The 136348-nt window shown below is 41.4% G+C and overlaps 4 protein-coding genes across 6 annotated transcripts; 3 read left to right on the forward strand and 1 right to left on the reverse strand.

Moving 5' to 3' along the window:
• Positions 1-978: 978 nt before the first annotated feature.
• On the forward strand, positions 979-3105 carry LOC145417566 (uncharacterized). Its single transcript, XM_080286273.1, has 4 exons — positions 979-1546; positions 1580-2151; positions 2659-2721; positions 2920-3105. Exons 1-4 carry the CDS (start codon positions 979-981, stop codon positions 3103-3105), a joined length of 1389 nt encoding a protein of 462 aa, XP_080142399.1.
• Positions 3106-10272: 7167 nt separating this feature from the next.
• LOC145417567 (sodium- and chloride-dependent neutral and basic amino acid transporter B(0+)-like) lies at positions 10273-26155 on the forward strand. The gene is made up of 15 exons (XM_080286274.1): positions 10273-10393; positions 11249-11424; positions 11902-12112; positions 12314-12445; positions 12796-12979; positions 13435-13552; positions 13932-14099; positions 15470-15541; positions 17034-17133; positions 18092-18342; positions 18885-19082; positions 20213-20386; positions 21413-21532; positions 21995-22146; positions 26044-26155. The coding sequence occupies exons 1-15, from the start codon at positions 10273-10275 to the stop codon at positions 26153-26155; spliced, it is 2289 nt and encodes a 762-aa protein (XP_080142400.1).
• Positions 26156-34773: 8618 nt separating this feature from the next.
• LOC145417322 (uncharacterized) lies at positions 34774-48523 on the forward strand. The gene is made up of 4 exons (XM_080286001.1): positions 34774-35765; positions 40545-40680; positions 45189-45395; positions 47859-48523. The coding sequence occupies exons 1-4, from the start codon at positions 34778-34780 to the stop codon at positions 48229-48231; spliced, it is 1704 nt and encodes a 567-aa protein (XP_080142127.1). The 5' UTR covers positions 34774-34777; the 3' UTR covers positions 48232-48523.
• A 3381-nt stretch (positions 48524-51904) lies between these two features.
• LOC145417384 (fatty-acid amide hydrolase 2-A-like) lies at positions 51905-103607 on the reverse strand. 3 transcript variants are annotated; one of them, XM_080286062.1, is made up of 15 exons: positions 103496-103607; positions 93371-93433; positions 88885-88936; positions 88312-88440; positions 80257-80438; positions 79361-79491; positions 72391-72479; positions 71343-71560; positions 69490-69601; positions 68701-68855; positions 67179-67322; positions 60070-60171; positions 57797-57967; positions 56526-56708; positions 51905-53677 (listed from the first exon to the last, which is right to left on the reverse strand). In XM_080286062.1, exons 4-15 carry the CDS (start codon positions 88412-88414, stop codon positions 53579-53581), a joined length of 1689 nt encoding a protein of 562 aa, XP_080142188.1. In that variant the 5' UTR covers positions 88415-88440; positions 88885-88936; positions 93371-93433; positions 103496-103607; the 3' UTR covers positions 51905-53578. The 3 variants fall into 3 exon arrangements, with proteins under 3 accessions (XP_080142188.1, XP_080142191.1, XP_080142189.1); XM_080286065.1 differs by lacking the exon at positions 57797-57967; XM_080286063.1 differs by lacking the exon at positions 88312-88440 and having other exon boundaries at positions 103496-103601.
• Positions 103608-136348: the final 32741 nt, after the last annotated feature.

Raw genomic sequence — 136348 nt, forward strand, 5'->3', positions numbered from 1 at the left:
ATCCCGAGCATTGAAAGGAACAACAGTGAGTGATGGTATGAGTGAAAGAACAGGTGACGGCAGCAGCAATAGCAGCAGAAGCAGCAGATGACACTCATTGTTGAATCTGGCGCCACTGAACTATTGCAGCACGAATGAACCCCCGTGATAATTGCCGCAGCTTTCTTCAACCTTCACCGTGACTGTTTTAGAAAGTGAGGTGTACGGCAGCGGTTGGGTGGAGAGAGTAAGTGTATTCTGGGATGAGGCTGCTTCACTAGGTGCGGCTGCGTTTTACGTATTAAAAAGAAAAGAAAGTGGTGATTTTGTGTTTAATCTCTCTCTCTCTCTTTCTCAACACAAGAACTAACTTGCCTTCTAGGCTACATTTTTTTCATTACGGTATCTGTGATCGTCTCTTTACTACGGAGGGGAAATGTATCCTTTATCAACTTAATATGTGTCTGGAAACAGTTCACCGGTAATGGAAATTTCTCATATACTGTATTCATTGTGTCCTTGAATCTTTATTTTTCTAGTGATTCTTTTTCTAAGGAGGCAGATTAGGTCACACGTCTGTAACCCTTAAATGTCTTGCTCTCAAGCTTAAGATCTGAAACAAATAAACTTATGGTATGCCCAAAATCTGCATCATGACCTCCAGACTAAAAGAAATGTGTTTCTTATAAATTAAAACTGCCAGCCTATGGCAAAATTTTGACTTCGACCTACTTCTTTCACAACCCTATGACTGGCCTGACCTTATGCGAATCTGATCAGGTCCCGAATGCATAAACAAACTTATCGTCACTTGTATAACCAAGAGATGTTTTTGTGGAAGAATAAGACACATGGGAAGTTTCTGCGGACTTGTTCTTGTAGGAAGAAAAGGATATCTGAAGTCTCTGTATACTCATTTTCTTATCTTCCCTTAAAAAAAAGAAGTCTGGCGACAGGGACTTAAGCACAAGTTCCACTGTAAATCTAGGTTCTGCCTTGATGTGGTCCCCACAGGTAGTGTTGGTGGTGACGGTTGCGGTGGCGGTGTCAGGTCAACCCCAGCGGCAGCGACAGTCACCCCTCTCCATGGGCCTCAAGATGCTGGGTGACCTGCGAGACAACATGACCAAGAGATTGCAGGGTCTCTTCGGAGGTGGCGCGCAGTCCAACAAGCCGGCACAGCGCCCTCCAGTCCAGTCACTCCAGCATAACATTCCACCTCCACCCCGGCCTCCACCAATCCCCCAGCAGCCGGCCATCCCACCTCCGTCTTTCCACCAACCACAACCTGAGAGCGTCCATCAGGGTGGTGTGCTGCCCTCTGTGGTTCAGTCGCATGGAGGTCCGTCAAGTTCATCAGGTTCGTCAGGCCCACAGTCCTCATTCTTCGCAGTAGTGCATGAACCCTCAGCCCCTGCCCCCGCCCCAACCGGCCATGCCTTTAGAGCACCCCCGCCATTCCAAGGAACAATCGATGAAGACCACCTGCCTCGCCCTCCGACCTCTCAGGGCCGCCCGCTGCCACTCGAGGACAACCACCTACCACCTGACACCTTCCCCCCTCATGGTCCCTCCACCTCCTCCTCCTCCTCCTCTGCAGGTCCCTCAAGCACGGCTTTCACTTCCTTTGGCAGTCGAGGTCCTCCTGAACAAAGTGACTCTGCCGGTATACCTTTTGGCAACACCGCCACTTTTACTCTTGGTGCCTTCAGGCCCGAGCCCGCCCCTCACTCCATCCTGCAGCCCGACGAAGCCCTAGAGCTCAGGGAGACCCACCAACATTTCCGACCAGACCAATCAACCCCACAGCGCTTCCGATCAGACCACTCAGCACCACAGCCCTTCCGATCAGACTACTCAACACCACAGCACTTCCGATCAGACCACTCAGCACTCCTGCAGCTTGAATCACCAACCCAACAGCCCTCACTGACCCTCCTTCAGTCACCCACGGAATCCGACGCTCACCCTCAAATCACCCTATTGTCCAACTCGCCTTCCCCTACCCATACGCCCTTCACAGCACAGCGCAAATCCTCGGAGGGCCCCGAGGAGTCGAAGACCGAGGTGCAGTCAAGGAAGGACGGCAAGACAGAAGCTAGAAAGGGAGGAGTGGTTAACACGGGAATCAAGATGAAGGTCACGTCAACTCACAACGAGGACGGTACCAGGGTAGGTAAGAGATTCAGTGTTATGGAAGCACTTTATGTGGACAAAGTTTACTTAGTGTTGCTGCAGCATTTCAATCTACCTAACGTTATCAGGTACTTGATAAAATTCGGTAGAGAGAAACGTACAATTCCAATGAAGACCTGTCCTAATGTGGTGTTTTCCATAGCAATATTATTGTCGGCAGTTCTACCTAGTCAACACGGGATCCATTCATTTAGAGAGTTCTTCCGGTTTGTGTTTTCTGGCTCTTTCCTTGTTCTTAAAAAGTTAAATCACCCGATCCTTAGGCGTGAAAAATGATCAGGATGATGATAGTGATGACATCGTAAAATATCAAAGACTTGAACGATGAATGAACGGATGAATGGCCCATTTTACTAACCACTCTGATTATTGTTGTACTACTTTGTGCTCTCCTTTTCGTATTTCTCGATTTGAATATATATGGAGGGACTTTTGAATGCAAGTGTACATTTTAACAATATATCTCTGCTTTTTTTATTCCAGGCTTCGGAAGTGAGCGAGTATGAGTTTGGGTATGGCGTGCTTGACAAACCCTCCGGCAACCAGGTACTGTACCCAGAAGTTTCTTTTGCTTAACCTGTGGAGAATATTGCTTGGTTAATACTTTTATCCTTATTCATGGTGTAGAGAAGGGCGCCCTCATGTGTTGACACCGATATAACCAGGTGGATCATCTCCTTGGTTTTCTCTTCAGTTACTCCTTGCCCTTATTATTTTCTTTTTTTTTTTTTTTCCTCCACGCAGTTCTTCCACGCCGAGAAGAAGGAGGAGGGTCAGACTAAGGGCTCGTACAAGATCCAGCTGCCTGATGGTCGCGTACAGACGGTCACCTACGTGGCCAACAACCAAGGCTTCCATCCCAAGATCACCTACGACGGAGAGGCGCACTATCCCATCTCATCTACTACATCGACTACCAAATCACCGTAGATAATATCAATTTTATTGTCTCCCTAGCGCCCCCCTCGTTCGTGTTTATCCCTTCCTCCCTCCGTTGTCAAAATCCCTCTCTCCGTCCCTCCTTCCCATATCACAGTCCCTCCCTCCCTCCCACATCACAGTCCCTCCCTCCTTCCCTCCCACATCACACTCCCTCCCTCTTTCCCTCCTCCCACATTACATTCCCCCCCCTCCCACCAGATCAGTTCCTCCCTCCCATATCACAATCCCTCTCTCCCATAACACAGTCCCTCTCTCCCATTTAACAATCCCTCCCTCCCATATCACTGTCCCTCCCTCCCATATTACTGTCCCTCCCTCCCATATCATAGGCCTTCCCTCCCATATCACAGTCCCTCCCTCCCATATTACAGTCCCTCTCGCCCATATTACAGTCCCTCTTTCCCGTATCACAGTTCCTCTCTCCCGTATTACAGTCCCTCTCTCCCGTATCACAGTTCCTTCCTCCCATATCACAGTCCCTACCTCCCTTTGATATCACAGTCCCTCCCTCCCACATCACAGACCCTCCCTCCCATATCAAAGACCCTCCCTCCTATATCACAGTCCCTCCCTCACTCCCATATCAAAGTCCCTCCCTCCTATATCACAGTCCCTCCCTCACTCCCATATCAAAGTCCCTCCCTCCTATATCACAGTCCCTCCCTCACTCCCATATCAAAGTCCCTCCCTCCTATATCACAGTCCCTCCCTCACTCCCATATCAAAGACCCTCCCTCCTATATCACAGTCCCTCCCTCACTCCCATATCAAAGTCCCTCCCTCCTATATCACAGTCCCTCCCTCCCTTTCATATCAGTCCCTCTCTCCCATACCACAGTCCCTCCCTTCCTCCCTCCCATAATACAGTCCCTCCCTCCCATATCACAGTCTCTCCCTCCCATATCACAGTCTCTCCCTCCCATATTACAGTCTCTCCCTTCCTCCCTCCCATATCATAGTTCCTCTCTCCCATATCACCGTCTCCCTCCGTCCATATCATAGTTCCTCTCTCTTATCAAAGTCCCTCCCTCGCATATCACAGTCTCTCCCACCCTCCCTCCCTCCCTCCCTCGCCTATCACAGTCCCTCCCACACTCCCGCCCTCTCTCCAATATCAAAGTCACTTCCTCCCTCCCTCCCATATGAAAGTCCCTCCTACCCTCCCTCCCTCCCATATCAAACTCCTACCCACCCTCACTCCCTCCCATATCAAAGTCTCTCCCACAGTCCCTCCCTCGCATATCACAGTCCCTCCCACCCTCTCTCCCTCCCTCCCATATCAAAGTTTCACCCTCCCTCCCTCCCTCCCATATCACGGTCTTTCTCCCTCACCTCCTCCCTCCCTCCCATATCACGGTCTTTCTCCCTACCCTCCCTCCCTCCCTCCCATATCACAGTCTTTCCTCCTCCATCCCTACCATATCTCAGTCTTTCTCCCTCCCCTTCTCCCTCCCTCTCTCCCATATCACAGTCTTTCTTCCTCCCTCCCTCCCATATCACAGTCCTTCTCCCTCCCCCCCTCCCTGCCTCACCTCGATCTCAATTACATTTAACTATTTCCTTCCACATTCCCATCACACCCTCCCCATCGCCCCATGAGAGTGTAGCTAAGTCTCTAGCCTGGTTATGATGAAGCCAGTACAATATAAGAATTACAGGAAGGCACAGGACCACGGATGATTACAGTAGACAGGAACCTAGTATCGTATTCTCAGTCTGGGAAGTTTTTTACCGACTCTGCCTAACCAGTTTGTTTTGTGTATGAGGCTCGTTAATATTCTTTCGTGTCATTTACGCGGTCCTTGTCGATATCAGAGACAAACAGATAGCAAACAAGAGAAGAAAATGTGTAAAATGGAAAATAACTGACCAAGGAGGAAGTGCTGGAAAGCCGCCTAAACCCACGAGAAGAGCCCACTGTTGTCCCCGGGTGCGTTGTTGTGTTTACCTGTCAGCCACGCGCACTGAAGCTCACTGATCAGTAGCTCTGTGCAGGTTGTGTTTATTTTATTTTTTTTATGTATATAATGTTTTGTATCACGTTGTGTCCTCTCGCTGGCGATTGGACATGTGTTTGTAATAAACAATATAGTTCAAACTGATCTTTCACTCATATTAGTTAGCAACACCTGACAGGCCATTGGACACACAGGATGATATTCTGACATCAGTCGGACGATTTATTCTGCAAATTAATGTCCCACACATTTAACGGCGTAATGAACGTTCTCATATACAGGAAATATGTGACTCTCGATCCTTGAGAGTGTTGGGGAAGTGGGAGGTACGGTGGGTCACTGACCTTCTTCTCTTCCCTTTCCCTATCTTTCTCCACACGCCTCGCAGTTCCTTGTCATTACACTGGTGAGTGTCCGCATACACATGTATCACGTATTGCAACAGCCACCTCTGACACAAGTACCGTAATGCATTCAACTGTACACCAGCCTCTCAAGAAATGATTGAGTAACGTTTGGGCTTCTCCAAAAGTGTGTCTTTCTTATCATGTCATATTGAGAGCGGGTGAGCGTAGCCATCAGCACCTGTGTTATCAGAGCCACGGGGGACCACCAGACAACTCAAGAACCTGATAACTCTGTTGGGAGGAATCGGGAAGACAGGTTGATGAAGAAGCACGCCAGTAAAGCGACACACTCATCCCCATAACTTCACATCCCACTCCTTGCTAAAAAGTGTTCTCTGATTACTCGCTCACTGTACATTTTTCACATCTAATCTATGTTCGTTGAGTCACAGTTCCGGCGACCCACTTCGTGACAGTGAGAGGTTTATATTTCTATGTTCCTAAGTACTTATGTTCTGTTTATGTTATTCTATTCCCGGCATGCGAAAGAAGACACACCACAGCTACCGTCATTACGAAGCAGAAGGAGTGACAGTGAATGGTTAAAGGAAGGATTTATTCTTCAAATTCCCCTGCCAAACAGCGAGGTGTGATCGATGACAGACAGGGAAGGAAGCTGCGTATATATCATTGGTGTTTTGGCGATCACGTCTCATCCTCACTTTTCTTACATTTTTTTCCGAATCTGCATCCTTGATAAAGGACATTGGCATTTATGTAAGGGACAAAACTGTGCGTATATTGCCTAGAAAATAATCTTAACTATATATAAAAGTTGCAAAAATATAAGGACCATTACTAAGTTCATAAGCCTGGTGAATTATAATAATGGGAGCTGTGACAATATAAAGACTGATAAAGTGTATAATGCCACCTTCACACAGAGGAGAAACCAAAAACAACACTTGAACCGCATCAAAGAAAACCAAACTCCTCTGACACATCAGCGACATGGCAGAGAGAAATAACTGATAAGACCAGATGCACACAGGGTTTCTGCTCTTGCTGTGTAAAATTTCTCTAACTTACACAGACTCTGCCAGGTAGAACTCTTTAATGGACCTATACACCAACCGGGTCGAGTGGTAAACAAATCCAGGTAAGGTTGGTTGGCTGGTTGCAGGATATTTGAGTGTCGACTATAGTTCTTTCACCTTAACTTGGCCCAGATTTCTTTTTCCTTTTGTTGTTTCACGAAGCTAAGTGGTAGAGAGAGACAGAGATTCCATAGCACTTGTTCCTGACTAGCATCATAATTTAGTGCTAATTTACTGGCTGAGTATTTAAGATGGAGAAAAGGCAGTTCTAGGGCAAGTTAGATTAAGAAGGGCAGAGTAGTATTCGCCCTTTCACCACAGTAGTTTTTTTTTTTTTTTTTAACTATTGGCAGGCGATTACGTTCAAACTGAGAAGGAGCCTGACAATGAAGGGTTTAGAACCCATTAATATCACTTCAATGACAGTTCTCTCCCCAATTCTTAACCCAGAGAGAGAGGTTTACCGAGCTCAAGGATCATCGGTCTGATGAAATTAAGCCAAAAATTCGTATCTTTCTAAGTAACATGTGAGTAAGATTATCCTTCCGTGACAGCGCTTACATAGACAAGGATTATTTTCTTATACGATAGCCTTCATATCTACTGTATATAAAGCAGTATTTGGCCAGTAACACTTGTTGCATTATTTATCAACGAATTTGGCTAAGCATGATGATGAGGTGGAGGAATGAAATGCAGGGGTGTATGAGGGAGGGCGGCTTGAGTAAAGGAAGGGGTGGTGAAGAGCTGTGAGGTTAGTGCATGAGAATGGGAAAACAAAAGACGTGATGGGAAAGACAAAATAAAAGGATAAAATATATGGAAGGAAGTTGTTGAGAGAAGGAGGAGAGGACCGAGAAAGAGGTGGCAACGTAGAATAAAGTGAAAGGCTAAAAATAAGCAGAACGTGTACAGTATGTAAATCGACCATACCACCTTCCATACGCTCTGTCTCTCCAAACTACTCAGTACATCACTATTCGCTTTCAATCAGCATCTGTTCAATATTTGTCCTTTGGAATGATAAAAAAAGGAGAAAAATTACGTGCATATGCATTACCGAATAAAGAACTAGCGACTGGATTTTTAACTATAAAATGCACGAAAAATATAAATTTATCAGACTCAGAGTAATAATCATGCACAATACTGTGCTCTCTCTCTCTCTCTCTCTCTCCCTCTCTCTCTCTCTGATAAAGCACTAGGGCACGTGAGCACCCCCCCTAGGAGAGGAAGATGGCGCCACTATCAAGTTCAGATGAGCACAGGGTTATCACATTCTTGACCCCGATAAGCGAGGAATTCTCCCGAGTCTCTGCTATATCTGTTTCGGAATTGTTAACAATTCTCGGTACTTTAACACTTTCCCATTTTATTCTTGCTGTTACCACCTTTACTTATGCAAAGCATGTCGATATAAAAAATATATGAGTAACACCTGGAGTATGGAAGGAGATGAACATGACAAAGGCAGCATCTCAATTTTAACTTGCAGTCAGCATAATGCCTCCGTTCCACAGGATATATGACGGAGACTTAGGTGATGCAAGGAGGTTTGATTGGCCTTGCTAAGGTGGAGACGGGAATTTCGAAGACTTAAATGATTGATAAGAAATGGGAATATAGCTCATTTTTCGCATGGCATCCTAAAAATAGTTCTCTCTCTCTCTCTCTCTCTCTCTCTCTCTCTCTCTCTCTCTCAGTTTGCTTACATTACTGTACGAGTATCCATCCACTCTCAAATAAGAGTGAAATAATGATAATGATAGTATCAAATTACACATATTAACCTATTTATCTTCACAACTCAGTCAGTCTGTCATTAAACCCTTTGTGTCTGATTTAATCCAAAGTGGCCCCTACAAATATATATATATATATATATATATATATATATATATATATATATATATATATATATATATATATATATATATATATATATATATATCCCTCCCACCACTCCAAGCCGTCCTTCCTCATGTACAGTATACATCCACAGGGTTACATTAATTACTTGCCTTCATACTAGCAGACTTTTAGCTTTTTAAATTTCTCCATTTAAAACATCAGAAGAGTGTCATTCCCCCTTGCACAATGTAAGGTTTATTTTATGTTCAGGATGGTCCATTTATAACGTCCCTTTTCCACTCCAATAGGCGAGTCTAGTGTATTGCAGAGACGATTCAGTTAGCATTATTAGTGTTTATCCGGCATCATTTATTTATTCCTTACTTCCACTGTCACACCCACGCCCACGCCGGCATACCAGGCCGTCCCCGCAACACATTAGAGACGATCTGTTGGAGCGCTATTAATGGACCACCCTGTATATTCGCAACGCAAGATGACTTCCATAATGGTACTTAATTTCAAACTTTATCATCTCGAAATGCAGCTTGTTTTTAGGGGTGGAATGGACTATTAATGTTCCGGAAATAGTAGAGTGGAATTACAAATAGCTGAGTGAAGTTATGCAGGCCCTACAGGCTTGGCAAATTAACCACAGCACTTGCATTTTCTCATCAAATTAAAGAATGAAATCAAATAACAGCTTGGATCATGGCCTACAGCAAATCGAATCAAAAATATTGCTTGGATCTTCCGTCAAGATACTCAGGGAGAAAAAAAAAAAAGCGGCAAGATTACACATGCTCTTCGTGTTATCTGACAAGCGTATCTGGGGTATTTTTTCTTTGGTGCTTACACAACTATGGGATTTAAGTGAGCAATAATTCTGTACTTCTCATTTTGCAGTATTACTACGGTATCTCCTGCGAAGAATCAATGTAGTATTTTGAGTGCAGTGAGTTTGTCCCCTTAATCTATGCATGTTAAAACTTCATGTCTGAATGGTGGTACTGTTTACTAATACACAAGTCTTAACTGCTTTATAGTATGAGTTTCGGCTCGAGTATTTTGGCTATCCAGCTATTAAAGTATTATACGTAAGCACACACCAATGACACAGAAAAATAAAACTCCTGCGACAAATCAACTAACCGTTGTAGGTAATCATTTGCACTAGAATCCGCGTTCCACATTCGTACTCAGCAAGCCCTGACAACCTGTGGTGCAAACCTACTCATGTCATCAGGAGCGGATAAACCAATTGAAGAAGGGGAGAAACTAGCCGTGAGGCCACGACCCTGTGATATCTCTTAAGGCATGAATCAGAGATGGAAATTTCGGCCGCCTTCACTCTTTCTGAACATCCTTACAACAGTACACGGTGATGAGAGAGCAGGGCGAGGTGGGGTGGTATCCAGTCCCGTGTTCCCGTTGTTATTTGCAAAACGAATATAATTTTGGGATTGACTTTGTTCACTTCACTTCAACTAGGTGTAAAATAATTGTAATCTACGCGGCTTCAGCTTTGAATTGTAACAGGAGATCAACATTTGCATAAGATGCTAGAAGTGCCATGGAAATGATGTACAGCCACAGTATTGTTTTGTCTCTCACACAGCTACGTGTAATAAACAGCAAAAAGACATATCTCCTCCTGCTTAAACTGAATGAACTGTTGTAAGGATAGGAGAGAAACTTCCTTTAACGTAACTCTAGCTATTCATAATTTACATAAGGAAATCTGCTTCTGACTGAATGGGATTTAACTTCCAAACCATTTTCAGATCGATTGAAGTTAACCTGACCTTTCTTCATATTTATTTTCAGTATAATCTGGCTAACTTGAACAAATCGTTTTCAGTTGGAATTATCTAAGCTGATGTCCTGTACTGCAAGGGTGAGATGAGCGCGAATGATGGGTCAACGAGTAGTGCGGAGAGGGAGAGCCAGGCCACCATCAGGGCGAGGCTGTCAAGGGCGTCGTCCACACTCACAACAAGGACCAGAAAGGGATCCAGGGTCGGTAAGTAAGTTGGGGGGGCGGGGGGGGACTGAGTGAAAGGTGAGTGGGAGTAGGCGGAATAGTCGAGGTGAGTGGGAGGGAGGGATGAAGTGGTGAATGGGATAGCAGGAGTAAGTGGGATTGTTAAGACGAGTGGGAAGAAGCGATGAGGTGGTGAGCAAGTCTGTTTGCATTGGCAGAGATAAGCGTTACACCTTTGTATGGGCAAATGATCACTTGCATAATTTATTGTGGTTAACGTCAGACGATTTTTTTCATCTGAGAGATTACCCTGCCAAACAAAGGCATGGCAAGAGTGTGTAAGGATTGTGAGTTGAAAAGTGTGATGGGGTTGGTGAGTACCGGGGAGCGGACGAATGAAGGCCATGAGAAGAGATGAGTAGGAGGGAATGGTGAGCTAGTGTGTGTGTGTGTGTGTGTGTGTGTGTGTGCGTGTGTGTTGCTGTTCAATCCCTTTCTTTTACTTCTGTGAACTGTGCAGGGTAAGGACAGGGCAGCTATAAGACGCTTAGCCACTGTACTTATCTCCGTAACTCTGGTCTCCGGGTCTGTGGCGGGTTACTCATCCGTCACCCTAGAATACAACACGCTTCATCATGCAGGTTACCACAGTTACCTTCCCTTAGTGTTGCCCTGGGAATTCATTTTTCGGATGAACACCTGAATCGAGTAGTGCCTTCTGCCTGCACCATGATTCAAACCCTGACATTAACGGACCAGCAACACTCGGCTACGCGGAGGTAAGGCTAACTGATAATACTCGTTTGCAAAATGATAGGTCTCGCTGGGACTGTAATGTCTTTGTGGCCTATGTATCTGTGTAACTCCATTAATTCCCTCTCTCCCCTAAAACAGAGATGGTACATATGCCCGGAGGATCGCTGCTGATAGAGGTGGATGAGGGTGAGGGCGACGGTGAAGGGAGGGCGGTGGTGGGTAGGAGGGACAGTCTGGAGGGGGCCAGGACAGTGGGGGGCGTGGCTCCCTCACCAGACACCACACACGTCGACATGAAGATCAAACAGGAGATGGTGAGTGGGGGAGGAGGGGGAGGAATTTTTACCATCATTTAGTCCCTACAATTGGAGTACTAATGACGCTGAGATTATTTAGGGAATGATATTATTTCCCTATCCCCTACGATAATGATACCTTAACCCCGGGACGTGCAGTGAGCCAAGAGCATCTCTTTAACACACAAAATAGGACTCACAAGACAGCATTAGTTTACAGTCCTCTTGTCCCACAGATGTTTCACGATGGACTACCTAACGGCTCATGTGTTTCAGTTATATATGAAATTTTCACTTATAGTAAGGATGATCTTAACTCTATGGCGCATTATTTATACAGCACAATATATACATAGAAAATAGCAAAATTATAAAAAATAAAAACTTCACTGTATTGGAGGGATTAATAACGGCATGGCAGTCTACAGATAACCACTTACTCTAATCGCTTCACGTAACAGTGCTGACACGGACTGTACCTATACACTCTTACAGGCCCATCACAGTCCCGACGTGGGCGGGAGTGGGGGAAATAAGGGGCAGGATGACGGCGTGGGGGGCGGCAGGGGGTCAGGGGAAGCAGAAGAGGAGCCGCTGCTGACCTACGGTCCGACTAACCTCCTCCAGCACCTCCACCTGGCACTGGCATCACCGGCAATGTTCAGGATACCGGCACTGGCATACAAGTGGAGCTCTGCAAACGGATGTAAAGATATACTTGTGTGCCTTTCTATTCCTACTTGTACATTGAACTTACCCCATTTATTACTGGGAAACAGGGCTTTGATGATGATAATGATAATGATGATTACTTTTGCAAGATCTCGTTATGTTTGGACACAATTTGGAGACACTGTAAATAAAGTCCTAACTGCAAGTGTACATTACTTCTGGTTGTACTTCACAGCTGGGTTCCTGTTGGCGTACCTGATAGTGTTGGTGGTGGGGGCCCTCCCGTTGTCCGTGCTGGAGCAGATCATGGCGCAGTTCTCATCCTTAGGGCCCACTACGGTTTTTCGGTGTCTACCAGTACTTACAGGTGGGGCACGGCACGCTTCTTTCATCTAGCTCACTTGTGAAAAAGGAAACGCAATACTTAAAAAAGGAAATAATCGTACACACACAATACTCCTAATGAAATACAGTATACACATACTTAAAATGGTTGGAGTGGTAGCTTACAGCTGCAACACACACACATAATGCAACTGATAATATCTGCACTACACACATGGTGTGTGTGTGTGTGTGTGTGTGTGTGTGTGTGTGTGTGTGTGTGTGTGTGTGTGTGTGTGTGTGTGTGTGTGTGTGTGTGTACTAAGTTGGCTATGTATTACAGGTATGGGTGTGGTACTGCATATGTTAACCAAAAGCACATACATACTGCAGGTGTTGGTGTGGGCATGCTGTTCGTGTGCATGGTTCTGGGTGTGTACTCTTGCATGGTACTGGCATGGTCACTGCGCTATTTCGTGGACAGCCTACAGACGGACCTGCCCTGGGCCTCCTGTCCCCACAACAACTCAGGCTGTGGCGTGCCTGATATGTACACCCCAGCACAGTTCTACTTCCTGTACGTTGAGGCTTAATGTACAATTGAGAACAACAGTTTCATTACATAACCAATCCTAACGTTAATGTGGCTGGGCAGGAATGAAAAATATGAAAGGAAAGTATAAAAGTATGACTGTAAATAGAGTCAGTTTTTAATAACCATGGTCCATTCCAAATTATAATTACTCTGCCATGACACATCATTCAACCTCTACCCATACTCCCTCATTCTAATTCCATCACCTGTATAATTCTAAACTGATATAGACTTTTATTACAGGAGATGACAGCAGAGTGAGGTAGTAAGGGCAGGTGTGGAAGGGTGTGAGTCTTTTACTTTTAATTTGTAATGGACAATAATGAAATAATAAGGGAGTCAAGGCTAAGCTGTTACTGTTACCGTCTTACCTAACTCAACGACCCTGACAACCCACTAACTACCCACTTAACCACTAAATAATTATGTCCATGCAGGAACAGCGTGGTTGGTGCAGTGGGTGAGGAGGATGGCGTGATACTATACTTGATTCTTACCCTCATCTTTTTGTGGACGCTCTTGGCTCTTGTGTCTTTTCGTGACAGGCCATGGCAGGTGAGAGTATTTTTTTTTTTTTTTTTACGGCCGCCATTTCGGAGTCTGGACGAATCTCGATATAGTTTACTTAATTAAATTTGGCAGGTTTTTATTATTTTGCAGCTTATTTCCCATATCACAATGGTAAAAATAAGATAATACTACGGCCCTATATTCTTTCCATTACACTGTTTCCTGTTTGCACCATATTCTAGTATGAATCTACCGCTTCAGCTCAGCATTCAAGATGGAGTGATGACAATTTTTACTCCAACATACGTGAATAGGTTAAAAACTTAACGATAACTACGATGACGATGATGATGATGAACACGACAACGATGATGATAACGATGCTGCTGATGTTGATTTTTTTTTTCCTCTTAACGTTCCTCAGATTGGCACAATAAGTCATGTGTGGTCGCTGGTCACCGTGTCCATGCTGGTGGCGCTGGTGGTGTGTGGTCTACAGCAGAGTGAGAGCGGCTCCCGGTTGGGTCACATATTCATCCTGTACTCAGCTGACCTCGCCCATCCCGATATCTGGCTGGACGCTTTTGGACAGGTGGGTATTTTATTTTTCACCTGACGGAACTGGACTATTATAACTTCATTCCTAAGTCACGATCGCATAAAGTTTGATTAGCCTTAGTTATGTGATCGGAATGAGTTTCCTTGGTCACTAGACAAACAGCCCCTCTAATATGATTCCACTTAACCATCAACGGAGCTGAAACGGATCCTCGTCAGGCTAGAACAAATGCGTTATTCCTGACTGGGCGTCTCTTTTAAACTGGAGTTATTTCAGAGGCTAGTAGGCAACACGGTGGGCTCCTCAGTAAATTAACTACTTCATAATCACACTAGAAAGCACTCAGAGAGCGCATATCTCCGCCAATGCCGGATCCTGATCCGCAAACAAATTTAACCAATTTTTTCTTGGTCCATGGCCTACCCAGCCACAAAATTTAATTGAAATTCATTTTATACTGTGCGGGATACACACGATCAGGATCCGCCCCCAAATTTAATCAGTTCTTTCTTGGCCCATGACTCACCCTTCCACAAAATTTCATTGAAATTCGTTGAGAACTTTCGGAGATACCGTCTGGAACAGACAAACAGGTGAACACATACGGTAATCCTCTCGAACTTCATTGGCGAAGGTAAAAATCAAGTTCAATTCCCGGTGTTCAACAGGTAATATTATTAGAGGTGTCTGGAGGTTTTGATCATGTAATGCTATCAAATGTGTAGTGTGGTATTCTTCCTGTAAGTCCTGAGAACTAGTCTTGCCTCTGCTAACTACGCCTCGATGGGGTCATATGGGATTGGTCGTTGCCCCATATAAGACGACTTGGTTGTTACTCCCATACAAGATAACCTGGTTGTTACCCCCATACAGGATGACTTGGTTGTTACCCCCATACAAGTTGACACACATATAGGCACATGGGAGGGCTGTTTAGATCAACCCAGTCTTCGTGATTGCGATAAATGGATGAAAAATAGCTATACAGAGAGTTGGCTGAATGGGTAGATAAAAAGTGTTGCTGTAGTAGTAGTAGTAGTAGTAGTAGTAGTTGTTGTTGTTGTTGTTGTTGTTGTTGGTGGTGGTGGTGGTGGTGGTGGTGTTACTGTTGTTGCTGTGGCCTCAGGCTCACCTGAAAATGAGTCCGGTGAATGCAGACTCAAGCTTCCCTTTTCATGGAGTCCACCATCCTCCTTTCAGGGGCAGGAGAAAACCGAGGTCTGTTTACTTAACCAGGCAGCAAAGTCACCCGGTTATTTCGATGCCATCACGGGAAGGCGTCCTCTCCAGCATCAGACAGAAAGTTAGACAGGTTTGACAGACATGTAGGGCGATAGGCAGGGCTATATAAATAGATATGCAAAAACGTATTATCAGTAAATTTTCCCTTGGTTCCTTTGCAGGCGGTGTGGACGATTGGACCAACCCTGGGCCTTCTCATCAACAGGACCAGCTATAAACACTTCAGGGAAAGGGTGAGGATAATTGAACTGATAATAAACTGATAAACTATACGTAAACTATAACTGAACTATAATGCAGTGATGTTATAGCTACCACTACTACCACACAAAGATTATATTGCAATGATAATAAACTGATAAACTCTAAATTCGCTATAAATAAACTATACATCAGTATCAAAATACTAACTGACTACACATAATCAATTCCGTGGCGATAACAAAGCATAAATAAATAATAATAAGGCTACACTGGAAAACTTACAGACTGATAAACTGCTGTGCTATTGCCATTAAAGTCATAAGAATATACGAGTGTATATATATCTCGATATATGATGTGATTAGTGTTTAGATTAGGGGAAATGACGAAATTAATGCAACCACACACACACACACACACACACACACACACACACACACACACACACACACACACACACACACACACACACACACACACACACACACACACACACACACACACACACACACACACACACACAAAGACACACACACACACACACACACACACACACACACACACACACACACACACACACACACAGAAATACAGTTACTGCTCACACGTAAAGAATGTAACCACAAGGAATGCAGCCTCGAACATAGTCTTCACACACACACACACACACACACACACTTGTCGAGTACCCTGGTGTTACTGACATTCATGAATCGAAATCTGCTTTATACAGTTGTCACTATACAATTATTATTATTATTATTATTATTATTATTATACAATTATCCACACATCCTACATCGAGTACTAAATTATTATTTTTATATAGCCACGGCCCTACTTAAATGGACAGAAAAATAAAGGAAAAAGAAGTTAAGTATATTAGGAAAATATGTGAAGAATTTATGTGCTGTTGTTATGCTGATGTTAGTTATTATTCTCTGTCCACTTTAACTAGGCGTAAAATAGTCATCTCTCCATCCCGAAAGCGGATATATAGCAAGATGTTAACACTAGAATATGGAGCTAGTCACGCAGAACAGCTGTGGAAAGGATGTAGAGTCACTGTTTTATTCTGACTCTGTGTTAAGGGATATAAGCTGCCAAAGAACGAAAACCTTCATCTAGTTCATGAGTATCGTTATCCTGTCAACAAAACACTGGATATGCTATACGAAATGAGAAGACTGAGGGCCCCTGCTATACAGGAACAACTGACTACAACTATACTGGTGACACGATTTTGAGAATGTATTGACTCCAGAAAGTAACCGGGCACTTAATACTTATTGCTATCTCCTGACGCTTTAACTCAGTTTAGAAGAGATTTTTCGAAATGACTAGATACAGCCTTTATAAACTTCCATCTCTATACTAGGGAGCCCTCCTAAGCTGAATGAAACAACGCGCAGGTAACAAGAATGAAACAGATGCGTAATGGGAGTGATGGAGCTGGCTATGATGGATAAAATGTATGTTACGGGATTTTAAAATGCTGGTTACATATTGTGTCTGTTTCAGCTGCGCCTGGACGCATATACAGCCGTGGCCACCAACATGTTGGTGGCGTTGCTGCTGTGTCTCGCCACCTTCCCATTCCTCACACAGCACCTTGACGACAGTAAGTCAGCACAACAAAACCTCACCGGACTCAAAAAGTTGAGGAGCCCTTGTGTGTGTGTGTGTGTGTGTGTGTGTGTGTGTGTAATTCACCGGGTCGGTCAGGATCACTTGATGGTCGTGATCGTCAGCATTTTACCCTCCCGGAAGGGAGCTGAGAGCTCATATAGTCCGATCTAAGGGCAAGGCTGTGACCTTCACACACGCACACACCCGTCCCCTTGCTCAAGGGGGACAGTAACCACCCACTTCGTCAGTGAAACTTTTCGCAACCTGAGCGAGGCGCGAACTCCCGTCCACCGGTTGGCAAGCGAGAACGTTACCACTGTGTGTGTGTGTGTGTGTGTGTGTGTGTGTGTGTGTGTGTGTGTGTGTGTGTGTGTGTGTGTGTGTGTGTGTGTGTGTGTGTGTGTGTGTGTCCTGCTCTGGGCATTGGCTGAACAACACGTTCTGTAAGGCTCTGCAGTCCAGTCCGTGCAACACATCTTCGCATGTCACTACTTCGGCACTATAAACCCACTGTCCGTACTGAATCCACGTTAGGGCTGTCTCATGCATAACTGGTGCACTGATATCAGCGGGAGTGCATTTATGAAATGCCGGTGGGTTTTATAGATGACTAGTGAAGTCTGCTGTAATAAAATTAATTCTATAGTCTGTTCTCTGCCTCAGTCTGTGTTCAAACTCTCATTATTTCAGGCGGCAGATGACTCACTAACCAGTAGGCCACCACCTCCACTTGTTCACCTTTCTCCCTGTTTGTCTAACCTATCCTCAGTGCCTCTCCCCCTCCCTAGCTGTTACCTCTGCTCCCCCACCCTCTTGCTGCCTATCTACTTAACTTGCTCCAACATGCTCCACCCTCCTACTCTCCTATTACTGCCTGCCTGCCTGCCTACAGTCCTCTCACCTGCCTTCCTCTTAGCTACCTACCTAACCCTTCCCTCCTCCCCCACCAGCCCCTGGGTTCTTCTTCGAGGCCAGCTCCTTCGCCGTGACGCGCCTGGGTGTGCCTCAGCTGGGCGCGGCGGTGCTCTACCTGTCGCTCAGCAAGGCCCTCTTCAATCACGTCCACCAGCTGGCCTCCACCGTGGGCATAGGCGTGGCGGACCTGCTGCCTGGCCGGTGGCGTAGTGGTGCGCGGCTCTTCCTCTGTCACGCCGCCACATCATGCATCGCCTTCGTCGCCACCTTGCCTTTTATCACCACGGTAAAGCTTGAATACCCAACAAGTGGCTGGAAGTCTCGATTTTGTAATGCAACCAGGCGCTTAAGCTCGTCACCTACCCTTTACCTTCATCACAACGGGAAGGAGGACGGTCGAGATTGGTTAAATTAGTTGGGGAATGTTCAGGATACGTTACTTCAGGTAATAGGTTAGCCTGGGCAATGGTCAGGTTTGAATCTCCCCCGTCGTGTCATTAAGTCTTGGATCCCCTCTAGTATCTCCCTCCCCTCCATCACTACGGTAAAATCTGAGTTCCCAAGAGGCCACTGAGGATGTTTTTAGATCAATAATATCATAAGGGACGTAAATCAGTTACCTGCCTGCCTTGCTGATCCAAAAGCAGTTGACGGCCATATATCTAGTACTCCTTGTTATCCCGCACGTCGTATTTACCAAGGACTATCCTTGGTATTGACGGCCTTCTTCTTCTTCTCCTCCTCCTCCTCCTCCAACAGCAACATGTGGGTGGGTTGGTCTCGCGCAATCAAAAGGCATAAATAACCCTTCTCCTTCTTCACCTCCAGCACGGCATATATCTGGTCCGTGCAGCTGACGCGTACGTGCCGTGGGTGGGCGGGCTGGTGCTGGGCGGGGTGGAGGTGGGTGGCCTGGTCTACGTGTACGGTGTGTCCAACATTCGTCAACACTTCAAAGCCATGGTCAGGAGGGATACACAAATATTCTTCATCACGTGGAAGTTCGTCCTGTTTCCGATGTTCCTGGTGGGTGAGAAAGAGAATCTGCTCATTAAAGACAAATAAAACAACCCTCTCTCTCTCTCTCTCTCTCTCTCTCTCTCTCTCTCTCTCTCTCTCTCTCTCTCTCTCTCTCTCTCAAACACACACACACACACACACATTACTCATCGCGGTATTTCTGGTGGGTTGGCAGCTACATCGGAAGGGGAGGGGGAGACTACTAGGCTCCCCAGAACACTTTCCTTATCGTTATTAATTCACAGGGTACCTTAACCCCTTCACTCCCAGTCTTTCATTTATGCAACAGGTCAACTCTGGAACTGTCTCCCTCTGTCTGTATTTCCTGTTGCCTATGATCTCCAGTCTTTCAAACGCAGTGTGTCCAGGCATCTCAAAATGATCGGATCTTGAATTTGGCTCTCTATTGTATTTTGTTTTTCTCTTGGAGGGAACTGTTACTGCGGGCTCATGGCCTTTGGTTCCTTCTTCCTCGCATAAAAAAAAAAATTGATTACACGTTTTATTATATTTTACTTTATTTTATTGTCAGACAATTCAGTAGCCTCGGATTGTCCTTAAGAAGTGAAAAGGCATACATTCTCATCTATAACGTATGCAAGCTGTCAAAACTAAGAACATATAAATAAAAAAATCACAATGTGTAAGCCTACTATGCAGAATGTATGCCAGAGGAAGAGTTACCCTACATAGCTAGGGATCCAAGAGAATGCACAACCCTCAATCCACTGTGAACGATGATATTATTTAATATATCTACCCCTTGACAGTCTTATTCAACGTCAGATATCTTTTCTGGAGAAGAATTTAGAACTAGCTCCATTAATCTCCTTCACAAGCATCAAGTACTTTTTTTTTTTTTAATTAACTCTGGACAGTTTTATTCAGCAATGGTTAAGCATTGTTTGGTGAACGCCTTATATAATAATAATAATAATAATAATAATAATAATAATAATAATGACACTGATGACGAAAGAGTAGGGAATGAGTATATTCCCGATTCTGTTCTATATGTGAGTGTAGGCGTGACATATCATCACAGGCATCTCTGTTAGGATTTAGCCGTAGCATATTATCTAACGGCGGTCTGTCAGCGAGTGGGCATGACAAATTATCCTGGGGCGCTGTTTCAGGGTGTGGGCGTCTGGGCGTGCGTGGTGGGCGTGGCGGGACCTGTGACGTGGAATGAAGTGCACCTGACGCCAGAACAGGAGGAGGCCTACAGGGTGGCGGCGGTGGTATTGGCGCTCATCCCAGGGGCATTATTACTTGTTACCACCGCCATCTTGATTATCAGAAATCTTAAAGTGCGCTTTTTATCTCTTTTATTTATCTACTAACTACCACCGCCATCTTGCTTATTCGAATTTTTAAGGTGGTAAGGTGGTAGTTATCTCCAATTCATTTCGTTTTTCCTTTTTACTACTAACCACTACCATCTTCCTTATTAAAAAAAAACTTAGGGTGAGTTATATCAATTTCATTTTGGTTAATCTTCTCTAGTTTTTATCTACTCGTAATAACCACTACTGCCATCTCGCTTATTCGAAACCTTTTGAATTTTATCTATTTAATTTTACTTAATCTTGCCTATATTTTTTTTTTATCTACAAGGTGTCACTACCATCACCTAATCAAAATTTGAAGGTGATAATTTTCTTTACTTTTTTTCTTTAATTTTTTTTTTTTTTTATTAACTCACCTTTCACTGCCATCTTTCTATTATGGTATTTCGAGGAGACAATCTGTACTGTTTTATCTAGCTTAATTTTGACCTTATGGTCATCATCATCATCATTATTTTAGAGTGAAGCTTTATAGTTTCATCTTACCTAACTCTCACCTGTTTTCTCGCCAACTCTCTTCCCTTTCCCTCAACTCGTCTCAAAGCTTACTCTCTCTCACTCTGACCTACTGACTTCCCTCTCTCCCATCCCTTGTCTATCTGTACACCTATCCTACCCATTCCCTCAGTCCACCTGTAATTCTACCCATTCCCTCAACCCACCTACAATTCTACTCATCCCCTCAATCTGCCTATAATTCTACTCATTCCCTCAACCCACCTTTAATTCTACTCATTCCCCCAGTTCGCCTTCAATCTATTCCCTCAACCTGCTTTTATTTCAACCCATTCCCTCAGTTCGCCTATATTTCTACTCATTCCCTAAGCCCATCTATAATTCTAACCATTTCCTCAGTCCACCTTACATCATTCCTACCCATTCTCACGTAACCCTACTGACTTTCCTCTTATCTTTCTCTCAGTCCATCTTTAATTCTACCCAACCCTTCACCCCACCCATCTACCCTCTCCTCCCCTTCTCCTGTAGGACCTGAAAAGCCTAATAGTGCCCAGACCAACGTGGGGTCCTGCTCTGGTCCACCACAGGGCCCTCTACACCTCGGGGGTCCTTAAGGCAAAGGTCAACGTACCTTACCTCATTGTACAGGTGAGGCTACAACGTCTTTAACACCTTCACTACGACGCGGTCTTCAAGATAACATAACTCACTAACAATTATTCCATTTACAGTTACTTCACTTGTAACTTTTTTACATCATTTCGTATGGTAAATACTCGTAAGTGTGTGACATTTGACAACTATCTATGAATCTGTACTTTTTTTTTTTCCCTGTTACTGCTGAAACAAAGATAGGGGAAGATGGAAATGGGACTTCCTTTACTTTTGATCCATATCTCGAAGGGGATCAAAGAATAATGCTCTGTGATGATGATAATCATGATGATGGTTATTTTTAAAAAATTAAGAATTAATTTTGTCTGGATTAGAGTTGCATCCGAAAATATCGAGCTCTATGAACAGTACTTTCAGTCTTCTCACGTTTTAAGCCGCGTATTAAAGTTTTGTTTGTATTTATTTACCTGTGCATAGCTGTGTGTCTGCATACAGGTGGAGGGTGACGGTGTGGGAGTATGTGATGAAGGAGGGAAGGGTCCGTGGCTGCCGTACGGGTTCTTCTGGTTCCCCTCCAAGGCCGCCTCTGTCTTTCTTGCCTCCAACCCCAATCCCACAACCACCATCACAAGGGCGCAGGTGGCCAGGTATCTGCAGGTATTTATGGGAAAAATTATTAATCTACTTTCTAATCTGTCTGTTCAGTACCTGACGTCGTGTTCTATTCCATTCATTCTTTTTAGTGTATTGGAGTTGGGTTCATTTATCCTAACACTGTAAAACATTCGAACTGTCAACATTTCCCGCATCACAACCACAGATGCAGTTCGGTTCGGCTCGGGTGGAGGGTTGGATGACTGACGAATTTCTCCCAACGACAACAGTGGAGGGAGAGGGTGAGGGTAGGGAGAGGAGGAGAGGGAGGGTGACACGAGGCACTGTGTCATCGCTCCCTAACTCCACTTACCACCGTTCCCCTTCCACAACCGTCTCCTCCGGGCTAATTCTTCAACCTCATCTCCTACCCACCGCCGAGGCCGAAGTCATCTCACCCCCACCTGCTGTCTACGACAACCAAAATCTTATAATTTAGCAAATCACCTCTCAATTTGTAGGTAAACATTTGCATCACAGTTACAGAGCTTTGGTGTAAAGGTACTGACATTAATATTATTCACACAGGACTTGTTAAGAGGTCTGTATGTCGTGAGTTTGTAAATAAACGTGTATTTATTTATATATGCTTATTAATCCTTCGTTCTGTCCTATCAAGATTCAGACAAGAGGTTTTCGTGAAAGAATTTTTTTATTACCTGCTGCTGCTGCATCTTGCGAGGGTTCTAGTTGCTAAATCAAGTGGCTAGAATGTCGAAAGTTGCAAAGAACTCATCAAATCACTATGAATGATACTCAGATCTCTAGAATATTGCTAAAATATGTCCAAATCCACAGTGATAAAAAATCTTGCTTTAGAGATACCGTACGTAAATACATGCAGATCCAAAGAAAAAAAGGGCTAAAATGGCATTTTGGTCCATAAACGGACCCCAGTATTTTTATCTCGACTCTGTGACAATCCTTCCTCCCATGATGCTGTACTTTCCCTCCTATAGGCCAACGGCTCCATTTTGTCCCTCCATCTTTTCTCTTGGTGAATTTATCTTTCTTCTGTCCCACTACATTCTCAAGGTCTCTCACAGTTGAAATCTCCACCTTCAGCCTGGACAAACCCCTTCCCATACACCCTTCTCTTGTCATACTCTCTTCCCCCATTCCCTTATGCGTATCAGAAGTTTGTTTTTGGACTGTATGGCAGGAAAATAGTTTAGCACAGCCTGTTTGTCTTCATCTGAGGTAACTAGGCCAGTCGTATATTGGTTGCGTAAAATTCACTGAGCTTTAGTTGAGTAGGAATGAGACTCTTTAGTTACCGGTACTAGGAGTCAAATTCGTCTTCCAATTTGACAACACATAACAGTCACCTAAGCTGCAAAGGGGTTTGGGATCTGTCAGGTAAAAATAAACCGACTGCAGTGTACGAGCAGAGCATTGGAGACCAATGCAAACAGTGTGAATCCTTTTCTCCATACTAGAATTACTTACTGCGTACGGACAAAAATTGCAGCTAAAAGGAGGGGGGGGGGAAGGGTTAACTCTAGTTTGGAAAATATTTTGGTACATTACTTGTCCTGCTGTTGATTAAAATGGTCCAAGAATGTGTTCACACTGACGGCAAGCAAACAAGTGGAGATCAGGGATGGCCCGACCGGGGGTGGGTCACCCCCTCAATATTTGTTTCTGATATGGTCAAAAAATTACTGGTCAAAAATGGAGAGCAGTGACTTTTTTTTTTTTAACACAAAAGGAGAGGTCTCCGAGAGGACAAAATATTTTTTTTACACAAGTTTTACGTTTTCTATATCTATATCTATATCTATCTATCTATCTATCTACATCTATATCTATATATCTATCTATCTATCTATCTATCTATATATATATATATATATCTATATCTATATATCTATCTATCTATCTATCTATCTATCTATATATATATATATTTAGAGGACAAAATAAAAAATACCCTAGCATCCCTCCTGTCAGGAGAATAGTCTAAGCCAAAATCAAGTACATGTATGTACCATAAAAATCAAGGTGCCTTGACCTGGACCCCCTTAACCCATGGAACGGTGGTAAGGGGCAGGGAGTGGGGGGTCGGGGCAAATTTGTATGCACTCCTGCTACTGGTCTGGTCATAAATAACTCCAAATGTCATGACTGGGTGAATTAGTTCACTACTAAATAATTTATATGGTGTCTATTTTCTGGTCAACAATATTTCAGGCTCCAAGTATACAGGTGGCTTTAAGTAGAGTAAAAGTACAATCAGAGATGGCCCGACCGGAGGGGAGGGGAGTCACCCCCACTACTTGGCTCAGAATTGGTCAAAAATTCACACAGTTGATCAAAGAGAGAGAGAGAGAGAGAGAGAGAGAGAGAGAGAGAGAGAGAGAGAGAGGCTGCTTTCCAACAAATGGAGTAGGGTATATTGTGAAGTGCATGAATATTCACAGTAAAATCATCAGGGTGCATTTATAGTGCGTGTGTGTGTGTGTGTGTGTGTGTGTGTGTATATATATATATATATATATATATATATATATATATATATATATATATATATATATATATATATATATATATATATATATATTGTTACATAGCCTATGATTTTATCATCCTTTGTGTAATTCTAACGTACAGTATGCTGCATGTTTGATCACGAGCGTGTTCTACCTCACTCCCCCCCTCCTCCCTTATAGTAGAGTAAGTCGTTCTTTCTGTTGTACAGAGCAGGATTGTCAACTCTTTGTCCCCATGGCTTCATTTGCGCGTCCTTCTTACAAGTTGTATCAAGCTCTGCCGGCCCCTATACAATGAGCTCAGTCTCTGCACTGATTGCCACTTAGATCTACTCCTCATTTTGTTCACATCTCTGTCCTCCCCTGTACAGTTGTTATTATTGTGAGTGCTCAGGAAGTCTCCAACCGTCTAGCAACTGTGTAATTTGAGTATAAGTGTTATTGCATTTTTTCCTTGTACTGTGTAGCGTAAGGTGTTAATTCTTAGGCCTAGTGGGGTTTTTGTGTTTGATGTAGGGTTTTATGTCAGCCAATTGTTAATAATAGTTTGTATCTGTAATAATTTATCTTGCATTCACTGAGTATTATCTGGTATTTTCATTTTATCAGGGCTAACTTAGATAAATTTACTCTTGCTAATTTCGTGTTAATAGAGGCTATTGCAGTTAACCATTTATTTAACCTGTTTTTGCCATTACATTATCCTTATGAGTCCTGAATGTTTTGTTGTTAGTTTGAGCATTAAACTTTAACTTGTAGGTATTTTTTTTGTTCTTAAAATAGTAGAAGTGTTACGCCTAATTTCTTGGTCAAGTATGTTCGAGTTGGTCAAATAAGGGGAGAGTTGATCATTATGCGGCGAGTTGGTCACAACTAAGGTTAACCCCCCCCCAAAAAAAAATCACAAACTCCTCGGGTCATCCCTGGTGGAGATTGAGTTTTTAACGATGTTTATGCGGTTGTTATCCATACCTGTTCCATTACAACACGCTTTTTTTTTTTTTATGCCGTTTAATGAGTAGAGCCCAACCATTCACTCGATGTATTGCTTAAAGTGACTACGTCGAGTGACAAACTAAATGGTTTCCTGTATTCCAAGAAACCATTTCATGCCCTGGAGGTTAACCATGAATCCAACAAATGAACGCCCGGTGATCTAGTGAGTTAAGCCTTAAGGCACTTGAAATACGAGCGTGGCAGGGTGAACCCGACACCACCATCCCAGGAGGAGAGTACAAGGGAATGACATCCACCCCACGAGATGACGGAGAGGTTGTTTTCCCCGAGGCGCTGTCCAGGCAGGAACGAGATACATCTCCCCCGTGATCTGACGTCCCTCTTCCCCGCAGCCAGACCATCCGGCAATGTACAGTACAGTAAAAGTGCACTACATTTCAGCGGAGGGAACACTCGCCAGAATCGGGGTGGGCCCACTTGCAGTGGCAAGTTCCCAAGCAAACCCTTGGACGCCGAGTCCACCGGATGGGCCTCCACCAAGAAAAAGGACTAAGGAGGAGCCTCGAGGTTTGTTACACCCCAAGGGAGCAGCGGCACAGTAGAACCCATCAGGTATACCGTGGGTGGAGTGACCACCGGTTCTCCACCCTCTGCCAACCACCTTCCGAAGCCGGCACGTCGGCACGTCTACCAGACGACCTTTGCCGGTACTCCCCAGGAGGGAGGCGGGCCCCGGGGTAGACGCCACCTGAGATATCACTTGGGACTGACCACCAGTCGTCCCCCAAGGCTGCCCCAACCTCGACGGACGGAGGACAGACTTCACTGGACCTGCGGCTTAGGCCAGGAATGCCCACCGGGCCTCCCCTTCCCGACGTCCCCGGGACAAGTGTCCCAGTCCCTACGGTGGAAGAGCAGACTCCATTAGAGCTGTGGTTGTTGCCGTGAGTGCACACCGGGAGCCTTCTTCCCATCGCCAGGGTCTGTGGCCCCTGGAGAAGTCCCCTCAGACTCCCCCTCCACCCCTGTCCCCAGTAGGAGTAGTGCCCAACGGGGCTGCCTGGCAGAGGGAGTGTCCCCCGGACCTCCCATGCACACTCTGGACCGGAGTTTCGGCAGGGCTTGTCAGGCCCGCCAAGTAGGAGAGTAGGCCCTTGGCTACTCTCCCTCTGTGAGTCCCAGAGCTCCTACAAAGGGCAGTGCCTCTTGCTCCACCCACCCCTCCTGTGGCAGAGTGAGGCGCCCCTCTCCCCACCTCTCTCCCCGAGAGGGTGGGATCTGCTCCCCTACAGGTGCCCCGCCAGAGACCAGAATGGGCGAGACGTCCCCAAGGCCAGGTGTCCTGTCCCTGCAGCCCCGTCCTCCTCAGGCGCTGTCAGACTTCGCCGGAGCGAGAGGCCGCAGTCCATCCCTGATGGCCTCCTCCTGCAGACGAGGCCGCAGCCCCCGGAGTCAGCGAGCCACCCCCGACGCCTGCTGTAGCCGCCAAGTCTCCCCCGGCGCAGGCGGCCGCAGTTCTCCCCTGGCGGCCGCTCCTGCCAGACGAGACTGTGGCCCAGCCAGGGCACTGCCCTCGCCACAGCCGACCCTCGGCCCGGGCCTCCCCAGATCTGTCCCCAGGACCCTGACAACGACTAAGGGCCAGCGCCGTGCAGCGCGCCTCCTGGCCCTCTTCGGCCCTAGCTCAGAGAACCCCGCATCACCCAGGGCCTCTACAGAAAGGGGGCCACCCACCAACTCCTGCGGAACTCGTGGCGACCCCACAGGTGATCCACCCCTGAACTACACTCTGGAGGGCCCACCCCCAACGCCCGGCAGCCACCTGCGGTTCCCGGCGTAGGGCCTCCTGCCGCCCGTGACCCGAGCCCTCCTCCTCGCCAGTGCCGTGAGTAAGAAACTCTGAAGTTGTTTTTCCTTAGTGTCCGTGAGCCCCTACCCCAGTGAACTAACCCCTTCCCCCCCCCTCGCCCTCAGTGCACCCTCTTCCTGTGCTCCCCCAGTGATACCTCCCCGTGTGGAACTGTGAACTCCCCTGCCAATAACCTTGCGTGTGGAGTGCGTGGCGCCAGGCCATGGGTTGCCCCCATGTGTGACTACTTCCCCCCCACCGTTACATACGGACAGACAGCATCAGTGTCGCCCCCCTCCCCCCCTTGTGTTGTCCTTGCTGAAGCGATCAGAAGTGATATACCCCCAGTTACCTGTCTCGTAAGAAACTCTATCACTGCCCCCCTCCCCCCTTCAGCCCCTCAAGCGCGGATAGATCGTAAGTGCTATTCTCTCCTCCTCGGTAACGCGCATGTAGCTTAAGGATAGCTAGGATATCGTCTGTGTCAAGCGGGTGCATAGAACTAGCATAGGAGGCCGTTTATGTTAAGCGAATGTATATATAAGGACTTGAGTATACACTGCCGTCTATGTCGCGCGACTGGGTACGGTATATTGAGATATACTTGACTGCCTTTGTCATATGACATACATATGACACTGTGTGGGAATTATTCTATGTAAAGAAAGGTAGAATACTGTATAAAGGTCAAACTCGCTGAACTAGGTGGAAATATTTATTGTAAGAGCTAGCCTTCAGAGATTATCTGGTTGTTGTATGTCCCATAGTTTTAATCACAGATTGTGTGTGTAATTCTCTGTTGTTAATATATAAGTGCGCCTTTTGACCAGTTGTGGTTGGACTTTCCTTCCTCGCCTGTGACTGACCCGGTCGAGAACAAAGAACCCAAGGTTGCACCCGAGAAGTCGGGACTCAGAATACGCTGCATAACAGCACTAAGCCAGACGTGGGCAAATCCGAAGGCACCCTGGCGCTTATTCATGCACAGTGTCACTCAGGGACATTGTACCAAGTGGTCACTCGCCTCCAGTGTCTGCTCGTGGACTGAGTAACCTACCGTTCGTTCGTTTAATGACTTCCTGCACCTATAGTGCAGGCCGGGCCATACATTAGCTCGGTCAGTAGGGTGTGAGCTGACTTAAGAAACTGCATTAGTGGCGAAATTTACATAAAAATGGGAGAATGTGCACCGAACACAAAAGACCCCAAAGCTGTCTTAATCATTCGATTTATTAATATGTTGAGAAGCGTAGCGAAACGGTAGGTTATTCACACACACACACACACACACACACACACCACAAAGCCAGCCAGGAGACAGGGCGTGTATGCTGGGCAATCCCCAGGCCGTCCTCCCACTTACTGTTTTTTCAAGCTGATTCCAAATTTGAACTTATTTTTGGGAAGAAATGATGTTTTAAAAAGTTTGGTCAGGTAAATTATAATAATAATTGTTAGATAATAACAATAACAAAAAATATTTAAGTAGAACATTCATTTCCTTGCTCCACGCGCAGGCTACATAAATACAGCTATTGTGGACCTTGTGGTGAATGAAGGAAGCGTCTATCTATCTATCTATTGCCAGACTCCATAATCCCGTATGGGGTGGCCATTTATTTGTTTTACGGGAAGGGGCACTACCCACTTGCTGTAACGTAGGGAGCACGTATGGTTTGGTTACATGGTTACCACCCAGCGCTGTAAATGGTTTCTTGGCTTACAGGAAATCAGTTACTTGTCACTCAATGTAAAGCCACCTGTAAAGGAAAGAAAAACAATAAGAAGCGACAGAAAAGATGGGAGAAACAGGAAGAGAGGAGGGAAGGCACAGAAAAAGAATGATAAAAGCTAAGGAAGAAGTAGGCAGCACATCAAGTGCGTGGATGATGGTCGCCACCACGTGCCTCCCTCAAACCACGTTCCTGACAGGAATCCACTCGTTACAGCCGCGCTTAGAGCAACGCCACCGAGCAGATTCACCACGAATGCTTACGTTCATCGAATGCTTACGCGACTTTGGATCTTTTGTGCTTATACTTAAATATTATTTGTTATTATTAGCTAACGAAATTTACATAAAAATGGGAGGACGTGAACCAAATACAAAAGATCCCAGCATTGGTTATGTTCAAGCTTTAAGTTAAAGTACTCTGTATATCTTTTACAACAATATATATTTCATTTCATTTCAATGATTTGTAAGCACTGGAGTTAGGACCCCCCCCCTTCCCGTCAAACTTTTTCCCCCGTGGAGGTGGGATGCAGGTATGATCCACCCCTACCCCTTTCTATTTTCAGCTGTGTGCCAACTTACCGTTATTTATCAACTTTCACCGTGTTGTCCCAGTGTAAGTGCAAAAGACTTCAGTGTCATAGTTCAAGTAAATATTAAGTTATTTAACTTATTTAAAACACACTTAAGAAACGAGGTCTATTTTTTTAAAATTCCATGGCCACGTATCAGCTGACAAGTGGTAATTCCTCAGCTGGATGATTGGTTAGCAGTAGTACTTCGTCACTATCTTTCATAACAGCTTTTTTGCGGAACCTATCTCAATAAAGCCTTAATCATCGTTCCATCGTTTGTTGTACCGTGACTTAACTCAGTTAAATTTACGTATTTATTTGGAGACACTATTTTAAGGATAAGTGGCGACACCTTTCAGTGGCCGAATCTTCGTGTCGTACATGCCAACGCCTGAGCCAGTCACTTGAGGTAACTGGAGATTTTTATGTAATTAGCCACTGGAAATAGCGACAGCTTACCAGGGTGAGGCAGTGTAGCCACATAACCAGCCAAGTCAGGGGTAAGTCGCGAGGAACAGGCAGTTTGACGGTTTGGGTCAGGTTATTTCCTAACGAGGTAACTTGTTGCTCGGCGGTTTGGCAGTTTGTGTGGTTGTTTAGTCGGGATGCTGGCCTATTACAGCCTATTGCCTTTTTTATTTTTTTTTATAGGAGTACCATTAGAATACAGTTATTTGTGGTATGACAGACCATACATATTCATTGCCCTTGAAGTAAGTTTCACATCACTGGGTAGGTTTGTCATGAAACTTAACAGGGATGTGCCTTGGTTGATTTTAAACATACATGATGAAGTGTGTGCAGTGTTTTCAGGTTACAATATATACCACATTTGAAGAATTGATACAGTTGAATATGCTGGGATTTAATTATTTTGTCAGTAATGGCTAACAGTATGTCAGTATAATTTTGTTTCAAACTGATTGTTAGGAACTTGCTCTGTTAAATAATGTGGCAATAGGCCTTGGCATAGTAATTACGTGTGACTTCTGGTATAATGGGTAATAGAGAATTATCAGGAACTGTGTTGTGAGGATTTTTCACATAATAAACATACTGAGGATGTTTGAAATATTAGGTTATTTGGTAAAAGTGAATTATGGGCAGGAATGGAAACAACATGAAAGCTGATTTTGTTTTGTTTTGTTTCAGTCTGTAATCGGGTCGGCTATTTTACAGGTGTTCAGCAGTTTGATCTCACCTGTGCAAACACCTTTTCTTCAATTACTCGTCCATCGAAAATCAGTACGGTAGTAACGGAGATAAAACATTATTTATTCTAGCCATTTGGTGGCCAGAATGTCATGTCACATACTTTAGCCAGTCACCAGCCAAGTTGCTGCATGGCAACTCAATTTTGCCATGACCTCTGTGAAAGTAAGAGGCACTTTCTTCATTCCTGGTCTTGTGTTTTTTCAGGAATGTGAGGTGGATAACTAAGGTAATTTTAGGATTTGTTTTGGTTAGAACTGAAAATATCTCGGGTTCCAGGAGAGGTTAATGGATGCCAGGGTAGGTAAATGCTTAAAATGGCTTGTAATACCCTTATTCCTGGGGAGGAGGCCATATCTCAGAAACTGGTCGTTTCCAACAGAAATAAAGGTAAAAACTGAACTAATTACATTAATAAACAAAAGGAAAAACCATAGATTCATCACCAAGTGGAGCAGTTATGGGCTGGAACAAGATTAGGCTACAAAGTTTCTCTCCATGTCTGTACTGAGTCCCCTTAATAATTTTCCCTTACTGTTTTCATGTCTTGTGGTCATGTGCTGTGGATTTGTTCAAGTATGTACAGCAGTGTAGAATTGAAAAATACCATAATGGATTTTAATTGTTCAGAGACCTTCACCTGTAGCAGTAGTGATGTGTGATGCATCATTTCTGTTTTTCTGGATGATATTCATATTGTAACTTCTGATTTGCAGTGTAGGTAGTGCTTTTATACATGTTTTGTGCTTATTTTTATATTTGTCATCAGGATTTTTTTTTTTTTTTTTTTTTTTTTTTTTTTTTTTGACAAAGTACTAGATTCTATCTATCTATCTATAGCCCGACGCCCTAATCCCGCAAAGGGTGGCTGCAGACAAAAACGCCTCCAAGTCGCTCTGTCACCCACCATTTGACTACCCTCCCCCCAACTCACCCCCCCCCTCCCTCATAACCTCTCAACTCCATCCCTCAACCTCATCCTCGGTCTACCTCTCCCTCTCCCTCCCTCCACCTCACCTACATACACCCTCTTAGTCAGTCTTTCATTCTCCATTCAAGGATGAGATTTTCAGACATGTTAAGTGTCCTGCATTGAGAGGGAGGCTCCCGCAATTAGCATCTGCCTCCCACTCTCCCGCCAAGAGAAATCAAACTCCTGCTTTTTGGCATATGTGAGTGCTGGTTCTAATTAGCTGTTCTCTATGTCTGTGGTGCATGGAATTCCTCTGCCAAACTAACCACCAGGCTAATTATCTGTGGGCAAGCAGTATAAAAACAGATAAATCTCTTATTTTTAAACATGTGCACACCATTGAAAATGGAAAGATCAGAGAAAAGATTGTAGTATCAGAGTGCACTATGATGCAAATGAAATAATATTTCATCCGTTCTCGTTAGCACATTTTCAGTACAGTAATATGAAGATGACATTTATACAGAGTTACAGATTATGTCAAACTGGGTTTGCATTTTTGGAGATGACATTAACATGGTCCTCTGTAAATATAAAGTATGTTTCCGACACACAATGACTTTTGGTGATGCCTGTTACTGACGGCACGAGACTGCGATACTACAGGGACCCTTTGCTGTATATATATCCATGTGTAGACTTCAGGATTGTAAACAGATGCCATATTGCTACAATCATTTCACACAGCAAAACATCTTGTGATCCCATGAGGCCCACTACCAGTACAGCACCTTAACCCATAGTACATGCATGATGCTGTGTTTCTGTGAAGATCCAGGGCTGACTGATACAGACTTGAACAGCACCACGTGGAGTGCTACAGATAGACAGGCAGCTTTACAGACATGCCAAGTCTCCTGCTGCGGGCCACACTAGTAAACAAGAATCTCCCTCTTTGAGCTCCCTCTGACTTGGTATGTCTGGATTATAAGTAGGCTATGTTAATTAGGTTAGGTTATATCAAGTTTAGTTGGGAGGTAAGATGTTAATTTTTTTCTTTCAATAATTTATTTTTTTACATATGGTAAAATGAAAAACCAAAAGCTGAGCCAGTATTATTAGTTGAAAAAAATATGTACATGTATCCTTTCATTGTAAAGATACCAGGACATTCATTATCATCATCTTCTGGACCTCTTTTTCCACCTTAGGGTAGGGTGAGGAGTAGCAGCATCCAGACAGCCCATATCTACCCAGTCCAGTGGGCCACGCTTCCATTCACTCATCATTCAAGCCCCGGAATCCTGGCTCATTTTAGTACGGTATGACAAAAACATTCACCATGTTCTGTAGCTTCACGTAAATGTATCCGACAGAGTCATTCCAGACGCTGCCATGTTAGAAAAGGGTCCCAGATTCCTGTTCATGCGCTTCTCCTCACAATATTCATCCAGCTAGCTTGATCTCTTGTCAGTCCCCTAGCCCCATCAACTTCCAAACCTCTCTTCCTCACACACTTAAACCACCATATCCCTACACCTTCTCCTTGGCCTACCTGCCAGGACACATTGTATAAGACTGGAGGCCATAGGCAGTACAGTAGTATGTTTGAATAGGACAGTTCCAGGGTTGACCAATTGCTTATATGAAGGACTGAGAGTAATGTTGGTCAACTCTGGCATTACTGTATAGAGGTGGAGAGGCAAGGAGTAAGTGTGTGATTTAGATTCCTCTCAGCTCTGCATATGTTGATTCAGGTTGTATCCTCCATTGTTTTCTGTATGTTTTTACTCAACAGTTGACCTCTTTGAAACCCTGCCCTTTGGTGGGGAGTAAGCTGGATAAAGGGAAGGAAGGAAGGAATAATGAAACACCGAGCTATAATATGGCTGTATGGCAGTGTAGGAGTAAAAGGAAGATAAAGGCTGGAAGAAACAAGGAAATATCAAGAAGAGAGGTAGGACTGGTAACACTGGAGTTCTAAAGGAAGAAATGAAAGACATCAAACAATACAACCAGGCAGAACATAAAATGAATGTGTACTGTTATATTTTGCAACATTAAGTTATTCAAAACTTTCCTCCATCAGCATCAGATCCTTTAATTTAGGTGTGTTATAGCACATACCGATAGTGAATACTGTATTTATTACATCAGCTGTGATTGTATGTAATGAAACTTTGACACACTTTCTTGATGTGACAGAGGAGGCTTTGTATCCAAATGAACACTAAACATTACCAATCTGATCCAGCTTTACTTGACAGGTTTATAGTCAAGGAATACACTGAAATTGTTTTAAAATGAATATAAAATACAGGGGGAAGATAATTCAAGAACTACTGTATATATTTTGGTGTGACATTGATATGTGAAGATGAAGAATAATGCAGAATTTAATTTTAAGAGTCCATTGTTGGTAATTGTCAGCTAATTGAGGAACCAGTTTTTTCCTTGACCTGGCATTTCATTATGACATGATTCCCCGTCAGAATTTTTTATTTTGTTTTAGAGAAGGATGCATCAGTTTCCATAACAGAAATGATACTGATTGGAAATGGGAAGCTACCACTGTATAAGGTAATTTTTTACTTTGCAGCCAGATGGAAAAGAATAAAGTTTGCAAGAAATGCTCATAACAGGATACATGTAAGTGGCACTTTGTATGTGTATGTGTGTGTGTGTGTGTTGAATGAATGAATGTGCAGAACATTTCATACAGTATTTTGAGAGCTTTTCTTGTTCAATTTTCTGGCTTTTAGATTCTTTCTACTTCATGTATGTGGGAAACAGTTAGTGATGATTTAGATTAATTTTCATTTTACCATTGTACTCCAGCTACAACATTTAAGTTACATACATTTAAAGTGATTTTCTCCACAGGGACCACCATGTCGTTTAAAGGAGAGGAGGGGCAAAGTACAGCAGCCATTGAACCGATTGCAGTCAGTGGCTTTGCATCACGAGACAACACTGGGAATGAACCTAATGACATCATTTTGAACCCTCATCCCAGTCTGCCCTTCTCCAGTAAACTGACAGAGTCTTCCACAGTATCACATTTTAGGGCAGCTGAAGATATGAGAGAAGCTGTAAGGAGACGATCTAATATATATAAGGAAAATGAAGCAACCCAGATATGCAGTCCATTTGATACTAGTAGATTAGATAAAGTCACAGATAAGACTTTGATGCACAGTAATAACAAAGATACTTGTAAAGAAAAGACCACTAGTTACTCTCACACTGAGTTATCAAAAGAAATTTATTCCACTAATGGTGATAGCAACAATCTAGCCAAAGAATCAAATGATGTAACAAATGTACCCTTGTGTGAAGCTGAGGAAGTTAGTGATTCAGAGGCTGATAATATCACCGCTGGTGTACCTAATGATAATGTCATCAGACATACATTCTCTTTCTCACTGACAAGTCAAAGGAGAAGTGAGGAGTCACACAGGGAGACAGAATCTGAGTCACAAACAACAGTCAGTGGTCACATGTCAGAGGTGTCCATGCCCACTGATTCTGCACTTGGCAAATCAAAACCCAAAGTGAAGAAGCCTCGTGGAATCAGGGACTCAAGCAAAGATGGGAGAGACTCAGACTCCTCAGTGTCGTCAAGGAAGAGGGGATCAAGTAAAAAGACAAAGATCAAGTCCAAGTTTGCCCCTGGAAGTTTAGAGTACTATGATGAGCGGCTGTGTGGTCGTGTGTTCTCAGGGTGGGTGGAAGAAAGAAGATGGGTAGAGGCAGTGGCAGGATACAGGGATGTGATTGAGGTGGATGAGTGGGAGGTGGAGATGAATCAGCAACTTAAGGCCATCATCACCAGTATCCCAGGTGTGCAGGATGGAACCAGGTGGATAAACATTACTCGTAAGTTATCATACGTATTCAGTTGGATCAGAGTGTAAAGTATATACTGGTATATTTAGTTTTTGCTTAGCAGATGGTCAAGCTTTGTGAACTTTCATTTCTTGTATTATTTTAAGATTGTGCAGTTGTTTTCAGTCATTTTTGTTGATAATCTAGTACATGACAATTGATAATCTTCATCTTACAGTATCACCTTAGGTGGTGCATTTGTTTGCAAGTCCAGTTCACAGCTGAAATACCTGAGTTTGAGTCTTAGGTCAGTAAGATTTGAGTAATGTTTGTTTTCCTCTTGTCCCTGGCCATCCAGTAGTACAGTTGGGGACCTGGATATAACACTGACCATTATGGGTTGTACCCTAGGGGAAGATTAGGATTTGGCAAAAATAATTTTTCTGCCTTATCATCCTTTTGCACTCAACAGACATTAATCATGGGTTTTTCTCTAACACCAGTCATTCCTGTTACCTTCTCTTCATGCTTTTGCAGTCAGCTGGCACTAATCATAGGTTTTGCTGTCACCAGTTATTCCTATTACCACCTCTTCATGCATTTTCATGTACAGTCACTCAGAAAAGACAGTCACCCTCTCAAACCATGCCTTCTCTCTTCCGTTTTGATTTGGTAAAACTGCCTTGCAAAAAACACATGACTGGAACTCTAGACATGAACCACTCAGTCACTTGAATTTTGCTGCATTAAAAGGGAGAGGGAAGGTGGGGAGGAAAGGAAGGTTGGAACTGCCCAGGGTATGACAGGTATTGGTTTACGTAATGGTGGAGCTAAGTCATCATATACTGAGTCACAGGATACCTACAGACCACACTGTATATATATATATATATATATATATATATATATACTGTATATGTATGTATGTATATAGGCTATATGCTTTCTGGTATGCTTTACAGTGCTGAGCAGGCTTAAGTACTGCTTCAACTTAGTAGGGCCTGTGAGCAGCAGTCACAGTAGTTATAAGCCAGCCAGAAGGGGTATATTGGCTGCTTTCCTCTCAAACAAAACCATGTGAGAGACCTATGTCCTGCAGTGGAATGTTATTGGGTGATGATTTGATTTGATATACTCATACAGTACTGTATAAATGGTAGCTAAGTGAAAGCATGAATATGTATAAGATGCAGTTTGAGGTTATGCCAGGCAAAGGGACCACTGATGCCATATTCACTGTCTGACAACTTCAGGAAAAATATATAGGAGACAAAACAGAGCTGTTGTTTGTTTTTGTTCATTTGGAGAAGGCCTTCGACAGAGTCCCTAGGGAGATGGTGAACTGGGCAAAGAAAAAGCTTGGGATCAAGGAGTGGATGGTTAGAGTGGTTGTGGCTATGTTTGATGGTGCTCGCACCCAGGTGAGAGCAAATGGAGATTTGTGTGACGAGTTTTCCATAGATATTGGCATGCATCAGGGGTCAGAATTGATCCGCATATTATTTGTCATGGTACATAAAGCTCTCAAGTGACTTCAGGAATGGACTTCCATGGGAGATGTTGTATACTGTTGACTTGGTACTGATTGTAGAGAATGAAAGGGAGGCAGAGTAGAGATTCAGGAAATGGAGAGACAGAATGTTGCACAAGGGTTTGAGTGTAAATGCGGATGAAACAAAAGTGGTGATACCTAGGGCTGGCGGTGGGTACCATCAAAGTAAAGGGGGTGTGGCCATGTGTGGGTTGCCACAAGGGTGTGGGAAATAACTCCATCTTGCGTCGTGTTTGTGATAAGTGGGTGCCAGACATGGGACCGAAGCTGGCTTCGTCATCTTGAAGCTACAGTTTTTAGGTCGCGACTTCGGCTTTGTAACTTTCCAAAGGCTTCAGCTTCTGAGACAAGGGACTGGCTTCAGTCCCAACTGCTGACTAAAGCACCAGGGCCTGAAGATTTGTTACAGGAACAGAATACATTTACAACATGTGGAACAGTGAAACAGTGCTTCTTAATCCTGCTGTAAGAGGATCATGATGTGAACAGGTCTAGAACGTAATGGGATAAGCAGTATTCCCTACTCCATTAGTACAGTATCAGGAAGTATACAGGTCTAGAACATATGGGATTAGCAGTATTCCCTACTACACCAGTATCAGGAAGTGTGCAGGTTTAGAACATGACTAACCAGGACTAGCCTCAGCCGGACCCCTAGGGTCAACAAAAGTACGTAAGAGATAATGGTATGTACCTATTTGCCTCTAGGTAAGATGCAAGGTATTATGCACTCACTCACTTGTAAGGGCTCACTACACCTGGAGTTCTGATTTTCTTAGTGGCTGGTTACAGGTGGGATACTGTGACATGAAGCTGAGTATCAGCTTCATGAAATTCATACTGTTTCGACTTTGTCTTTGCGAATGTTTGCCTGCCTTTGCCTTCAACTTCATCGCTTTCCAAGGGTGCCAGCTTCGGCTTCGTGACTTTTGAAGGGCTTTGGCTTAGAAGCCAAAGAGCTGGCTCCAGCTTCATGTCTGGTGGGTCCATACGAGATGTAGTGGTATTAGGGGTTGGCTGTGAAATAATGCTGATTTCACGTGTGCATTTTGTTGGAGAGAGGACGTAGAGATTGTCAGGTGTGAAATGGATTGATCATGCTGGAGAGACTCTTGAGTATGTGGAGGAGTTTTGTTATATAGGGAATGTTTTATGCTGGAGGTGGAGTTGGAGCTAGCTCTGTGGTTAGGGGTGAAGGAGTGGTTGAAGGAAATACAAGGTTACCTCTCCTAACATTGAGAGGGCTCTCCCTTCATGCTAAGAGTTCTTTGTTTGTGGCATGTGTTCAGTGTAATGCTGTATGGTAGTCGGACCTGGACAATAAAGGAAGAAGATATTGGTAGGCTCAACATACAGAACTGAATATAATTAGCCTTGAATACAAGGCTGGGGGTGGCTAGGATTTCGATTGAAGAGTTGAATGGAAGGATGGGACTTGAATACGAGGGCAGTTCAGAAAATATCTGACCTTAGGCTCTTAAAAAAAAAAAATAGCTAACCTCTTTAGCTAAGACACTAATCCCTCTCAAAGTAGGCCCTTTTTTATTTGATACACATTGCCCAGCGTTCTTTCCACTGCCTGAAGTATTTTTCATAGTCGGTTTTTGGTATCTCCTGCAGGTGCTTCGTCTCATTCGTCGTGATCTCTTATCATGGATGAACGTTGCTCAAGACATGCAGGAGTGTGCACATCACAATCCAGATTTTCCGAAGACTGTTATAATTGGAGATGAGACTTAGGTGTATAGGTATGACCCAGAAACCAAAGCACAGTCATCCCAGTGGAAGCATACAGGGTCCTCTTGGCCCCCCTGCAAAAAACAAGCATGACAGGTCTGTAGCAAGGTGAAATGCACTTGCATGTTGACAGTTTTTTTTTTTTTTTTTCTTTTTTTTTTTTTTTTTTTTGCTACTGTGGGGTTGTGCATCACAAAAATGCACTAAAAAGTCAGGCTGTGAACAAACGTTACTGCCACGACGTTATCTATTGTTTTCGTGATGCAGTTCGGCAGAAGAGACCAGACCTTTGGAAAGCGGCAAGTTGGAAGCTGCACCACGACAATACCCCTGCCCATTCTTCTCAACTGATTGAGTAATTTTTGGCCAAACACAATATCCCGCAGGTCCAGCAGGCTCCCTGCTCAACAGACGTGGCTCCATGTCTTTTGGTTATTCTCCAAGAACAAAACTCCGCTGAAGGATTCCCAATTTGAGACGAGAGAGGAGAACATGATGAATGTGAGAAAGCACCTGCAGGAGATACTGAAAACCGACTTTGAAAAATGTTTCAGGCAGTGGAAAAAATATTGGCCTATGTGTGTCAAGTCTTTGAAGGGGAATAGTGTTCTAGCTCAACAGGTTAGCTATTTGTTTTTTTAGAGCCTGAGGTCAGATGCTTTCTGAACAGATCTTGTATATTGGCATTGTGACGAGGAGGGGTTGTTGAGATGGTCTGGGCATTTTGAGAGGGGGGGGGGGATGGCAGTTGGGTGTGGAAGATGAAAAGTGTGAACACTGGGGATAAGGTTGCAAGAGGCAGACCGAAAAAGACTGGGGACAAGGTCATTGAGTGTGACCTCAGGGGGACCGAATAAGGAGGCTACTAGAGATCAGCAAGGCTGACACAGTCAGCCATGATGGAGCTTTTATAAACAATATGGTATAAATTATACAAGTCACTCAGAAAAGAACATCACCCTCGTCTGGAGTGCTTAATGCCATATGGTTTTGTTAGCACTGCATGATGCACAAATGTGTAAAAACACACAAGCTTGGAGTGTACCAACAATTAATTTATTGCCTTCCATATCGACCCTTATGCAGTTGATGTGCATTGTTTGTTCTTCTGTCACCATTCACTGCCGCCCCCACTTCAGACCCACAGTTTATGTTAAAAAAAATAAAAAAACGACTACTGTATCTCCAGATTATTTTGTTCAACCTGGGAAAGAACCCTGATACTGATGGAGTTACTGAAGGCTAAATAGAATTCCTACAGTTCAAAAAGTCTTTCCATAGGTAAATAAAATTATCTGGTGATAACAGTAATGGAGTATAAAGTATGTAATGGTAATTAATTGGTTAAAGATTCATACAGTCAGTAGACATTAATGGTACATCTATTTGTCACCACTCATCACTTCTTCATGTTCTGACCACCCTCCTTCATGTATGTTTTATCTCATCTTTGCAGTATTAATCATTGGTTTTCATGTCACCACTTAATGCTGCTCCCACCTCTGACCATTGTTCTTCATGTAATTCCACACTCTTTGCAGCACCATCTTCAAGTCAAAATTACTGCCTGTGGGTGCTGTTACCTGCCCCTCCCCGCCCTGGACACTACTGGTTTACTATCACTGGTGTCCACGTTCAGCCTCAGTTTGGCCTAAGAATCATTGTCAAGGAAATCAGGTAAGTGGCATGCTGAAGAATTCATGAATCTTGGTGAATGGGCTCTAATTTATTATACCAAGAGTCATACATCTGTGCCTTTATCATTTGCCCTTGTATTCTGTTATTAGGACTGTAGGAGCCCAGGGCAAGACTGTATTGACATTTAACCCTCTCATACATGAGGGCTCGGTAAAAAATCCAGCCACTTGCACTTTTTCGATGCAGGTTGCATCCAAGTGAAATCCAAATACTCGTACTTTTTGACGCAAGTTGCGTCCAACCATATACAGGTAGGTTGCGATATTTTTTTGCCACAATTTTCGGTTGCATCCTAACCTGAGATGTGGACGCAGCGTGGATCCGGGTGACATGGAGTGTTGAGAGTCCCCGCAGACACACAAGGATGTTAAGCCAGGTGCTGCTGGCTGATGAAAGTGTGCAGTGAAGAAGCGTAAGATATTTCTGTTCCGTATGCCATATTAATCTTTCTAATAGAACCAGAAGTGCCATTTTATGAAAATCATTGCAAATAAATGCCCGGCAACTTTCTTTCAACAAGCATTGACAAAATGTTTATCCATCCATCCATCCATCATCCAATCCTACGTCGCCCCATGAGGAGCGTAGGAGCCCGGGGCTAGGCAGTTGGTCCTGACGTTTAAGATGAGAGTGACCAGCCTCATTCATCCCTGAGTAGCATTATGTGAGCAATAAACCCCAACCATCCCTTGGATATAAACCTTCAGCGGCTCAGTCCGATTGGAGTGCAATAATTACCCACTAAACCACCAGGCACCAAAATTTGGTTATATGGTTACCACCCAGTGTAGTAAATAATTTGCTGGTGTACAGGAAACCATTTGGCTTGTCACTCAGTGTAGAGTCTCCCACAGGCAGAAGGAAGAGGAAAGAAGGAAGGAAAGAAAGACAGAAGAGGGAGTGTAAAGTTACCCGTAGGCAGAATGATGAGGAAAGAATGAAGGAAAGAAAGACAGAAGAGGATGGAAGGAAAGAAGGATGAAGGAGAGGAAAGGGCAGACATCCGAGTGCAGCACTACATCGAGTGAGTGGATGGTGAGCGCCCCCACCGACCACAAATGAAATGTTTATATATCTCTAAAAAAACAGCGTTGAATAAATGAGTGAACAATAAAATATGATAATTTATTTTCTCACTTTTTTTTTTTCTGTTCATTAAGAACATCATTTATTCATTTATAACATGTAGCAATTTCATAACAATACATTTATAAATAAGGGCAGGAGAGAAAGGTGCATGAAAACATTTTCCAATGTCGCACACATCACTTAGTCAGGGGTGTATGGTGTGTAAGGTTTGGGCCAGCCCATGGGGGTTATGCAGTACTCGGAAGCAGTTGGATACAGGTTGTGGTGAAAGAGTTCGAGAGGGTTAAGGCAAGGGTGACCACTTGCTTGCTCCTGAGTGCCATTATGTGAGCAGCAGATACCAACCATCCCTCAGATATAAACCCTCATAGACCATATCTGGATGGAGTACTTTAACCCACTAGATCACTAGGCATGTTTAGTTTTATGATCACCACCTTGTGTAGCAAATGGTTGCTTGGGATACAGGAAACCAGTTGGCTCATACTCACTGTAGTCACCTAAAGGTGACATTACATCAGGTGCGTGAATGGTAGGTGGCTCTGCCTACCTGATGCATACAAATGATGCTATGGAGCTTGCTGATAATGAGTGAGGTCTTTGGAGATTGGTTCAGTTTTGTGAACTGTGATCAGCAAGGTCTGAAAGTATTCATCAGTTTTCTTTCCACACCATACATGCATAAAACCTTCCATAATCCCTGTATATTCACAATTGCATTTTTTTTTTTTTTTTTTTTTTTTTTTTTTTCCCCCCCGCCTCCAGATACTGTACTTAAGTGCTTTAACCCCTAAAGCGCTGGTCGTCGCGTTTGCGACACTCGCCAAAAAGGACATAATGGCGGATCGTCGTGTTTGCGATTCAAGTTAATTTTGAATAAACGCGGGCAAGGATGTTCCAGCTGGTATTGTCTATCAGTACCACCACCCTTTAGCTACAATTAGCATACTTTACCTTTGTACTGCTGACCTCCGTTGTTGCCAAGTATCGCATTTTTCCCCCCTCCTCCCCCCACCACGGCCCGGCCAGCCTGGCTGTGATACATGGCAGTGCTCTGACTGCTCAGAACTGTAAATCTGCGCTCTCCTCTCACAAGCAGTTTATCCTAATAGGAAACGCTTGTTTCCCCAGTTGTCACACTAGCTTTTTTTCGCACGGTTTGCCCCTGTTTAGCGTCAGTTTACCACAGGCTTTCAAAGTGACATTATGGCGAGTTCTAGCTCTTCCGAGTCAGTGCGAGCGGCCGACAGGAACGAGAATAAAGTGACGGGCGTAAGGCAGAATAAAAAGCGTGCTGCGGTGATCTTTTGAGAAGTACTGTAATATGATTGAAAATAATGTAGTATATGTGTTTTTAGCTGTGAAAATGGAAATGTTTGTTGAGTGATGGGAAGACCGCAGCCGCGCTGCATGTCGGCCGTACGCTTTGTTGATTTTAGCCTTATTTTCAGTGCTTATTGTACAAATACGGATTCCAAACTACCTGTACGTTGTAGTATAAAGTTTACTGTGACAGAATGAGGCTGTGGTAGAGGGGAAACTGGGTTGCTGGAGGTGTGAAAGTGAAGATTTTGTTACCCAACTTTGCAAGTCTCCACAAGTCCTTGGGTAGTCCATGAAGGCTCAACACCTGTCTCTGGAGAAAGCTGAATGTAAGTACTATCTGCCATACCAAGTATAATGTTCTAGGGTTAATCTCTGATTTTTGGCTAATATTTTCCTACAGGTACTCAGACCGCGATAAAACCCCGCCACCCGGGGGGGGGGGTCAGCTGTCCATTGGCCGCGCTTTAGGGGTTAACCCTTTGGCTGTGACCTATCATTTCTTGGTCATTCACCTGGACATGGCCTAAGTCTTTAAAAAATGAAAGTGCTGATTATAACTTTATTGCTGTTTTTCTAATGGGAAATGACTGTGAAGTTTCCATTTTTTACTGTGATAATGGTGGTAAATGCACCTTTCTACAAGAAAATTGTGATTTTCCAAGAAAAAGAAATGTGAAGATAATTAATTTTTGCTATTGTCTAACTTTGTAATGATGATGAGATTATTTACTTCAAGCAAGGTTTTTCACTTGTATATATTCTGTACACTAGACCCATGTACACTGTTTGTTGTCACATAAAAGAAATAAAAACTTACCGTCTTTATACGAGAAATTGTCATTTTCTGAGAAAAAATGTGAAAATAATTAATTTTTGCTATTCCTTAATTTTGTAATGATGTTAAGATAATTTACTTCAAGTAAGGTTTTTCACTTGTATATATACACTAGACACATGTACACTGTTTGTTGTCACAGAAAGGAAATCAAAACGTGCCCTGTTTGGACAAAAATAACAGATGTGTGGATTTGTGTGTGTGTGTGTGTGTGTGTGTGTGTGTGTGTGTGTGTGTGTGTGTGTGTGTGTGCTCCCGACACATCATGAAGAATAATTAGTAGGGCAACCACAGTTGCCTAACGTGGCCAAAGGGTTAAGTACTGTATTAAGATCCATACATTCCTATCACTCCAAAAACCAACCATTATCTAGACATCAGTTGTATGTATGTTGCCTTCTGAAAACTTGGATTTTCACCTTTTTTTTTTTTTTTTTTTACTATGTTATAAGAGGTAATCCATAACTAGTAATTATTATTTAATTTCAACAAGAAGAGGGTTATGTGTTGAAATAATAAGAAGGATGGGAAAGACAAGTTGGCATGGATTCATTCATTTGTACTTACAGGTGCTTGTGATAGGCACATTCAGTATACTTATGAGACTAAAAGCAGCCAGTGGCATACTAAACCTTTCAAGGTAGGCTTCTCTAGTCCAGTAAATTTGAGGGTGAAAGACCAACTTAACACGATTAAAAAAAAAAAAAAAAAAATCATCATCATCTGGACCTCCTTTCCCTCCGTAAGGTAGGGTGAGGAGTAGCAACATCCAGACAGCCCAAGTCTGCCCATTCCAATGGGCCGTGCTATTAATAAAGAGAGAGAGAGAGGACTAACCATTGTGAATGGCAGGACCATCACAGCTGCTGGAGCATTTGAATCACTAAACTGACTGACAAAATACAGCCTATTTCTTTAATACCATGAAGGAAGCATGGTACCTAGCACCAGCAGCTTCTTGATGATTCTCATTTCTTGACATTGGATCACTTTTGGGAACACCTCAATAGAGATTGATATGATAGACTTGTCCAAGGCTACATTGTCCATGTAAGGTTCTCTCAGTCACTTCAGTACAGCAGCTACTATAGTAATTTTTACTTCAGAGATCTCATACACCATCCATCTTGCATGTACCAACAACTCTCCTGAAAGTCATTGTAGGGACACTCGAGTTACATTAAGACAGTATTTTCCAAGTATTTTTGTGCTTCTAACATCAGTGTTAATTTTTCAGAGAGATCCACCCACATGATGGAGAGACAGCAGAGGCTCGATGCAGGCGGCAAAAGAAACGAGAAAGAAGCCAAACTAGTGGAGAACTAGAGAGTTTGGGTGAACAGGTGCAGGAGTGGTTGGATCAACTACGTAACCTTAATTGGGCATCATTTTGGGCAGCCATTGCCTCAACACTCAGCATTGCAAATATCAAGGAGGCTGTCAGGTAAAATATCACTTCATATGTAATGGTCATATAAGATAACATAAAGAACACTGTCATTGTTGTTTTTGTTGTAACCTATGACCTACACTGACCTGAACCCAGGGGACTGTAGAAACCCTACCGCTTCAGCCAGGTGCTCAGTGAGATGTTTTGCCAAGGGTGTATTATAGGACTATACATACGTGAACGAGGTGGAATTGTGTGGGGTGTATGTAAGTTGTATTAATTTGGAAAAGTTAGGTCTTGCAGTGGACCCATGTGGACTGATACATTTAGAGAATTGTTTAATGTAGTGCTGGTGATGAAGGGGGATGTTTTAAAGGTATATTGTATACTGCAGACAAGTTTCTTATTTTTCCATAATGATAGTGGTGTTGGTTACAAGAATGGGATGGAGTGTGAGCCTAAGCAATAAAGTATGTGTCCATCATCTTGAATTTAATGTACTTTTGTCTTGCAGAAGAATCAGTACAGGATGTCCAGGAATGGTTGGTCACATTCCATGATGATATATATGAGAAGAAAATATTAAAGGTACTGGAAAAAATGAATTAGCACATGTAGAGCAACTCCTTTCATTGTGGGTATCCAAGCAGTCAGATAGAGTTTGCTTATGTGCAGCAAGGATGATTGTGTTAAGTGACTGGAGACTGCACATGTGAATGCTCAGTGTGTATTGTTGTTGGCTAGATATTAGCTAGCGGCATTAGTTATAAAAGTATGGTGATTGCCTGCTGGTCTTGTGAGTTAAGGCACTCCAACCTGATGGGGCCTGCAAGGGTTTACAGTCAAGGGGTGGCTAGGGGTTATTGCTTGTATGATGCCATTTAGGGACGAGTGAGGTTTGTCACCCTTGCCGTACTGGGACTGAGTAGTCTAGCCCCAGGCCCCTGCACTCCTGATGTGGAGGAAAAGGATTGGATGATAGCTAGGTAGATAAAAGTATTGTTAGGTGTCAAAAAAAAAAAAGATGGAAGGGACACAACACAAAAGACTCGGGGATGAGATGCACCCAGTGTAAAACAGTAAAGGTAGCAACTTCATATGTTGTTCAGTCTCTAACTTCCAATGCTAGCCCAAAGGTAGTAACTGTTATACCTCTCAGTTATCATACCGGTATCTGTTTTTCACTTATCCCTCTCGGACATTATAACTTAAATTGTGGTTCCCTTCTTTTTTAATAGAAGTAACATGTAATTTGAATTAGAGTTGGGGTGATTTTTTTCCTTCCTTCATTCAAACCAGTTAGGTATATCTTTAGATTTACTGTACATTCAGTGTCCAGTATGGAATACTGCTTCTTGTATTTTGCAGTGATGAGAGTATTCATTCATTCATTCATCATCTAATCCAGTGTCATCCCATAAGGAACATAGGAGCCTTGGGCTAGGCAAGTTTGTCCTGACTTTTAAGATGAGAGTGACCAGCCTTGCTCATCCCTGAGTGACATTACGTGAGCAATAAACTCCAACAATCCCTTGGATATAAACCTGCACCAGCTCAATCCGATTGGGGCACCTTAATTACCCACTAAACCACCGGGCGCCATAATTTGGTTATATGGTTACCACCCAACATAGTAAATTGTTTCATGGTGTATGGGAAACCATTTTGCTTGTCACTTAGTGTAGAGTCACCCATAGACAAAAGGAAGAAGAAAGAATGAAGGAAAGAAAGACAGAAAAGGAAGGAAGGATGAGATGAATTGGCAGTCACCCGAGAGCAGCACTACATCGAGTGAGTGGATGATGAGCACTCCCACCTACCACCATGAGAGTATGGTAATACCTCAATATACGATACCCCTAGATGTGATACCCCAGCTTAAGGGTGGGGGTAGAAATACCACCATACCCCGCCTAACGATGGCCAAACCCCGGTTTAACGATGGGTTTTGAATTTTTTTTACCGATTTTGATGATATCTTAGACTAAACTTGTGTGTTTAGGTTGATTTATAAATTGTTTTTAAACGTAGATCAATGTGTTTTAGCTATAGGTGGAGAGAACATTATCATTTTTGGGTACAGTGTACTAAGCTTGATTTTTTCCAGACTTATGTATGACGATTTTCAGATTTTATTTGTTGGTTTTAGTGAGGTATTTACAGGTGTTAGGCTTAGGTTAGCTTCCTTGACAATTGTTAGGCCATTTAGATTGGCGTCAAACTTGTTTTGGGGCTCATTTGGGTGGGTTTTGGGCTTGGTTTGGGGGGAAACCCAAGGCTGGTAAACACTCCACATCCATCCATCCATCCATCCATCATCCAATCCTGCATTGCCCCATGAGAAGCGTAGGAGCCCAGGGCTAAGCAGTTGGTCCCGACATTTAAGATGAGAGTGATTACTTTACATAAAGTACCCCGATATATGATACCCCGCCTAACGATGGGGTTTTACTTAACCAATTACATTGTTAAACTGGGGTATGCCTGTATTAGTAATTTTATATTTTGTGTGTCCAGGTTTGTGGTGGTGCTGTTGATGACAGTGGTGCTGGGGTTGGTGACGTTGGTAAGGGAATCGCATCACGTTGCCCTGCGCTTCATGCGAGAGGGTGGCATCTTCCTCCATAATATCACACCATTTTTACAGTCCCTCCTAAGCTTTGTAGAGAAGATTGTTGGTGGATTGTACCTACTTGTGGCCATGGTGTATCGGGATCTTAGACGTCCCAGCCAACCCTCTCATCCTTCACCCACAACCTACACACCAGCCCTGACCCATACCCCAACAACAGGACCCAGAACTAATCCCTATGGTCCCCAGCAGATTAAATATGTACCTCCAGAGCGCTGGGTCTTCAGAACTGAAGACAAGGAGCCACCTCCTAGTTGAATATATACTATGGTAGGCTTTTGAAGTTTTATTTTGCTGTTTCATGTAGCTTTAGCCTCTTTTAGTTATTTTTATTATGTAATTTGTCTTTTTTCTACCTGCATACTGGCATTATATAAACAAGGATGATACTCTGTATCAGTGGCCCATGCACCAGTTCACTGCTGTTTGTCATTCTTTTTCTATGAATAAGCAATCGAAAATATAAACTGACATTAATTATATACAATACTTGCTGGTTAGAATGCACCAAGAAGTAAGGTATTTCAGAAAAAGGTTACTGGTATACCGTTGAACCTTGTAAAAAAATGCCTAAAATTGGCAGTCGTTCTAAACACCAGATAGAAAATCCTAACCTCTACATCCTGTGGTTATGGGATCCATAGGCGTGATAGGGAACATCGCCAAACACTCGCCTTGACCTTGTTTCCCTGAATATATGAGGCGCTTCAAGCCAGAGGGGCGACTGTGCAGTTTGCTTATTTGCTTTGACATCTAATTACCAAACTGTAATATACTTTAAACATACCATGTTTACAACCATTTTAATCATCTTGGCTAGCACTTTCAAGCTAAACAATAAAGTTTATATAAGTATAATTTTACCATTGTATAATTAGCCATGTCAGAGTTTAACAACTAATTACCGAAAATAAGCAAAATGCATGGTTGCCCCTCTGGCTCGGAGCACCTCATATGGTAGTACTGTACATATACTCTTAAAAACTGTTGAAATTACTATCATCGTCACCAAACACAACTTGTTTTCTACGTGAAGGCAAACTTTTATAAAAAATATCTCCATGGAAATGGCCCTGAGGACATAAGAAAGATGAGTAACCTGATGAGCCCACACCATGAACACCTTTGTGTGTGTCTGTAGCGACTGGGTGGGTTGTTTACAAATTACCACTGAGTGCGGGGTTGCCAGATCTGAAGCAGGGCTCATTATCAACAGTGATAAACAACAGTGGCATTGCTGTTATTCCTGGTGGATTAACTTCAGTCCTACAACCACTTGATATCTGTCTGAATAAACCATTCAAAGACAGCATCTGTGAGCAATGAAACGATTGGATGATTAGTGGTAAAAAGTCGTATACAGGTGGTGGGAATATGCGAGCTTCAGGTCTGGATGAGTTGTGATTTTATTTTCAAGACATGGAATGATATTTCTGTGGAAACAGTCATAACTCTTTCAAGACATATGGAATATCCAGTTCAGTGGATGGCATAGATGACATTTTGTGGGCAGATGAGGAAGAGGAAGCCGATGCCAAAGCTACACCTTTGAATTCAGTTTGATCCTTACGATGAAGAACTGCAAACTTTAATGCAGGATGAAGTTTATGAACTGATGATGTCAGATGTGGATGATACTGATTTTGAAGGTTTTTCATCTCTGACAGTTGATGTGATGACTTTAATAAAATGTAACTTTCCTTTAACCTATTATATAAAATTCACGGTAACATGATTTTAAGTTTTTAATAAAGTATGAGTTTATACTCAAATGTTAAATGCATAACCTATTTTGCTATTGGGGGGTGGCACATGCAGCCTAGATAGCTAGTAAAACCCATAAAAGAAGCTGGGTTAAAGTAAAACCTAACCAGAGGCTTGTGTTGCTAAGCAACGTGTTTATAGTATCACTTCACTGGTCAGTGGGAAGAGTGATAAAGGACTGGGGTTACTGAGGCAGCAAGCTTCCAGTGTCTAAAGAGTTGGGGCTCGTCTTATGCAGAGTATACTTCTAAACCCACATTTTGTATGGAAAAATTGGGAGTAGCCTTATACACAGGTCGACCTTATACACCGGCAAATACAGTACTTGCGCTATCCCCATGATTAATGAATCGCCATCATACTGCTCATAATAAACAAGTTACTTTTTGACAGGTAGTGGAACTTCATGTTTTCAGTATTATTAGTTTCATATTGGATTAATCGACAGTTATTTTATCAACTGATCAAACTTACACCATTTATCACTAAACCCCATACCGACTTTGGCTATAAAATGACTAAGATGTTGAGCTGAAAGGTTAATCAAGCACCAAAAACAACTAATTACTTACTGCCCAGTTTTCTGGAAATTTATAGGGAAAAAGAAATCAGCAGTGTATAATAATACTTGTAACACTGTAAGAGCTTGTGCATGGAGTGCTCTCTACTTGCAGCGGTGTTGTATGGCTGTGATTGGTATGCTTTCTTCTGAGGGAGCTTGGCCTCTCCACAACTTGAATACTAAGTCTTGGTGAAATTCAGTGAGCCTTGGTTATGAGGCAGAAATGAGTCTTTTGGGTATCTAGACAAATCAAACCTGGCTACACATTGCCATAAACCAGCCAAAAATGGTTAGCAATCTTTGTAAGTTCAATGTGATATAGTTAACAAGCTTGTAACCACAAATAATTCCTATAGCAGTACGGTATCATCAAGAACATTGGTAGCTGGCCACCCTTTATCTTTGTTTTCTTTGAAGGAAAGGTACTTAATTTTAAATTCAGAGTCTCAGAATAAGAAAGTTTAAGATCTGTTCTAAAAATTGTACTGTACCTCTGTAATACCAGATACTCTTCTGTATATTTGTGTCACAGTTTTTATCTGGCAATCAAAGAGTTGTCCAATGTGGGCCTCAGACAAATAGTACGAGAGACTACGTCCCTTGAAATTGTCGCTTCTCCATCTTGGTTGCCAAGTTAACAGGTGATTGAGACTAGAATGTGGTGCTGGTTACAAAGAAGTTCAGTGGAAAATGTAATCCGTAGAATTTTCTTTTTCTGTTGCTGAGCTACGTGAAAGCTGCAAAAGAACAAAAATACCTATAGTGAGAGGCATACTGGTAGTGAAAGCAAGCTGATTTTATTTATCACTTGTAAAAATAGGCCTTCCTTTATATGACTCTTGAAATGTTTTACTGTATGTAGGTATACAATACTTTTCAAATCAAAGGTCATTGACTGTCAGATTTTGGGAGGCTTCCTAGTGGTGAGAGAAATCATCTGGCATTAGCCAGAATAAGTTTCCCCACAAGGTTTAAGAGAAGAAGTACCGTAAATTGAAATAGTTTCTTAACCCTCAGACCTCAGGTTTCCCAGTAGCAAGGAAATTCACCTAATGTTCTCCAGGGTACCTGTAGTATTAATAAATTGTTCCCTAAGGTTTAAGGGTTACAGAAATATATTGTTACAAATGGTAATGAATATTTTTACTTTAAAACTACTGTTTATGGTGTGAAATATTGTTACTGCATGAAGACTATAATTGGGCAGCATATTCTGCTTACTGAGATAAAAATGAACGAAATTATGCTGCTGTACAGGAAACACCCAGTGCAGAAATTTAAAGACATGTTCCCAAGATGTGTGACTAATGCATATTTGATTCATATTCTGGAAGATATCATCAGGGGACATCAAGCATCCACTGTACCAGTTATATAAATTATAAACACTTCCCTGCAGCTTCTGGTAGTGTTATCAGTGACAATATTTCTTCGAACTTGGAATAACCTGTGCCTTTAACAATATAGTAATAGCACTGAAATACTGTTCTGACTAGTCACTAGAGATTATGCTTTCTAAAATAAAATACTGTACTGAAAACTTGTAGCACCTTTTTATAAGAGGGATTGTTGAAACAAGATGTAATAAATTGGTTCATACTTTATTGTATTTGGAACTAAATATTTATACTTAATTACTTTCAACAGAAGTCTTCACAGCCACCTTTAACTAACTTTTCATTTAACCCTTTCAGTCTGGTAATGTATTCTATTGATTAATTCTAACTATATACAGATGGTTTTCTTCTGCTTTGGGAAGAACTCTTGTACTGAGGGTTTAAAGAAGGCTGTATCTAACCTCCCCAGTTTGATGTCTCTCCAAAGCCAGAAATAGCAAGAATAAAACTGAAAAGAATACATTACTGGATTGAAAGGGTTGTCCCTTTGTAGTACAGAAATGCACAATGAAATTCAACAAGCTGTAAGTTATAGTAGAAAAATATAAGCAGAGATATTGCCTCAGTGACTACCCCATTTTTTGCACAACAGGCCTAATCCTAGAAAAGGAAACTGCATTGTGCCTTCAGCTATTAAAAAAAAAAATCTAACAATGAGAAAACTGTGTGCTTTAAACTCTAACAAACCAATAAGCCTCTCACCACCAAACATTATTTAAAAAACTGTTCTTTCAGTTTGCATCTAAACAAGCTGAGCAATAGGCTAATATTAGCTATGGAAAAAAGCCTGATAGTGTAAGGTACTGCATATAAGTACGTATATACAATACGGTAATGATAATCTTGATGGATAATTCAGAAATCAAATTTGCCATTCACAGCTACCTCTTCCTTTCCCATTCTCTCAACAATAAATTACTCTTCTGACTTTCCTTGTATATCTATGGGTTTCATCTGAAAAACTATCCTTTCCATATGACTGCTAACTCAGAGGAACTCCCATCTCACCATTTCACCCAATTTATCCCAAGCTTCCTCCTCCATACTGTACTAAGAGTTTTTACATTGCATATAATTTAACCTTTTATAAATATTTTATATTGCTGCATTTTTAATACAGTATATTGTTTCAGTCCATATCTGTCATCATTCCCTCCCATATGTATATTACTTTCTTCACGTTATGCTGTATTACCCCTAGATTTTCAAAATACTGCTTAATTCATGAGTTTAGATGGTGGTGGTGATTTTTTTTTTTTTTCCTTACTTTAATTTAAAAAGCAAAAGTCAGTGTATCTGCTATTTCTTATAAGTTGCAGCATTACACTGTCTGTTTGAACTTTCACTTTATCTTTGATGTTGATGATGATGATGATTTTTTTTTTTTTTCCTTACTTTAATTTAAAAAGCATAAATCAGTGTATCTGCAATTTCTTATAAGTTGCAGCATCACACTTTCTGTTTGAACTTGCACTTTTTTCTTTCTTAGTATCTTTTGCACTGTAACTCTGTCACCGACTTATCTCTCTTGTACCTAACACTCATACTTTTATTCACCTCCAGCTTTCCTTTACTCCCCTTTACGCTCTTTGAAAATCTTGGTATTTTGCCAACGATACATCAATATTAAAACACACATATTAACATTTTTCCGCACTTTTCTCAACATAAAGTATATCCAAATATAGAAAAATAACATAAAATAATGCTAACTTTAACATACTGTAGTTTGACCACTCTATTCATAAAAATACTGTGCTTTATTGTAATACAGGTATCAACAAAATGTGTGGCATCAACCATTACCAGGATTCTTAAATCAACCTTATATAAATGAGTGCTTAAGGTCTGTCAGGGAGAAATATGCTTGCTAATGACCAGACTATGGAACTTCTGAGGGACAAACCCACCCACCAAATGCCTTCTCCAGCTCTGAGGCCACTGCCAGACTCAGGTGATCATTGTTGTGATTGGCTACAACCTGAAAAGGACACAAAATTGCAAGTAGAAAGCAGAAAGGTTGGATCATCATCTACCAGAAGGTCAACAGAGACTGATTCTCTTAATAATATTGCTCAATATTTAACCCATTAACTGCACATGGCAGTTTTTTGGAGGTGTCCATGGTGCACAGACATAGGGGTAAAAATGAAATTTCCCAAAGGCCAAATTTTGTCTTAGGAATTGAGAGAACACATGCCAATGTATATAGTAACGAAATATTAGCTCAATATTTACCTTGGTAAAGCCATGGATGAACATTGAAGTTCCTGATTCCCTATTGGAATGTATGGTTTTCGTTTTCATTTTCTTTTTCAGTTTCAGTTTCGGTTTTGAAGGCTCAAACATGCTTGCATGGGTCGGCCTTGGTCACCATGGCACTATATTCAAAATTATCCTGCGCAGCCAGGGCTGTATTGAGAAGTTGCACTCGAAACAGCCCAGGCTGTATAGAGCAGTTAACGGGTTAAAAAAGGAGGAAGCAGGAGGTTTTTCTATAATGTAAATCACTGCCAGGAACTTGGGGTGATCTCTGATGGCAAATATAATGTATTTTATGGTAATCTAACATTAGGCCCTCCTGTGCCTGAAAGGGATAATATGAGACTTGTATTATACAAGAGTGTATAATATTCATCCATCCAAGCTATATTTACCACCACTAACACTTTCAGTACAATGGTGCTGTTTTCTGAGTATTTTTGCTACATTCAGACCATTTTAATTAGCTTACAAAATGCCTGTCATACTAAAAATGTCATATAAGTACTGTAATATCCACTAATCATTTCATTATTACTAATGGTATGTATGTCTTTCATTGTTTATTCTTGCTACCAGTACTTCAAACAAGTTTGTTTAGGAAAGGCCTTTTATATCCAAGGGGTTAAACTGGTTCCACATACGGGAAATGAATCCTCGTAACTCTCTAGTCATTAACATATTCTAACACTAGTCTCTGCACTAATACATACTGTAATCAGTATGGTAATCATATCCTGTAATCTATATTTGTACTGTACAGTTTCTTCGTATCGTATCGTTTATAAAGGCTCCAACATGTTTGCATGCATTGGCTGTGGCCACAATGGCGGCTCTCCACACTACTCAATCTCTGGCAGCCTCCTGATTCAGTCCCTTATCCCTGAGGTCGCACTATATGACCTCATCCCAGGTCTTTCTCGGTCTGCCTCTTGCAACCCTACCTGATATTCACGCTTCTTACTTTCCGCACCCAAATGTCATCCTCCATCCTCTCCACATGCCCAAACCATCTCAGTCTACCCCTCCAGGCTCATCACAACACCAATACGCTCCAATCTGATCCTCGCAATTCTTCAATTGTAAACCTAGCCACCTCCCCCCCCAGGCCTTGCATTCTGGGACACACTACCGTCCAAACTGCTTATACACAAGGCATTCCTGACACAAATATTTTTGATGATATCCATTATCATTTGCTGATTAACCCCAGTGTGTGGCCAAGCAGATCTATCAACTGCTGGCAAGGAATTGCCCCCGTAGGGCCATCCCGTGCAGTGAACTGATGTTCCCTTATGGCAGACAATGCCTCGCCACAGAGGGGTATGGGGAACAGTGTGGAGATTTGCTTCCTTGATGGATGCCACATTTGTGTCTCTCCACCAAGTTAAAAGGACCACCACAGTAACCTCGACATCACCCTGTTATCTTGGTAGGCTATATAGTTACCATCCAGCATTATAAATTATTTTCAGGGTTACAGAAAACCATTGGGCTTATCACTTGGTGTGAGTGTGGAGTCACCTCAACTGGAAAGAAGGGAGAAACAGAAAAAGACTTATAGAAATGAAAGAAGTTGGCAGCTCTACATCAAATGAGTGGATGATGGTCATCACCACCTACCACCTTCATGATAAGTGTCCCCTGAGTATACCAAAATGGTTCATTAGCTACAGTCACATGGTCCATACCAATTCTTCCACTACATTCATTCTTCACAATGTAACTCCCCAGTTTATACTCAATCACAATGCCCAACTGAACAGAAATCCTATCTTCGCTACTCAAAACAGGAATAGGAAAACACAAAAGAAGGAGAAGCTATCAAAAGATGCCCAGTGATATGGTTTTATCTTTGATCCATCCCATGTGCAATACATTTAAAAGCCGCTTCATACTTTTACATAACATTTGCAATACCTAAAGGCAAGAGTCATTTTGTCAACTTCCTAATTACCTCTGCCACAAAACTGAAAGAGATTATGTTTTCACCTGAGTGTCTGTTTCTCTGTTTGTGTACAAGATAATGTATTTTAAAAAGTTATCAGATTTCAATGAAATATGGTGGATAAGTGGGCAGTGTTAGAGTTGGCCAGATTTTGAAATGGATTCAGATCCAGATAAAGGAAATAATAAATTTATTGGTGTTGGGGATGGTATGCATTCTCTGAAGTTGTTGGTTGACCCCAGTCCCACTCCTTATACCAATCTTACATTTTGGTACTGGCGAGGGATGCCTTCACTGGGTGGCAACAGTATAAAAGAGCTGCTGTGGTACCTGGTTATACAAATGTCCCTCATCTCTCTCTCTGTTCCCCCAAAGCAGGATGGTGGATTGCAAGAGGAGAGTATCTTCAGCCTACAGTCCACTAGGTTCATATTCAGTTTAGTTTGGAGTTCAAAATACTATAACTACTATAATCATCTTTTATGACAGAAGAAAAATCTGAATAGTATTCTGTCTCTCCTCTACGAGGATCACACAATGCTGAGGCCCTTGAAGTTGTCTTTCACAGATAATGAATAAAACTAAATAAGACAGAGTTAATACCACACCCACTGCCAACCTGTATGCCAAGGGGTAAACCATTGGAGGAGAGGCCTAGAGGACACTGAGTTGATGGAAAGAGTGCGACATTGATGATGGCAGTGTACACAAAGTTGAAGGGCCGGAAGATTGGCTGGCTGTGGTAGGGGGCAACAGTAGGGTGACTTGGGAACAGCAACACACCATCATCACCCAGCAGCTCCTGGGGAAGTGTGCTAAATCAATATATTTATAAAAATGCATCAGTATCCAGATCCTCCCTCTCTCGGTCACACTTAATCATGAGTCCTAAGAACTAACAACAATGCTCCTGTAACTCAAGTGCTATACATACATGTGAAATACTGTAATTACCACCTCGTATGGGATTAAGGCATCTAGCAATAGATAGATAGATAGACCAAAACAAAATTTTTCTAATCTTATAATGAACTTAGAGCATTTTGTATGGCGGTGTTCCATGCATGTAAAGAACAGCTTTGCTCATCAGAAGGCCACTTTCCAAATCTTCATGTAACAAAGCCACAACTGATGTGAATGGGAAGACATTGGAGGTCCCATTAATAAAGCAAACATGAATAACACAATCAGGACCATGAATGTCCTGATCCTACTGTAATTATCCACCTATATCTAGCTATTGGACAAGCAGCAGCATAGCTGAGTGAGTTAGTGGCTACCTGTGGATATAATGGCTTACCATGAAACTGCAAGTCTTGCTACAATTAAATCCAATCACTCCAAACCACCTACATGGCACTGCACCTCCATATTTTTCTGCCTTCTGTTGCAGGAAACCTGTCATCCATCACACTATCATTATTACCAAACACTGAAATTCCCATATACTTCTTGACTGATCAGTGGAAATTCTCAGCATTCGTTCATTCTTTTCCATTACACTAAAACCTCAATTTAGGGACTAAATGGGGAATCAACTTTTCCCTTACTTGAAAATATCCATTGTTTTACCACATATCAAGACAATCTTATTATATGATTATGAAAATTATTTTACAGGTTCTGTATAAAGAAACAGATCAAAGTGTATAACCTAGACATTACGTATCATTTTTGAATGGTCTTGTCTGTTTGTCAGGTAGAATATGGAGTCCCTTAAATCCAAAATCCCTTAAATGGAGGTCCATTAAATCGAGGTTTGAGTGTGCTTTCACTACAATTTCTCTCATAACCTCATACTGTTGATGGTGAACCACTGTGATGAAAACATACAGGTTTATAATGAACCTGATTATACCTATGGCAGAAAAGTTAAAAATAACACTGTACCTTAATCTCCTTCTTGAGATCTGAACACATTGTCAAAAGCTTGGGAAAATTTTCTGATTTTTTGCCCATGTCATTCAACTTCTCCATCACACCCAGCAGCAGGCCAGGCAATGTATGGTGAGAGATTCTCAGACACCACTTGATTAGTTCCAGCCAAACATTGATACTTCCCTGTGTATGGAAACATTAGCTGTCAAACACACAAACATTTTTGTGCTGAAACTTTTATTAAATAGTCATTATTGTTATTCATTTATTCATCATTCAATCCTTTCTTGCTTCATGAGGAGCACAGGGACCCAGGGCTATGCTACATAATCCAGACATTTAAGGTAAGAGTGTCCAGTGTGCTCACTCCCAAAGTCGCATTACGTAAGCAATACAGTAATCTTCCCAATATCCGATGTAATACAGCCAAAGGCATGTCCGGGAAGTGGTTTTCTCTGGATACTGGGCCCCTGCCTCCTGGACTGGTACTTATGGACCCTAACCCAGCCTAACTTTGAAAGCCACCTAATAACTCCCTACCGGACATGCACAGCACCTATTTAAGGCCCTATTCACACCAATAATGGACATAAAGCATGAAATAAATGAAAAGGAACCAGAGAATGAGGAATTAGATGTGCGTATGGAAAATATTTAGCAGCGTACAGGGTATTTACAGCACGTCTGTGACCGCCGCCTCTAAGGCTCTGGCAGTGGTGAAAATGCTCTTGAAGCACGTACAGTAATCCAGTGTTGTGCTGCACTGAAGTCTTTGCACTGTCAGTTATAATTGTTTAACACTGCACATGGTGTTCTTAATTGCACCACACCAGTTTTAACTGCCAATTTGCACTCCACACTTAATTCTTTGCACACTAAATTCTAATTTCTTAACACTGCACAACAATGTAAATTCCCATGTGGTCTAGTGGCGAGGTATTGCAGTTTATTCACAAAAACGTGCACGTGCAGCATCCACTGCGATGAGCATTTACTCATGATGTAGTTAGGCAGTAACCAGGGAGGGGGGTGGAACAGCATGGGGCCGTGCGTAAACACAGCTGTTCTGCGCCGCGTACCAATTTCAAATTACGGGTGGGAAAAAATTTGGATATATGTATATGTATATTTTTTTCGTTTTTTGGCCATTTGGGGGTTCCAAGGGTCCAGGCCCAAAATGCCCGGGTAGTGGAGTGTCTGGTTAGTGGTCATCCGAATAATAAAGGGATTACTAACTCCCAACCACCTCACAGAGGTAAATTTCTATGGGCTCCATCTGTTTGAAGCGTCTTAACCCACTATAGTCGTTCTATTTTATGAAGGCAGTCTGGGTGGGGCAGCCTAAGCCCTCACACCATTAGCTCTGTTGCCAAATCACCACCGCCACACACATGTAATTACACCTGCTCACCTCTCTCACCCTCTCTCTCCTGTTTTCAGTTAGTTACTATTTATAAATGAATTTTAAATGCTCTGTACTGATGTAATTTAAAAAACTATAGCATAGTATAAATCCCACAAGACTTGTCAGCAATGCTTTTGCAATGTTGTCAAGTGAAGTGACACGGGAGATAGCCTTGTGTGTGCGGCTCATACTTGGTCAGTCTCCCGCCATGGAAGCTTACCCATCAAAATTCAAAACAAAAGAAGAAAATAAAGAAAATAAAAATAGAAGTAGTTTATATAAATATAAATATGAGAGAGAGAGGGAGGGAGGGGGAGAGAAGCACGTGTGTGGCAGTGATGTGGCAACAGAGCTAACGGTGTGAAATCTTCGGAGGCCCCACCCAAACTGCTTTCATTAAATAGAAAGCCTATAGTACACCAGGCATCATTTGGTTATATGGTTACCATCTAATGCAGTAAAAGATTTCCTGGGTTACAGAAGATGATATGCCATGCCACTGTAGAGTCACTTGAACACAGTGTTCCTGTAACCCAGTTAACCACATTCACATGGGGTGAGGAGATCTTGAGCAAAACAAACACTGAATTAATCAAATTAATTTTCCTTTCTATTTCACCTACTGACACCTTATCTTGAGATGCAACTTTAAAACCTTAAATACGTGCATGCATGCATACAGACAAGGCAGCACTCTTATATGTTCACACATACATAACCATACTAGGGAAAAAATATATATACTGTATATACGAGTATATTGCTCTCAAAACAGTACGATGGACTTTCTTCCATTCAATGGGTCTCGTACACAAGTAGTTCTCTCACTCTCGTAACACGTGGCACATGGGCTGCAACTACTAAAAGATCTCAGACTTACCTTTTTGAGTGCTAGTTCCTCACAAAAAGTGGGTGCCTCCTCTACATTTCCCAGCTTGGCAAAGTATATAGGTAGTGCTGCCTTCAATTTCTTCAGTATTATCTAGAAAACAAAGAAAGGACTTCAGTCTAGCACCATGTTCCCTGACAAAAGCATCATCAATTCCCGATGTCACTAATCAAAGAAAAACTGCCACTCTTCACCAGATTATTTAATTTTGTATATCAAAGTCGGTCAACTAAACCCCGTTCTTTTTATGTGCCCTCTGTGTCACTATAAGAAAGAGAGAAATTATAACAACATTTTTACTCACTGCTATAAGGAAGAGAGGCTGTAATACAGGCACCCCCCTCCCCCCAATTCACGGCCCCTGCTTTTACGCAGATTTTCCCCCAGTAAAAATAATTTGCCCTAACTTATTTTAGTCATACCCATTAAATGCTTATTTGTTATTAATGTTTTTATACAGTTCTTCAGTATATATTTGTGATACTTTATGAGGTTTTCTGGTCCCAGATATGTTTTTTTAGGTCTGTGCACATTGCTGCAGTGTCGGTGGCAGTCTACAACAACAAAATTAACCTTAATTCTTATAATAATATCCATTTACAGGTTATTACTTACTGAAGTAAATTGTATACAGTACAGTACAGTACATATTTGTGCTGTTTTAAGCCAGTTTTAGCTTCCTTTGATGGTTTCTAGGGGCTTACAGGAGTTATAGGCTACCATACGGCAATTTGGGGGGTTGCATCAAAAATACGCAGAAATTCCAAAATCACAGGGGTCTACATCCCCTAATCCCCACAATAAGGGGGGGTTGCCTGTATAGTCGAACAGATGCAAAAACTGGTGGTTTGAGTTTACCATCTCTATAACGGGACAGATTTTATTTTATCCTTCTTTAAATACTGTATCGATAAGCTTTATTTCAACTCCATTTGATGTATTTGTCCAGCAAAACAAAAATAATGAGGCTTATAAGAAACATGTAATGATTCTTTTGTACAAATTGCAGTATTAGCACGACATGGCTTAAGATCATACAATCTGACTATGAACAAAAACCGTCCTGTGTCATCTACCCTGCTGGACCAGAGTTGCCAGGTTGGCTTTTTTAGGGCCAAAGTCTTCAAATTTGGCTTTTTCTGAAGTGGTTGGCTTAAAAAAATATGCTGGTTGGCTTATTCTTGTAATTTGGCTTTTTTCCAAATATGTAATATATTTTGATAATTTCTAAGTGATCCTTTATGTTACTTTTAAAATCATGAACTCATCTGTTACAAATTAACTCAGAATCCATAAAATGAATTAAAGAAAATGAAGCCCTATGTTTTCTTTATCACAAGTAGTACTGTACTTTGGAGCTGTCGCCACAGTGGAATTTTGGCCAGCACTCTCATCTCCGCATGATTTTGGCTTTAAACAATGTACAATTTTCACATGAAAAACTTTGTGGCCACCCCATACGGGATTAAGGCGTCTGGCAGTAGATAGGTAGATAGATTTTTCAGATGAAGCATTGTTCTAAAGGAAACTAAATTACTGTACAGGTACATGGATTTCAAACCAAACTCCAGCCAGAGACTTGTATACAGTATATGTGATGAATCCTGTCATACCTGGTGTCTTTAATGGCTTCCAGTAACTGTTTTACTGCATTTATTGCACTATTGCATATCTAGGAAATTGGCATAACTACTGAAGAAAAATATCATGAAGAGTTTACGTACGGTGAATCAATAACTATCATAGGAGAGATTTCAGAAAATATGCTACTTCTGGTCTCCGCAGGAGTAGCCCCACTTCGATACTGAACTAGCTGGTGATCACTTGTAACTATGGCATTAGTGATGCTCGGAATTCTCAAAAATTCTCAAATCTTGAGTCATACTCTACACAACTGTTTAAAGGAATGATAGTTAAATTACAGGAAATACAGATATGAGTGACTTATGAAATCAGCTTACAGCTCACTCATTTCTGTGGATGGCATGACATCACGGTTAGAGCAACTGTCTCAAGATTACCTGTCACTATGTATGGGAAATCTGTCAACAGCTCCACAGTCACTATTTGCCTTGCTCACCTTATTGAAGTACTGTATTCCTTTCCATAAATACAGTAAACTCTCAATTATCTGACATAATTCAGCCAAGCCCTATGCTGGATACTGCATAGCACCCCCCATCGGCACAATATTCAGCACTGAGCTGGATATTGCATTATTATCCATCTCAACTTTCTATCCTAAAAGCTTTCCCATGAGTAAAAGATGAATACTATGTATAATATACAATGAAGGAATGATAAAATACAGTAATACAGTGCCAGCTGGCTACCGTTTACAAACCGATTGATAAATCTCGATGCCAGATATTGCATACCGTAGAGAAGCCAGTTATATTCCTGCTTCGGTGCTGGATATTGCATTAATAGAGCCAAGCCAGCAGCACCAGATGTTGTTTTGGGCCAGATATTGCAATGACAGATAACTGAGAGTTTACTGTATTCTCAAACCTGAGCTATATAATATTTCACATGTGCTGGGCAGTAAGTATAGTGTCTCTGAAAATGGCTGAACACATTAAATGGTGATCATAAAAAAACTACAAAAGTACTGGAGGTGGAAGCATCATGGCATTTCCACCATTACCTTGCTGTGATTTGGTGTGGGAGGTTGTGTAGTGTGAGGTGAGCAGGTGGGAGTGTTATGTTGTGTGGTGCGGTATAGCTTTACTGGAGTCACTTGAGTCTACAGGAACTCAAAATTCAAAACTAAGTGTGTGTGTGTGTGTACATGCATGCATGTGTGTGTGTGTGTGTGTGTGTGAGAGAGAGAGAGAGAGATGCTCCTACATCTAAAAATTGAGCCCAGATATTGGAAAAGTGAAGTAGCATCATGCTGAACATATTTTTGCAGGCATTCAACATGAGTTTCCATGCACACTTTTCAGTCTAATATTCAAATGATCATAATGGCTGCACTCTCAGGGCTGGCAAGGGTGGATTGTGAAAATGAACGACATTTCCTGGGGCTATCTTGCCATGTCCATATTACAATTACCAGTAATGGAATGACTACAGCTCAGGGTTGGCATTAAAAAAAATAAATAAAAAATAAAAACAAAAAACCCACTAAAAAACAGCTTGTGTTTTCTTTTTATGAGGTTTTATTAAATACAGTTAAATTTTACATACAAAACTGTAGGTTTACAATTACTTATATTTAGTCTTTCTAATTGCCTTACTCAGTAACTCACCTGCCTTTTCCCTATAATGAACTTTCCTCTTGGGGCATTTTTGGATGTGAGTTCTCACTCTTTCAATTTTAGCACTTATTTTTTGGTTGCAGTATTTGCAGGCTGCTTTCTGTTTATCATTTTCTAAAATATCAACTTCATCCCATTCTGTTGCCTTTTTTCTGCCACTACCAGGAGGCATTTTGTTGCTGCTGTCCTCTCACTACCAAGGAGAAACTGTGACTGAGACACTGAGTACTGAATCAGGAGTAGTCAAGCCTACCTCATCCATCCATTTCCTGTACAGTTCTGCCCTTTCCTCTCCTCCATCCTTCTTTCCATCCATCCTCTTCTGTCTTTCTTTCCTTCATTCTTTCTTCTTTCTTCTGCCTGCAGGTGACTTTACACTCCCTCTTGTGTCTTTCTTTCCTTCAGTCTTTCCTTTTCCTTCTGCCTGTGGGTGACTCTACACTGACTGACAAGCCAAATACTCGTAGTTTCCTGTACACCAGGAAACCATTTACTATGCTGGGTGGCAATCATATAACCAAGTTTTGGCTCCTGGTGGTTTAGTGGGTAATAAATGTGCTTCAATCGGATTGAGCCGGTGAAGGTTTATATCCAAGAGGTGGTTGGAGTTTATTGCTCACGTAATGCCACTCATGGATGAGTGAGGCTGGTCACTGTCATCTTAAATGCCAGGACCAACTTTCCTAGCCCCGGGCTCCTATGACCCTCATGGGGCAACGTAGGATTGGATGATGGATGGATGGATGGATATAAGTTAACAGAGGCTATGTCCAACTGGACCACCTTGTAACAAGAACTTGTCTTAAACAAGTGTCTGTAGTTCAGATAACGATTAAAACCTTCTGTTTTACTCTGAATTACTTTTTAATTGCTTATTTTAACTGCTTTACATATAAATATGAGGAAAAAGAAAAAAAAAATCATCATCTGGACCTCCTTTCCCACCTAAGGGCAGGGTGAGGAGTAGCAATGTCCAGACAGCCCAAAATTGCCAAATCCAATGGGCCATGCTTCCATTCACTCATCATTCAAGCCCCAGAATCCTGGCTCTATTGGATACGCCAAAAACATTCACCACGTTCTGCAGCTTCACATATCGTATCCGACAGAGTCAATCCAGACGCTGCCACGTTAAAAGGGGGTGCCAAAAAAAAATAACCCCCCAAAAAAAACAGTGGGTTGGGTATTTAAAAAAAAAAAAAAAAAAAAAAAAAAAAAAAAAATCAACCCTTCAGTACAGCTACAAATCAGAGATAACTCATAAAAGGAAAAACATGCTTGCAGATGTAGGTGACCGAGGCCGACGCATGCAAGCATGCTGGAGCCTTTAAAAACAAAACGAAACAAAATGCTCTGGCTAAATATTAAGGATGTACAGCATGCATCACCGGAAACAATAAAAAGCTGCTGCAGCTGAAATCATAGTGCAAGAGATGTTGATCACTGTCTGTTTTGAAAATGATATCAGTTCAGGGCTCTTGTTTGGCGAGCCACAGCTTGCAAATGTGAGTATTTTTTCCCTTTGGCGAACAAATTTTACCTGCAAGTTGCCTTTTGGCGAGGAAAAAATACATCCACTTCAAAACCCAGTAAACTACAAAAATAGGTAAATTTCACTTAAATGAACAAAAAAGCACGCTGTGATCGATTATTAAGTCTTTCCTTGTCGCCACTGTAAATGACTAAAACCTCATTATATGTTCTAATCATCACAATGTGTAAATAAATAAATATGTTTACTGCTCATAAAACATTTCGGCTCGTAGTCAGTTTGGCTACTAAGAATTTATTTGGCTCATAAATCTGAAACCTTAGGAGTCAAATGGCTCGCAACCATTGGCAGTTAGCAAGAGCCCTGCAGTTGGATGTCTGCCATACCATACCCCAAACTTAAATCACATAATTATAAATATCCTTCTTTCCATCCATCCTCTTCTGTCTTTCTTTCCTTCATTCTTTCCTCTTTCTTCTGCCAGCAGGTGACTTTACACTCCCTCTTGTGTCTTTCTTTCCTTCATTCATTCCTCTTCCTTCTGCCTGTGGGTGACTCTGACAAGCCAAATGGTTTCCTGTACATCAGGAAACCATTTACTATGCTGGGTGGTAACCATATAACCAAATTTGGCTCCTGGTGGTTTAGTGGGTAATAAAGGTGCTCCAATCGGACTGAGCCGGTGAAGGTTTATATCCAAGAGATGGTTGGGGTTTACTGCTCACTTAATGCCACTCATGGATGAGTGAGGCTGGTCACTGTCATCTTAAATGCCAGGACCAACTTTCCTAGCCCCGGGCTCCTACGCTCCTCATGGGGCAACGTAGGATTAGATGATGGATGGATGGATGGATTAAGCATAAATACAGGTATCAATAATCTTTCATTTGTTACTTTATCCTAAACTGTATGGGCTTGGCAAGACAGCCTCATTAAACACTGACTATCACTGACATGGGGCACACCAAGTTGGACTTGCAACCTACCACTAAATAAACGCTTATTGAAGTGCATAGAAACTCCTAATTTGGATACCTACTAAAGCTTACAAACTGCTCTAACTGTTACTTGATTTTTCATGTACCTTATTCAACTTTAATCCTAAAACCATGAAATGTGGTTAGCCATATTAAGACATGTAATTACATAAGCTACCATAATTACTTTATCCCCTTCATCATGGAAGTCACCCCTCAGCTAAATAAAACTGTCTACACTGGTAATAAAAAAAAAAAAATCTTTACAGGGTAAATCAGTCAAAAGTTTAAATGCATATTAAATTAACCCTCTGTGTGCTGAGAGTCACCATCATCTACATAAAACTGTACAGTACATCATTAGCCGTAAAAATACTTAAATGGGGAAAGCACTCGGTTAGTTACCTAACTCATCTTTTGTGTACAATGTGCTCTTTCAAATAATTCAGCACTCAAAATTAAGATCACCATGAATTCATTTCATCTGTATAAGTACTGCTGAAATTTAAAGAACAGCACTTTTTTTTTTTAAGAAAAAGAACAGCAGAGAAAATAGCAATTAAAAAAAAGGGGGGAGGGTACAATACAGATATTAAATGAATCTCTTTGTAGCATGTGATACACTGTAAGACCTGTACCTACTGTACCAGTGTAAAGCAGCAGAAGATGCATGGAAATATAACTTAATAAAGAATACTGTAATATAACAGGTGAGAAATTAGGAAGCTTATATTAAAGCATTATATAAAGAAATATGACTTCTGCCATAAATCTTATTAACTGTTTCTTTCTCTGAACATTAATGGATATTTTCCTTGTATAAAGTCTTAAATCAACACCAACTGAATGAAAATTGCCCATAGCAGTTCCTTTTGGTGCACATATAGGTTTCTTAGTATACAGGACTACAGTAAACAAAACAAGTGCTCGTGGGCCCTTCAGGCCCCTTGCACCTGCTCCTGTGGAGGGCTCTCGCGATTATGTGCTGTTCTAGTGTAACGTTGTCACTTGGATTTCTTGCAGCTAACCAACTGATCGCATTATTTGCAGCTTCGGGAATGGAACCCAAGTTGTCTGAACGCAAGTCTGAAATACTTTAGTTGTACCTGTGGGCAAAAAATTCTAAGGAGATCCTGTGCCGGGCGCCAGCAGCAGCGTTTTTTGGTCAAACTGTGATCACTCATTAAATATAGTAAAAGTTTTTCAATCGTGATAGGAGCAAGTTTTTTCACATCAGCGAATTTTTTGTGATTTCTGTGCCAATTTTGTGTGATTTGAATGTGTAGTTTCAGCTGCCCAAAATACACACACACACACACACACACAGCTAGTGCTACAGTATATTAGATACCAATGAACTGAATTTACCTTCTTGGCTTTGATCCCATAAGCCTTTTCAAGATGTGTAACAACCTTCTGTTGTGCGGCTCGAAGTTCTTTTGACACTGGTGTGATCAATGGCGCACCTCCTTCGTCATCAATGTAAAAATAACGCAGGTTTCGGATATCAACCTGTGAAAAAAATATAAAATTACCACCCCATATAAGGGATTAAGGAGTCTGGCAATAGATAGATAGATAGACCTATACAGTATACAGATATATATATATATATATATATATATATATATATATATATATATATATATATATAAGCCTCAGGCCTGTTTACAGACTTTTACAAGGGTGTGAGTGAATAGGGATCTGGGGCTATTTAGACCCTTGTGATCATGATGTATTTACTGCATACCCAACAGAATGCACTACAATCCATCCTAACTAAATCCATTCACAAACTGTTATCACCTAAACACCATTTCCCATCTAAGAAATGGGGTGACGTATGATCTGCAAGTACAAAGAGAAAGCACATAAGTATAAGAACTATCACACACTGCAACCAGTGAAATGGGTCATACAATCAGTTACACATCATCCAAGCCTATAAAATTGTGGCTCCACCTAACATGCATGCACCGAATAATTCAAAACAAATCTTTTAAACTTTTCTTGGTAATTACATCTTACGTTCTTACTCTATAACCAATATTACACCTCAAACACCAAACCTAACCCATGTAGGCCAGCAAAAGAAGCTTAGCCTCCCACCTTTCAACCTGAGAGATCACATTTAGTTTCCTCTTACTGATACTACAAGACTGTATTTAGCTTAGGAGGAGTCCCACAGTAACGGAAAGGTTATTGACGGCTATACAGGTATACCCCAGTTTAATGATGCAATCAGTTAAGTAAAAATCCATCATTAGGCGGGGTATCGTATTTCGGGGTAGATTTAACATGTATAGTAGAGAGATGCATTTTTGAGCCTTGGGTTCCCCCCCAACCAAGTCATAAACTCACCCAAATATCTCCAAAAACAAGTTGAACGCCAATCTAAATGGTCTAACAGCTGTAAAAGAAGCTAACCTAAGACTAACACCCGTAAATAACTTGCTAAAACAAACAAAATCTGAAAACTGTCAAATGCAAGTCTGGAAAAAAATCAAGCTTAGTAAACTATACCCCAAAATGATAATGTTCACCCCACCTATGGCTAAAACACATTAATCTAAGTCTAAAAACAGTTATAAATCAACCTAAACACAATTTTAGTCTAAAATATAATAAAAATCGGTAAAAAAAATAAAAACCCATCGTTAAACTAGGGTTTGGCCATCGTTAAGTGGGGTATGGTGGTATCTCTACCCCTATTGTTAAGCTGGGGTATCGCATCTAGGGGTATCATATATCAAGGTATATATACCTGTATTAAACTCTCCAGAGGTATACCTGTATTTAACTCTCTGGCTCTAAAAGTTTCTCCCAAGTTTAAAGAAATCTTACAAACATCAAGAATATGTTCTCAGTCTACGGGATAACCAGGCCTCACCTTAGAGTCCAGGCTGAGAAGGGATGCATTAGAGGCTGCCAGGATGCGATACAGTGGTATGAGATCCTTGGAGTAGCGACACATTGGCCCCGTTACCAGGAACTCGCATGCCTCACCTGTGGCTACCGGTTCCTGACCTAAATTACTCACAATACCTGAAACACAAGGATAAGTTAATCCTTTCACTGTGATATCATGAAAATCTTAAATCATAACCTGGTTCAATTAATGGAGACCCTCTGACTACTGAAGTTAGCTAACAGAAGAGTTATTTTCTTCTTTAACCCCTAAAGGATAGTTGTGTGACACTATTGGATTTCACTATATCAACTGTCAGACAATTTTACTCAACTCCCCCTTCCCCCATTCCCCCTTAAAAGGTCAACTCCTCCAGTATGGTGACACCTTAAACATAATTTCATCAATAAAATCTGGAAACAACCAGCTTTAAATGGAATGTTTTCTGTTGTCCATCAGATTTAAATCTATATGAGCCATGGCTTACAACAACTGTGCCCAACTTATAATATTAAATTATTATCTTTGAAGCTTCTCACAGTTCCTTCATATGATGAACAGTGAGAGAATTATTGTCTTGTCTAATTCACTGGGCATTATGTTGATATCTAACTCGTTTGATTTCTCTCAGCTTGCTTTATGGACTACTTTGCCTCAACCCTGGATGGGAAAAAGTGGTTGGAATGACGATGAAGTCTGAAAAAATTACATCATCAAAGTTCCTTGGGTCATAATGAAAAGAATGTAGAGAGATAACACTAAAAGACTCACCACTTGTTGGCTTGTGTCCAAATATGCCATTGAAGAAAGCAGGCATACGTATAGATCCACCAATGTCAGACCCAATGCCAAAGGGACTTCCACAGGCAGACAGAAGGCAGGCCTGGGGGAATGGAGCTGAGTCATATATTTTCTTCCCACAAATACCATACATGTAATACAAACAAAGAACAGAACTGAGCCATTTTTGTCAAGCAGAAACTCTCGTTGTATCATATCAGCAATCTGACAGCACTTTCCTTGGTGTTACATAGCAAATATGAACCCTGCTTACACTACAAAGAAAGATTCTTGGACTGCCTCTCAGTACCACATCATAGGAGCATGGGTAAGGCTACCTGCAACTGGAGAGAATGCCATAAGGGATGTTGCCTCTTCAACCTGTCTTTATGGAGACACCTCAAATGTGCTGGACAGCCACTGGGATATCATACACCCTTCAGCATTAATACTGACCCACTCAGACAGCAGGAGGAACTTCCTGGCTGGTAAAGCCAGCTCAGTTATGGTGCATAATGAGACTGTCCAATGAGAAAACCACCTTTACTTTTATTCCCATATACCTCAGATACAGTTCTGTGCAACACTCTCACTGCATCACCTTGTTCACATGGATTTATGCACCAAACTATGTCGATAAAGAACAAAAGCAGAAGGACTATTCATGTACAACATATGAGCAATGCATTAATGGAGTGTTGTAATTATAATGTATACTGTACTGTATGAGCCCTTAGAATGAACCTAACAGTCTCCTTAAAACAGCAGGTAAAACAATTTTTTTTTTTTCCCATCATCCAATCTTTACTGTCCCATCAGGAGCATGGGAGGCCTGGTACTCACCCACCTAAATTCTGCACTCACTAAAGGTTTGTGGTTAAATGTGTCCATTCATTCATTCATTCATAATCCAATCCTATGTTGCCCCATGAGGAGTGTACGAGGCTGGGGCTAGACAAGTAGGTCCTGACATTTAAGATGTGAGTGACCAGCCTCAATCATCCCTGAGTGTCATTACATGGGCAATAAACTCCAACCACCCCTTGGATGTAAACCTGTACAGGCTTAATCTGACTGGAGCACCTTAATTACCCACTAAATCACCAGGCACCTTAATTTGCTTATATGGTTCCCACCCAGTGTCGTAAATGGTTTCCTGGTGTACAGGAAACCATTTGGCTTGTCACTCAGTGTAGAGTCACTCACAGGCAGAAGGAGGAGGAAAGAATGAGGGAAAGAAAGAAAAGGGGGTGTAAAGTCACCCGTAGGCAGAAGGACGAGGAAAGAATGAAGGAAAGAAAGACAAAAGATGATGGAAGGAAAGAAAGATGGAGGAGAGGAAAGGGCAGACACCCGAGAGCAGCACTACATCGAGTGAGTGGATGGTGGGCGCCCTCACCATATTTCTGTATTAGATACACATTTTTCCAAGAGGTGGCTGGAGGTCTTAATAATGTTTAAATACTGCTAGGGTCATAAGGCTGTCAACTACTGTATGGTTTAATTCAGTAATGTGGATTATGGTTACCTAGCCTCCCTCCATGGCCAAAAATGGGTACAGAAATATGGCAAGGCTGTTAGGTGCATAAAGAATAAAACATTTTAATCCCTTCACCTTAAGGAAATCCTTCCTTGACTGACTATAACTGTTTGGCATTAGCCAAAATTCTTTGTAAACGAAAAAGACATCCTAAGGCTGAAGGGATGAACCAAGACTGTTTCTAACCCTTCAATCTGAGGGTGTTTTCTTCAATGCTCCTTAAACAGTACTGTTCCTCTCACATTACAAACACAACTCAGGCATTCATGCAGCTCCAAAAGTTATGCCATGTGTATTCACTCACCTCCCCCCCTGAAGAGCCTCCAACAATCCTAGAACTGCAGTATGGATTATTTGTGCGTCCATACACAGTGTTGGCACTCTCCCACCACATGCAGAGCTCTGAGACATTAGTGACACACATAGGGATAGCTCCAGCTTCCCTCATCAATTGTACGACATCAGCATCTTCATCTGCCACAATTTCACGCCTGATCCACAATCCTGCTGTCTGATGCAGTCCTGCCACAACCATGAATATATTGCTGTTACCAAATTATGGCTAGCATCTTAATATAAATCACATGAAGAAATCTGCTGTAGTTCAGCCAATGTAATAAATACTGAAGTCAACAAAATAAATATTATAATACAATGCTGCAACATAAATTTGAGGTAAAAGATACAGTGCACAAATAAATCTCAACCAATCTGCACAACATATATCTATGCTTAAACAAATGGTGGACGGTATTGCTTAACTATTAAAGGACTGTCTGGATGTTTAAGGACTTGTTTTGGCCATAAACAGCAATTTACACAGCTACAGGAAACACCCCACCCTTAGATGGCTGAACACTACTTCATTTAACCCCTAATGATGACTAAGACACATTAAGAGTTTCTTCCATGTCATTAAAAGATGATATTACTGGGCTGAAAGAGGCACCCATCCCTAAAACAACCAACCCCTTCACCCCAATGGATTCTTCAAAACTATATAAAAACTGTCTGGCACTAGCCAGAATAATATACTATACTGTAGTCACAAAGTACGTCCTCAGGCTCGAAGAGGTAATAGAGATTTTTCTAACCCCTTCACCTTGAGAGGTCTCTCTTCAGACAAATAATGAAAAGCATAAGTCAAAAAATTACAAGATTTTAATGATAATGTGTGTTTCATTTCTGTTAACCTTCTCTTGTCTCCTGTTGGATCCTACCCATCCCCAATTTTTGGTAGAAAATTGGATTAGGATGATAATAAAGGATATCAGTTTATCATGTACATGATGGAAAAAAAGAAAAAACACACAAAAAAGAGAAACAGAGACAGCAGTAAACATGGCACTAACCTTTCACCGCAATACTGTCCTTTGTGGAAAATGGTACCCCGAGGAATGGCTTAGTTTTTGCCAGAGTTTCTTCGTCCACTGTGCCTGAGCTGGTATGTCAAAGACAGTCATTATGCACACACAGTACCGTACAGCATAAACAAATAAAAACATTATATATATATATCTATCTATCTATCTATTGCCAGACGCCTCAATCCCATTTGGGGTGGCCACAAACAAATCGCCTCCAAGTCGCCCTGTCCCCCGCCATTTCACTGCCCTGCTCCCAATTCACACCTCCTCTCTCATATACCTCTCCACCCCATCCCTCCATCTCATCCTCGGCCTCCCCCTCCCTCTTCCCCCCTCCACCTCACTCACATACACTCTCTTCGTCAGTCTTTCACCCTCCATCCTCTCCACATGGCCAAACCACCTCAGTGTGTTCCTCATAACGCTTCCCATCACATCCACATCCACACCACAACGCTCCTTTATATCCTGATTCATCAGCCTGTCTCTCCACGTGACTCCACAGGCTCCTCTTAAATAACTCATTTCCACTGCTCTCACTCTTGACTTGTGTCCTTCCAACAATGTCCAAGCTTCACTTCCGTAGGTTAGAGTTGGTATCACAATACTGTCATGTAGTAACTTTTTCACTTCCATGCTCACTTCCCTGTTTCTTATCACTGCTTTCAAAGAACCAGCAACCTTTCTTCCCTGCTGTACCCTTTCAAGCACTTCACCCTCCAAACCTCCATCCTTACTCATCACACTACCCAAGTACTTAAACGTACTCACATTTTCCAATAACCCCACCATCCAACCTCGCTGTACATTCACTGACTTCACCTCTCTCAAAGACCATCACTTTACTCTTCCCTACATTCACCTTTAGATTCCATTTCTTACACACTCTCCCAAACTCATCCACCAAGCCTTGCAGCTCCCTTTCGTCTTCACTCAACAACACAGTATCATCTGCAAACAACAGTACAGGGAGTTTCCAAACACTATCCTCTCTCACCAGGGCCACTCCAACATCCACTACCCTACCTTGTACCTCTTTTATTACCCCATCCATGTACAGATTGAACAACCATGGAGACATGACACATCCCTGTTTCAAACCAACTTTCAAAGAGAAAAATTCACTTAGTTCACCATCCACACGCGCTGCAGCCTTAGCATCATTATACATGCTCTTCACAGCATTCAACAACTTCCCATCTACTCCATATATTCTTAACACTTTCCACAATCCTTGTCTATCCACCCTGTCATATGCTTTCTCCAAATCCATGAAAGCCGCATACAACTTCTTTCCCTTCTCTAGAAACTTTTCCACTAAAGATCTAAGAATGAATATCTGATCTACACAACCTCTTCCCTTCCTAAAGCCTCCCTGTTCTTCTCCAACTAATTTCTCTGTTCTTTCTCTAACTTTGTCTATAAGTATCCTACCATACACTTTTCCTATTATACTAAGAAGACAAATGCCCCTATGATTACCACACACTTCTTTTTCCCCTTTTCCTTTGTACAAGGGAATAATTATACCTGACTTCCAATCCTCTGGGACTCTACCTTCCTCCCAGGCCAATCTGCACATCTTCTACATCCATTCTACTACTATCTCTCCCCCATGCTTCAGCATTTCACCACACACTCCATCAATTCCTGGGGCTTTACCCGATTTAACTTTCTTCATTGCTTCCACAACTTCTATCCTACTGATTTCTTCCTGTCTTCTCACCTCCCTCCTTCTCCCAGCCACTTATACTCGCATTACTTCCATCCTCTATGTTCAACAATTCCTTAAAGTGTTCTCTCCATCTGTTCACTTTTTCTCCCTTCTCCACTAGTAATCTACCATTTTTATCTTTCACTCCCCTGCTTACTTCACTTCCACCCTGTCTTACTCTTTTCACTTCTCTCCAGAACATTTTCTTACAGTCCCTCCACTTTACACTCAAATTCCTTCCAAATTCCTCATCCACTCTCTTCTTACTCTCTCTTACTAATCTTTTCACCTCTCTCTTTCTTTCCACATATAACTCTCTCTTCCGCCTCTCAACTTCTTCCACGCCCCTATTTCTCATCCATTAATTGTATGCTTTCTTCTTTTGTGCCACAGCCTGTTTCACCTCTCAGTCCACCACGCTGTTCCTTGCACCCCCCTCCGTCTTCTCTTCCTTCCACACACCACATCACATGCTGCACATATTTCTTCTGTAAATATCTTACACGCACCTTCCACGTCTCCCATCTGCTCCAATTCATGTATGCCCAATCGTTCCTCCACTTCTCTCTTATACTCTGCCTTTTTCTCATCCTCTTGTAACCTTTCCACTCTCCTTGCAACTACTCCTTCCTCTCGTCTTTCCCTTCTTCTATTCCTCCATCTTACTTGCATTCTAATTCTGGCCACCACCAAGTAGTGGTCAGAAAGTCCACTCCCCCAACCTCTATACACTCTTGCATCCTTTACACATCTTCGCATCCTTTCATCCACACACACATAGTCAATCATTGCCTTCCTTTCATTCAGTCCACCACCCACCCTTCTCATCACTCGCCATGTATACCTGTGGATCATTTTATAAAATATATATATATATATATATATATATATATATATATATATATATATATATATATATGTATATACACACACACATATGAGGCCCCGTGTGCAAGAGTATATCCATGCACCACCTTGTCGAAAATTGAGGTAATGCTATCCCAGAGTCCCTCAGAATATGTACTTTCATGTGGACTTGGTGGATGTGATGTATGACCCAAGACATAAGGGAGAAAACCCATAGAAATAACATTGGGTTTACATAGCCACCCTTTATCAAGCGCAACCACTGTATTCATTAATAAGATTATTAATGTAAAACATCATTATTCCTAGTATTATTGGTGTTATTTTGTTTGTTATTGCATTTAATAGATGTAAAGTGTCTATTGTTCACATAAAAACAGAACAACGAGGATGAGGTAAAAAAAAAATGCTGCGCATTGATAATTTTTTTGAAAAATTTATAAAACTTGTCTGGCAATAGATAGATACTTTTTATGACAATAACCAGGCAAATTCATAACCAACCACTCTACAGACATTTAACGTCATGTTACAACATAAAAGAACTCACTAGCTATTGGCCTCCAGTACTAGTTTATGCATAAAGTAGCAGCAGGGAATGCTAATATGTCAATTTTTTTTTTTTTCTTCCAGGTAAAGACAAAAGTACCTTTACTAAAAAGTTTTTCGATAAAGTAGTGACATTCAACTTTAAAATGATGTAAACGCCATTATCCTAGGTATAATAGTTTTTGTGGTACTGTATTGTTCTTCAAAATTGTAAAAACTTTAAATGCGATTTCTGCCACTTTGCATGTGGGGCCTCATATACATATTTTTTAAGAATTTGTACTGAGTCAGCAAGTCAAAGAAGAGTCATAATTACACAGAGAATCCAAATACTGTACACAGTGCAGTATAATGCTATGGTTACCTTGCTCTTCGGCATGACTGAGTCTCTAGCTTTGCCTAAGAAAGCAGCTTGCTGAGTTATCTGATATGCAGAATCTTCCTTTTATAAGTCTGCATATGAGATGCTTTCACAAAGTTCCCTGACTGTAATTCTCCTATGTGAGCTGTTTGGCCTTGGCCAATGCACAGAGTATTATGCACAGTACAACCCTTTATCTACAACTTCCCAGTGTTTCAGTTACGTCACTGCTCTCAGTCATGTTTTGCAACTCACTACAGTATACAGATATGTGGTCGTGTTTAGTGCGATATTTGTGTGCCTTGAAAACAGATTCTTTGAAGGAATAAAGAATTGCATCAAGTTTTGTTTTAAGCTCAGTAAAATGGCTTCTGAAACTCACCAGATGCTTTAGCAAGCTTTTGGTGATGAAGCCATGGGAAGAACTCAGTGGTCTGGTGGTTTTGCAGAACGTCCACAGAGGATAATCCATGTTCAAGACATCCAACATCAGTGATGGATCAAAATGTGGTGAAAGTATGTGAACTAACTTGAGCTGATTGTCATCAAAGTAGTAAAAGATATCACAAGTGTCGTCGGCATCTCATTTGACTCATATCACGGCATTTTGATAAAAAATTTGAATGTGCACAGAGTGACAGCAAAAATTTTTGCTACCGGTTGCTGTATCATGACAATGCACCCACACATGCAGTCCTGTGCATTCAGCAGTTTCTCACTGCCTACAACATGACAGAGATCCCCCATCCCATGCGCTCCCCAACTCTGAGCCCCTGTAACTTTTTTTTTTTTTTTCCAAAAATTAAAATTGTCTTGAATGGCTGGCATTTTGAGAACATGGAAGACATTCAAGCCAAACTGCAGAGGATACTGGACACCATCATGAAAGAAGAGTTTGAGAAGTGCTTTCAGAAGCTGCAGCACGGCCAGAATCGATGCACAGCTGTGGGAAGTACTTCAAAGGTGACAATGTGGACTAGGATGTATGGTAAGCCCCCTCCTCCCCTTTTTTTTTGTCAGGGAACTTTTTGATAGCACCTCATAATTACAGAATATGTAGGTTATGCAAAGAATCACAACCACATTTACCTCACCCTACAGTTGTGTACAAGTGGCTCTAGTGTTATTCATCCATCCATCCATCATCCAGTCCTACACTGCCCCATGAGGAGTGTAGGAGCCCAGGGCTAGGCAAGTTGGTCCTGACATTTAAGATGAGAGTGACCAGCCTCACTCATCCCTGAGTGACATTACATGAGCAATAAACCCCAACCACCCCTTAGATATAAAACCTTCACCAGCTCAATCCGACTGGAGCGCCACAATTACCCACTAGACCACCAAGTGCCATAATTGGGTTATATGGTTACTACCCAGCATAGTAAATGGTTTCCTGGTGTACAGGAAACCATTCGGCTTGCAACTCACATAGAGTCACCGATAGGCAGAAGGAACAGGAAAGAATGAAGTGTTATTACAAAGCAAAATACAGGTATGACAATTTAATGACAAATATGGTTTGTCAGGTACTATACTTAGTGTGCTATTCTTCTGTACTTGAAGAAGGTATCATTGTACAGTATAAGCACAGTTATCAGTTTCCTGACTATTCAAGCAGGCTTATTGTTGTTTTTTTCCCTTAAGCATAGCTATAACTATCTCTTACCTTATCCATCCATCCATCATCCAATCTTACGTTGCCCCATGACAGCGTAGGAGCCTGGGGCTAGGCAGTTGGTCCTGACATTTAAGATGAGAGTGACCAGCCTCACTCATCCCTGAGTGGCATTACGTGAGCAATAAACCCCAATCACCCCTTGGGTATAAACCTTCACCGGCTCAATCTGATCAGAATGCAATCATTACCCACTAAACCACCAGGAGCCAAAATCTGGTTATATGGTTACCACCCAGCATAGTAAATGGTTAGCTAGTGTACAGGAAACCATTTGGCTTGTCACTCAGTGTAGAGTTACTCACAGGGAGAAGGAAGAGGAAAAAATGAAGGAAAGAAAGACAGAAGAGGGGGTGTAAAGTCACCCATAGGCAGAATTCATCTGTCAATTAAATGCATGATGTCTTCTTAATAAAACTCTTCTGATAATAAATTTTCTCTTTTTCCCTCAACATTCAGCACTGAATTTTTTTTTTTTTTTTTTTTTTCTGGCTATGCAATTCAGCAAATTTAAGCTGCTGCAAGGCAGTTTATCAATTGTTCAAAATGTAAGAGGGGGGGGAGGTTGACCCCCTCAAATACAATAAAAACCCATGGAAACAAGACCATGTAGGAGGACACATCAAGGGTCATACAAAGACCTCCCACCCTCAAATAAGATGCGTTCATTATGGTTACTATTTAGTTCACATATACAGTACAATCATTCAGAATGTGAATAAAAATGTAAACTTTATTATTTATAGAAGATATAGCAATTTATTTAAAACCACTGATGATGTTCATCAAATTATGAAGACTCAAACTGCCAAGTTCCTAATACTGTCTCCTGAAACTTATAACTTATCACATGATGATTTTTAGCCAAGCAAGCTTCATTCTCCGGTATGGTTTTATTTTGTGGAAATACTTGAAATACACTGATTTAATTACTACTTTTTTCTTGTTATCTCATTTGCAAGAAAATTCAGAAATATGCTTCCTTTGAGCTCTCAGTTTGGGGAAGACTATTAAGAGGACACAGTGTGGGTGTTTTTGCCTCTCCTAACATTGAGAGGGCTCTCCCCCCATGCTAAGGGATATTTGTTTGCAGCATGTGTTAGGAGTGTAATGTTGTATAGTAGTGAGGCATGGGCAGTAAAGGAAGAGGATATCAGCACAGTCAAACATACAGAAATGACAATGATTAGATGGATGTGTAGTGCATCCCAGGGGGGTGGGGGAGGGCTATGATTGCAAATGAAGAGTTGAGAGGAAAGATGAGACTTGAATGTATTAGTGTTGTGATAAGGAGGGGTAGACTGAGATGGTCTGGGAATGTTGAAAGGATAAAGGATTATAGTTCGGTGCAGAAAGTGAGAAGAATGAATGTCAGGGGAAAGGCTGTGAGAAGCAGACCAATAATCTGGGACAAGGTCACAGAGTGTGACTCCAGGGCTAAGGGACTGAACTGGGAGGCTGCCAGAGATCAAGAAGCACGGAGGGCTGCCATTAGACGACCAAGGCCGATATATGCATGCACGTTGGAGCCTTTATAAGCAATAAGAATGATGATCACTAGATTCAAACGTTTAAAGATTACTGTATAGTCCCTGATTATGAAGGAAGTAATGTACTTTATATCTATCTAGAGCCAGATGCCTTGATTCCAGAGGGAATACCCACAAACAAATCACTCATGTTATCCTGTCCTCAGCTATCAGGTTACCCTTCCACCAACTCACATCATCATTATTCACATACAAGGAAGAACTAACAGTCTCTAGAGTTTTATTGCATCCTGACTAACCTGATCAGAGCATCAGCAGACCGGGCATCCTCTAGGGCCTGGTCAAAGCGAGTGTCCACCACACAGTTCAGAATTGGGTTGATTTCCCTGATTCGGGCGATGAATGATTTCACTACTTCCTCACTTGTCAGCTGAAAAGGGAAATATTACAGTGCAATATTTTATCATCAAAATTAATTTTCTACAGACTTATGTGTGTTTATAAAATGAGGAGCTCTGTGGAGTAACTCTGAATATGCCAAACTTGATAACCTGAAAAAATGTGGATTAGACAATTAATTTTTTACTCATAGCCCCCTCGGAGTTTATCCACAGAGCAGCGTCATAAAAACTGTAAGGGGTGTTTATGGAGGAACTCTGAATGGGCTACAGGTCCAAAATTTCATAATGAATCCTTCATTTTCTTTATTTCTGTTTTGGAACTTTTGGAGGACTTACTATACAGAGCTCCTCAAATAATATACTGGTTAAGAACGATAAAAGAAGTCTACCATTAGTACTTCAATGTTTCCACTTACCTCTCATCAGAGTATAGGTCACCCACTCTCACTCATCAATATCATTCATCCCTTCAATCTGATGATGTACTCCTTATTACATTTTTTATATCTCCAGGCATTTTTGTTCAGTTTACAATGGACTTTTCAAACTGGAGGACTTAGCTACAGTATTCAATAACCCCGTCACTACTAGATACACCTACTAAATTAAATAATGGTCTGGCGGTAGCAAGAATACTGTATGATACAAAACATCAATGAAATTAAAGATTTACAAACATACTGAGTAAGAAATACTGAATAATGAATAGTGTAACACTGGATATGCACACACACACACACACACACACACACACACACACACACACACACACACACACACACACACACACACACCTTCTTGGTTCTAATCTTTGTGGCCAGTGATGTTGCTGACTCGAGAAGGATGAGGTTAGTGATTGGTGGGAGGCGTGTCCGAGACTCCCCACGGTACATCAGTCCAAACACTAACCTTGACACCACCTCCATAAACAGCCGTACCGTACGCAGCAACATGTCCACCCACTTCATCCTGTCCACTAAGGGCAAATTTCAACACAATTATTTTGCAACTGAATCACTTACTTTGCACGTAAATTATTCTACAAATGTTTTATCATGCTCCTGAAAATTTTCCACTCTATTAACCATCCTTCATTATTTCTGCTCTGGCCCCTTCAGAATGATATAATATGCTTTTAGTCAGGAAAAGGCATGAGTGAGGAGAGGTATGCCAAGAACAATGGGGAAGAATAAACTGAAATACTTAAAAAGTGTCTCAGAATAGTGATGAGCTGTGATATCCACAAAGGCATTTTTAGCACAAGTGTCCTGAATGAATTCTTGGCTTAGCATTTGTCAATACATACACCAGTAACAGTAAGTTGTGTCCACAAGTAAGATGCCCTGCAACTACAGGTAAACATGTTTGGTCTTCAGATGGCAGCTTTGAACAAGAATGGAATATAACAATTAACTGTAGCCTCATTTAATTATATCAAGAATAGAAATAGCTAAGCTCATAGTACCTCCTTGAAGATGTTGGAGTGTGGGGCTCAGGTACCATAGTCCAAAACATTCAGGCAGAACACCAATCTACACCCTTAATATCATTATATGATGGAAAAAAAAAAAAAAATGAAAGCAATTACTGTTGTTGCAGCCACAAGATTAACTGACCTACTGAATCAATATAAATACTGGTACATACTGTACTACATACCAGCAGAGTAATTTCTTGATTATCAAAAATAAATTTCCTGTGCAGTACAGGGATGCAACACACCAGTAATTTTTCCCTTACATCAGGGATACATGTTTTGGCTTAAGGTTCATCCTAATATACATTACTATAAAAGGAACCACAAACTACAGCAATCATAATAAAATCAAGGTGAAATTTATGCCAAACTTGAAAAAAAAAAAAAAAAAAAAATACTGTGAACACAATACCATTTTCCACTCAATAAAAATTAATGTAACTGTGAAAACACGTCTGATGGCTATGCTTCATCAAATACTTCTCTCTCTACCACTCAACTCCATGGAACACAAGGATAACACACTCACCTCTTACACTAACCAAGGTCTTGACTGTGAGTGGAAATGACTATGAATTCTGATATCTCTTTGAACTGATAAGAGTCATAACAGCTTCATTGGGTGAATGAACAGTAAACAGTATTACCCCTTCACCCCATGGATGACAGTTTTAGTTTATTCTTCTTGCTATCAGAAAATTTTACTTAGTTTGGGAAGCAGATAAGTAATGAAGGGGCAAATGAAGGCTATATCTAACATTTCCTGTTCAAAAAGTTTCTCCTGAGCTAAATAAAATTGTCAGCCAAGGGCAACAAAGTAAAATGAAACATCATCCGAGTGATTAGGTTAACCCCTTGCCATATCCAGATTTTATTCCTCTTACAGACTTTTCACACTACCTAGTCAGATCGGAAGTACCAGTATGCAAGATTATATTGACAAATATTATGAGAAATAGTAACTCACAGGGTGATTTTGTGATTTGCCATCCAATGGAGAAAGCATTAAGTTATTCAAAGAGTGGACTTACCTCAGTGAAGCAAGAGAAAAGATGTACAGTCTGTCTGCCTGTAATGTGATCCATCTAAGTTATGACTTGTAATTGGGGGAAAAAAAAAAAAATGTTCCAACCATTTTATACTAAGTCCAAAACTCAAACCCATCAGATCCAGCATCCACCATTTAACAAGTAAAGCCCTGCACTCCCTGGCTTTACACATGAGGGTGTGAGCTAGCCAGCAAGTATCAATGTGGGAGAGTAAGCAGGCAGGCTAGTAAGCCAGCTAGTGGCTGTGGGAGGGAAACTAGTACCATGTGGTGAAAGAAACTTTTGTATTTATCCAAGCTGTGGATCTAGCACATGCAGTCCTGCATTTAACTGTGGTTTCTGGTAACTGGTTAGTAACATGGGGCGATGTAGTGGGTTGATTGGTCAAAGAACTGTAAGCCTGAAGTTGGAAGAGGAATAATTACAGTATTCCCATTAACTCTCTTAACTGCATTATGAAAATCATTTACAATGCAACATGTGGCTGGGACAGACAATGCATATTACATGTGAGTGAACTGTAAATGTAAAAGTATTCAAGACGTGGAAAGAAAAGTGACTCATTGAAGGATCATGGCTGATGTACTGAAGGTCTACACGGGTATGCACAACTAAGGACTGAGTACAAAGGCTGCAAGAGAATTACATGAAGGTGCATTTGTGCGTGAAACTCTGTTATAGAATTATTGTGAAAGGTCAAGAATGAGACCAGTGGAAGTTGTACTGCTTGTGAATATGAATGCATTGCACAAACTGAAGAGACTGGGGGAAAAAGATTGGTGGAGGATGTGGAGTAAAAAACTGTCTTGATCAAAGGGTAAAAGAATGTGTGCTTGGATGGTCTGGTCATATAAAAAGAATGGATCTAAACAGGAAAGTGAAAAGGGTATGCCTGAAGCAAGTATGAAGATAGCAGACAGCCTGATAGAATGAGAAGATTAACAGATACCAGTATAGTAAACAAATGAGTGAGAAAGCAAGGTACAGTATGGCTGATGAAAAAGCAACAGAATTAACGAGGAATCAAAACTGAACAGTCTCAAGAAATGAACTTCAAATACCTAAACAAAAAAAATAAATACAGTATAACCTTCATCTGTCTATTTACTGCCAGACACATTAATCCCGTAAGGGGTGGCCACAAACAAATAGCCTCCATGTCACCCTGTCCCCCATCATTTCATTGCCCTGCTCCCAGCTCCATCCATCTCATCCTTAGCCTCCCCCTCCCTCCCCCTCCCCTCCACCTCACTTACATACACTCTCTTTGTCAGTCTCTCACTCTCCATCCTCTCCACATGGCCAAATCACCTCAATGTGTTTCTCCTGACGCTTCCTATAACATCCACATCCACACCACAATGCTCCTTCACTTCATTTGTCACCCTGTCTCTCCATGTAACTCCACACACTTCTCTCAAATAACTCATTTCTACTGCTCTCACTTTTGACTTCTGTCCCTCCAACAAGGTCCAAGCTTCACTTCCATACATTAGAGATGGTATCACAATACTATCATGTATTAACTTTTTCACTTCCATGCTCACTTCCCTATTTCTTATCACTGCTTTCAAGGAATCAGCAACCTTTCTTCCTTGTTGTACCCTTTCAAGCACTTCACCCTCTAAACTCCCATCCTTACTCAAGTTACTCATCACACTACCCAAGTACAGTACTTAAATGCACTCACATTTTCCAGTTCCTCCTCATCCAGCCTCACTGTACATTCACTGACTTCACTTCTCTTGAGGACCATAACTTTACTCTTCCCTACATTCACCTTTAGATCCCATTTCTTACACACTCTCCCAGACTCATCCACCAAGCCTTGCAGCCCCCCTTCGTCTTCACTTAACAACACAGTATCATCTGCAAACAACAGTACAGGGAATTTCCAAACACTGCCCTCTCTCACTAGGGCCATTCCAACATCCACTGCCCTACCTTGTACCTCTTTTATGATCCCATCCATATACAGATTGAACAACCACGGAGACATGACACATCCTTGCTTCAATCCAACCTTCAAACAGAAAAGTTCACTCAGTTCACTATCTACATGCGCTGCGGCCTTAGCATCCTCATACATACTCTTTATGGCCTTCAACAATTTCCCATCTACTCCATGTATTCTTAATACTTTCCACAATCCTTGTCTATCCACCCTGTCATATGCTTTCTCCAAATCCATGAAGGCCACGTACAACTTCTTTCCCTTCTCTAGAAACTTTTCCACTAAAGATCTAAGAATGAATATCTGATCTATACAACCTTTTCCCTTCCTAAAGCCTCCCTGCTCTTCTCCAATTAATTCCTCTGTTATTTCCCTAACTCTGTCAATAAGTATCCCACCATATACTTTTCCTATTACACTAAGAAGACAAATGCCCCTATGACTACTACACACTTCTTTTTCCCCCTTTCCTTTGTACAAATGAATAATTATACCTGACTTCCAATCCTCCGGGACTCTACCTTCCTCCCAGGCCACTCTGCATATCTTCCACATCCATTCTACTACTATCTCTCCCCCATGCTTTAGCATTTCACCACAAACTCCATCAATACCTGGGGCTTTCCCCATTTCAACTTTCTTCATTGCTTCCAAAACTTCCAGACCACTGATTTCTTCCTCTCTTCTCACATCCCTCCTTCTCTCAGCCATTCCCCAGCCACTTATACTCACACTACTTTCATTTTCCATGTTCAACAATGCCGTAAGGTGTTCTCTCCATCTGCTCACTTTTTCTCCCTTCTCCACTAGTAATCTACCATTGTTATCTTTCACTCCCCTTTCACCTTCACCTACATCAGCAAATTTTGGTACAGAAATTAGTACCAGTATTGCATAACATTACTTAGTACCATACTGCAGTTAAACATACTGTAGACTCATGGCACATTCCACGGTAAGATATGAAACTCCTTGCTATTTATTTAGCTTTACATAGCTTTATCATTAGGTTTTTAGCTATGTATTTATTATATAAAGTAATCTGACACTGTAATCTTTCTTCAGTTAAATAAGAAACTCTGAAACTATCTCCAAAATTAATCTCTTTTTCCCTGAAGAAGGTCTCTTGTAAGTAAAATAAAATAATCTTGTAGTAGATAGAACATTATGAAAAAAAGGTAGTTGATGGGGTAAAATAAAGTAACAATTCACAGTAACTAAAACTTTCCTTGGTGTAGCTACACATTTAAGCTAACAGCCATTATCCATGCTTTAAGAGTAGCACTTTCACCTGTGACTATCTTGACAGCAAAGATTTTCATACATTTCTCAAGACACGGATGGCAACTTAGCTAAAATATTTCCCTACTTTCTGTACCAATTTATCTGCCATAAAAATAAATATGGTTCTATTATCTGAGTTTGCTCACCTCTCTCTTTCTTATAAAATAATGAAATACAAATTAATTCTATAGGGGTTCATATTTACCCGTGGATAGAATATTCACCATGTGACCTCAGTGAATCAGGAAACAGATCTGTCTGTTGTTCAATTCATCAGGTAACAGCTACAGATGATCGTATTTCAGAGGACACCATATAAAAGTCTGAATGTTCACATTTATTACATACTCAAATTCACAACCTATAAGAGCAAAGCAAACCAAAGCCTGAACCACTTGTCTGAATGATAGGTCAAGTCTGTATGTATGCTGTAGCAGTGGTGGTTAGATTTATTAAAAAAATAATAATAATAATAATAATCCACGCATCAGTAACAAACACAACAGTGCTGAACACGAAAGGTCAGTACAGTACCACCAACAGCAGATACTTTCAACTCCTGTCCAGTGACATATTTTTACCTTATTCTTCATATAATTTTATTCAGCTAAAAGAAGGGCTCAAGTACCAAGGAAGTAAAGATGGCTTTATCTGACCTCTCCAGTTTAATATGTCCCTCCCAAGCTGAGAAAAACTGTCTGATGGTAGTGAGAATAAAGTATAAAAGATGTCCTCTGACTGAAAGGGTTAAGAGTTCATAACCATAAATCAAAACTGCTCCATCAAACAAACAAAACATGGAGATGATGCATACTTACAACAACAGTGTAAGTTAAAGGTATCTTAACCCCTTAACCGCGGGGCGTCACTTTCGTGACGCTTGGGAGCAAGGGATCATACCGCGGGGCGTCGCTTTTGTGATTCTGTGTTATTTTGAATTCACCCGGGCTTTCAAGTGGGGGCTTGTATCATCTATCAGTACTGACAATGTCCAACACTAGTCAGCACTCCTAATCTCATCTGTACTCCCATCCATTGTTGACAATTTAGCCATTTCTCCCCGTTCTTGACTCCCCTCCCTACCCCCCCTCCATTACCCTATCCTCTCGCCTGCCCGGCCATGCTACGCTAAGTAAATCTTCCCTGGAATTTTTCACTGATTTCATCCATTGAAATAAGCCCTATGTCGTATTCTTATACCAAATAATATATACAAGAAAGAAATCAGGTAAGTGAGAGTGCCATACACCTGGAATTGGCTAATTATCACCTGACAACACCTCACGTGCACTCGTTCGCTAATTTTCGCTGTTTTTTTCCCCTTGAAATATGCCGTATAATCTATTTTCGTAATAAATATACATGTAAGGAGAGAAGGGAGAAGCCTAAGTGATATTTACATTCACCTGGAACTACCTAATTTATAATGTATTGTCTAGATTTCCTGCCAATCATATCAGTGCTACACAAAGCTGTTTCAAGATTTAACATTGGTAGCTCTGATTATATATCTCCTAAGTAGGCCTCTAATCTATTTTCGTAATAAATATACATGTAAGGAGGGAAGGGAGAAGCCTAAATGATATTTACATTCACCTGGAACTACCAAATTTATAATGTATTGTCTAGATTTCCTGCCAATCATATCAGTGCTAGACTTAGCTGTTTCAAGAAGTAATATTGGTAACTCTGAATAACCCCTAAAGCAGGCCTCTAGGCTGGCTGGCCTGGCCCCTGCGTTATCAGTGTACTCTCATCTTCCGAAGTGAGAGGACGTATGTTTCATCTTGCTGACTTCAAGGCCTTTTTTCACCCCCATGCAAATGGCTCTGTGACCTTTACCCCCTACTAAACCTCGTGTGGAAAGAGGTAAAGGGCTGACAATTGATAAAAGAGTGACTACGATCTTTCTATTGAGTAAAACAGTGCAAGTGGAATTGTAAATAATGTGTAAATAATGTGTAAACAGCAAGTGAAAGTAATGAATGTAAATATACGTGAACAATGGAAAATAGTTTTATAAGTTATTTCAAGTGACAGTGCACAACACAGTGTAAATAAAATAGAAATGTAAATAACGTAAATAAAATAGAGAACGTAAATAGAAATGTAAATGAGTAGTATTATAAGAATACGAGTATATACCCTAGGAGTAATGAAAATGAAAGTTTCACTCTAGCATGTCTGAATGCTATGAGTTATGAAAGTGAAGATGAAAGTGACATTCACTCTCAATGCCAGTATACAGGACGAGAAAGTGAATGCTACGTATTTTACTGAAAGAAATTGAATCCCTACAGTGACAATAAACTAATACTACTGAAGGAAACTTATGGATAAAGACTGTAGATATATATAAGTGTTATATAGTAATAGAAATATAAAGTGTGAGGGGTTTTATGAATAATAAATGACAGACTACCATGAGCGAACTAGTGCCAGTGCGACGATCAGACGCGCTCGTAATTTCCATTGCTTTCACAGTGTTTTTTTTTTTTTTGAGTATGGATCCCAAACTACTTGAAAATTGTAGAATAGTGTTTATAGTGTTTGTATCTGGCTGTGGTAATCATATTACGGGTTGTCGGGAAGTGTAAAGTGGAGACTTCGTTACCCTACTTCAGAGGTCTCCACAAGTCCTACGGTAACCGACGAAGGCTCAACAATCATTCCAGGAGAAAGCTGAAGGTATGTGCCATAAGCATATGTAATTTTATTATTCTAGGACTAATAACTGATTTTTGGCAAATATTTTTTGAGAGTCTGTCGGAGCCCAAATAACCCCGCGGCACACGCAAGTCATTGGTAAACAAGCCCGCGGTGTAGGGGTTAATCATGAGTCTGACAAAGGCTTCCAGTATCAAAACAGAAAGCTACAATGAAAAACTTACAACAACTGTGTAAGTTAAAGACATCTAATTAAGAACTGATAAAAGCTTACAGTGTTATAACAGAAAGTTACGAAGACAAACTTACAACAACAGTGTAAGTTAAAGACATCTTAATCAAGTACTGTACTTATAAAAGCTTCCAGTGTCATAACAGAAAGCTACAAAGATAGTAAATTCTCCAGAGTGAGGCTAACCTGTAACTGGTGTCTGTTCAAGATGTTGGGTACTAGAGCTGCTGTGACGTTGCAGGTGTGATCGCAATTTCTCTAACCGGGATTTCACCCCTCTTGCAGCCATTTCCTAAGTGCCAACAGTGATTCACTCTGTCAAGGGACATAAGCCTACAGCATGCCCAAAAACTGGCTTTCAACAAGGTTTAATAGTGTAATATGCAAAGCTGCAGATACGAAAGCTTGAGCTTATCACACAGCATTCAAAACACTGCATTTATGAAAACTGTATATGCCTTCTGCTGTAAAACTTAATTGTGACACTTCTGGAAGACTTTGTTTTTCTCTCTCTCCCTTTTCATATACTGCTTCCCTGTGACCAAATACCATTACAGTACTCACAATGCAGAGGAATAACGATATACCGTATGTAACCTCCACATTATCACAGTACCGTACATATTAAATTTGTATGAGTAATACATAACAAAATTCTAATGCTCAGCTATTATACATAAGTATTAACTGTGTATTACTGTACTAGGTATCAATACATATTACAATACATACATACAACAATATCTGTACATGACTCACCTTGCATGCGAGGGTTGAGGATGTGCTGTACGAGTCGCCTCAGCCCTGATGACTGGAAGAACAAGAACTGTAACATTTTGACTTATCAAAATTCAAAGCAAGAGACCCTTAGATCTGGCTCAGCAGAGCACTCACTGCAACTCTTGAGGCAAAAGATTGGTAAGTAAATAAGGAATGCCTGGTTGAAAAACAAATTCAAATATATTAAGTCAAAATTTAACTATTGTAACAAGAAAACTATACAACGGGCCACATGAGGGACACAGCGAGTATACAGCAGCGGCCACTATTCAGCCCAGATATATATATATATACCAGTACATACTGGCTTAAACATAATATAGCAGTTGCATGTTACACAATAAAACATGACAGAAATACCCTTCTTCAAAACAGGACATATCAAAATAAACACAACCACTGAGTATACAGAAATTTTAGTGGTCATCAGCATGCAGTATTGCTAAGTTACTATAACCTCTAGCTATTTGATAGTGATGAGGATTGTGCAACATATTACTCTGTGCAGCACCTGTGGCAACCTCAGCCTCTGAAGTCTGAGAAGTGCAGAGTGTCTGGCTTATGGTTACCATGTTTCAGCTTCCACCCTTCCTAGTCAGTACAGTAGGACCCTTTCACTGACTTCTTTTGTGAACATATATAAGTACACTGACGATTATCTGCTTTAAAACTTTCTGATACTTTACCAGGAATGTACTACACAGTCATCAGAGTGCTACAATTATTCAGAGATCTACAGTACGCTACACAGATCAATCATCTGCAGTTAAGAAGGTGATGCAATCAAGCTTCCCCCTCCCCCACACAAACAGGAAGGATTATACTGGATTAGCTTTGTTTTCCCATCGTCAAGAAACTACCGCAGTACTGCTTTACTTTCTGGTGCTTTAACGGTATTATCCCTTCATTCCCATGACATACTTACCATTTTACTCTTGCTAATTCCAGATCAATTTTCTTCAACTTATGAGGTATGAATCCTAGCAAACGCATTACAATGCCTGTACGTATCCTATCTATCTATCTATCTATCTATAGCCCGACGCCCTAATCCCGCAAAGGGTGGCCGCAGACAAAACGCCTCCAAGTCACTCTGTCACCCACCATTTGACTCCCCTCCCCCCAACTCACCCCCCCCTCCCTCATATACCTCTCAACTCCATCCCTCCACCTCATCCTCGGTCTACCCCTCCCTCTCCCTCCCTCCACCTCACCTACATACACCCTCTTGGTCAGTCTTTCATTCTCCATCCGCTCAAGTAAAAAAGTAAATCTCAAGTTGAATAAAACCATCTGGGATTAGCACAATTAACAGCTAAGACATGTCTTCTGGGTGAAGGGATTAAGAGGCATGAATAACAATGCCAGTATAACAGTACCTGTAAAAACAGATTTCTGACAGACATTGATCTTTAGCATTATAAAGGTAGGTAAATCATGGTGTACTAAAATATAGCCCTTCCTTATGACTACTGAAGCATATAATTCCAAAAAATTCATTAAAGCCACGTTAAAAATTGCTCAGTGTAATTTTCCTATTAATCTAGCTTAACCCCTTCAGTAAAATATTCTTGGTGTGTTGCTTTTGCTACCACCACCACCTACCTATCAACTTGGTAGGAAATGGATAGTTATCAACATCGCAGGAGGTAATACCATGGGAGTAGTGTGGGGACCAAAGCCTGGTAGTTAGCTCTACAGCACTCCCTGGTGGGAAACTCAACCATATTTGCACAGTCAATGTCTCAGCTAACACTAACACACATACACTTCTACAAAACTAAAAATCTGCTCCCTGGGGTAACCTGAATTTATTAACCTTGGATGGAAGTTGGCCTACCTATGAGAGGTCCTCGGCAGGCATGGTGATTCAGGCATACGTAATAATAATTAAAAAATAAATAAACAGTTAGGTGGTGGTGGCACATCACTGGTACTGTAGTTGCATGGCACCTGGTAACACAATCAACTGCCATCAACTGGTGAAAAATGGCATACAAATGCACGCATGACTAAAGTCTTCAAAAATACAAATGTAAATGTACCATAAATGGTAGGATCTACAATAAAGAAAAGAAAACGATAGAAGTGGAAGACTTATCATCAAAATACCCATTGGCAATTAATAATATCTTTTCCCTTAAAAAAAAAAAAAAAAAAAAAAAAAAAAAAAAAAACTCGTGCACTCAGTCAATTTACACTCATAGGCACCTCTAACACATTCTCAACTGAATAATATAATTTGATGTCAGCTCGAGCAGAATATCTGTGTTATCCTAACCATAAGAGGATTAATGGTGATAGTATTAACATTCTCAGGCGTTCATACTTACTTTCAGCTGAATAAATCATGTGGAATTAGTTGGAATAGAATACTGTACTTGAGTCATCCCAACCACAAAAGGGGTAAACTTCTTCAATCCAATGATGTATTATTATTTTACTCTTGCCATCTCTTGATGATTTTCATTAAATTAGGAGAGATTTAACCCCTTAACCGCGGGGCGTCACTTTCGTGACGCTTGGGAGCAAGGGATCATACCGCGGGGCGTCGCTTTTGTGATTCTGTGTTATTTTGAATTCACCCGGGCTTCCAAGTGGGGGCTTGTATCATACTGCCAATGTCCAACACTAGTCAGCACTCCTAATCTCATCTGTACTCCCATCCATTGTTGACAATTTAGCCATTTCTACCCCTTCTTGACTCCCCTCCCTACCCCCCCTCCATTACACTATCCTCTCGCCTGCCCGGCCGTGCTACGCTAAGTAAATCTTCCCTGGAATTTTTCACTGATTTCATCCATTGAAATAAGCCCTATGCCCTATTCTTATACCAAATAATATATACAAGAAAGAAATAAGTTAAGTGAGAGTGCCATACACCTGTAATTGGTTAATTATCACCTGACAACACCTCACGTGCACTCGTTCGCTAATTTTCGCTGCTTTTTTCCCCTTGAAATATGCCATATAATCTATTTTTGTAATAAATATACATATAAGGAGGGAAGGGAGAAGCCTAAGTGATATTTACATTCACCTGGAACTACCTAATCTATAATGTATTGTCTAGATTTCCTGCCAATCATTTCAGTGAAATACATAGCTGTTTCAAGAGCTACGTTGGTAGCACTGAATAACCCCCAAGTAGGCCTCAACCCGGGCCGGCCTTCCTTTATCAGTTCTCTCTCATCTTCCGAAGAGGAGGTACGGCTCATCCTCTTGCTGACTTCAGGGCCTTTTTTCACCCCCATGCAAAGGGCCCTGTGACCTTTACCCACTACTAAACCTCGTGTGGAAAGAGGTAAAGGGCTGACAATTGATAAAAGAGTGACTACGATCTTTCTATTGAGTAAAACAGTGCAAGTGGAATTGTAAATAATGTGTATATAATGTGTAAAGAGCAAGTGAAAGTAATGAATGTAAATATACGTGAACAATGGAAAATAGTTTTATAAGTTACTTCAAGTGACAGTGCATAACACAGTGTAAATAAAATAGAAATGTAAATAACGTAAATAAAAGAAAACGTAAATAGAAATGTAAATGAGTAGTAATATAAGAATACGAGTATATACCCTAGGAGTAATGAAAGTGAAAGTTTCACTATAGCATGTCTGAATACTATGAGTTATGAGAGTGAAGATGAAAGTGACATTCACTCTCAATGCCAGTATACAGGACGAGAAAGTGAATGCTACGTATTTTACTGAAAGAAATTGAATCCCTACAGTGACAATAAACTAATACTACTGAAGGAAACTTATGGATAAAGACTGTAGATATATATAAGTGTTATATAGTAATAGAAATATAAAGTGTGAGGGGTTTTATGAATAATAAATGACAGAGTACCAAGAGCGAACTAGCGCAAGTGCGGCGGTCAAACGCGCTCATAATTTTCATTGCTTTCACAGTGTTTTTTTTTTTGAAGTATGGATCCCAAACTACTTGAAAATCATAGAGTAGTGTTTATAGTGTTAATATCTGGCTGTGGTAATCATATTACGGGTTGTCGGGAAGTGTAAAGTGGAGACTTCGTTACCCAACTTCAGAGGTCTCCACAAGTCCTACGGTAACGGACGAAGGCTCAACAAACATTCCAGGAGAAAGCTGAAGGTATGTGCCATAAGCATATATAATTTTAATATTCTAGGACTAATAACTGATTTTTGGCAAATATTTTTTGAGAGTCTGTCGGAGCCCGAATAACCCCGCGGCACACGCAAAACATCGGTAAATATGCCCGCGGTGTAGGGGTTAAAGAAGTGGAATGGTTAGATATAGTATATCATCATCATCATCATAGTCTTTATTAAACCCTTCGCCACAAGAAGTCCTCCCTAAGTCGAATAAAACGGTCAGGATATAACTAGAATAAAGTTTTAAAATGCCACTGGATTACAGGGGTTGATCAAATGACAAAAAAACTAAAGCAACATAGAGAGTCAGTAGCAGCACTCACCTGGCTCGATGCTATGTCAATTCTTCCCTTATTCCCCTTCTTATGGACCAGTCTCAGTCGACTCTGTTCAATAAGACAAATTAGGTCACTCTTACTGCTGAAAAATTTTCACTGTTTAGTAAAGCCATCTAATGTTACCCACAGTACAATATCTGATGCCCTCTCACATGACTTCCAAAATGGATTCCCTTGGAAGTCGTTGTATGCTGATGATCTAGTGTTGATTGCAGAGAATGAAAGGAGGTGGAGGAAAGATTTAGGAAATGGAGAGATAGTATGGGGCACAAGGGCTTAAGAATAAATGATGATAAAACAAAAGTGATGATAACTAGGGCTGGGGGCAGAGTTGTCAAAGAAGAGGGGTAATGGCCATGTGTGATTTGCCACAAGGGTGTGGTAAGTACAGTAATTCCATTTTGTGCAGTGTCTGTGATAAGTGGGTGCATAAGAAATGTAGTGGTATTTGAGGCAGACTGCGAAATAATGCTAATTTCATGCGTGCAGTGTGCTGGGGAGAGCAGGTTATTGCCAAGCATGAAAGGATTGAACTTGCTGGTGAGTCTCCTGAGTGTGTGGAAGAGTTTTGTTATTTGGGAGACATATTATGTGCTGGAGGTGGGGCTGGGGCTAGCTCTGTGTCTGAAGTGAGGAGTGGTTGGAAGAAGTTCAGGGAGCTGTTGCCTTTCCTAACATTGAGAGGGCTCGTCTTCCATGCTAAGGGACCTTTGTATGCAGCATGTTAGGAGTGTAATGCTGTATGGCAGTGAGACCTGGGCAGTAGAGGAGGATATTCACAGGCTCAAACATACAGAAATGGATATGACTAGATGGATGTACAGTTCGTCCCTGAACGTGAGGCCTGGAGGGAGGGGGGCTAGGTTTGCAATGGAGTTGAGAGGTAGGATGGGACTGAAGTGTATTGGTGTTGTGATGAGGAGGGGAAGACTGGGATGGTTTGGGCATGAGAAGATGGGGGATAATAATTGGGTGCAGAAAGTGAGAAGTGTTAATGTTGGGGGTAGGGTAACAAGAGGTAGACCGAAATAGGCCTCTGACAAGGTCACTGAGTGTGACCTCAGGGATAAGCGACTAAATAGGGAAGCTGCCAGAGATCGAGCAGCATGGAGAGTCACCATTAGGTGACCAGGGCTGACGCATGCAAGCATGTTGGAGCCTTCAAATGTGAAACGATTAATCTTCTGGCTGCAAGGAATTTACTCAACTGAATAAAATCATACGGTATTAGCAAGAACAAAATATACAATACATTCATAACGAATAGACTGAGAGAGAGAGAGAGCGAGAGAGAGAGATGCTGTACAGTACTGTGCACTAACATGTTTGTTTAGATATATCCTCTTCAACCCCTCTGCTCATAAGGTTCTTTAATTAGCTGAATAAAATCATGTGGCAGCAGCAATAAATTAGTATACTATAGTTCGGTGTTACTGTACTTGAGGAAGAAATGGATACTGTTCTAACCCCCTTCTTCTAAGGGATCTTCCAAGGCAATTAAAAATTTTTACAGTCAGCAATATTCTGTCCTTTAGCTACTACACAGTAGTACTGTATACAGTATTAAGGTTTCAGTACAGTAAGCCCTCCAATATCTGACATAACAGAGCCAAAAGGCATGTCCAGGAACTGCACATGTCTGGATATGGGCAAATGTCTGGTCCCTCCTTCAGACCTAACCTAACTCTGAATGCCGTTGTAATAAGCCACTACAGAACATCATACAACACTTGTTCTTGTTGTTTTACATTAATCTTTCTAGTCAAACAGACCCATCAACCATAGTTAAGCAATCACCATGGCCAAGTAGATCCATAAATCACAGGCAAGCAAGCATCACTGCAGGGCCATACCCTGCAGCAACATCAAAAACATGAAACACCAATAACACAAGAAAACAGCAACATGCACATGAAACATGATGGTAAAATAGAATGAAATCATCATACAGTACAGTAGGCTAGAATAAAATCAAGGTGAACATTCATGACACTTAGAAGGGCACCACCCGCTTGCTCCTTGGCTCTGCCTGGTGAAGCTGCAGTACAGTACTGTGACTGGTGATGCTACTGCACTGCACAGTATATTTCACGTGTTCTAATAACGTACAAATCCCGCGTGTTCTAGTGGCGTACATACATTGAGGAGCCTAGTCACAATCCGAGTCCTCAATGAGGAGTGGAATAGCAATACATGAAGCAGGTAGGGCACCACCATGAAAACCACCATGTGCACCAACATGTTCATCCAAGAGACACAGTTCAATACACACAGTCACAGAGCAGGAATTGAGGCAGAGGCAGGCATGCTCTGGAGGATGCTGGGTGAATTACTGGGCCTGGCCAAACAGTGTGGCACCAATGGACGTTTCCCTGCCCCGGCCAGACGCATGGCTGATATTTTTAACGTTCAGATGGGTTTGCTCCACCTGAATAGTACACAGTAATGTCCGGAAATTGATATGCTAGTGCCAGATGACGACGTCTGGAAACTGCACATCCAGATACTAGGCGGATTATTGTATGTCATATTTCATCAGCTAATCTGAAATGGACTAAAGAAGTACAGTGAATGACTAAACCATGTACAGTGTACAGTACTATACTATGTTGTTAGAATGGTCAATACTGTACTTCAAGGCAGTGGCTGAATTGGTAGAGAGGCAGCTTGCAGTCCTAATGGACCCAGGTTCAAATCTTGGCTGGGGCAGGGAACAGTTTAAGGATTTGAATTCATAAAAGCAGACTTTCCTGATCCACCAGAAGACCCGCCGTCATGTCATAAAAGTATCCCCTCTAATACCATTACAGTACACCAGTCCTGTATGAGACTGCCCTAGCTGGTATTCAATATGGACGGTGGGTGTTAGCACTGAAGTGGTGATATGTGGAGATGTAAGAGGACTACTGGGCCTAGTGACAGGCCACTGTCCCCAAGAAATAGGCCCTGATGCCTTTGTCCAGTTGGACAAAAAAAAAAAAAAAAAAAAAAAAAAAGTGGCAACCCTCTAATTTCTGACTTATGCTTACTGAGTACTGTTATTATGATATAATATTTTAGTATACTGTACTTCATCATTAGTGGATCTTAGCACTTTCTTATACAACAGGTTGTTACCTGACTTCATTTCAAAATACTTGTACAGTAAAGTTTATGGCACTGAAAAAGACAATTCTGTGAGTTGTCATCGTCGTCATCTAATCCATTGTTGCTCCATGAGGAGCATAGGAGCCTGGGGCTAGGCAAGTTGGTCTTGACATTTAAGATGAGAGTGCCCAGCCTCACTCATCCCTGAGTGGCAATACATGAGCAATAAACCCCAATCATCCCTTGGATATAAACCTGCACCAGTTCAATCTGATTAAAGTGCCTTAATTACCCACTAAACTACCAGGTGCCATAATTTGGTGTAAGCACTATTCATAAATCATGAAGTGATACTCAGTACAATATTATTCACATGTCACTACTGTACACAAATTAGGAACAACTTGACATTATAACAACAGGCCATGGTCAAAAGGTACTGTACTAAGGAAATCATTAGTGGAGGCTGCAGCTAATGTGAAAGTGTGAATGACATGTAATTGTGGCAATAGTTTTACACCATTACAAGAAGTTCACACTTAGAGACTGACCACAATATAATGCTGTAGCTAATGAAAATCCAATAATTCGTCAATTATTAAATACTCATTATACTTTGGGGTCACCAGAAACACACTTACAATGACAGATTCCTACTAAGGATTTTTTTTTTTTTTTGTACAATCACAGTTCTGATCTTAACTATTCATCAGAGAATGTCCCTTTTACTTTGTTATTAACAATGACAGTTCACAAGAGACTTTTAAAATCAGAGTTTAATATAGCCTGAGTGACTCTACACTGAATAACAAGCCACATGGTTCTCTGTGCACCAGAAAACCATTACAATGCTGGGTGGTACCCATATAACCAAATTCTTATGCCTGATTGTTTAGTGGGTAATTAAGGTGCTCCAATCGGATTGAGCCTGAGTCGGTTTATGTCCAAGGGATGGTTGGGGTTTATTGCTCATGTAATGCCACTCAGTGATGACTGAGGCTGACTCTCATCTTAAATGTCAGGACTAACTTGCCTAGCCCCGGGCTCCTATGGTCCTCATGGGACAACACAAGATTAGATGATGTATGTATGTAACTTTTTCATTGTTACAGATTAATCCTGAGTTCAACAAAACCATTTGGTGATAGCATGAAGTAAAAAATATGGTACTGGTCCATCCTCTAGCTATCTATCTAGCTATTTATCTCTGGTATCTACAGACAGACTCCCTAATCACGTAAGGGGTGGCCACTTGACTGAGTTGCATTGTTTTACAGAGAGGGACACCAACCCTCCATCAACCCACCTACTGACAATTAGGGAACACGTATGGATTGGTTATATGGTTACCAGCCTGTGTTGTAAATGGTTTCCTGGCTTACAGGAAACCAATAGGCTTGTTACTCAATGTAAAATCACCTGACAAGTTTAGTTGATGATGTTAATCCAGGCACAAGACTATAACAAAGCCTGTACCTGCATTTCTAACCAAGGCCATATGAAAACTACGGATAGAAAGTATGGGCCTCAGACTTTGCACTGTCAGCTAATTCAATGACTTTTCACTGAAAAGTTACTGAAACACATTGTACTTGCTGTAAAATACTTTAACACTGTAACTAAGAAATTTAATACCATAATTCTCTCATAACTGCAAAATGTGAAAATTATGTGTAAAAATCAAACAGCACCAACTGTCGTCTGACCATTCATTAAGAGAGAGAATGTATTTTCAAATACTGTCCAGAAACTAAAACAACATACAAATTGCCTTTATACTTACCATTGTTAAGTGTATCTTCTTTGAAATCAGCAAAGTACAAAACAGTTTAATATCACTACTGTACCATATATGGTACTACAGTTTTAATCCATACAACTGCAACTACTGGTATGCAGGGAGCTCATAAGAACAGAAGAACTTGTATCTCCACACAGCCCCTCACACACACTGACTGGTTCTGTTGAATAACTAGCTAATGCTGTATTCTCAGCAGGGAAGCCTTTCATGTCAGATGCTAAAGTTTCCTATGGTTATATACTGTACCTGGTACTTTCTGTTCATTTACTATATCAAAAGAAATGGCTTACAAAGATTAATACTGCAATAATCAGGTAAAATTCTGTCAAATGACTTTTTATCTCACCATGCTTGATAAACATGTACAGAACTGGTATTTTTGACTAGCCTATTGTAATACAAGTATGGAAGCACTCACCAAAAATGGCTAACTGTTACCCTTGCTCAAGAAACCATAGAATGTTGCTAATTCAATTTCTTATTATGCAAGTACTATACCTGGTGCAAAACACTAACGTGCAGTAGTGTATAACTTCAGCAGTATTCCTAAACAAAAATCATAAAACAGATGCAGTTTCATCATAAAGAATAACTGAATTAACTTTCTATATATGCATCTACAGCCATCTATAGTAATTCTGGAAGGGATGGCCAATAATAAATTACTTCCATCATCCATGTCACCCAGTCCTCTGCCAATTCTAAAAGACATTTGGAAAAAGCAAATACAATATACTAATTACCCTAGATTACCATAGATGTTGTACTGGAAGAGGCTCTTTCCTAAGCCTGTGACTCCGGGCTTCTCAATTCTTCACTATTGTTATAACCCAGATGGTGGTCACATGTAGTGGATATCTTTTCCTTATAACTAAATTTCTGTCTCTGATATTTCCAAAATTTATCCAGACATGCTTCAAACCTCTCCACACTGCCTGCCTCTACCACCCATTCCGTTAATTCATTCCAATTATTTACCACCCGGTGTGGAAATGAATATCTCCTTAGGTCCAAGTTTGCTCTGTTCTTGTGTATCCTCTTGCTGTTGCTTCTTGTATTGCCTTCCTACCTCAGCTGAAGTATCCCACGTGTGCAGTCCTCATCGTATACGCCGCTGATGATCTTGAAGGTCTCAATCATATTTCCACGGGATCTCCGGAATGTTAATGATGGCAGGTCTAGCTTTTTCAAGCGCTCCTCATAAGATAGATTCTTTAATCCTGGTACCATCTTGGTGGCCCTTCTTTGAACACCCTCCAGTGCTTCAATGTCCTCACTAGGTGAGGACTCCATATTTGGTTAGCATATTCTAAATGTGGCCGCACTAGGGCAGTGTAGAGACCTTTAAAGGTTGTCTGGTCCAAATGGACAAAGGTCCTTCTAATGATCCCCACAATCCTGTTTGCCTTGTTCATTTTTTCAGCTAAGTGATCGGAAAACTTCCTGTCATCTACCAACACCCCTATATCTTTTTCTTCTTCGGTCCTGCTTATTTGTGTCTGCAAGTGGTATCCTTTATCTTCCACTCCAGTTCTCCCTATCCTCATGTACTTGGTCTTCTCAGGATGATAATGCAGCCTACATTTTTTGGTTCACTTTTGCAGTTCATATAAGTCTTCTTGTAGCTTTTGGCAGTCCTCTTTGTCCTCTATTTCCCTGAAAATTTTTGTATCATCACTATCGTTTTTCACAATTTCTGGGAGGTCATTTACAAATAGGACAAACAGTAGAGGCCCGAGCATCAATCCATGCGGTACCCCGCTGGTGACATTATTCTAGCCCAATGAGATACCATTCACAATAACTTTCTGTCTTCTGCCTGACAAGAAGCTTTCAATCCATCTAAGATAATTGCCTTAGATCCTAGAGCTTGCCATCTTTTCAAGAAGACTCCTATGAAGTACTCGGCCAAAGGCTTTTATAAAATCCCAATATACAACGTCCAGAGCTTTCTTGGAATCTACAGCCTCAGTCCAATGATCCAATACTTTAATCAACTGTAATACAGTTGACCTTCCCAAGACAAAGCCAAACTGCTTATTACTAAATAGATGCTTTTTCTTCATGTGATCTATTATTGCTTCTCTTAACAAAGATTCCATAATCTTGCATATCACACTAGTTAAGCTTACAGGTCTGTAGTTTCTGGGCTCCCTTTTATCTCCTTTCTTGTATATAGCTGTCGCATGTGCAAGTCGCCAGTCATCTGGTATTTCCCCCTCTTGAAATGAACTTTTAAATAATATCTGTAAGGGATCAAGTAGTTCCTCTGTCACTTCTTTCAGTATCCTTGGGTGAATTTCGTCTGGTCCAGATTTGCTTCTTTTTAGTTTACTTAATATCTTTTGGATTTTGTCCTTAGATATGTCAATACTAGAGAGAGCTGGAACATCTTTAGGTTTGAGTTTCAGACCTTCTTCATCAGTCTCAGTTATGAATACTTGTGAAAAATACTCTGCGAGGATGCTTGCTTTTCTCCATCAGTTTCTGCTTTTGAAGACCTTTCCATATCCATGTACAGTTCCCCAACTCTTGACTTTGTCCTGGTTTTAGAATTAACGTACTGTACTTCCAAAAATTTTTTGGATCTGATTTCGCATTCATTACAATCTCTTTCCTTGTGTTTTAGAGCTTTCCTGGTTTCTCTTCGTATCTGGTTATTTAATCTCCTGTACTCCTTCTCTACCTCCTGACATCCGTCACCTGTAATATTGTTTTTCTTCAGATTTTTCAATCTTTCCCATAGTTGTTGCTTTCTCTTTATTTTTGACCAAAGCATCATGTTCATGGGTAATTTTTCATTGGTTCTTTTCCTTGTAGTGCTTTCTCCTGCAGTCTTCTTCGGCACACACTCATCAGTTATCCTCTTTAGCCTGCTAGGAAATCTTCTCCATTTACTTTCAATGCTGGCCTCTTGTGACAGGTACTGACTCCAGTCTATGACAAGTTTCTCCTTCATTTTCTGGTAGTTTCCTTTTTCATACATATATACAGTACTTGTCTTTTACACTGGTTCTCCTGCTCCTGCATGTCACAATTAAAAGAAATGCAGGCATGATCACTCCTGCCTAAAGGACTATCCAAACTAATGTTTTCAATTATTGATTCATCGTTACTGAATATCAGATCCAGTATACTTCTTCCAGCCTCCCCTCTGCATCTAGTCATTTCCATTATATGTTGGGTTAGGAAACAATTACGAGCTTCCTCAATCAGCTGTATGTGAAAATCATTCATGTCTGCATTAGTTACGTAGTTATCCCAGTTGATGTGAGACAGATTAAAATCGCCATGAAGTATCTTGTACTGCCACATTCCAGTTCCGGACAGCAATACTCGCAAAACTCAGTTCTAAGATCCCTTACTCTATATCTTGTCCCTTTCTTTATGTACACTATCAATCCTCGTCCCTCATTGGAATGCAGGTTGATCATGAGGTCGGTTTGGTGGCAAGTGAGCTCTTCCCCTCGTTGCAGTGCAGGCATGCATGGCTCGGCCATTGGCTGTGTAGGGAGAGTGTGCCCGTGCCGTTCCCTCTCCCTCCAACTCTCCAGAGCTGAGCAGCAGCGAAGGAGTAGACCATGGAGCAGCAGAAGGGATCATGGAGTCCCGTAGGTGGTGGCGACCGTCATCCACTCACTTGATGTAGTTATGCCTACTTCTTCCTTAGCTTTTATCATTCTTTTTCTGTGCCTGCCCTCCTCTCTTCCTATTTTTCCCATCTTTCCTGTCACCCCTTATTGCTTTTCTTTCCTTTACAGGTGGCTTTACATTGAGTGACATGCCAAATGGTTTCCTGTAAGCCAGGAAACCATTTACAATGCTGGGTGGTAACCATATAACCAAACCATACGTGCTCCCTACGTGTCAACAAGTGGGTTGGTGGAGAATTGGTGCCCCTCCCCGTAAAACAAATAACTCAAAGTCAAATGGCCACCCCTTATGGGATTATGGCATCTGACAATAGACAGACAGATAGATGATCTTTCAAACCTGAAATGTTTTGGTCTCACTTCCTGTAGTGCAATAATAGTGAGGTTTTACCTCCAGATGATTTAACCTCATGCTTAATTCCTCAATTTTTTCCTGTCTTAAGACATCTGCATTACTAAACAAACAATTTCCTTTTCCCATCATTATTTACACTTTTTACATTATTTTAACTTTTTACAAGTCCACCAGCTTGATTATCCTCTGCCTCCATGGAGGTCCCCCCACACTGTACCTTCCCTTCCCTAGCTCTGTCATGTTTTTTGCTTCCTTCCACAAAGCTGAGTCAAGCTCTCTCTCCCTCTTTGTCATATCATACACTATCCTCACATTCTCAAATTCCTTATTACCCTTGAGGCTCGTTATTTTATCAAACTATCTAAATCTGATGTCCACATTTGGCAGAAACACTCGTATCGGTCTGGTTTTATCCCTTGCTGCTTTACCCAGCCAAATTACTTTAATAATCTCACTCTGTTCACAATTACCTGACAGATCTGCATAGGTTTCATTACAAATTTCTTATCATTCTCAATCTTTTCTTGAATAATTTGTGAAGTTGATTCTGGGACACCATACATCGCAAAGTTATTTTCCTTAGCCTTTCATTAATTTCCTCAAGAACCACCAAAATGCTTTGTATATTAATCATAATACCAGAATGCTTTTATGTCTTATTATGACTACAATTAAAGTATGCTAATTTCAATACCAGAATGTTTTTTTGTTTGATTACACATTTTAAGTGATCATTGTGCTACATAATACAGTACAACATAACTCCCTTCAAACACTCTGACATACCATAACCAACATGATGAACTTTTAAAATTTTCATATGCTTTCAATACACCCATACCAAGTATAAACATCCTACCAAACCCTTCATACTCGTATAAAGCACACCATATAAGCTGCAAATGCATCTGTACATCAAATTAGGTTAAGTGAAAGTTTATGCTCTTATGTTCTAGTTTTATGTGCAATATCATAAGGCAAAGCTGTTCTGATCAATAAAACTGATGATACAGCAGGTATTATTAGGTCAATTATGTAACAACATGATGAAATGGTAAATTACATATCAATTTTAAAAGTACTGCCGAGGTTCTCAAATGTCAACTCGGCAATCAATTAGTGCTGCTTTTCTTCAAGATAAAGTTAACTTCGCTCACTTAGCTCTACCGTACATCTTCTACCTACAGCATATGATTTACACGATGATGACTTACCACTGTAAATTTCGAGGGTGCAATGCTTAGGTGAGTTATTTTAGCTCGACTGAACCCCACCTCCACCTCACCCACCCCTCGGTTTGTTTTGATTATCTCACCAAGGCTCCAAGCAACTGTACTCAGCTGTTCATTTTTGCGCACATCACCTGGAAGTTAATAATACTCATCAGCAAAAAGGCGTTTTTATAAATAGAAGAAAATGTCTCCCATTGAGCTTTAGTACAAATTACCACTCACAGTCCCCTATATGGTAGGAAAAATAATGCATGTAAAATTGCCTTACTGCTGAGTTCTTGCAGTAATTGCCAGCGATCATTTCAAAGTTACCAAAATACACCTGAAACTACCAATGCATTCCTGATGGTTTATAAAGCAAATTAATTATTTATTTTACTTCTATTAGGATCACGAAGGCAAAGTACTGTACGTCGTTCTTAGGGCAAGTGTGATATCGGGAGCTGCCTGTACCTCAAGTCAACAATAAGGATGGCCAAGAGTACAAGTCCATCAAACTGTCTACAAAAGCAAGCCTTTTTCTGCATGATGTCCAAGACGACGCAAGGTTGTTTGTGCTTGTGGAAGTAGGTGTGTGTGCGTGTATCGACCAAAAAAATCATCAGCAGCACGCAGACCTTGACTGAAAGATATCCTATTGCTGCCATGATACACGTGAAGTGATGTTCGACCCAGAAGAGCATCATGGGTGCTTGACGTGCTGGAGTGAAAATCAGCCAACCCTAAAGCTAAAGGTGTTTTCTAAAAAAAAATGGGATGAAGTGTTCGAGTAACTCCTCCCTCACGGTTGGTATGTTTGTTTATAGATATTCATGGAAGTTAGTACAGAATACTGATTTTATGATGTTTTCTTTGCACCATTCGCAGGATGCGGCGTCACGCGCCATTGACTGGCGCGTGACGCCGCATCCTGGGAAGGGTTATCCCGAGATATCTGTTATAGGCATTATTAACCTTAGTAATAAACTTTCCTCTCACGGTATGCCGCTTCACGTTACATACTCCCCCATCTTCTCCTTCCACTTATCCCGCTCATATTTCATACCATTATACCTCATCCCCTTCGTAGATGCTGATGTGAGCTGTTGTATACAAACAGCCCCAGCTGGATTCAATTTGTCTCCCAGGATTATAGTCGGTTTGTGTTTATTTGACGTGACTGGATCACTCTCAGTCTCCCACAGTTTCAGTACTATTTCGTGGTTACATTTGGCAACTAGTTAAATCGACCCTTACTACAATGGGTCATCAACACTAATCAGCCATGCTGAAAGGGTCTTTTTCAGGTTAGAGTTAACGCGCTATAGAAACGAAGATTTAAAATTATCTAGTCTTATTCTCACGACGTACATGAAATTAATACATTGATTGATATATAACTAACCAGAATAATCATGCCAACTGGGGATTAGATTTACTCAGGAGTCGGTAAGATGAGCAAGTGACGAGGTAGAGTTTAATCATAGGCCTATGCACACACCGTGGCACACGATAAGTCTTTTGGTGCCAGTCACAGTTTGATCTGCCTTTGCCCATCGGTTTATATGTTTCAGTCTTTATGTATTTTTCTGTCATTCAGTCCGTCTACATTAACTGTCAGTATCGTAAGGCTGTCTTTGATTCTGTTTATATGAACAGTATAATTATGTATGTGAAGTAAATCTTATAGTTTGCCTTTTTATTAGTCTGTCTCTGTCTACTTTGCTGTCTCTGTATGTATGTATACCTATCTATCTTTATTTCTTTATATTTAACTGTATTTCTATCTTGGTATGTCTATCTAGCTATCTATGTCTGTATTTAACTGTTTGTATCTGTGCCTGTCCGTCTTTGTCTGTCTGTCTGTCTAGCTATTTATTTATCTATCTATTTATCTAGCTATCAATCGGGGGAGGCGGTGGCTGAATCGGTAGAGGGGAGGCCTGTAGTTCTGGTGGACCCAGGATCGAATCCCAGCTGGGGCAGGGAACAGTTTAAGGATTTGAATTTCCTAAAAAAGCAGACTTTCATGATGTACCAGATGACCCGCCGACATGTCATAAAAATACCCCCGCTAATATCAGTACACCAGTCCTGTATGAGACAGCCCTAGCACGTATTCAATATGGACGGCGGGTGTTAGCGCCGAAATGTGGAGGTGTAGGAGGACTACTGGGCCTTGGGATAGGTCACTGTCCCCAAGAAATAGGCCCTGCAAGCCTTTGCCCGGAGTCGGACACGTTATATATATATATATACACACCGCCATGCACGTAATCCGCACGCCTGTGTAGTATTTCCAGTTCTTTTGTAGATTTACTTGTTTTCCGAAATTTATGCATGCCTTCTGTGTAGCCGAGATATATAAGCTTAAGTTTATTTACATTTCATAAGTTTTCACGTCGTCATTCCTTTTTAAGTGTATTAGTACGTCTTAACGGTACCAATAGAAATCCTCCCCCTCCCCCGATGCTAGAATTCGGTTTTAATGTGATTATATAAGACATTTTTTCAGGACGGACTTGATTCTCCCGTTAGCACCCTTGTCGTCCCATGTGCAAAACGCCAAGCCTCTTGTCCAGATCGTGTTCAGTCCAGTATGCAGTAATACTTTGTTTTCCTGCCTCTGAGCGATTATGTTCACCTTGGAAAGATCTTTTGTAGTGAAGGTGCTAATGAAGGATAAATCCATCCTCTCCAGTTCGAAAAGCCTCTTAAGCTAAATAACATCGTTTGAAGATAAAGTTAAAATTAAAAAGTGCGTCATTAGGATAAAAAGGTTGGTTAAGTGCTCAGTGAAGGGTAAATCTAATCTCGCCTGTTCGAAAAGTCTCTCCTAAGCCAAATTAAATCGTTTGAAGGCAGCGAGAGTAAAATAAGTACGTCATTGTAGTAATAGGATTGACCAAGTGCTCTATATCACCCAAAATTAGAGTATGGCATTCGGACTGCAAAGCTAAACTTCGGTAGTCGGTTCTTTCATCTGAGGGATCTTGGTCACATACACAACTTCGAATATAAAGTTGTGGCTGCTTGAAATTCAGTGAGCCTTGGCTATGAGGTATGAACGAGTCGCCTTGAGACAAAGGGAGCCTTCAATCTGACTACACATTGTTATAAACTGAGCTAAAAATTAGTTGATTAAGGGTCTTTGTCAGGTCAGAGACACCACTTCAGCAGTATACTGTAGATATTAATGGGAGATATTGTGGTGTTCGGTATCTGAGTGTGCTGGTGTTGACGACTTATCAAGATGACAAAATACTTATGAAGCAATTAGGTATCTCCGTCAGGGAAGGCAGGAAAAATTATATATATATATCGGTATCCATAAGACTCCTCGAGAACTTAAGTACGGATACAATATACACCGTATGAAATTTTATGAATGCCTTCATCCATCCATCCATCCATCATCCAATCCTACATTGCCCCATGAGGAGCGTAGGAGCCCGGGGCTAGGCAGTTGGTCCTGACATTTAAGATGAGTGACCAGCCTCACTCATCCCTGAGTGGTACTGTATTACATGAGCAATCAACCCCAACCATTCCTTGGATATAAACCTTCACCGGCTCAGTCCGATTGGAGCGCTATAATTACCCACTAAAACCACCAGGCGCCAAAATCTGGTTATATGGTTACCACCCAGCGTAGTAAATGCTTTCCTGGTGTACAGGAAACCTTTTGGCTTGTCGCTCAGTGTAGAGTCACCCACAGGCTGAAGGATGAGGAAGGAATGAAGGAAAGGAAGACAGAAGAGGGAGTGTAAAGTCACCCGTAGACAGGACAAGGAAAGAATGAAGGAAAGAAAAACAGAAGAGAATGGAGGGAAAGAAGGATGGAGAGGAAAGGGCAGACACCCGAGAGCAGCACTATATCGAGTGAGTGGATGGTGAGCACCCCCACCTACCACAATGCCTTCATTACAAATATTAAATTCAGGGTGCTGAAGGGAAAGGGATATTTTTAATCTGCGTAGATATGATGAGTGGAGTACTTAGCCTCTTCACCAGAAGTGTGTCATTTTTTAAAGGATATATAGTATTTACTATGACGTGACGAATTTATCCACCTTAGGATAGACCCTTTGAACTGGAGGAGCTAAATTAAATATTTATTTATATTTTCGCTACAGTGGCCTGGTGGAAACTTGGTTATTGTAAAATAAAAATGCACCATAGTCTTGAAGTGATTAACCAACTACAGTGTGGTCGCCCAGACGTACGGTGGAGTGATTGGTGCCATCGTTTCCGGTGAGCCCAGTCTCGGCCCACCGGGAATGTCCGAGGAGGAAAGGCAGAGCTGCAGTGGTGGCGAGGGCAGGGAGTGGAGGGGCCTCAGTGCAGGGGTCAGACGAGGTCACACGAACATTCTGGTGGTATTTCCTGGAGGTTTATCCTTAGGTCACTGCACGCTGGCGATTAAAAGGTGTTTCAGAACGAGTGTAGGAAGTCTTTCCTCAGACTGATAAATTTATTTGGTGGTAGCAAGAACAAGTTAGAAAAATAATCATCATGTCGAAGGGCTTCGTGGAGATTGATTTTAACCCATTCACCCAGAGGGCGTATTTTGTGTTTTGGCTAACATAAACGATTTTTCGTCACCTGATGAGAGACCCATTGAGGTGACGGGTTTAGTAAGAGATGTTACTTGAGATTAATTAAATCGTCCGGACGTAGCCAGGAGAAAATAATGTTGAGTTTCAGTATTGAAGGGGTTAAGGATGCGTGGGGCAGGGCGAATGTTTAGCCTTGTAGATCTGGCGTGGTAGAGGGGCTGGGTGTAAGAAGGTTAGCAGACTGTAGACTATGGTGCTGTGGGGCTTCTATGTTGTTACCTCATCCACTTGTAGACTGTTCTTAGGCCTCGTCAAGCCACTGGGTGAATCATCATCATCATCATCATCACACCGTTTCGTATGTAAAATTGGGCTGAGAAGACCTAAAGCCTAGCTTCTCAATCTCCTCTGAGTCTTATAACGGAACCGAAGGAAAGCGTATACCGGTATTAAATTGCACGGGTCTTGGCCGCAGGACCAACTAAACTGCATCCAAAATAATGTCCTCTGTACAGCGTAAGGAGTGGGATTCCTAACTGTATAAGGAATGGAGATTCAACCTTATCCTCCCTCCTCTTCTAGCAGCCTTATACAACACGCAGAAAATATTTAAGTATTTTCTTCTCTTCTAACTTTAGGAAAATCAGTAGTCTATCTATCTAAACGCCGTAAGTCCGTAAAGGGTAGCCGTTTGTCTTTGAGTAAGTGGTTTTACGGGGAGGGGCACTAACCCTCCGCCAACCCACTTGTTAACACAGGGAACACGTGTGGGTAGGTTATGTGGTTACCACCGAGCGTTGTAAATGGTTTCCTGGCTTACAGGAAACCATTAGGCTTGTCACTCAGAGTAAAACCAGCTGAAAAGGAAAGATGGGGAAAATAGGAAGAGAGAGGGCAGACACAGAAGAAGTGATAAAGGTGAAGGAAGAAGTAGGCAGCACCACATCAAGTGAGTGGATGATGGTCGCTGCCACTTAAAACCAGTAGTGAGGATAAGGAAATTTACATCAGTCTCCTCCTTATGAAACAAGTGCGCATGTCGACCGCGTGATCTGCATGGCGCTATAAAACATCAAAATGGGATAAAGATTTGGTCGTGGTGACCAAGGGAGTAAGTGGGTTGGGCTGGAATCATAGGCTGTGGAATCTGGGCAAGTACTCTTATACCCTGTACAAAACGGGTGTTGTAGGAATAGTGTTTTGAATGTAGTGAAGGTTTATGTCAAAGTTTTCTCCAATAAGTATAAAATAAGCTCGCGTTCCTCTCATTTAAGTGCAGTCATGCAACACGAGTCAAAGGAAAACAAATATAGAAGAAACAATGTAGAAGGGTAACAAAAGACAAACTGCAGCCGTCCTGTATCCAGTGTACTATCTTCACTACATGGCCAGAAATTGCTCTGTGTCCATCTTGAATGTTAGTTGTACCCGGAAATCTACAGTAGACTGTTATGCTAGTCAAGATGAACTACAATGGAAAGGATGTAGAGCCGTAGTACTGTCTCTGTCTCTGTCATTGAGCTTTGGGAACTAAGCTGCCAACGGACGAAAAATCAGGACCAACATAAGGTGAAGGAACAATCGAGGGTAGGGACGTGTGGGCAGCGCAGAATGATTGGACACAGTGACACCATCTGTTTTTGGTCTGGTGTGGGAGGACGCTGCAGGATACTCAAATATTCACTGGTAACAACACAAGTTGGCCGTTGTCAGTTGCCATTGTGTAATTTGTTCTTATAATCCAAACAACAAAATCATTTGATAGACATTGGCAGGTCATGAAGAGTATACTGCCTCTACCTTTACGATATTATACGACATACAGGCATTGTGGAAAGTAATTTGAAAGCACAGAGTGAGCAGTGATCGCCTAAAAACGATATGGAGTATGTACAGTACACCCGTTCCAGAAAGTATCGGTGCAGAACACATACGCTATGTGTTTAATATGATGACACGGAACAAACGAAACTGGAAATTGAGGTTCTGTCCTCCCACAGGCAGGCATCCCAGATGATAGATGACTGCTATATCAGATACCTCTTGTGTCCTTCATAATGTGTAGGGAATGGCCTTATTTGCAATTATAATATAAACAGGTATTAACGGGCTGTCACTACCACATGGTAGAATAATTCCGGATGGCATTGGACCCACAGTGCACCGATACCTTCTGGAGTGAGTGTACAGTACGTGTACTGAGGGAGTCAGCGAAAACATTAGAAAGAGTGGATGGAGATGGACAATTTAGTGAGGAATACGATCCGCTCCTGATTGAAACAAGGATGTGGAATGGCTCCTTGGCTGTTCAGTGTATAGCCTGCTGTATACGAGAATGTAGTAATTAGGGAAGGACAATGGACAGACGAGGTGGCATGAAACTGGACGTAACAAAGCGTTAGGATTAGTGGCGGGACAGTTTATATATATATAGAGAGAGAGGGGGGGGGGGTTACTCGCTTTTAACGTATCTTCGTGTGTGGAAGTGTACGCTACTGAAGAGACTGAACAGAATACCAATTTGGACCATCCAGTGAATATGTGATTAATACAATATGTCCTCCTATTTCCGTAGGTCAGGATTAGGAAGTGTGTGTGTGTGTGTGTGTGTGTGTGTGTGTGTGCAAAGGTGGACCGACGTGAGAGTGACCAAGGAGGCGGGTGAACGCTCTGCTGTCGCCACCACCATTCCAAACCGGTCCTACTTGCGCAGCCTCTCATCCCGCCCACCCGACCCGTTTCACCTCCGCTGCCTAGAGTCCTGCTCTAAGATATTCTGCTGCAACGGTATAATTAATCATGTGCTGCTATTTTGATATATAAATTTCTTTAATACAGGCTGCTGTGTGGAATAGCTGTTCATCCATACTTGGGAGTACAAATTAATCGACTTCATCTTGACGACTTGATAAAATTATTGTTGTTTATCCGCGTTGAGCGTTTTAAATAAACATGTCCACAGGCAACGTCGTAAATACGTTGTTATTCCACAGTAGGCGTTGTAAATAGATTTGTTGATCTACACTAGTGTTTACAAGTAGCCGGTGAGTTATCCACACTGAGGCGTTGTAAATAGGTTATTTATCCACTCTGGGCGTGCAGGAGCGGAACGCCTTCATTATTGCGCTAATAAAAGCTAACCAGGCGACTCCACTGCCTGGTAATACTTACAACCTGTCCACCGAAAGGAGGACGATGGACTGCAGGAAGAGGGCTGCTTCAGACTGCAGTCCAGTAAATTCACACTGAGATGAACCTGTGGCAGTGAACGTTGTAGGTAAGTTATATACCCATACTGAGCATTGAAGTAAATTGTTTATCCACACTGGGCGCTGAAATTAAGTTGTTTATCCACACATGGAGTTGTATTGTTTATTTCACTGAACGTTTTAAATACCGGTACCGTATATTGTTTAGCCACACAAACGTCGTAAATAAATTACTACACTAGATTTGTCAAAATGTTAACCCTGATGTGAATAAAATCGTCATGAAATAGCAAAGATAAATGGAATAATACGTAGATTAGCACTGGAATATGATGCTAGTCACGAAGAAGCGCTGTGGAGGGAATGTAGAGCTGTAGAACTGTTTTTCTGCCACTTATCTACTGTACGTGAAGTATATTACAAAAGGACGAAAATATTGGCCAAAGTAGGTGAAAAGAATATAGGAAACCCCACCTGTCAATTTCTTTTTCAGTATCGGAACATTGACGTATGCTGGTTTTATTATTATTATTATTATTATTATTATTATTATTACTCAAGACAGTTTTCTCAGCTTAGGACAGACCTCTCTTAGTGAATGGGTTAATCATAGTTACATCTAACGCCTCGAATTTAAAAAAAAAAAAAATCGGTGAATAATATCGTCTGTTGTTGTTTGAGTATTAAAAAAAAAAAATATTGGATTGAAGGGGATAACGGAGATTGTTAAAACATTCACTAAGAGTTTACAGGAAGCAAAAAAGAAGAGAGAAAGATATGGAAAAAAAAAAAAGTGTTTGGCGTTAGTTGAAATAAAATAAATATTAATAATATTAAAAGGATTAAGCAGTAAAAATCACAGGAGGTTGTTTTCTAATGTTTCGTCCACTCTTTCACTATACAGTATAAAGACGGGAAGCTTTTCAGATAACTTTTTGTAGCGAGTGTACCTCTTCCATAGCGATGTTATTTTGCTTATTATACATATCATTTTCTCGTATGCTATTTATTTAGTTTCAATATTGACTTGGTTTGCATCAGTAACCAACAAAAGGATACTTAGGGGTAATATGCAGGATAAATCGCAGAGGAACAGGTATTACGGAGTCTCGGCAATATCAGCTGTAATTCAACACGTAAAAGTCAGGGGCAAGGTCAAACACCCATCGCTTGTCATGAGATGTGTTTGTGTGTGTGTGTGTGTGTGTGTGTGTGTGTGTGTGTGTGAAATCGTTTGTTATCGCTGTCACCAAACGATTTTGTTCAGCTCTGGACAAACCTCTAATAATGTAGAGATTAACACATTGACCACCATGGCGTTTTTACTTTTTTAATTCTCGCTCTCTCCAGACGATTTTATGCAGCTTATGGGAAGCATTTTGAACTGGAGGGGTTAGATAAAGCCTTCAATAACCACTTCACTACCAGAGATCCTTTCAGAGTGGAATACAATCGTCTGAGGGTAGCATGGATTTAACGAAAAATACGTCATAGGGTTGAAGAGGTTAAGGAAGGCTATATCTAACCCGTTCAGTTCAAAAATTCTGTCCTGAGTAAAATCGTCTGGTGGTAGTAGTAGTAGTAGTAGTAATAGTGGTAGTAGTTGCAACCCCAGGCCCATCTGAACGTGAACCCGGTGTACCCCAAAGTCACCCTTTTTTTGCAGTCCACATCCTCCTTTCGGGCGATAGGGAGGGGACTAAGGGACGATTGTATAACCAGGCAGAGTCATCACCTGGTCATATCGGTGCCACCACGTGAAGGCGTCCCTCTCCAGCACCAATAATTGAACACACACACACACACACACGTCATGGCAGTGAAGTGGAAAATCTTAAGGTCAGTAACCCTGCCAGATCAAGAAGGTGTACTCTCTTCTCTGTGTGATAATTCCGTGAGGTCTCGTTGACAGAGACTCCGTAACACCTCTTCCTTACCGATTTATTTTCCATCTTACTCGTCATTTTCTCTTATGTGTATCAATTTAATATCGTTGCATCTCTTCTTCAGCTGTTCATTTTCCAGCAGACACGTCATTTTATCTGTTATGGTTGTGTGTTTAATATCGTGGCATATCTTCCTTAGCGACTTATTTTCCATCCTAATCGTTTTCTTTCTGCTGTATGTTATGAATATCTTAAATATTGACACAATAGTTCATCCCTTTTGAGGATACTGGGGTGTAATCACAGAAAAAATCGGTAAGGAAGAAGAGTTACGAAATCGCTAGACCTGCTCAGAGTACGACGCCCTGTTTCAGCATTTTCCTACTACGCAGGGTTGGGTTAGATTAGTTCTTAGGCAGCTTATCCGTTATTTCGTTTTATCGTATTTCGCTATTTTTCCTTTCATTCGTAATTTCCCTTTAATTAGCTATTTTTATGTATTTCGTTATTTCCTTATATTTAGCTGTATTCTTATATTCCGTTATTTATTTCGCTATTTTCCTGTATTTCGTTATTTCTCTATATTTAGCTATTTTCCTATATTCAATTGCTGGTTCCCTGAAAGCAGTGATAAGAAACAGGGAAGTGAGCATGGAAGTGAAAAAATTACTACATGACAGTATTGTGATACCCACTCTAACGTATGGAAGTGAAGCTTGGACGTTGTTGGAAGGACACAAGTCAAGAGTGAGAGCAGTGGAAATTAGTTATTTAAGAGGAGCCTGTGGAGTCACATGAAGAGACAGGCTGACAAATGAGGATATAAAGGAGCGTTGTGGTGTGGATGTGGATGTGATAGGAAGCGTTAGAAGGAACACGCTGAGGTGGTTTGGCCATGTGGAGAGGATGGAGGGTGAGAGACTGACGAGGATAGTGTATGTGAGTGGAGTGGAGGGGGGGGAGACGGAGGGGGAGGTCGAGGACGAGATGGAGGGATGGAGTGGAGGGGGGGGGAGACGGAGGGGGAGGTCGAGGACGAGATGGAAGGATGGAGTGGAGGGGGGGAGACGGAGGGGGAGGTCGAGGACGAGATGGAGGGATGGAGTGGAGGGGGGGGAGACGGAGGGGGAGGTCGAGGACGAGATGGAGGGATGGAGTGGAGGGGGGGGAGACGGAGGGGGAGGTCGAGGACGAGATGGAGGGATGGAGTGGAGAGGTATATGAGAGAGGGGGGTGTGAGTTGGGAGCAGGGCAGTGAAATGACGGGGGACAGGCCGACATGGAGGCGATTTGTTTGTGGCCAGCCCGTACGGGATTGAGGCGTCTGGGAATAGATAGATAGATAGACAGTTGTTTATTTCGTTATATTTCTTATATTTCGCTATTTTCTTATATTCCGCTGTTTCCTTATAGTTAGATATTTTCCCATATTCCTTTCTATATATTTTATTTGCTATTTTCGTATATTTCACCATGTTTTCTTACATTTTGCTATTTCCCTATATTCCTTTGTATTCTTATATATCGATATTTTCTTATACCTGATTCGCTGTTTGACTATATAATTATCTGTTTTCATATATTTTGCTATTCTGCATTTCGCAATTTCCCTATACAGTATATATATATATATATATATATATATATATATATATATATATATATATATATATATATATACAGCATAGTGTGCGTTTTCGTACACTGGAGAGCGAGGGTTCGCGCCCCGCCAGGATAATAAACTTCGGAAGCGTTCTCCCGGCCATGTACTGCTTTGGCGGACACAAGGGGTGCTGTGGTTGAACCAGTGTCGCATACTGTAGAAGTATGTTTGCACCTAGTCGGCTTGCGCGGGCCGATTACACTTGGTTCACAGACTACACACACATCCAAAGCCACTACAACACTACAACCACATACTTCTCACCCTACTGTACATTCAATCTCGACCAGACAGCCTAAGCCACTTGGAAGAGATACATAGGCTGTATCGTCCCTACTTCGGTCGGGATAGGCCGGTCCTGCAGTGGATACTCAAACGGCTCATGATGATATATATATATATATATATATATATATATATATATATATATATATATATATATATATATATATTCCTGTTTCGCTATTTTCTTATATCTCGTTTTTTCCTACTGCGAAGATTTTTTTTTATTATTATTATATTTAGTTTGTTTTCAAGAGACGGTACTGGTCCACTCACAGCCTGAATATTGCGTCGTGGTTGCGTGACGTTTGATATGCCGTAGTTGTGAGGTTGCAATGATTCTCCTTGGTTATTAGTCAGATTTATTCTCCAGACTACATCTGGCCATCCACTAAGCTGAGAGGGTGTTACGGGTCTTTGCCAGGTGATGAAAACTGACTATTGTAGAAGTCCCGTGTTCATCTAGACCAGTGGTAGTTAACCCCCCGTCGCGGTCAAATACTGGGTCGCTGAGTTATGTCGAGTGGGTCAGTATGGGGCATCTGAAAACACACAGCAGCCTGAGAGTGAGTATAATAATAATAATAAAAAAAGATCCAAATAAAAAAAAAAACGAAATATATGAAAACAGCGAAACCAAAGAAATCAGGGAAATATATGGAAATTATACAGGAAAATAGCAAAAGGGATACAGCGAAATATATAGCGACTGCAGCGAAGGAGGCAGCAACATTGTGTACAGTTAAATAGAAAAAAAAAATCCATAAGCCTTTCCTGTATTATCTTTCATGACTGGATTCATAAACCTTTGGATTTATGTGACACCGTGGACAAATGTGTATATCATCAACCATCTGTCGGCTATAATATGAACACTTGTACACCATGCGGTACGTAGGAGGGCTACTGGGCCTTGAAAGGAGGCTGTGAAGCCTATGCCCAGAGTCGGACACATTAAAAAAAAAAAAAAATGATCCATCCAAACATCTATGATTCTAGCAGCGAGAGAGGCAGGATATGACAATTTGTATTTGACTGTACGCTGATGCAGTTACGTTTAATTGGTGTCAGTGCTTTATTTACCACTCAGTCGACGATATGGCTGCCAAGGTAACTCGTAAACCATAGGGCTATCTCTTGCTACCTGGCTGAAGCACGAGCGCGCGTGTGTGTATGTGTGTCTGTCTGTGTCTTTACGTCGCGTCTGTCTGTGTGCGTCTATTTGTTGGAGTCTCCCTCCCTCCCTTTCTCTCTCTCTCTCTCTGCTTGTGCATGTATACGCCTGTGTGTGTGTGTGTGTGTGTGTGTGTGTGTGTGTGTACGACTGTGTCTACGAGTGAGTGTGTGTCTGAGTGTCTGTGTGCGTCTGTGCGTCAGTGTGCGTGCATTTGGGTGCCTGTGTATGTATGTGTGTAATAGTTTACATATAAGGACTGGATGCATAAGCAAAAGAAAAAAAAAAGAAAATGTAGGCTACATCTTTAAATGGTAATTATAATATTAAAGGAAGGCAAAACCACAAAATCAGTAAAAAGAATTAGGCCATTATTTCATCATAATTTGGGGGCAGCCATATATTCAACTTAGTTTATGATGAACACGTTATATTATCGTTCAGTTATTTCAACATTACGCGTATTAACCTCTACTGTATACAGTGCTGAAGAGGGACACCTTCACGCGATGGTACTGATGTAACCGGACGGATGCACCGCCTGGTTATAAAAGTTTTCCTTATCTATTTCTCGTACTTCAGAAGGAGGATGGGAGGCTGCTTGAGAACGGTGATTTCAAGTCAAATGGCCACCCCTTACGGGATTATGGTGTCTGGCAATAGATAGATTTGGTCGGGTTTGCGTTTCGGATTAGCATGAGGTCTTAACAACGATAACCTGGACACATTACCGCGAAAATAATGATAATAATAATAATAATAACAACAACAACGACAACAACAACAACAACAATAATAATAATATTAATAATAATAATAGCAAATAAGATAAAATAGCTTGTCAGTCGACCAGGTGACCTGCGTCGCGCCATGAAATCGTCAAAGGGAGATGAAAGAAATGGTTGCGTGGTTAGCAATTGAATGGGCGAGGTAAGCAGCAATGTTGGTGGGTGGTGGGGAGGGACAAGGAAAGTATACCTTGTTAAATTGGTATTGTAGGATTAGTGGATCGAGAGCAGTGAAGGTTTATTTCATTATATCCTCGAGGAATGAAAGTGTGTGTGGGGGGGAGGGGGTAAAATGGGCGAGAGGACTAAGAAGTTGGTGGCAAGAACTGGAATTATGGTGGGAGTAGTGGAAAATGCAAGAGAGTATATGTCCAGTGAAGAATATGGTGCTGTGGAATCTATAAAGAATTTATAGTTTGAGGACTGAATGTTTATGTCAAAGTTTTCACCACCAGTAAGAACAAGTTAAGCTGGCGTTGCTCTCACACGCCTGGCGTCTTGAGGCTAAAATACAGGACGGTTCATACATAGTAGCCTATTACATTCCTTTTCCACTCTGACAGGTGATTTCTCGTCTTGCGTGAACTGCTTGGTCAATGTCATCATGCCTATCGTGCATCACTAATTCATTTTCTACTTCCAGTGCCCAATGGCGTAGCCAGAGTAATGACCAGGATGGCCATGGCTACCCCATGACATATGTCTGGCCACCTCAAATTTTCGTGAGAATACCTCCAGACCCCCATTGAGTACGTCTCATCGTGCCATCCCCATTTTAAAAAACCTAGATGCGCCCCAATCAGTGACGCAATTATACCCACACCAGCAGACAGAGCCATTCCCACAACAAACTATCATCAGGAGTGTATCCAGAAAAGCTTAATTTACGGACCACCTTGTATGTACGTTATGGGACTGAACGGGTTAACGTAGATGACCCAATGTGATGGGGAAACTATGGAAAAACACACCACTCTCACCCTGCAACACAACCTACTTATCGGCGGAAGGAAGTCTTGCACCCGCTCGCCCTCCTTCACTTTCCGTTGTCCATATTGACGTCGTATTCAGTCATGGTCTAAGGTGAATGACAGTGCTGGTGTAGAAATGTAGTCCGTAAGTTATTTGACAGGGAATATCCGCCGACCTATTTAGTATTACCTGTAGTGTGGTGACGCCATATCCAAACGTCGCACAGGCTAAAGGGATAGTACAGATTTAGAAATGTAGTTTTTAGCCACCATCTCTCTCTCTCTCTCTCTCTCTCTCTCTCTCTCTCTCTCTGGTGTGCTACCTCCAAGCGATTTTATATAGCTTATGAGATTTTTTACTCGAGGTGGTAGATATAGCCTTCCGTAACCCCTTCACTACAAGAGAGATCTCGTAAACTGAATTAAAATTATGACAGTGGCAAGAATATACAGAAATTCGTTACTGAACAAAAGTGATGAAAATACTGTACTTATTACGGAATACACACCGCTCTTCCTCGCACGGACTCGGTCTCATACCCAGACGTCGTAGGCTCAGTAGAGCCTGTACTCTCGACGGTAAGACAGCTCCCAGACACCTCTTCCTTAGCGATTTATTTTTGGATAATGTTTAGTATCCTTTTATGCGTTATTTGTGCAGAGTATGGCGATACTGGATTAATGTAACAGAAGAGAACAGTAAGGTGTAGGTAAAGTAAATCTCTTAGGAAAAGGTGTTAGCGAGCTTCCGACGACAGTACGTGCCCAGCAGTGATGAAACGGTAGCAAACCTCAAGACGCCACTGCAGAGATGTCGCCATTTGTCTTTAAAATAGGTGGTTTTGTATTGTTACTTTTCAGTGCAATATGACCCGAGTTATATGCAGTGGTGAACAAGTTTGTGAATTCACTGGGGACCAAGTGTATTTTTCATTTTATTTATTTTATTATTATTATTATTATTATTATTATTATTATTATTATTATTATTATTATTATTTTAATTATCATCATCATCATTATTTCCCGTTATTATTATTATTATTATCATTATTATTATTATTATTATTTTCTTTATTTTTTGGCAACGAGTGGTGGCGATTTCAGTGTGTTTGCTTATGGAAATGTTTTGATGGTATTTGTCAAGGAATATAGGGTCTTTGAGCAGTGACTTGTGATAGAGAGGCTTGGAGGTGTTATTTTACGTGGAAAAATCAGGGATTAGGCACCTTGCAGCAATAGAACAATGTGAATGATTGATATCGAAAAATTATCTTGTTTTTGTTTTTCTTGGTGAAAGCAGTCTTGCGGGCTCCCGACCTTTGGATCCGTCTTTCATGCATGAAAAGAAAGATGCCTCGTATAAAAAACTGGTAAAATAGATACACAGATATGTAGGTATATATATGAAATAATAGAGGCAGAGAAAAAAATGAGAAGAAACAAGTTTTAAAACGATTATAACACTGGGAGTTCATCCGTAAAAATAAAATAAGTAGATTTAGAAAGATTTTAATAGGTTTGTATTAGGAATTCATCCGTAAAAATGAAATAATAAGCAGTTTTAGAAAGATTTTAATAAGTTTGTATTGGGAGTTCATCCGTAAAAATGAAATAATAAACAAATAAAAAGGAAAATCCAAAACGACCGGAAATCCAGCAAGTTGACAGGTTCAGGGGTGAGGATGGGCATGGGTGGAGAGTATAAAAGGCAGGATGGAGGGGCGGGAAGGGTTAGTCGTGTCTGGAACTTCATAGCTGGGGTGTTGGTCTTTCCAGGGCCAACTTACACATCGTTGGGTTTTGGTGCGGTCCAGGCGCTAGGGTGAGCTCTTGCGACCTCACCAGCAGAGAAGCTGGTGTGTGACGGCGTGGTGAAGTGACAGTGACACCAGCAAAATGTCGCTCCGAACTGTTTTGGCAGCCATTATTCTGTGAGTATAAGTGATACCGGTATAAACCGAATAGTGTTCTAAAATATCATATAACACTTCGTAGCCAAACCAGTATCCTACAGAGATGGAAGGTTGGTCTGTTAGGTATTGAATCCAATGCTTAAAGAACACGACAGGAACTGTCATCGTTATCAGTTTGGAAGCCTTATTCATCATAAATAATTAAAATAGAAAAGAGCTTTTATTACACATGTGTTTCTCCTGTTAATATAAGCTACTGTACATACATTTAGTTTAGTTATTAGTGACCACCTGATTGGATTTTAAATGTTAACCAACACAACTAAAATTAAAGTCGCACCGGTGTTGCGAATGTTCAGCCTAGTTTACATAACAGTTAAAGCTGTGGGTGTGGTGGATGGGCACTAGAAAAAAAAAAAAAAAAGACAGACAAAAGGAAAGTTTACCGTTACAGTGAACGGTGCGAGACGAGAGGTGAACGGATGCGGAAAACATTGAACTTCGTAGCGATGGCGACCTTTTTAATTTTTTCTTGGCATCCCCAGATTATTTCATTCGGATCTGGAGACATATCGAACTGGCAGAGTTATATATAGTTTTCACTAATCCCTTCGTAAAGAAAGCCTCTGCTGTATTGAAAGAGAAAATGTCGAAGTAGTATTTAAGAATATACCGATGAAACCTATGACCTAATTCGTAGTTAACCCTATCCATCAGGTGACGTACAGTACGTATGGATTAAGTTTGTTCTTGCTACGTACGGATGATTTTCTTAACTTTAGGGGAGATTGGTAGTGAAGTTCCGTGACAGCTTTACCTAACTTCCTGTTCAAAGTGATCGCGAACTGAATAAAATCATCTAGACTCTAGAGGCATTAAAAAAAAAAAAAAAAAACTAAATCAATGCAGGGAAGCATAATCGATGCTGACAACCATCTTGTACACTACAACATGTAGGCCATACTTTGGCCTTAGCCCATGACCTTGACCTTTGACTGGTTGTTATAAAGATCGAATGCCATCATCATTGGTTTGCCGTCAACCCTTCCACCAAGTTTCATCTAACTCGGGTAAAATTTAAGTTGACTATGCCATATGACCTTGGCCTTTGACGTGTTCTTAAAAAACAGTAGATGAAGCCCGTGACTGACCCTTAATCCTTACACCAAGTTTGGTCTAAATGAAATCAGAGCTTTTTTTTTTTTTTTTTCCCTCACTGACACACACGAATCAAACTTTAATCATGTCCTGCGACCCTTATCTCTGACTAATTTTTCTCATAATTGATTCCCATAATTCTTGCCTTATCCTCAATCCTTCCGGCAAGTTTGTTGTAAATCGTATTAAAAACTGTAAGTTGACCGTGGTATATGGTCCCTTGGCTGATCCTCAACACTTTCACCAAGTCTGGTTAACACCGAATCAAAGCTGTATTAATAATAATAATAATAATAATAATAATAATACACTACAACTCTGTCCATTACTTACCTACAACCAGGGTCGAGGAGAGAGGGGGACAGCTGGAGATTTATCTCCGGGCCACGGGCCCGAGAAAAGGGGGGGTGGGGCGCCTTCCAAGATAATGTTGAGAGGGAGGAAGATGTAACATAGCATACTTGACTCTGTAATGACACATTGGATTTCTAAAGAAAACATATAAAAGTAAGTAGGAATAGCTATACGTACACACATTAAATCAAGGATATGAATAACATTTACAGTACAGATTTCTGTATTACTGTATTTGTACGTTTTACTGAAGGGGCTGAGGGATATAAAGAACCTCTGACTCGCTGTCTTATTTTATTTTAACCTCTTATAGACTTATTAGTCAGAAATACACATACATAAACAAATACATACTAAATAGTATTTCTCATTTTTCGTTACATAATATACTATGGTTTCCTTGTAGTTATCATTGTTTCATTAGTGGCCGGGTTTAGTCAGGCTGGAGTTATTTTTATTTATTTACTAATTTATTGGTAAGGAAGGAGGCATAATTACTCATCGAATTTTAGGTAACCACGACTTGGTATTCAGGCTGAGTTTGGTCCAGTTCCCTCGGATGAAAACAAACTGACTAGCAAACTTAGGATCAGCACCCAATGGCTGTTATTATTATTATTATTATTATTATTATTATTATTGTTATTGCTCATCATTATTATTATTATTATTATTGTTGTTTTTGTTATTATTATTATTATTATTTCATTTATTTATTTAGCGAGGACAAAGAAAGCATCAAAGCTGGGCCGTATTAGTCCGGACGTTGATTCATTACAAAACGAAATTGTCATAGTCTAACCTCGATTTGTTTACACTGATCAGACAAGGAAAGAAAAGTGCAGAATCTTTTTATGGATCTTTTTCTCTCTGGAAATACAAATCCAGGTTACAAGGGATAGATGAATGCAAGGGTCATTTTCTAAATCGCTATGGGGATCTGTGACACCTTTTCCTAAGCGATTTAGTCTGCAGATCATCAGTATCCCCTTGTATTATGTTATTGCAAAGTATGTCGATATAAATGACAGACAAGAGAGTGTTAGTGAATTTTTGTACTTATTGCGCATTAATAATCTTCTTGTGTATTATCAGTGCAATGTACGTCTGTATTAGAATGATAAAATTAACGTAAAATAAAATGCTCAGATGCAGAATAACTCACTAAGGAAGAGGTGTTAGGGAATCTGCACAACCACTTGAAATATACCCTAAGTTTACTGCAGAATTTTTATTCTAACGACCTAAAATTGCCATATAACCACCATTAATCCTGAGTTGTTGAAATAGATTAACACTAGAATATGGTGCTGGTTACGAAGATGTGCTGTGGAAAGGAGTTAGAGCCCTTGCATTGTCTTCTGCCACTCCCCTACGTGAAATAAGCTGCAAAAGGACGAAAATCTGGGCCAAGTTAAGATGACAGAGTTAGAAGGGAGTTAGAGCCCATTCACTGTCTTATTTTGCTACGAACCTACGTGAAATAAGCTGCAAACGGACGAAAATCTGGGGCAAGTTAAGATGAAAGAACCAGAGAGAATTTAGAGCCCTTGCATTGTCTTCTGCGACTGATCTACGTGAAATAAGCTACAAAATACGAAAATCTAGGCCAAGTTAAAATGAAAACTCTATAGTGAATCTAGCCTCCGGAATGTCAGTCTACTCTCTCGGTAAAATTCCCGCCAAATAAGTAGGTCGAGAAGTGTCACTGACTTGTGTCATCTGCCGGAGGTAAAAAGAGAGAACATCCACCCGCTCCGACCTTCACATCCCTCTCTTTGTGTGTGTGTGTGTGTGAGACTATCACGAGATGTTTGTATTTGTTCGGAATAGAAATCTACAGCTTTATTTATATTCTGGTTACCTATAAATTATATCAACCCTTTAAATATCTGTATTTAAGGTAATCCTCGGGATAAGACGCCTTGTGGTCTAGTGGTAGAGCATTTTATGTTGGAGTGAAGTTCGTGCCTGACGTTTAACTGTTCTAAACCATAAGAGATAACTAAGGATTTTTCTGTCATGTAAACCGCTGCCAAGGACGTAGGTTGGTCTCCTTGTGATCTGGGTTACTGTAGCATATTCAGTGGCCTCTTCCAGTGTTCCCTTATAAATTCCAGTGTAACCTAATTTGCTTTAACCTGCTGCATATAACGTAAAGACTACATACAAGTGTTCTTGGAGATTAAATATATCTACCTTTAGAGTTATATGTACCGTACAGTAGGCCTATTACTGGTGACATAAGTTATGTCCCGAGAAGGTTATATATTAATCTGTTCCCGTCAGGTTACGTATAATAGCTTGTTGCTGTATAAACAAATGACTTTAGATAGGTACCTACAACTATGAACAAAAGTTTGCCGACAATCCTCTGCCAGCATTGTGTCCTGCCTTCCGCATGTCATTCCGTCTCAAACTCCAGAGATTATTATTCCTTGCTATACCCTTTTGGGCCTTTTGGTATTTGTTGCATTTCCCTGTCACATTAAAATAGTTCATGTAACACTTTCCATCGCCAAAGCCGGCAGAGAAGAGACGACGAACTTTTGGGCATGACTGTACTAGTGTGTTTATGTTTTCAGAGCCACCTTGAGTCCATGTACGTTAATCAGGTGAACTTAATTCACGTTGTCCGAGTAAATGATTTAGATAGGATTTATGCCAACTACAGGCTTTTTTTTTTTTCTTTTTCTTTTTTTCAGCCTGGGTTAGATTTTTCGAGTTTGGGGGATTATCTATAGTTTTCATTAATCCCTGTGATACGAGAGATTTGTCCTGGCTAGAACAAAATAAGTGAAGTTAGCTATAATAAAATACATAGAAGACGTAATCAGATTGAACGGGTGAGCAGTCATGCCTCTAGCGTATTCATGACTGTAAAGAGAAAGTTAGGCAACAGATACCGTTATCTGTCTGCTGAACCATGCTTTGCTTAACAGTAACTCCCCTCAGTGCAGTGACCCAGCCTGAGATCCACAATCACACATAAAATTGTTGATAGGTTACGTTGGAAGGGAAGGGAAATATCAGTCGGTCCGTGAGAGAGAGAGGGAGGGAGGGAGAGAGGGAATACGTTTGATAGGAAGGACAGGAAAAGGAGATTGTAGATTTTTCCGTGTCTCCTGTTCTTCCTAGTTACAACATGGAATTACTCATGTTTGTGAATCCGGACCTGTATGGCAAACACTTACGATTATTCCTTATCGTACGAGAATATTTTTTACTCCGTGCCCTTCGTGCATAAAGTAATCTTACTGTACGCACGAGAGGGAATTGATCGTAAGCAAGTTTTCTAGTGTCATCCCCGGGTCATTGCATAGATGAATAAATAAGTTGCATAGGTGAATGAGTTGCATAGATGAATTTATTAGTTGCATAGATGAATAGATTAGTTGCATAGGTGGATATATTAGTTGCATAGATGAATAGATTAGTTGAATATATAAATAGATTGCTTCCGTAAATAAAGTTTAATTTCACAAATAAACTGATTAGTTGCATAGATGACTAGATTGGTTGCATAGATGGATAGATCAGTTGCATAGATGAATAGAGTGGTTGCATACATGGATAGATTAGTTGCGCTGATGAATAATTAGTTGCACAGATACATAGATTAGTTGCATTTTGGAATACTAAAATTGTTCAGACCGTGAGAGGAGTTAATGCAATTTTGATGTATTTAACACTACGTCATTGGACGTATTATGTTTATCTTTACGGCTGTTATTTATTTATTTATTACAGTATTTTACTGTAGGTTTGGTTATTTTGATTTATCGTTAATTTATATAAATTTTCGTTTTTTACAGTTTATTGGATTTATCTGTTTATTTATTTTAGGTGTGGTTATTTTGCATTTTGGTTAATTTAATGTATATTTTCCGTCCTTTACAGTTTATTTGATTGTATATTTGTTTTCTTAAGGCATCACTGGGCATTTACTAAATCGATATCTACTGTATGTTTGTTCATTGTCCATAGTCATTAATTATCGTGTGCCATCAGTTATTTACGTCGGTCATTGTTATTATTCATTTACGGTCAGTTACTTATTCGGTCAGTATTATTACCCGTCCCCGCCCCGGAGGGGCTCGGGGGCGGGTATTGTTTTTACTGTCTCTCTGTCTGTCTGTCTGTCTCTCTCTCTCTCTCTCTCTCTCTCTCTCTCTCTCTGTTAACAACTTTACGCAAAAACTGCCGGTGCGATTTTGATTAAAATTAGGCTACAGGCTATGACCTTCTGATCACATGATTAAATTTTGGGCCAAATTGGACCAAGGTCCAGGCTGTAGGCCCAAAAAATGTATAAAAAAAAAAAAAAAAAAAGGGGGGTTGGGAGGGGACGGGTAAAAATAGATTTTTTTTCCGCCATAAATCCTTTCAAATTCGTCTTATCGACATAAAACCAAAACCTAATGGTGCATCTTTCAAATCTACATCTCATAACATGCCTCATTACATCAGGGGGGCCACCCTCGAGTCAGCGGTAGGGGTGTCAACGTCAGGTGGGTTGGGCCTAAAATTTCAAATGGGCATAAAATCGTCAGTTTTCACCCGATTTACTCCAAATTTGATACGTGACATCTTTGACTAGATATACTGTTGTGTTTACACGTCAGTACTAAAATGACTGCCGGAGACTGGTTTGCTGAGCCTTGGCACCGCTTCTTGTTCGTTTCTGTTTTTTCTTTACATTCATTCGTTATTTTAGGCGAAATCACTAGTTACAGTCCCCTGCCTAAACACACATTATGCATTTCATTTAGGAACAGCCTCTCTTTGATTTTTGTATACCATGATGGATGAATGAACGAAATTTAGCGAAAGTGGTATGAAAGGAACACGGATTTGTACCTCGAGGTAGTTTGAGTGAAAGGAGTGGAGTGGTCGAAAGAAGGAGAGGTAGACGAAGAACGGGGAAGGTGGAGGAATAAGAAGGGTAGGTAGGATGTATGAGAAAGGATGATCGCAGTAAGGAGAGGCAGAATAAGAAAAGGGATAAGAAGTGGAAGTATGAGACGATGGAGGCTGTGGGATAAGTTTAGTTAGAAGAAGGAGAGGTAGACCAGGAGCGATGGAGGTGAAGGAACAAGGAGGAAGTATGAAGGAAGGAAGATTGCATGCTAGGGTTAGGTAGAAGAAGAAGTACTGGTAGGCCAAGAACGAAGGCGATGGAGTTGGAGGGATGGTTTGAGAGGAGGAAAGTTTTAAAAGGAGAGTGGTAGAAGACGAAGAAGTAAACCTAGAAAATGACTGGTAGAGGGACAGGAGGGTAAGTACAGTACATGAGAGAGAGTGGGTTATTAGTAAGTAGGGAGAGATATAAGTGCGGAGTGAGGCAGTAGATTATTAATGGAGAAGGCTTCCAGTCACACACACACACACACACACACACACACACACACATGGAAACGTCTGAAAGGGGGAAAAAAAAAAAAGCGACTTCAGGATTCTGACAATGCTCTGGAACAAAAAAGAAGTAAGTTAAGACTGCCAAAAAATTATAATCACCAATACTGGAAGAATTTTCAGCGAAAGCCAAATCTAAACATCATTAAAATATAGAGCTGAAAAAAAAAAAAAAATCCGGAACTATATAACAAAGTATTATTTGGTATGATCTGGTACGTACTAAATAAAGAAACATCAGTTAAGAACAATTTGGAACAAAATAAATTATGAGAACCCTAACCAAACATACGATAATTCAGAACGACAGTATCAGCGACAACGTCAGCTGAAGTAAAGGGGCCGAAACAGGGAAGGCGGGACGAACTTGCGCAGTGTAATGCCCAGGCGCAGCTGGACGAGGTGAGGTCCCGTTATAGCCCAGCCAGGCGGTCAGTCCCACCACCAGGCACCCCACTCAACTTGCAGCCCCACACCCACCCGCCGTCTCTCTGAATTCAAGGCCTGGGCTTTATCGGAACATCATCTCACACGACACGTCCCTTTATTTGGTGCTGTTTTTGTGTGCATGTTTTTCTCGGTGAATGCCCTCTGCTGAGTAAGGACGTTCTATTCAGTGGGTAAAAAGGGGCTGTTGTTGTTATTTGCATTGTTGTTATTGTTGCATCAGGGTTATCTAAGGGGGAATTCAGTGGACTGCAAACAGAAGCAGCTTTTCTGCTGCAGACCATAATCCTTCTTTCAAATGATGGGGACTGAATAGAGGGACGTTTCTATAACCGGGTATCTGAACTGCCCGATTACCGGTATATCGTTGCCATCACGAGAAGGCATTCCTCTCCATCACTGGGCAGGAGGGTCAAAAGAAGTATTTGGAGCCCCATTCTGCATCTTGTAAATGTGGATAAATAATAATGAAATAAGAACTAGACGAACCTAAAAAGTGAAGGTGTTCTAAGGTGTTCTCATACACCTTGAGGATTTCCACTCTCTAAAATGCGCCCTTCCTCCTTTTCACACACACACACACACACACACACACACACACACACACACACACACACAAATCTTTCGCAAAAACGAAACTCGTGTGCATGTATGAGCAAAGAATCTCATGAATAAACATTTATTTGTAATCTAATGGTGGGTCTGGTAACCTGTCAGCTAGCATGATCCGGACAAGTAGGGTTATAATCCTTTTCGGTATGCCCACACCCACACACACACACACACACACACACACACACACACACACACACACACACACACACACACACACACACACACACACACGTCCGGAGTTAGCAATACAACGGTGCTGGAGAGACACCTTCATGTGGTGGCACTGATATAACCCGGCGGCTCAACTCTGGTCATCAATCGTCCCTCAATTCCCTCTAGAAAGGAGGCGTGTAGGAGGAAGGTAATTTCAGCCTGCAGTCCACTGGGTTCACGTTTCAATATCGACAAAAGTGGCATCATTAATATAAAAGAGAACATTGTAGAGCATTGTGCAGAGTAAATCGCTAGCCAATAGATGTTGCGGTTTCTCTTGGCTATACTCTGTTCATTTAACCTAGACGTAAAATTCTCGTCTCTCCATCTTTAATGCTGGGCTGTAGCAATAGATTAACACTAGAATATCCTGCTAGTCACGAAGAAGTGCTGTGTAAAGGGTGTAGAACCGTAGCGGACGTACAATTTCCGTCTCATCTTGAATGCGGAGCGGCAACGAGAATTTAATACTACAATGATCGTAGTCACAAAGAAGTGCTATGTAACGGATGTAGAACCGTAGTAGCCTGTTTGTAAAATTCCCGTCACTCCATCTTGAATTCTGAGCTGTAACGAGAGATTAATACTAGAATATGATGCTAGTCATAAACAAGTGCAATGCAAATGCTCTAAAGCCTTAGTATTGTCATATTTTGCCACTGAGTACGTGAAATAAGCTGTAAAAGGTAAAAAAATCGGGACCAGGTTAACGTAAAAAGAGTACATCAAACAACAGAGTATTGCCTGCACACGTCAGATTTGCGCAGCAGCAGCAACAATAGTAGTAGTAGAGTAGTAGTAGTTAGCAGTAGTCTGAGGCTCATTTCAACGTGAATCTAGTGGACTGCAAGCTGAAGCTGCCGGTCTCCTTCATGTCTCACCATCCTCCTTTTGGGATACAGGAAGGGATCTAAGGAATGTTAACTATTGGGAAGTAACTCAGGCTCACCATCCTCCTTTTGGGGCACAGGGAGGGATCGAAGGAATGTTAACTGTTCGGAAGTATATAACTCAGCCTTACCATCCTCCTTTTGGAGCACAGGGAAGGAGCTGAGGCATATTAACTGTTGGGAAGTACCTCCAGTGCATTTGCTTCATCCTGCCTAACCCCTTCGAGCTCAGTTTATGACCAAGTGTAGGCAGACTGGATAAAGTTCATTCACTTGAAACTGGCTGAGATTTTCGTCATTTTCCAGCCTACTTCATGAAGCTCAGTGGCTGAACATGACTATTACGGGCCAAGATCTTTTCCATACTATACCACCTTGACTAGCACCATATTCTGCTGTTAATCTCTTGTTACATAGCACTCAGCATGGAGAGATGATAGTTTTAATCCATGACTATACCCTCTTCACTTAAACTAGGCCTAAAATGGTCATCTCTCCGCCTTAAATTGTAAGATGCAACGAGAGGTTTACACAAGAACTACAAATAAGTCATCGGAATGAATGGGTTAAGTTTGTAACGAAGAAGTGCTACGAAGCTGATTTACAGCTACAGAACTGTTTTATTCTGCTATTAAGCCACACGAAATAGACTGCAAAAGGACGATATCTGGAGCACGTTAAGGCGAAAAGAGTACACTCTTCATAGCATTTTTTAGTGACTAGCACAGTATTTTAGTGTTAATTTCTTGTTTCAGTTCAGCACTCAAGATGAAGAAACGACCATTTAAATCTTATGTGTTATTAGTAGCCTACATGTTGGTAGGTTTGCATATAACCGAGTCAGCACAGCAACACATGAGGGCATCCCTCTGAGTATGCCAACATCCTACATTCATGGTAACGATTCCTAAAACCTTCCCAACATAATATACCAATTGTAGACTCTCACGAATTGAAAAAGTTTACGATAAAATTCAGAGAAAAAAGTGATAAAAGAAGTAGAGATGAGAACGCAAAAAGTTATTCACGTCACAATCTCCCCGACCCAACCCATCAACACCCTGAACCGCACCCAGGCGACCCCGGACGCCCCCCTCATCTCCATCTCCATCACCCTCTCCACTAATGCCTCCAACGCCACCATCAAGCTCTCCCACAGTTCCAGCTCGTGCTGGAGGGGAAGTGAGAGCGGGTGGAGGAGGGGGAGTGAGAGCGGGTGGAGTACCGTGAGTGATCGTGGGAGACGAGATGAGGGCGCGTCGGGAGTTGGAGGTGAGGGTGGAAGAGGACAAAGACAGACAAGGGAGTGTGAATGGGAGGAAGGAAAGGTCAAGCATGTCGAGGCCTTTGTGGACACCTCATCTCAGGTCTCTCCACCCAGGGTAAGGAATGACCACCCAGTCTGTCACGATCCACACTACCCTTGCTGCCTCACCCCCGTCCCCTTCCACCCACCCAGCCCCGATGCCAGCCCCCAACACAGTCCTGCACTCTGCATTAGGCCTGACCACGCACCCTGTCACAGTGCCCATCACCCATGCTGTGTCACGCGTGTCCCTCTGCCATGCCAAAACATCGTGAGTGACCACGTCGCCCATAACCAGGTCACACATGACCAGGTTACTGATGACCAGGTCACTCATGACCAGGCCGCACATAGCCTGGTTTTGCATGGTCTGATCGTGCATGACCAGGTCTCACATGACAAGGTCTCACATGACAAGGTCTCACATGACCAGGTCTCACATGACAAGGTCTCACATGACCAGGTCTCACATGACAAGGTCTCACATGACCAGGTCTCACATGACCAGGTCTCACATGACAAGGTCTCACATGACAAGGTCTCACATGACCAGGTCATACATGAACAGGCTATTCATGACCAGATCACGCATGATCTGACCAGAGACGATATGAGCACTGATAATCAAGACACCTACGTCCAGAACGTGTACGATCGAGGGTCATATGGCCAGGACGTGTACGATCGAGAGTCATATGGCCAGGACGTGTACGATCGAGAGTCATATGGCCAGGATGCTTACGATCAAGACAGGTATGACCCGGATGTGTACGATCAAGACGCATATGGCCAGGATGTGTACGATCAAGACGCATATGGCCAGGATGTGTATGATCAAGAGACATATGGCCAGGATGTGTACGATCAAGACGCATATGGCCAGGATGTGTACGATCAAGAGACATATGGCCAGGATGTGTACGATCAAGACGCATATGGCCAGGATGTGTACGATCAAGACGCATATGGCCAGGATGTGTACGATCAAGAGACATATGGCCAGGATGTGTACGATCAAGACGCATATGGCCAGGATGTGTACGATCAAGAGACATATGGCCAGGATGTGTACGATCAAGAGACATATGGCCAGGATGTGTACGATCAAGAGACATATGGCCAGGATGTGTACGATCAAGAGACATATGGCCAGGATGTGTACGATCAAGAGACATATGGCCAGGATGTGTACGATCAAGACGCATATGGCCAGGATGTGTACGATCAAGACGCATATGGCCAGGATGTGTACGATCGAGAGACATATGGCCAGGATGTGTACGATCAAGAGACATATGGCCAGGATGTGTACGATCGAGACGCATATGGCCAGGATGTGTACGGTCGAGACGCATATGGTCAGGATGTGTATGATCGGGAGACATACGGCCAGGATATGTACGATCGAGACAGATATGGCCAGGATGTGTATGATAGAGACACGTCCGCTCAGGACGTCAATGATCAGGACGTCCAGGCCTCAGACATCCAGTCCACGGACGTCCAGGCCACTGATGTCCGGTCCACACACGTCCAGTCCACGGACGTCCAGTCCACAGACGTCCAGTCCACGGACGTCCAGTCCACGGACGTCCAGTCTTCGGGGTCCCAAAAGAAGGCCTCGGCACCACTGGTGAACCAGGGTGCCAAACGGAAGGTTAAGAAAGCACCGAAAGTAATTAGTACAGAAAGAAAAGGACGTACATGGTGAGCCCCGTCTACGGTCTTCTTAGTCCCCAGGACTAAGCCTTCAATATGGCTGAAATCAGTCCTAATTTCATAGGAGCGAGTCACAAGTCCAATGATTCGCCGTAACTTGAGTCACAGCTAAAAACCCCTCTTGAGTGGTTATAGCGCTTAGGAGGAGACGTCTGGCTCGACTATTACAATAAACATGGCCGCCACACAACAGCAACAAGTCCGTCACCGCCAACCAAGAACCTTTCGAGACAGGAAAGATGTCCTTATTGAACTAAGCAATTCCGAATTAGTGAAAAGATATCGCCAGGGCTGTGCTGGCATGATTTTTGTGACAAATTTAGTGCGGGAGACCTTAACAAACCGAACAACAAGGAAAAAGGCACTCACTCCAGAAGTGACAATTATAATAACGCTGCTTTACCATGCAGCTGGGAAGACGCAGCTTTGCAGTAGTGACGACTTGTGGTCTTCACAACAACCTGTGAGCAAGGTCATCGCAGAAACACTTAGGGCCCCTTTTTATTTTTTTTCAAATGCTGTGTTGAAACAGTCTACAAAGTTCCCCTTCAATCAGCAGGCAACTGACAGAAACAAAGCTGCCTTTATGCAAATTGCTGCATGCTTAGAAGTGGTTGGTGTTATACGAGTAGAGGGACACATAGTAGTACTGTCTCCCCAAAGGAATTTGAAGCAGAATATATAAACAGGAAAAGACATCACGGCATCAATGTACAAATTGTCTTGGATATGTCATATAAAGGTAGCCTATCGACATTGTTGCCATCCGTCGGGATCCCGTGCTCGTGTTTGTGTTCAAAAAATGTGCCAGAGGAGGCAACACGCTGTCGTCCACAGAAAAAAAGTGGTAAATAAATAATTCCTATAACTAATATCAATCAGTGGACTTTAAATTGAAAAAATAATTGAAAAAAATATCATGGTATTTTTGTATTTTTTTTTTTGTTTACTAAGGCACTTTCTTGATGTTTTTGAAATTTTATTTGTATTAAAAAAATAAAAAAGGGTACTACATAATCACAAAGCTAACTCAGGAGCTTATGATTTCAACCAAACAAAGTCTCGACTTTGATAAGTTGACTTGGCCCTTAAGTCTCTTATTTACGTCTTTCCCCTAACTAAGACGCCATTACATAAGTACGGCCCGCAGCCTACGCAACTACACAACATAAAAATTCCCCCATGGCTGAACTGCGCTGGTATATCATTAACTTCATGGTCGTGCAGAGACGCAGTCATGTGCGCCAAGAATGAAAATAGTATCCTAGCGCAGATCAAACATACTTATAAAGTAAGAGAGAGAGAGGAAGAGAACATCATAGCGCAGGTAAACATACGTAGTTGGGTATAAAGTACAATATTGTTTATGAGAGAGAGAGGGAGAGGGAGAGGCAGTACAATCATCAACAGCTGGGCTTAATCCGTGTCTTTATAACTTCCACAAATCGGGTCGTGTTGTATAATCCCAGAGTAAAGAAGTGACCCCGGGTACATCGGAAATGACGGGCCGAGCACTGCCCTATACGGAGAAGCAGAAACGTCATACCTCCATGTTCTACTTTCACTCAGTGGCTCCAGCACCTGCATTCGAGTTGATTAAGAAGCTGGTTCGTGGAATTGTCAAATGATCTCTCTCTCTTCTCAGAAAGAAAACGAGAGAAAGCTTCTGGGATCATACTAGGAAAAAGCAACTAAGAAAGATGAAAAAACTGTTCTACATCATTAGTCTTTTAGTAAGATGCCCCCCCCCTTTTTCTTCTCATTTTGGGTACCGCGAAACAATTATAGTCAGATTAGGATGGACCTGACCAGATGACCCGCGAGGAGAGGCGAGATAAATGAATCCCATATTTCCCTGTTTGCTTCACCTCTCGTGTTGGCAGTGGTTCAGGCCTCTACAGGTTTTTGAAGTGTGTGAACCATGGTTGTGACCATGTTCTCTTAGCAATCAGCCCACCTTAACTGCTTCAACCCAGTGACTTATTTTATATTCGAGCATCCTCCAAACGATATTATTCAGCGTAGGGTAAACCTCTTGCAGTGAAAAGGTTAATGAAGACTAATTTCTAATCCCCAAAGCTCGGAAAGTCTGTTGTGAGTTGAATAAATTCATCTCGAGATATAAAGCATAAAATAAAAACTTTGTCAAAGGTTTTAAGGGGTTAAGAAATTCAGAGTTATTTACCTGAGACATCACAAGATTCTGGCATTACCTGTCTGGCAACCACTCCTAAGAATGGGACGGTGACAGACAGTATATCACCAACCCCAGAGTGTGCTTCCTGAGGTGAAACTGAATATATCACCAACCCCAGTGTGTGCTTCCTGAGGTGAAACTGAATATATCACCAACCCCAAAGTGTGCTTCCTGAGGTGAAACTGAATATATCACCAACCCCAGTGTGTGTTTCCTGAGGTGAAACTGAATATATCACCAACCCCAAAGTGTGCTTCCTGAGGTGAAACTGAATATATCACCAACCCCAGTGTGTGTTTCCTGAGGTGAAACTGAATATATCACCAACCCCAGAGTGTGCTTCCTGAGGTGAAACTGAATATATCACCAACCCCAGTGTGTGTTTCCTGAGGTGAAACTGAATATATCACCAACCCCAGAGTGTGCTTCCTGAGGTGAAACTGAATATATCACCAACCCCAGTGTGTGCTTCCTGAGGTGAAACTGAATATATCACCAACCCCAAAGTGTGCTTCCTGAGGTGAAACTGAATATATCACCAACCCCAGTGTGTGTTTCCTGAGGTGAAACTGAATATATCACCAACCCCAGAGTGTGCTTCCTGAGGTGAAACTGAATATATCACCAACCCCAGTGTGTGTTTCCTGAGGTGAAACTGAATATATCACCAACCCCAGAGTGTGCTTCCTGAGGTGAAACTGAATATATCACCAACCCCAGTGTGTGCTTCCTGAGGTGAAACTGAATATATCACCAACCCCAAAGTGTGCTTCCTGAGGTGAAACTGAATATATCACCAACCCCAGTGTGTGTTTCCTGAGGTGAAACTGAATATATCACCAACCCCAGAGTGTGCTTCCTGAGGTGAAACTGAATATATCACCAACCCCAGTGTGTGTTTCCTGAGGTGAAACTGAATATATCACCAGCCCCAGAGTGTGCTTCCTGAGGAGAAACTGAATATATCACCAACCCCAGTGTGTGTTTCCTGAGGTGAAACTGAATATATCACCAACCCCAAAGTGTGCTTCCTGAGGAGAAACTGAATATATCACCAACCCCAGTGTGTGTTTCCTGAGGTGAAACTGAATATATCACCAGCCCCAGATTGTGCTTCCTGAGGTGAAACTGAATATATCACCAACCCCAGTGTGTGTTTCCTGAGGTGAAACTGAATATATCACCAACCCCAGAGTGTGCTTCCTGAGGAGAAACTGAATATATCACCAACCCCAGTGTGTGTTTCCTGAGGTGAAACTGAATATATCACCAACCCCAGAGTGTGCTTCCTGAGGTGAAACTGAATATATCACCAACCCCAGTGTGTGTTTCCTGAGGTGAAACTGAATATATCACCAGCCCCAGAGTGTGCTTCCTGAGGAGAAACTGAATATATCACCAACCCCAGTGTGTGTCTGAATATATCACCAACCCCAAAGTGTGCTTCCTGAGGAGAAATTGAATATATCACCAACCCCAGTGTGTGCTTCTTGAGGTGAAACTGAATGTATGGTGCATCCCGCTATATCTCTTTGTCGTCGACTGAAAAAGAATAAGATATGACTAGCAATCGGGGGATATGTATTTTTAAAGTGCCTATGTAAGTGTACACATGCAAGCATGCATACATGCACACATGCCCAACATTTCCCTAAGCTTCAGTGTTACCAGTATCCTATATCACACACACACACACACACACTATATATATATATATATATATATATATATATATATATATATATATATATATATATATATATATATATAAACTGTATACGGTGTACTTACATGCATATAGCTTATAAAGTACTCGTGCTGTATATGCACTTCTAATAATTTTTTTTTCTTACATACACAGGTGTACTGTATGCCGGTATGCTTTTTCATATACACACTTTTTTTTCTTATACATGTATTCTCCGTTGATAGTTATACATTTCATTCGTCAATTTCATTTTACGTACGAGCGCATTTTTCGTTCTTTTGCAATTTCATGTACGGCCGTGGATTTTCATTGGGTTATACAATTATTATCTTTCATTTTATTTTCCCATTTAATTACCTGTCCGCTTTTTTTTTTTTTTTTTCCGG

Source organism: Coenobita brevimanus, chromosome 110 (genome assembly GCF_032717465.1).
Source record: "Coenobita brevimanus isolate Jiangsu-jjx chromosome 110, ASM3271746v2, whole genome shotgun sequence".
NCBI classification, from domain to species: domain Eukaryota; kingdom Metazoa; phylum Arthropoda; class Malacostraca; order Decapoda; family Coenobitidae; genus Coenobita; species Coenobita brevimanus.

What these genes read in the sequence shown, in the direction of transcription:
- LOC145417566 (XM_080286273.1), top strand. Translation starts at nt 979, where the DNA reads ATGTGGTCCCCACAGGTAGTGTTGGTGGTGACGGTTGCGGTGGCGGTG. An exon ending in TGACACCTTCCCCCCTCATG is followed by an intron (nt 1,547 to 1,579) that starts GTCCCTCCACCT and finishes CCTCCTCTGCAG; the next exon opens with GTCCCTCAAGCACGGCTTTC. An exon ending in ACAAACCCTCCGGCAACCAG is followed by an intron (nt 2,722 to 2,919) that starts GTACTGTACCCA and finishes TCCTCCACGCAG; the next exon opens with TTCTTCCACGCCGAGAAGAA.
- LOC145417322 (XM_080286001.1), top strand. Translation starts at nt 34,778, where the DNA reads ATGTCGTTTAAAGGAGAGGAGGGGCAAAGTACAGCAGCCATTGAACCG. An exon ending in CAGGTGGATAAACATTACTC is followed by an intron (nt 35,766 to 40,544) that starts GTAAGTTATCAT and finishes CACTCTTTGCAG; the next exon opens with CACCATCTTCAAGTCAAAAT. An exon ending in AATATCAAGGAGGCTGTCAG is followed by an intron (nt 45,396 to 47,858) that starts GTAAAATATCAC and finishes TTGTGTGTCCAG; the next exon opens with GTTTGTGGTGGTGCTGTTGA.
- LOC145417384 (XM_080286062.1), bottom strand. Translation starts at nt 88,414, where the DNA reads ATGGCTGCAAGAGGGGTGAAATCCCGGTTAGAGAAATTGCGATCACAC. An exon ending in GAGGCTCTTCAGGGGGGGAG is followed by an intron (nt 69,602 to 71,342) that starts GTGAGTGAATAC and finishes CCATTCCCCCAG; the next exon opens with GCCTGCCTTCTGTCTGCCTG. An exon ending in ATCTCAAGAAGGAGATTAAG is followed by an intron (nt 56,709 to 57,796) that starts GTACAGTGTTAT and finishes ACACTTCCCCAG; the next exon opens with GAGCTGCTGGGTGATGATGG.
- LOC145417567 (XM_080286274.1), top strand. Translation starts at nt 10,273, where the DNA reads ATGAGCGCGAATGATGGGTCAACGAGTAGTGCGGAGAGGGAGAGCCAG. An exon ending in TGAAGATCAAACAGGAGATG is followed by an intron (nt 11,425 to 11,901) that starts GTGAGTGGGGGA and finishes ACACTCTTACAG; the next exon opens with GCCCATCACAGTCCCGACGT. An exon ending in ATAAACACTTCAGGGAAAGG is followed by an intron (nt 15,542 to 17,033) that starts GTGAGGATAATT and finishes TGTCTGTTTCAG; the next exon opens with CTGCGCCTGGACGCATATAC.